The sequence below is a fragment of the Coregonus lavaretus genome (assembly GCF_964263955.1).
Source record: "Coregonus lavaretus genome assembly, chromosome: 25".
Classification (NCBI taxonomy): domain Eukaryota; kingdom Metazoa; phylum Chordata; class Actinopteri; order Salmoniformes; family Salmonidae; genus Coregonus; species Coregonus lavaretus.
Genome location: NC_140012.1, coordinates 11,078,422 through 11,222,600, shown reverse-complemented (window position 1 = coordinate 11,222,600; position 144,179 = coordinate 11,078,422). Strand labels below are relative to the sequence as shown.

The 144,179-nt window shown below is 43.2% G+C and overlaps 2 protein-coding genes and 1 long non-coding RNA gene across 3 annotated transcripts; 1 reads left to right on the top strand and 2 right to left on the bottom strand.

Annotated features, from left to right (window-relative positions):
• Positions 1–23,581: 23,581 nt before the first annotated feature.
• LOC311100526 (SRC kinase signaling inhibitor 1-like) lies at positions 23,582–73,818 on the top strand (the record flags this gene model as incomplete). The annotated part of the gene is made up of 19 exons (XM_084141441.1): positions 23,582–23,896; positions 33,554–33,580; positions 49,373–49,574; positions 52,820–52,949; positions 53,254–53,425; positions 58,089–59,017; positions 59,151–59,240; positions 59,772–59,812; positions 61,285–61,445; positions 61,816–61,991; positions 62,176–62,306; positions 62,810–62,957; positions 63,230–63,554; positions 63,781–64,096; positions 66,109–66,245; positions 66,395–66,550; positions 66,773–66,889; positions 67,739–67,882; positions 73,768–73,818. Exons 1-19 carry the CDS (start codon positions 23,804–23,806, stop codon positions 73,816–73,818), a joined length of 3,546 nt encoding a protein of 1,181 aa, XP_083997567.1. The 5' UTR covers positions 23,582–23,803.
• Positions 73,819–76,486: 2,668 nt separating this feature from the next.
• LOC311100450 (formin-like protein 1) lies at positions 76,487–141,817 on the bottom strand (the record flags this gene model as incomplete). Its single annotated transcript, XM_084141372.1, has 25 exons — positions 76,487–76,587; positions 77,315–77,432; positions 77,577–77,681; positions 77,906–78,007; positions 78,219–78,512; positions 79,711–79,791; positions 79,912–79,980; positions 80,117–80,351; positions 80,747–80,949; positions 81,272–81,396; positions 81,553–81,780; positions 86,731–86,983; positions 87,099–87,200; positions 87,408–87,557; positions 89,486–89,596; positions 89,805–89,879; positions 93,308–93,401; positions 95,305–95,381; positions 95,703–95,811; positions 98,197–98,322; positions 105,534–105,617; positions 110,124–110,197; positions 110,428–110,511; positions 115,454–115,537; positions 141,659–141,817. The coding sequence occupies 25 exons, from the start codon at positions 141,815–141,817 to the stop codon at positions 76,487–76,489; spliced, it is 3,243 nt and encodes a 1,080-aa protein (XP_083997498.1).
• On the bottom strand, positions 129,771–131,055 carry LOC311100452. The gene is made up of 3 exons (XR_014609830.1): positions 130,952–131,055; positions 130,449–130,589; positions 129,771–130,047 (listed from the first exon to the last, which is right to left on the bottom strand). It is a non-coding gene; the product is annotated as an uncharacterized lncRNA (long non-coding RNA).
• Positions 141,818–144,179: the final 2,362 nt, after the last annotated feature.

Here is a 144,179-nt window from a genome sequence, read left to right as displayed (position 1 = left end):
GGCAGTAGTGTATTAGGTTTGACGTTTTCTGTGCATAAAGATTTCATCATTACGCACTGTGAGAAAAAAATGATTCCCACTCTGGGAATAAGTTTTGCCTTACACATGAGTTGATATTTTCTACTGAATGAAGAAATTGCCCTGTGTTGTTCCATAAATGTCTGTCATACGTTATGTGATTGTATTTAGAGCAGTTCTTTGACCTGTACAGAGTGAAAGAGGTTTTCTATGTACTGTGCGTTTTCTCAGACTTGCCTTGAATGCCTGAAATTGGCCTCTTCATCTGTAGTGATAACGAGTCAAGCTCAATCTTCTCTGAATGAGTCAGGCTCTCTCTTCAAAAAGCCTTGCGGAAAAGACAAAAATGATATCAGATACATGGAGAGTACAAGTGACCGACTGAGGAAGAAAAGGGATACAGGAAAGAGTCGGTCACACGGAAATAGCAGTTTTTGGAGATGGGGAAACGGAGCTGAACTTAATGGAGGTTTTCCTGTGCAATGGTGGAAAAAGTACCCAATTGTCATACTTGAGTAAAAGTAAAGATACCTTAATAGAAAATGACTCAAATAAAAGTCAAAGTCTTGTTTTTAAATTTGCTTAAGTATCAAAAGTAAATGTAATTGCTAAAATATGCTTAAGTATCAAAAGGTGCAATTTATGGAGTAAGAAGTACATTATTTTCTTTAGAAATGTAGTGAAGTAAAAGTAAAAGTTGTCAAAAATATGAATAGTAAAGTAAAGTACAGATACCCCCAAAAACGTTAAAGTATCTTTACTTAAGTACTTAACACCACTGTTCCTGTGTTGACAGTGGGAGAGATGGCAGGAGCAAGGAGACACACAGAGATGCAGAGAACACTAGGAAGGACACAGAGGCATAGACCTGAAAGAGCTCATTCAAACCGAGCACACACAGCAGGTGTGATGACTTTGAGTCCTCATGATTACTCAGGCCAGTCAACTGTAAGAGAAATGGGATTGAATTTTATAAGAGAGAAAGCCAGTTACTCCTTGTGACCAGGGTTCAAGTAAGATAATGTAGCCGTTCGAGTTGGATTTTATCGTTGCCAAATTAGCATTTTTTAAGGATAAGGCTATGGTTAAAAGGGAAGAGACTTGCTGGCACGAAAATAGGCATGAATGATCAGTTCCCGAGGGAGATTGCAGAAAGGCGCAAAGTTCTGTAAAAACAGATCAGGAAAACAGATTAAAAGGATTTTAAAAAAAAGCACTCGTGGTGGATAAACTGTATATCGACAATCAAATGTTCAGAGACACAAAGACTACTCAATGGCTATTCTAAAAGTTGTAATAGAGTCGAATAATGGAACACCCAATACTAGCAATGATAGAGATTGTAATATTAAAGAACATTTATAGAAAGTATAGAATTTTATAAAACGATAAAACGATATAACAAGAAAAGAGAACAAGCTGAATAATACATCTTCAAATACAACTAATTAGAACATGGCTTTTTTGGTGGGCGGTTGTTGTTTTGGCGGATGGTTGTTGTGGTTGGTCCTGTGTTCTCTCTGGCGTCCTTTCCCCCTTGCGGCAGGTGTGGATGCAGGTGCGTTTGCACGCTCGGCCCATTTCTTCCGCAGTCAACCATGTGGTGTGCATTTTTGTGTTTGAAAAGGTGCGGCGTTAAGTGAGTGAGAGGGGAAATGGTTCCATATCCCAGAGCCGACGGGGGTCTATGAGCAGGGGTAGTGAGAGAGAGCTTTCAATTTTGTGTAGATGAGGGTTATACATTTTTAAATATAGTATACATCTAATCTAATTTTTAATGTCCTATCATGATGGAAAGATCCCTAACCCTATATCCTGGACACCCACCTGAGTGACCCATAGACCAAAGAGAAGTTCCCATCTCTTTTATGGACCTGCTGTGAGTATGCAGCCTAAACAGAGAAATAAATGCGGTCAGAGACCTACTTGAGCAGCACCGCCCCCTCAAGATTCTGAGCCTGCCTGGCAGGGTTGGTCCTACAAAGCCAGAGCCCACTGATGGGAGAGTATTATATACAAGGGAATTCTCAAAGCTGCTAATGAGAACCTTGACGACCTTTTACCTAGCCGGTGGGGATTCCGGTGGGGTACCCCCACCCAGGTAGTGGCAGTGCTGGCAACACTGGCTGCAGTGACCCATGGGGAGGGGGTCACACTCTGACAATCAGAGAGGGGGTTTATCATTGTGGCCCAGGTGGCACAAAATAATCAAAGGTCTGACTGCACGGAGATGCTTGGGGAAAATGGTTACAACAGGGGATCAGAGTGTTTGTGTCTCAGGTGAAGAGGGTGGATCTGATCTCCATCACCTAGGACTTGACATAGATTAAGTAGATTAATCAAATATCACATTGTTGTCAATTTCTGCTCAATCTGCATGCTTTCTCAATCAGCTGTAACTGTATGTGCACTCGTAAATCAGGTCCTTTCTTGAGTTGGGCTCTGGGATATAACAGCCGTTGAGTATCTGATTTTATGGTGGATTGTGGAGGAGGGGGGTTGAGTGTGTTGGAGTATGTGAGTATGTGCGTGTGTGTTTGTCCGGCATCTGTTGTGGGGGGGTGGGGATGTTGGGGGGGGGGGGGGGGGGGGGGGGTATGGGATGGACCACGGTAATTATTTGCTAGGATAATAATTGCTTGTCAATAAATTACATTTAATACAATGGCAATCCGGGTTATATGTTGAAATCCTACGCATGAATTGCCGACATTGTTGCACATATTAATTGATAATGATGGAAAATAGGATATGCATTATTTTTTTAAATAGTTATATATATATATATATACAGTGGGGGAAAAAAGTATTTAGTCAGCCACCAATTGTGCAAGTTCTCCCACTTAAAAAGATGAGAGAGGCCTGTAATTTTCATCATAGGTACACGTCAACTATGACAGACAAAATGAGAAAAATAATTCCAGAAAATCACATTGTAGGATTTTTAATGAATTTATTTGCAAATTATGGTGGAAAATAAGTATTTGGTCAATAACAAAAGTTTCTCAATACTTTGTTATATACCCTTTGTTGGCAATGACACAGGTCAAACGTTTTCTGTAAGTCTTCACAAGGTTTTCACACACTGTTGCTGGTATTTTGGCCCATTCCTCCATGCAGATCTCCTCTAGAGCAGTGATGTTTTGGGGCTGTCGCTGGGCAACACGGACTTTCAACTCCCTCCAAAGATTTTCTATGGGGTTGAGATCTGGAGACTGGCTAGGCCACTCCAGGACCTTGAAATGCTTCTTACGAAGCCACTCCTTCGTTGCCCGGGCGGTGTGTCTGGGATCATTGTCATGCTGAAAGACCCAGCCACGTTTAATCTTCAATGCCCTTGCTGATGGAAGGAGGTTTTCAGTCAAAATCTCACGATACATGGCCCCATTCATTCTTTCCTTTACACGGATCAGTCGTCCTGGTCCCTTTGCAGAAAAACAGCCCCAAAGCATGATGTTTCCACCCCCATGCTTCACAGTAGGTATGGTGTTCTTTGGATGCAACTCAGCATTCTTTGTCCTCCAAACATGACGAGTTGAGGAAAAAAAGTATTTAGTCAGCCACCAATTGTGCAAGTTCTCCCACTTAAAAAGATGAGAGAGGCCTGTAATTTTTCATCATAGGTACAGGTCAACTAGGACAGACAAATTGAGAGAAAAAAATCCAGAAAATCACATTGTAGGATTTTTTATGAATTTATTTGCAAATTATGGTGGAAAATAAGTATTTGGTCAATAACAAAAGTTTCTCAATACTTTGTTATATACCCTTTGTTGGCAATGACACAAGTCAAACGTTTTCTGTAAGTCTTCACAAGGTTTTCACACACTGTTGCTGGTATTTTGGCCCATTCCTCCATGCAGATCTCCACTGTATATATAATAAATTATCAACCCTGCAAGCAATTCAGAATGGAATATGGGGAAAAATGCACAAAATTCTTTTTTAATCTTCAACATAGGAATGCTACCAAAAATAATTTAATGAAATTGGTTACAATTGACGGAGTCACCCATGATTCACCAAATTATATTTTGAAGGAGGAAACAAGGTACTTTAAGCATATGTTTTCTTTTCAGTCGCCTCCATCTCCTCTAACTGAAGCTAATTGTAGAGATTTTTTTCTATTGATAATGTAAAATTAACAGCCATACAGAAAGACTCATGTGAAGGTGAAATTACAGAGGAGGCATTTCTGGATGCAATTACAGACTTTAAGTCCAGGAAAACTCCAGGGTTGGATGGCATACCAGTCGAGGTATACCAAACCTTTTTTGATATACTAAGAGGACCGTTATTAGCATGTTTTAATCACTCCTATGTAAATGGTAGATTATCTGACACTCAAGAAGAAGGTCTGATTATTACTGAAACAGGATACAAGTGGAAAATATAAAGATCCAGTCAATTAAAAAAAGGAGGCCCCTTACACTTCAGTGTTGTGATGCAAAAATTCTAGCAAAATGTGTAGCGCATAGAATTAAAAAGGTATTGTCGGATATTATTCATTCTAATCAGACAGGTTTTTTACATGGAAGATACATTGGAGATAATATAAGGCAAGTATTGGAAACAATAGAACACTATGGAAAATATGGGAAACCAGGCCTGCTATTCATAGCAGACTTCGAAAAGGCATTTGATAAAGTACGACTGGGGTTTATATATAAATGCCTGGAGCATTTCAATTTTGGAGAGTCTCTTATAAAATGGGTCAAAATCATGTATAGTAACCCTAGGTGTAAAATGGTAAATAATGGCTATTTCTCAGAAAGTTTTAAACTGTCAAGAGGCGTGAAACAAGGTTGTCCACTATCGGCATATCTATTTATTGTGGTCATCGAGATGTTAGCTATTCAAATCAGATCCAATAATAATATCAGAGGATTAGAAATCCAGGGCTTAAAAACAAAGGTGTCATTGTACGCTGATGATTCATGTTTTCTTTTAAATCCACAAATAGAATCCCTCCACAGCCTCATAGAGGATCTAGATACATTTTCTAATCTCTCTGGATTACAACCAAATTATGACAAATGTACTATATTACGTATTGGATCACTAAAAAATACAATTTTTACATTACCATGTAGTTTACCAATAAAATGGTCTGATGGTGATGTGGATATACTCGGAATACATATCCCAAAGGAAATAAAAGATCTCACTTCAATACATTTTAATAGAAAGTTAGCAAAAATAGATAAGATCTTGCTACCATGGAAAGGTAAATACCTGTCAATTTGTGGAAAAATCACCCTGATTAACTCTTTAGTATTATCCCAGTTTACCTATTTGCTTATGGTCTTGCCTACGCCTAGCGAACAGTTTTTAAAATGATATGAGAAAAAAATATTCAATTTTATTTGGAACGGCAAGCCAGACAAAATGAAAAGGGCCTATTTATATAATGAATATGAATTCGGAGGACAGAAATTATTAAATATTAAAGCATTAGACCTATCACTAAAAGCTTCAGTCATACAAAAGTTATACTTAAATCCGAACTGGTTCTCAAGCAAATTAGTAAGATTGTCTCACCCAATGTTCAAGAATGGCCTTTTCCCTTTATTCAGATTACAACTGCTCATTTTCAGTTATTTGAAAAGGAAATCATCTCCCAAATATCACTATTTCTAAAACAAGCAATTTCAATTTAATCCTCCAGAAACGACAGAACAAATAATGCAACAAATATTGTGGTTAAATTCAAATATACTAATTGACAAAAAACCTTTATTTTTTGACAAAATATTTACAAAAGGTATAATCTTCATAAATTATATCATCGGTAGGACTGGTGGAGTTATGTCGCACATGCAGCTAACAAAAACATATGGAAATGTCTGCTCTACCCAAAATTACAACCAAATAATTGCAGCCTTACCGCAAAATTGGAAGAGGAAAGTGGAAGGGGGAAAAAGTAAGGAACTTGTCTGTCGGCCTTGCATTAAAGAACATAATTGGTTAAGGAAAACTGTGATAAATAAAAAAGTATATCAGTTTCATTTAAGGACCAAAGGATTGACAGCCGTCCCATATAGATTGCAAAATAGTTGGGAAGAGATTTTTGACGTACCGATCCCATGGCATAGTGTTTATGAACTGACACGCAAAACCACACCGGATTCAAAAATTTTAATCTTTCAATTTAAATTATTATATAAAATTCTTGCTACCAATAGAATGTTATTTATATGGGGGATACAATCTTCCCAGCTCTGCAGATTTTGCTGTGAAGAGACAGAATCATTAGATAATTTGTTTTGGTTCTGTCCATTTGTAGCTTGTTTTTGGACACAGGTCCAGGAATGGCTAAAGGATTGCAATATTTACTTGGAGCTAACCTTGCAGATAGCATTACTGGGTGATCTGAAAAGTCATAGTCAATCGATCAATAATATAATAATACTTTTAGCAAAAATGTTTATTTTTAATTCACAATTCTGTAGAAGCAATGAGAATAGAAAGGTTCAGAACTTTTGTAAAACATCACAGTACAGTTGAAATATATATGGCAAATAGAAATCCTATATGGATGGTGTTAAGTGATAGATGGGAGGTGTTGAATGGAGTTGAAGGATGGGACTAATAACAAATAACAACAAATAATAACAAGATAACTAATAATGTAAGCATACTGTGTCCATAATAAGTATATAGGTTGTATGTTGGGAGCTTTTGGGAAAGAGCACAGTTAGAAAGATATGGCATATAGAAGCAAACCGGATCATGAAAATGATCGGAGAGGTTGAGAGTAGAAGTAGTTCAGGAGCAAAAACAAATAAAATAGAATTATTGTAAAATTGACTGTGTCCATAAAATGTAGATAGTATGTATCAGCTGGAAGTAGAGGCCTAAGCATTGTTGTTCACTAATTTACCCCAAGTAGGGAAAGGATGGCGGGGTTGAAAAGTTATAAAGGGGAGTATATATATAAAAAACATGGGGTATTGGAAGTGATAAAGACAATTACATTGATGGAAGTTACAATCTATCTGCAATATTAAGCTGAAAAAGATAATGTAGCCTTCAAGTGAGGTATAGGGTTCTATACATTTATATATACTTATATACAGTATGTACATACAGTACCAGTCAAAAGTTTGAACACACCTACTCATTCATGGGTTTTTCTTTATTTTTACTATTTTCTACATTGTAGAATAGTAGTGAAGACATCAAAACTATGAAATAACACTTATGAATCATATAGTAACCAAAAAAGTGTTAAACACATCAAAATATATTTTAGATTTTAGATTCTTCAAAGTATCCACCCTTTGCCTTGATGACAGCTTTGCACACTCTTGCCATTCTCTCAACCAGCTTCATGAAATAAAGAAAAACCCTGGAATGAGTAGGTGTGTGTCACGCCCTGACTCATGGGACTCTTGTATGTTGAGTCAGGGTGTGGATATTCTATGTTGTATTTTCTATGTTGGCATTCTATGTTGTGTGTTTCTATGTTTGGCCGGGTGTGATTCCCAATCAGAGGCAGCTGTCGCTCGTTGTCTCTGATTGGGGATCATACTTAGGCAGCCTATTGGCAATCACTAGTTGTGGGATCTTGTTCCGTGTTTAGGCTAGTTTTGTGTTCAGCCTTTGGACTTCACATTTCGTTTGGTTTGTTGTTTTGTCGTGTGTTTATTCGTTGTAAATAAACATGTATGCATATCACGCTGCGCCTTGGTCTGACCCGTCCTTAAACGAACGTGACAGTGTGTCCAAACTTTTGACTGGTACTGTATATCACATACTTTTAAACATATAACCCACAATAACCAATTCCGCTGGAGAGAGTGAGAGTTCCCAAAGTGAAAATCTCAGGGGGAATTTATACATTTTGACTTGTGAAAAGGGTTCTTAGCTGAATGGCTTTGGATACAACAGTTTTGAATTCCCATGCTGATTTGCCCCAAATCCAGTCCCATGGTGTAAACTATAAGGTTGAACGTTTTATGGCCGAAGCTCCCATAATATCAGCCCAGTGGAAGGCTACGTTGAACCATGACAGCCAAGATATAGTGGGCAAGGGTTTATTTTTACTCTGGTCATACTGACAGAGTATTGTTATGGTGGAACTTGAGCCATGAATTGTGTCTGCGTTCAGAAATAGACATCTGTCTTCGGGGTTCCCTCTCCTGCATTTTGTCTGTGACAGCTGTGGCATTTTCCCACCTTTCTTAGCTCATAAGCAGGTATATGATTTATAGCAGTCCTGGACTCCTGACCCTGAAAACACACTGCTACCTTCTCATTAATTCATGGCCTTTAATACTGGATTGAATTACAGCCTGAGGTAACCCAGGATTTCCTTTGACTGTGTCTGTCCTGCGTCCATTATCACACACACACACACGAACGAATGCACACACAGATACACACACAACACACACTGCTTATAGATCATTTGTGTCCACTTTGTATCATGTACACGCATACAAAATACTAGACACTAACCCACTAGTGGGACTCTTTTTAGTGCTCTTGTCGAGACACATCATCTTTGTAAATTATTTATTGCTACCATCAGTAAATTTGGTAAAAAAAATTTAAAAAGTAAGAGACGACTCCGCACACTGTCCCAAATGTCACACCTTCAACCAATGATAAACATAGTGGGAGGTGATAAATACAGTTTACGTACACCTTAGCCAAATACATTCAAACTCAGTTTTTCACAATTCCTGACATTTAATCCTAGTAAAAATTCCCTGTCTTAGGTCAGTTAGGATCACCACTTTATTTTAAGAATGTGAAATGTCAGAATAATAGTAGAGAGAATGATTTATTTCAGCTTTTATTCATTTCATCACATACCCAGTGGGTCAGACGTTTACATACACTCAATTAGTATCTGGTAGCATTGCCTTTAAATTGTTTAACTTGGGTCAAACGTTTCGGGTAGCCTTCCACTAGCTTCCCACAATAAATTGGGTGAATTTTGGCTCATTCCTCCTGACAGAGCTGGTGTAACTGAGTCAGGTTTATAGGCCTCCTTGCTCGCACACACCTTTTCAGTTCTGCCCACACATTTTCTATAGGATTGAGGTCAGGGATTTGTGATGGCCACTCCAATACCTTGACTTTGTAGTCCTTAAGCCATTTTGCCACAACTTTGGAAGTATGCTTGGGGTCATTGTCCATTTGGAAGACCCATTTGCGACCAAGCTTTAACTTCCTGACTGATGTCTTGAGATGTTGCGTCAATATATCCACATAATATTCCTTCCTCATGATGCTATCTATTTTGTGAAGTGCACGTCACTCCTGCAGCAAAGCACCCCCACAACATGATGCTGCCACCCCCGTGCTTCACGGTTGGGATGGTGTTCTTCGGCTTGCAAGTACCCCCTTTTTCCTCCAAACATAACGATGGTCATTATGGCCAAACAGTTCTATTTTTGTTTTATCAGACCAGAGGACATTTCTCTAAAAAGTACGATCTTTGTCCCCATGTGCAGTTGCAAACCGTAGTCTGGCTTTTTTATGCTGGTTTTGGAGCAGTGGCTTCTTCCTTGCTGAGCGGCCTTTCAGGTTATGTCGATAGAGGACTCGTTTTACTATGGATACTGTTGTACCTGTTTCCTCCAGGTCCTTTGTTGTTGTTCTGGGATTGATTTGCACTTTTCCCACCAAAGTACGTTCATCTCTAGGAGACAGAACGCGTCTCCTTCCTGAGCGGTATGACGGCTGCGTGGTCCCATGGTGTTTAGACTTGCGTACTATTGTTTGTACAGATGAACGTGGTACCTTCAGGCGTTTGGAAATTGCTCCCAAGGATGAACCAGAGTTGTGGAGGTCTACAATTTTATTTTCTGAGGTCTTGGATGATTTCTTTTGATTTTCCCATGATGTCAAGCAAAGAGGCACTGAGCTTGAAGGTAGGCCTTGAAATACATCCACAGGTACACCTCCAATTGACTCAAATGGTGTCAATTAGCCTATCAGAAGCTTCTAAAGCCATGACATCATTTTCTGGAATTTTCCAAGCTGTTTAAAGGCACAGTCAACTTAGTGTATGTAAACTTCTGACCCACTGGAATTGTGATACAGTGAATTATAAGTTAAATAATCTGTCTGTAAACAATTGTTGGAAAAATTACTTGTGTCATGCACAAAGTAGATGTCCTAACTGACTTGCCAAAACTATAGTTTGTTAACAAGAAATTTGTGGAGTGGTTGAAAAACATGTTTTAACATGTTTTAATGACTCCAACCTAAGGGTATGTAAACTTCCGACTTCAACTGTACATAGTTGGGATTTTATCATTGGTTGAAAAACATTTGTCATACATAAGGACATAATTCCCCTAGAAGTCATACTTCCTGAATAGTATCTAATGAAATAACATGCCTAGATTATATCTAGCATCCATGGTCATTTGGACCAGATATCAGTCCCTGATTTTAAGGCCATTGTGCCTTTAAGAGGAATGTGTAGGGGGAGGGGCCTACATTCATAAAACATGAGTTTATTCAGTGGACATGCAAAGACATGGGTAGAGGCTCTCCTGCACTGTAGCATGCTGTCTTTCACATACACACCCACCCAACCACCCCTGACAACCCACCAAACACAGACACACTCACACCATACCTAACACACTCTCCCGTGTAGTGTGGTTGTACCAGAAGAACTGAACAGAGACAAAATGTGGATGCAGAGAAAACAGAAGAATGAAGAAAAGAGCAGAAGAAGATAGAAAGCAAGAAGACCTAATAGAAGAAGAATAAATACTTGGAGGGGAGCAGAAAACAGAGTGAAAGGATAAAAAGAAGGAGAGCTGTGGAGAGAGAGACCCAGTACTAACACGGTACAGGACAGTATAGAAGTGTGACTGTCGTGGTGCAGAATGGGCAATTCTTCATCCCCAGGCATGTCAACTCTATCTCTGTGCATACTGTAGTTACTGCAGGTATTTGTTTTAACTTGAGTGCCTTTCTCTCAAACATTGGAGCTGGAAGTTCTCTTTGATCGGTTTAGCTAGGGGATGGAAGCTGATTTGAGAATTTATTTTGGATATTTTCATGTTCACATTGATATGCTAATGTTTAATTTCCTGGTTTGAAGTCTTATTTGTGCATATGTTTCATCTCCTCCATATGATGATCATTGATAAATGTTTTAAATGTACAGTATTGTATTGAAATGCTGTATTTCAAATACTGTTGCACTTAGGATGTCAGTGGCTTGGACTAACAGTTGGTTGAAATGTGTTCTTTAAGGATGAGACAGTTTAGGTATAAAGTATTACAGTGGTTTGAAGGGGCCTTTCACAGGAAAAATTTGTATAAAATGAGGTATTGATATTGATGATATTGATTTAATATTGATGGTCATACAGTACTTGCTATTGGAGAGAGAGAGAGAGAGAGAGAGAGAGAGAGAGAGAGAGAGAGAGAGAGAGAGAGAGAGAGAGAGAGAGAGAGAGAGAGGGAGGGAGAGAGAGGGAGAGAGAGAGAGAGAGAGAGAGAGAGAGAGAGAGAGAGAGAGAGAGAGAGAGAGAGAGAGAGAGAGAGAGAGAGAGAGAGAGAGAGAGAGAGAGAGAGAGAGAGAGAGAGAGAGAGAGAGAGAGAGAGAGAGAGAGAGAGAGAGAGAGCGAGAGAGAGAGAGAGAGAGAGGGAGAGAGAGGGAGGATGAAATAAGACAGAAGAGGATAGGGATATGGGATGCACATGCTGTGCTCAGTGCTCTATGGTCATGATGTTGACATTATCCCCACTATGACATTAGATTGGTATTACTGAACTCCATGTAAAGATGTTGCCTTGGGCTGTACATCAAGGTAGCCCTCACTTTATATTTAATTGATATTGATTCATAAACAATAAGTTTATATACAATTTATATTGATATATAAACAGGAAGTTGTCCTATGCTGGCCTGAGTGGAAAGGACGTTAGAGTAAATTTAAGAGTAAATATACTGGCAGTAGTAGCATAAAAATTTCATCATGACGCACTGTGAGAAAAAAATGATTCCCACTCTGGGAATACGTTTTGCCTTATACTGTCACGACTTCCGCCGAGGCTGCCTCCCCTCCTTGTTCGGGCAGGCTTCGGCGTTCGGCGTCACCGGCTTACTAGCCACTGCCGCTCCATATATCATCATTCCATTTGTCTTGTCTTCAATCACACACACCTGGTCCTTATTCCCTCATTAGTCATGGTATAAGTGTTCCCTCTGTTTCCTTGTCTGTGTGGGTGATTGTTCATTGTGGAGGTTAGATAAGCTCGGTGGAGCTTGTGTATTGTGTATCGACGGGAGTATTTTCCCGTGTGCCTTGTATTTTCCAGTGCGCCTGTTTTGTGCTCTGGAGTGTGTTTGACGCATTTCTGCGTAAACCTGTATTTTGCGGATTAAAGCCTGTTATTCTGTGATTTACCCTCCTGCGCCTGACTCCTTCAACACCACCTCATCACATATACATGAGTTGAGATTTTTTACTGAATGAAGAAATTACCCTGTGTTGTTCCATAAATGTCTGTCATACGTTATGGGTTTGTATTTAGAGCAGTTCTTTGACCTGTACAGAGTGAAAGAGGTTTTCAAAATACTGTGCATTTTCTCAGACTTGCCTTGAATGCCTGAAATTGGCCTCTTCATGTGTAGTGACAATGAGTCAAGCTCACTCTTCTCTGAATGAGTCAAGCTCTCTCTTCAAAAAGCCTTGCGGAAGAAACAAACATGATATTAGATACATGGAGAGTACAAGTGACCGACTGAGGAAGAAAAGGGATACAGGAAAGAGTCTGTCACATGGAAATAGCAGTTTTTGGAGATGGGGAAACGGAGCTGAACTAAGGTTCTGTGCAGTGGTGGAAAAGTACCCAATTGTCATACTTAAGTAAAAGTAAAGATACCTTAATTGAAAATGACTCAAGTAAAAGTAAAAGTCTTGGTTTTATTTATGCTTAAGTATCAAAAGTAAATGTAATTGCTAAAATATGCTTAAGTATCAAAATGAGTAATGTATGGAGTAAGAAGTACATTATTTTCTTTAGAATAGTAGTGAAGTAAAAGTAAAGGTTGTCAAATATATAAATAGTAGTACAGATACCCCCAAAAACGTTAAAGTATTTTTACTTAAGTACTTAACACCACTGTTCCTGTGTTGACAGTGGGAGAGATGGCAGGAGCAAGGAGACACACAGAGATACAGAGAACAGGGCACATAGGCATAGACCTGAAAGAGCTCATTCACACCAAGCACACACAGCAGGTAAGATGACTTTGAGTCCTCATGATTACTCAGGTCAGTCAACTGTAGGAGAGATGAGATTGAATTCTATAGGAGAGAAAGCCAGTTACTCCTTGTGACCAGGGTTCAAGTAAGAAACTGTAGCCTTCAAGTGAGATATACAGTAGCTTGCAAAAGTATTCACCCCCATTGGCATTTTTCCTATATTGTTGCCTTACAACCTGGAATTAAAATTGATTTTTGGGGGGTTTGTATCATTTGATTTACACAACATGCCTACCTTTGAAGATGCAAAATATTTTTTCTTGTGAAACAAACAACAAATAAGACGAAACAGAAAACTTGAGCGTGCATAACTATTCACTCCCCCAAAGTCAATACTTTGTAGAGCTACCTTTTGCAGCAATTACAGCTGCAAGTCTCTTAGGGTATGTCTCTATAGCTTGGCACATCTAGCCACTGGGATTTTTGCCCATTCTTCAAGGCAAAACTGCTCCAGCTCCTTCAAGTTGGATGGGTTCCGCTGGTGTACAGCAATTTTTAAGTCATACTACAGATTCTCAATTGGATTGAGGTCTGGGCTTTGACTAGGCCATTCCAAGACATTTAAATGTTTCCCCTTAAACCACTTGAGTGTTGCTTCAGCAGTATGCTTAGGGTCATTGTCCTGCTGGAAGGTGAACCTCCTTCCCAGGCTCAAATCTCTGGAAGACTGAAACAGATTTCCCTCAAGAATTTCCCTGTATTTAGCGCTATCCATCATTCCTTCAATTCTGACCAGTTTCCCAGTCCCTGCCGATGAAAAACATCCCCACAGCATGATGCTGCCACCACCATGCTTCACTGTCACTGTGGGGATGGTGTTCTTGGGGTGATGAGAGGTGATGGGTTTGCGCCAGACATAGCGTTTTCCTTGATGGCCAAAAAGCTCAATTTTAGTCTCATCTGACCAGAGTACCTTTTTCCATATGTTTGGGGAGTCTCCCACATGCCTTTTGGCGAACACCAAACGCGTTTGCTTGTTTTTTTCTTTAAGCAATGGCTTTTTTCTGGACACTCTTCCATAAAGCCCAGCTCTGTGGAGTGTACGGCTTAAAGTGGTCCTATGGACAGATACTCCAATCTCCGCTCTGGAGCTTTGCAGCTCCTTCAGGGTTATCTTTGGTCTCTTTGTTGCCTCTCGGATTAATGCCCTCCTTGCCTGGCCTGTGAGTTTTGTTGGGCGGCCCTCTCTTGGCAGGTTTGTTGTGGTGCCATATTCTTTAAATGTTTTAAATAATGGATTTAACGGTGCTCCGTGGGATGTTAAAAGTTTCTGATATTTTTTTATAACCCAACCCTGATCTGTACTTCTCCACAACTTTGTCCCTGACCTTTTTGGAGAGCTCCTTGGTCTTCATGGTGCCGCTTGCTTGGTGGTGCCCCTTGCTTAGTGGTGTTGCAGAATCTGGGGCCTTTCAGAACAGGTGTATATATACTGAGATTATGTGACACTTAGATTGCACACAGGTGGACTTTATTTAACTAATTATGTGACTTCTGAAGGTAATTGGTTGCACCAGATCTTGTTTAGGGGCTTCATAGCAAATGGGGTGAATACATATGCACGCACCACTTTTCAGTTATTTATTTTCCAGAATATTTTGAAACAAGTTTTTTTTTTCATTTCACTTCACCCATTTGGACTATTTTGTGTATGTCCATTACATGAAATCCAAATAAATATCCATTTAAATTACCAGTTGTAATGCAACAAAATAGGAAAAACGCCAAGGGGGATGAATGCTTTTGCAAGGTATGGTTCTTTACATTCATATATACTTGCGTACAGTATGTACATACAGTACCAGTCAAAAGTTTGGACACACCTACTCATTCAACAGTTTTTCTTAATTTGTACGATTTTCTACGTTGTAGAACAATAGTGAAGACATCAAAACTATGAAATAATACATATGGAATCATGTAGTAACCAAAAAAGTGTTAAACAAATCTAAATATATTTTAGATTTGAGATTCTTCAAAGTAGCCACCCTTTGCCTTGATGACAGCTTTGCAATCTCTTGGCATTCTCTCAACCAGCTTCATGAGGAATGCTTTTCCAACAGTCTTGAAGGAGTTCCCACATATGCTGAGCACTTGTTGGCTGCTTTTCCTTCACTCTGCAGTCCAACTCATCCAAAACTATCTCAATTGGGTTGAAGTTTGGTGATTGTGGAGGCCATCTGATGCAGCACTCCATCACTCTCCTTCTTGGTCAAATAGCCCTTACACAGCCTGGAGGTGTGTTGGGTCATTATCCTGTTGAGAAAAACAAATGATCGTCTCATAAGCGCAAACCAGATGGGATGGCGTATCTCTGCAGAATGCTGTGGTAACCATGCTCGTTAAGTGTGCCTTGAATTCTAAATAAATCACCGACAGTAAACCAACATCCCCCAAAATATGTTCTCATCAACAGTGACTGGATGTGTATAGGAAGTAAACATCCCTTTCGTAAATGTAGACTTACAAACACCACAGGAATCTCTGAATACATAAACATCCCAATTGAATGGGCATGTTTGTTTCAACTTGGAGTGGATCAGTGGATGTGTAAACAACATGCATGTAGAAATCCAACAAAAGAGTGGATGTCTAATCGCGTAGACGAGATACACGAGACGTTGCGGCACCAACAGCGAGGAGGGCACCGAGACGCTTTGAAAACCAAAAAGATAGAGTTGTAGTCATTAATAGAGAGAGAGAGAGACAGCTCTCTGCATCCTGTGTTATCTGGCGAAAGGTGGAGGCATGGGAGGATCATTGTACTGGAGGCTCATGTGCGAGTCTGAGATACAGTGAGAGAAGAGAGAGAGAAGAGAGGGAGCGGGGTGAAAAAAAAAGAGGCTGGCTCATTTGCTACTTGTCCCTGAAGACGGGTAAAAGGATTATACTCACAGAGAGAGTGAGAGACACACACACACACACACACACACACACACACACACACACACACACACACACACACACAGTCTCAGTAGTACAGTCACAAACCCTGCCTACCTCCAATCTCCAGCACTGCACTGTGCACTCCTCCTTAGCTCTTCATTGGCGCTCGATACACACACACACACACACACACACACACACACACACACACCACACACTCCACTGCCATGTAGAGCCTCTGCAACGAATGCACCGGCACAGGACCAGCCAGGTACGATCCAGCCATTCCTCCTGCTCTATAATTGACTAATTCTGCATCAGTGGACTGGATGAGTGGTGCTGAAATGAGCCATGCAGGCAGTCAGCTCAGCTGCAGAGCAGACCTTCTTCTTGCAAGCTGCATGCACCACGATTATCTGGCTTTTGCATAACCCAGGAAGAGAATCAGAGGGAGAGGGGCTGGATGCTCGAAGTGTGGTGGAGCCCAAATCCTCCAGTGCTCCACTCTGCTGCCCAGGGAGAGAAGTATGCGGCAGCCAGGCAAGGCACATCAGCCTTAACCTGGATTGACCATGATAAGTTAATGGACTACTAGAAACCATGTGGAGCACTAGGCAAAGCCTCGCCTTCTTAAATGGCACAGTTAGCCTTTTCCAGTCCATTTCTCAAGTGGCTGGGGCATTCATGAATATGGATGAGGTTGTAAACTAATAGATATGTCAGGGCAAGATGCAAATGGTCATGTCGTTTGCATGATATATTCATCTTGTGCAATTAGCTCGTATTTTGTTGTGAAATATCTGTGTAGATGATTTTTGAAGGGGGACATTTTGATGAGCATGTTGGATGATGCTGTGCACCCCTCTGACTTTTTACACTGATGGCTTATGATAATATCTTACTTTATTTTTAGCATACGTTTTGCTTCGTATATCGGAAGGAGCTGCAGCTTTAGTGATATATAAGGCGTTGTCTATACAGCCCAGAGAGAGTATTGCTGACTCCAAATCAATTTGATGCTTTTGAAGTTTATGTATTTTCTCAATTCCACGACTTACTGTTTCTAAGACTTCAGAATCCCTTTGATGTCAGTTTGATATCAGTTTGTAAATCCCCAGATATCTAGAGCTTTCTTTTCTTGAAAACAACTTTCAATGAAGTGGCTGTGTACTATTGCAGCAGAAAATGTCAGCTCCAAATTGAGGGTGAATTTGCGTTTTGTTGTAATTTCTTTGATCCGGCTTTAATTTTTTTTAAAGAATTGTGTCTCTTTGATGTAATGTCACCCATCTTGCAGAGCACTTAATTATGTTTTCGCTATGATGGCTTAATTTCTCAGTAAATGTGTTCATCATCTAGTACGTTTATGGCCAGGTTCCCATCAGAATACTCAATCATATACCCTGCAGTTAAGGTCATCTTGACAAACATAGACCACCCTTTTCATACACTCTCAAAGCTGTCATTTCCCTATTCCAAGATTATGGCTTTTCTCAAAGCTGTGGAGAGGAGGTAGGGCTGGTCTGGCTGTGGTCTGGTTATGGTCTGTCTAGTCTGGCTGTGGTCTGGTTATGGTCTGTCTAGTCTGGCTGTGGTCTGGTTATGGTCTGTCCAGTCTGGCTGTGGTCTGGTTATGGTCTGTCTAGTCTGGCTGGCTGTGGTCTGGTTATGGTCTGTCTAGTCAGGCTGTGGTCTGAATGCGGTCTGTCTGTGGTCTGGTTGTCGTCTGGCTGTCGTCTGTCAGCGGTCTGTCTGTGGTCTGGTTGTGGTCTCTGGACTGGTTATGATCTGGTTGTGGTCAGTGCTGTGGTCTGGCAGTGTGGTCTAACTGTATGGTCTGGTTGTGGTCTGGTTGTGGTCTGATGTGGTCTGGCTCAGTGGTCTTGCTATGATCAGACTGTGGTCAGTGTTTATGGTCTGGTTGTGGTCTGACTGTGAGGCTACAGCAGGTTGGTTGTGATCGAAACTCTGACACCCAGAAGAGCTGACCCAGCAGCCCACACACACACACACACACACACACACACACACACACACACACACACACACACACACACACACACACACACACACACACACACACACACACACACACACACACACACACACACACACACAGTCACAGACACACACACACACACACACACACACACACACACACAGACACACACACACACACACACACACTTCTTTCTGTTTAACTGTCTGCTCAACTGAATACATTTCCCATTTGTCTTCCTTTTCCTCCTATTTAATTGCTTAGCCTACTTCACTTTCCATGTAGCGGTTGACTTATGACCATTGTTGAATATTTATGTAAAAAGTTGCCAGTTATGAATTGCTGGTGTGCGAATTGCCTCAGAGCGCATCACATTTGCAGTCAAAGCAGATATGAAATTATGCTTAAGAAAAATGAGTGAATTCAGCAAATTACTAAAGATTAACCAAAGAAGTCCCGTCATGCAGTGATCTTTACAGTACATATACTATCCACAGAAATGTTTACCTTTAGTTGGCATTGTGTAGTATACTGATGTAGTATGAAAACAGGGCTATTCGATTAGGGTCTTGCAGGACTGAAACACCTCTGGTCGCGATCCAATCAGGGACCATGAGCGAACTTTGTAGCTAATGAATGACATCCATTTACCAATTAACTGCCAAGCAGAGAAGAAGACAGTAATACCTCAGTCCTAAAGGGCTGGTAATTAAATAGCCCATCTGCTCCAAAATAATGCACCTTTCTCACTCCAAGGATGCAATATAGATACATTATGTTATGTGTGTACCATAAGGTAGTGTATGCCCTACGTAGGCCCAGCCTCTCTCATCAGCCTCTCTCATCACGCCTACTCCCCGTATGTGTGTTATTGTGCACTCGCTATGCTCTTGAAACTATAGTAAACCCTTAATCATGACATTGTGTACACGCTCCACCCTAATGCAGCTTGGTTGCCTCTCATTCATAGAGCTAGCTGCCTGGCTGAATCCCAGTCTTAATTAGTCTGCATTAATAGATCATAGACTCTGACTCATCCAGCCCAGGCTTTCAGTCAATGACATCACTCAGCAAGATCATGTGTCAGAGGGAGAGAAAGTCTCCTCAGCTCCAAGCACAGATCCTGGCCAGGGACAATGTTAGCAATAGCAAATGACTATGGCCATGCTTAACATAATCTGCATTGTCAAAACTTTATCAGCACCAGCTGTCATAGTAGTTATGCACAGGTACTGTATAAAACATATTCAAAAACATACTCCAAGGTATAGTCATAAATTGAATTGAGGTCCATACAATATCCAATGGAAGGAATCCCTCGATACAAAATAGTAATTATTACTATGTCATCATTATGTAATTACCATTTCAACATGTCATTTATATCTCAAGTGGCCAGAGGGTGGTATTATTTGGCCCCCCATGTTTTCTAAACAAAGAAACCCACCAGAAAATCAGCTCAAACTGATTTTAAGTATCCCCACGCAAAACAAAGAGACATGATTGTATACAAATATAAGCAAGGTTTGAAATGATTATGTTTTAGTCAAATATTATATCTGTTTGGGATTCCTGCGGTCAATTTGCAGTCTACAATGTATCTGTAATTATGTTCCGGCCCCCTGACCATCCGCTCAATAAAAAATTGTCCCGCGGCTGAATTTAGTTGGCGATCACTGATGATATAATATAATATGCCATTTAGCAGACGCTTTTATCCAAAGCGACTTACAGTCATGTGTGCATACATTTTTACGTATGGGTGGTCCCGGGGATCGAACCCACTACCCTGGCGTTACAAGCGCCATGCTCTACCAATTGAGCTACAGAGGACCAAAGACATACTGTCACAAATAATATCTCAGGTCCTCCCAGTGACACTTCACTGATGGAGAGAATGATCTGTTCTTTATTGTAATTCCAGGGTGTCATGTGCTTAGTTCTGTGACAGGCTGTCTGTCAGCTGATGGGCTGTGTTAAACTGTGGTACTGTACTGTAAGATATGGGTGGGATCTTTAGTAAAGAAAGTGGTATACACTATGAATGTACGGTTTGGGCCAGAGGCCATTGGAATATGAATGTGTGTGTGTGTGTGTGTGTGCGCTCGACGTGCACACGCATATGTGTGTGTGGAGGACATTGAGTTTTCATGGTGAGATGTTTATCTCTGGCAGAACCAATCCTCCTGCTGGGAGCACAGGGACATACTCAAATCATATATTTTTCATAGAGCACCAATATATTTCAATATTTGGTCCCTGAATGGATGCACACAATTTCGTGCTCTTCATAATTCTGAATAATACATGCAGACAACCACGACTGTCTGCAATTGATGACAGATTTGTTTTAATATCCTGTGCTCTGGAACCAGCACCCAAAACATTGATCATCGATTGTTTTCCTATTTGCATTACCAATGGTTAACATGTCAAACCCTCCATTCACATTAACTAGAATTAAACAGTGGAGGCAGTAGAGCTCAATTCCCTATGTGTTCCGGTGCTAATCTGAGGGGTCTGTCATGCTCTTCCATCGGCCAGTAGCCAAGCTCTTCAGAAACAGGAAGAGCTAACTGAACGCTAACTGTTTGCAGTACAGCTATTGGGTGGAAGGAAGCAGTGTGTCGAAGCCTGGTCCCAGATCTGTTTGTGCTGTCTTGCAAATGTTTGACAAGACAGCACAGACAGATCTGGGACCAGGCTAGTGTGTCCATGGTTCAGTAAGAAAATGTTTGAGTGGAGGCTGTCAGAAAGCGGAGATAGCAATCAAGTTGTGAAAGTAATATGGCTGACTTCAGTGACCGTCGACCAACTGAGGGAGGGAGTAAAGGAAGGAAGGAAGGTTAGAGGCATAGGGAGGAAGGTGGAAAGGAGGGAAGGAAGGAAAGAAGTGATTAAGTTAAGGAGGGAAGGAGATAGGAAATCATTTTAATAGAACTTGCCAGAACACAATCTTGCCACTCCCAGAGCTGAGCAGAAATAATCAGAAGTCAGTGTGATGAAATCATAAAAAAAAAAAAAGGCCTCGGTCACATAATGAGAAATGTTTGGCCACAGCCTTGAGCCAATCCATTTGGAATTTGTCCAGACTCCAGGTCGGCTGAAATACGACGGCACCCGGACAATGACTATCCCTCACCATGTCTTAAGTTCCGCTTGAACTCTAATGAGCACTAGCTCCGATGATGAATCTTCGGCTGCCTCACAAACTGTGCTGGGATGACGACACTTTATGGACGGGATAGGTAGAGGAGTGAGGGAGAGTAGGAGACATGAGGGAGAGAAATGGCCTCCTCCTACAGTGACAAAGTTTACATAAAAGATTCAGCAGTGTGAGTAGGAGAAATTAAAAGGATGTTCGTCACCAGTATTAATGGTGTAATTAACGTTCCCGGAACATTTCTAATAACAGGTGATGATGGGACCTGTGTTGGAGGTGACGGGTCATTAAGAATCCCACTGCTGTGAGTTATACTGCCATGTCAGGGGATAGAAAATAACTGGAAGGTACAGGGTTCCTTGTGTATAGATGGATTGAACTGGTTTCATTGCAAATGTCATTTGTTATAGTCATATAATTTGTAAGTGAATATGTAATCTATTAACATGATCACTTTAGAATAGAATACAATAAAACTGTAAATTCTATATTGTCCAATCGATGTGAAAATATGCCTTTGGCTTCACACATGTTCCATTATAAAACATTCAGCCCCCGATAGATTTTCCCTGTATCCTCTAACAGATCTTTGCTGTCATGGCTGCATCATGGAATCCCTGCATCCCTGCCTTACTCCACCTACAAGATTTACATCTGAAACCAAGTCAAACATACCAAACCCTGTAAAACGCATCATCCTCACCATTTTTTCTATTTACTGAAGGTCTTCTGCTGACATTCACGATTTTGGGGAATTGTGGACTAATGAACGAAATATTAAAATAGTGTTTTTGAGTGAACTGTCCCTTTAAACTGAGTGCAGGGCCCTTGACCAGAAAATGCAGTGCTAGTGACTGTATTACCTTGAGAACAGCTGTGGCGGTCGGAGAGCTTTAACAGCTGTGTGGCTGTGGCTCTCTAACCTTGAGATTATCACATCCACAGACTAAATCAATATGGATCTCTATCAGTGCAGCCATAAGACATTTGATTAACTCTATGGATTCAGTACTGTCAGCTGTTTAGCTACTGTAGGCCGACTTACCAAAACAGAGGGGAGTGCAACACGCATAGTGTTGCATGAGGCATAGTGTAAGGGACCTTATGGAGCATTTTTAAATAATGAATTGATGCATGCACGGTTATGGTTGATCATCTTATCTGATGTTGACCGTTTTCTCCTTTATTTATGAGTTAATTGGTGGACTGTATTGTGTCCAATTCTGGATGCACAGCTACGGTTGCAGACAGAGATCATGTGAAGAGCCTGTGCGTGCATGTGTGTGTGACTTCACATGCCTTCTCTCGTTCTCTCTCTCTCTCTAAGTCTCTCTCTCTCATGATCTGCCCATTCCATTCACGGAAGGCAGTGGAAAAGCTGTTTTCTACGTTCTGATACTGCCTAGCCAGCAGATCTAGCTACTATGGATGTTCTGAAGAGGGGCATTCACAGTGTTTTCCCTAGGCAGTTCATTTAGCTCCTTTAGTGAACATCCTTGGTGAATTTATTCAAGCAATATATCTCCATGGCCACAAGGTGGCGCTATGACAAGCTCCCTAAAGGAAGGAACAGCTCACAACCAATCATGGCTTCTAACACAGAATGGTCCTGACATGCATGGGTGACAAACTTGCTGTCATCTCCAAGATTTGGGACCTCACCCTGTGACAGTGGTGTCCCCTTCAGGTCCCTACGAGATAGGCTTGACTGTTGTGGGCTTTGGCAGATGCTACTGCTGTTGGGGCCATAGAAATACATTGTTTGTGTGTGTGTATGTGTGTGTGTTTAGCTGAATGAGACTTTCTTTGGCTCGGGATTATCGGTAGCCAATGACAGGATCATACGTACATGTCATATGGCTCATAGAGTCCTATATCTCCCTACATCTCCTCCACAGGAGGTTGGTGGCACCTTAATTGGGGAGAACAGGCTCATTGTAATGACTGGAGCGGAATCAGTGGAATGGTATCAAATGCATTTCCAGGTGTTTGATGCCATTCCATTTGCTTCGTTCCAGCCATTATTATGAGCCGTTCTCCCCTCAGTAGCCTCCATTGAGCTCCACCTATAACACTCAACACATGCCAGCAGTATCTATACTGTATTTACCTTTATGGAAAACTAATGATGATATCAAATATTTAGCATTTTTTAAAGATCTATGTATAACCTTCACAGCACATTTTCTCACCTTTCACTTCCTCTCTCTGCCAATCCAACCACTGACCCATAATCCCTCACCTTTGACCCCTCCAGGCCGGGAGAGAAGAAAGGGTCACAAGATCTCCGCTGGGGATGCCGAGTTCCCGCGGGAGTACCACACTCTGGGCCACGGCGGCACGCGTCATTTCCCTGACAACAACAACGGGGGGCAGGCGCCCACCTCGGGGGACCGCCAACGCCACAACGACATCGCTGCCAAGAGCCTGGAGGCCCTTACGAACCTTCACAAGGCTGACATAGAGCACCAGCACGAAGCCTTCATGGACCTCCAGAAGAACCAGAAGTACCCGGCCAACCCCTGTATGTCCCAGGGCCAGGGCCAGGGCTCACCTAACTGTGGCCGCCAACAGCAGGTAACATCTCAATACTCTCAACACCATGGCCTTGTCCAGAATCAACCCCCAGCATCTACCCTGATCTCTTTTCACTTGGTATAGATCTGAAAGAATGTGTGTAAAGAATATGGTGACAAACTATATAGCTTATCCATTTTTTAAAGATCTACCTTGGCCATAGCCATTGTGCATCCCAGGTACAAAAACAGTTGAGAACCACAAGAGTATCCAGGTTACATGTCAATTCATCAGTTCATCATGACATCGTTGGCTCGTAGAGTTATCAGAAGGTGTCAGAGGGAGAGGAAGATGGAAACAGAGATTTGAGATAGGAAGGAAATAGAGAGACACTGTAGATACCCTCATCCCACTCCATCCCTCTATCCTTCCATCCTTCATCCCTCTACCCTGATCCCTCCATCCCTCTACCCCAATCACCTCCCTGAGAACACCGCCATTCACGATAGACTCCCGTCTCTCCACACTCTCTCCTCCATAAGCCAAGTATCCCTCCATCCACTTCTCTCTTTCCTCCCCTGCTTTTCATTTGCTCTGTGTATTTACCCTGGCGCAGCGAGAGAGAGAAAAAGATGGAGAAAAAGAGTGAGAGACGGAAGGACAAATAAAGAGAGAAACAGGTGGAGTCCACGGTTGTCATGGCAACCACCCCCACACACCCCTCCCCCCCCTCCCCTCCCCTCCCCTCCCCATTCCCATATAAGGAAGTCAATGATATCATATGGCTGGCAATGCCTTGGCAAGAAGAGAGAGTGGAAGAGAGTACGGATGGCAGCAGCAGAGAGAGAGAGAAACAGAGAGAGATGAGTTGTGAGCGAAAGACTGAAGCTGTGATTGAGCTGTAGCGGTATAGAGACACAGAGAGAGAGGAGACTCTACTCTGCCTGGCTCTACTTTGTATATATCCAGACCAACACTGCCTGGGATTTACTGATTCCTCGGGGCTCGTGGGAGAACAGAGCCGCTGCAGTCAGAAAATGGAGAGGGGGGAGGAGGAAGGAGAGGGAGGCATGTGGAGCAGCATGCGAACCAACGCACCACCACCAGTCGCCAGCAGCAGCAGGCTCGTTAAGTAGCAACAACGGTACCAGTTCTCCCTTTCATTATTGAATGGAGACGCGCAGAATCCTGTGTGTTCTGGTGTTACTGTGGGATAGATGAGTTTCTGCTGCTGCATGTGATGCAGAGAGAGGGAGAAAATGATAGAAAGAAAGGGGTGAGGGAGAAAGAGAGTGTGTGCAAGAGAGCTGTATCTATACCTGACTATTTGTGTGTGTGCGTGTGCGTGTGTGCATGTGACTATGACCAGCAAGTGTCTGTGTGTGTGTGAGTCTGTGAGTGTGTAGGGGAGACCAGTGCAGGTAAGACATGATGTAATGGGTATGCCTCTCCTCTACTCCCTGCTTTCTGCAGGCATAAGAGGACGGGTGTGTGAGTGTGCGTATGATATGTGTGTGGTGTGTTTGGGCTGGCTCATGCCGGGGTTGTACCGGCGTGCAGGTGTTGGCCAGGTGTGGATGTGGTGCCGCAGTGTCCGAAAGACTAGGAGGGGGCTAGTGAGTGTGTGTGTGTGTGTGTGTGGATAAGAGGGAGGGAGAGAGAGAGACAGAGATATATATAGAGAGAGAGAGAGAGAGAGAGAGAGAGAGAGAGAGAGAGAGAGAGAGAGAGAGAGAGACAGAGATATATATATATATATAGAGAGAGAGAGAGAGAGAGAGAGAGAGAGAGAGAGAGAGAGAGAGAGAGAGAGAGAGAGAGAGAGAGAGAGAGAGAGAGAGAGAGAGGAGGGTGTGTGGGTGGGTAGGTACAGATATTAGCTACTTGGCATGCAGGTCAGGCATGCGTTGCTCCACTCGTCTCTCTCTCTCTCTCGCTCTCTCTCTCGCTCTCTCTCTCACTTACACACCCTTTCCCTTTCTCAGTACATGTCCATCGTGGGATTCAGCTTGTGTGATTGAGAAATATGGCAGAGCATATAAGTCACGGTGCATAGCGGCTCGGTTTATTTTGTGTGGGGCAGATTTTATGTTCTGAAACGCCGTCTTGTTAGTGCAGATTGGAGGAGAGGTGGGCAGGGGAGGCTGAGGTAAGAGGAGTGAAGACAGAAAGGTGGATGAATACATGAATAGAGAGAGTGGGAAGTGGGAAAATGTTTTCAATAGGATGCATATGCATAAGTCTACTGGTATGTTAGCAGGTGGAGTTGAGTACAGTATGGATGTCTAGAGGTAGGTGGTAGTGAGTACATGTTGAGTTGACGTAGACATGTATGCTGAATTCCAAATCCGACCCTGGCACCTAAACAAGCCTCAACCTTACCTAGGGGGTAGGGATTGATTTTGAATTCAGCATATTATGGTTAGCGGTAGTGTACAAGAGAGATCTGCTTCAAGATGCTAGCAGGGATCCAGTCTTCCAAGTAGATCTACACAGTAGATCACATACATGGCATTCAAAACAAACAATATGAGCAACTATTCTCAACATCATACTTCAATTTCAAGTTCAAGTTAAAAATATAAAAAATACCCACATGGCAGTTGTAGACATACTGGGCTCCCGAGTGGCGCAGCGGTCTAAGGCACTGCATCTCAGTGCTTGAGGTGTCACTACAGACCCCCTTGTTCGATTCCAGGCTGTATCACAACCGGCCGTGATTGGGAGTCCCATTGGGAGGTGCACAATTGGCCCAGCGTCGTCCGGATTTGGCCGGTGTAGGCCGTCATTGTAAATAAGAATTTGTTCTTAACTGACTTGCCTAGTTAAGTAAAGGTTAAATAAAAATAAAAATACACTGATATACAGTATAGGTATAGGTGAACACAAATAAATAATAAATAACACACTATTTAAACAGAAAAACACAAGAATGATGAGTACATAGAATCCTAAAATAGGGGTCCTAGTGACATTTATCAATAAGAGCCTTGTGACTGTGTCTTGAGGCATGGCCAGTAAAATGGCGTCTGATTGGTGGTAGTATGGCCATGCAGGCTGACACATGTTCAGGTAGACACATGATCGCTAGCTCTGACTCGGACAGAAGCCTGCAGGACACACAATGCTCTGTGTATCTGGGTCACAGGAGCCCACAGGCCTCTGTTCTGTTGGTTTTTATCCCCAATTCTTCTCTTCCTCTCCTCCTGCCTCTGCTCTGCTCTGTCTATCCTCATCCAGGTTTTCTCCTCCACATCCTCTCTCAACAGAGGGTAGGAACTCATTGAAGATTTCCTCTCAAACCAGGGTAGGACAATTTTGACTTGGCAGCTGGCCCATCTAGCGGAATCAGTTCTGCCTCAAGGACATGACTCAACCTGCTCAAGAGCTATTAGAAGAAGACAAAAAGGAATATTATCAATTGAACGACATCTATTGCAGGATAAATCAATGTTAAGAGTTTACAAAGCTGGCCATAAATAGATGTTACATTTCACTTTATAGGTTGGTTATGTAGGCTTCTACTACATATAATAATATGATTAGGCTATATCTTTATATAAAACAAAAAAACAGAGTCTGTCAGATTTCCAGTCATTCCAATTAATTTTATACGCCTTGATCTTCAAGAATAGGACTTGGAAATATGGAAACATAGATTAGCCAAACTGTTTTACCTGAGCATAAGCCAAAAACTAAGGACTTATTAGCCTACTCTGTTGTTTATGATTTTGTTGTCATGGAAGACTGATTGGGCTCATTGCTTCGAGTTGAAAAATAAATGCTGCTTTTGGGAATGACATGCTTTGAGCACCTCCAAAAAGTGCTATTTGCATGTGAAAAATGAATGGCGTATGCTGCATTTGCTATACTGTAGGCCTGTTGTTTAAGTTTTTGTTGGTGACACTTTGATATCTTGATAATTTGCAGCTGATTAAGTCTCTGAAAAGTGTGTGAGTTTGAGCATGTGTCCGTTAGGCCTGTGGAATTTCTTGGGGGGAATCAGCACAAATTAGATTGAGCAATAAAAGCCCAACTCATGGTCTTCTTAAAATAAACTACTTTTGACAGTATGGAGCACAACACCACAGGGGAGTTTAGAAGGTAGGAACTCCCTTAAACATTTATTCCATAGGCTGGGATCCGCACTGCAGCTATTACAAGAGCACATTTTTCACTAGCTAGGGGTCCACTAGTCACAAAAACAATGATTTATAGGCAGCTTAAACTTCTTCAATTCAACCATTATTGGGTTAAAATACACATGTACATTTGTGAACAGCCATCCACAACAACCACAATCCGAAAGGCGCAGATAGCTAAATGACAAAGCAGCAGTGTGATTCACATCAATGTGCTATGTATATCCAACCCAGTATCACAGATTACAGTGAAATAGACACAAATTGCTCATTGGAAATTTGTGACAGGAACACAAAAAGTATATATTTTTGTGTGCAGTACACGATTTTGTATACAGTGAATTTGAATCACAGATAAAGACAGTAGCTTACTTAAATTGAATTGAAGAAGTTTCAGCTGCCTATTAATCATTGTTTTTGCGACTAGAGGACAGCTAGCTAGTGAAAAATGCATTCTTGCAACAGCTGCAGTGCGGATCCCAGCCTTTGGAATAAATGTTAAAGGGAATCCCTCTTTTCTAAACTCCCCCATGGTGTTGCGCTCCATACTGTCAAAAATAGTTTAGGAGGGAGGTTGGTCAGGGAGTATGGGTGGACATATAACATGACTGTCTAGCAACCCGAAGGTTGTGTGTTCGAATCTCATCATGGACAACTTTAGCATTTTCACTAATTAGTTACTTTGCAACTACTTAGCATGTTAGCTAATCCTAACCCTAACCTTAACCATTTAACCTAATTCCTAAACCTTTTAGGTACTTAGCTAGCGTGTTAACTAGCCCTAAACTTAACCCCTAACCCCTAAACCTAACACTAACCTTAACCCCTAACACTAACGTTAAACCCTAGCCTAGCTAACGTTAGACACCTAGCTAGCCTAGCTATCATTAATTGGAATTTGTGTAATGTACACAAATGCGTTATGAAGAAATACACAAACAGGTGCGCCTGGCACCTACTACCATACCCCGTTCAAAGGCACTTAAATATTTTGTCTGGCCCACTCACCCTCTGAATGGCACACATACACAATCCATGTCTTAATTGTCTCAAGGCTTAAAGATCCTTCTTTAACCTGTTTCCTCCTAAATCTACACTGATTGAAGTGGATTTAACAAGTGACATCAATAAGGGATCATAGCTTTCACCTGGATTCACCAGGTCAGTCTATGTCATAGAAATATTTTTTGTTCACTCAGTGTAGCTTGGAATGTAGCTTACAAAAGCCTATTCCTGCTCTTTTTCCGCGATCCATCAAACGCATTGGTTATCATAGTGGTCTCTGACTTATGGTCAGACTCGCTCAGGCGGAGCAAACTTAAACTTGCAATGATGATTTCAATGTCGTTGAGAAAACAGAAAGGTGTCCAAAAAATTTTCCAAACATCCTTTCTGAATTTAAAACTAATCCTACAAGTAATCATCTAGTTTTTCAAAAGTATCTGTAAACTGATTACAATGTTTTTGTTGCTAACGTAATGGATTACAGTTATCCATGTAATCCGTTACTCCCCAACCCTGAGTATAATATATCTGAATGTAGCAGGGTCATTCTTGAATTGCGGTGGCATTTGCATCCCTTGCCATGAAAAACACTTGACAAATAGTTACACATACATGGCATTGTTGAATACTCATTTCTTATTGGCTTCAAGAGCATTCTAGAGCATGCATTATTTCCCTTTATAAATTGGGTGGTTCGAGCCCTCAATGCTGATTGGCTGAAAGCCGTGGTATATCAGACCGTATGGCTTTCTCCCAAGTGGCGCAGTGGTCTAAGGCACTGCATCGTAGTGCTAGCTGTGCCACTAGAGATCCTGGTTCGAATCCAGGCTCTGTCGTAGCCGGCCGTGACCGGGAGACCCATGGGGCGGCGCACAATTGGCCCAGCGTCGTCTAGGGTAGGGGAGGAAATGGCTGGCTGGGATGTAGCTCAGTTGGTAGAGCATGGCGTTTGCAACGCCAGGGTTGTGGGTTCGATTCCCACGGGGGTATGAAAAATAGAAAAATTATGTATGCACTCACTAACTGTAAGTCGCTCTGGATAAGAGCGTCTGCTGTATGACTAAAAATGTATACCAAAAGTACTTTGTACTTTTGTAATTACGTTGGTAACAAGTTTTTAATAGCAACAAGGCACCTCGAGGGTTTGTGGTATATGACCAATATACCATGGCTAAGGGCTGTATCCAGGCACTCAGCATTGCGTCATGTGTCAGAATAGCCCTTAGCCGTGGCCATATACCACAACTCCTCAGGCCTTATTGTTTAAATAAAGCGCTGTATATCAATATCAGCACGGTATAATTCAATGGCTATAGATCATTCTTACATGTTCTATGTTTGAGCTGCTTTTGAAATCAAAAGTCGAATTGTAAACATTATTGGCATTGTCGAATTTGATTTTCATAAACGGCGCCACTCCCAAGTGGCGCAGTGATCTAAGGCACTGCATCGCAGTGCTAGCTGTGCCACTAGAGATCCTGGTTCGAATCCAGGCTCTGTCATAGCCGGCCGTGACCGGGAGACCCATGGGGCGGCGCGCAATTGGTCCAGGGTAGGGGAGGGAATGGCCGGCAGGGATGTAGCTCAGTTGATAGAGCATGGCGTTTGCAACGCCAGGGTTGTGGGTTCGATTCCCACAGGGGGTATGAAAAAAAGAATAATGTATGCACTCACTAACTGTAAGTCACTCTGGATAAGAGCGTCTGCTAAATGACAAAAAGAATTAAAATAAAAAAAATAAGACTGGTTAGCTAAACTAGTAGCTAAGTCTGTTTGTTTGGTTACCAAGGCAACTACTGTAGCTATCTAGTAAACTTGCTAGCTACTTCACTGGATGTTGAGCACATTTCTACCTCCAAATAAACACATTTCTAGCGGCAAATGCGTTAAATTATAGCCATGGTATAAAAGGGATATTCAACTCGGGGCTCTATGCATTCTCTGGAAAATAATGCAACTCTGTGGAAGGTTAGCTAGTTCCACTCCTCTAGCGTGTCGTGGATCACACCTTCCACGTCATTCATTATTTCCCTTGGAACGCATAGCCCCTCATTGATTATCCTTTTCATATTGAACTGTTTATTAATCACAAATCATAATGGAAGTCCTTTACACTGTAAAACGTTATGTTTATGCACTGTTTAGGGCAAGGAAATTGGCTTATCCCAGTAGTGATGAGTACAGTTGTAGTGACATGATTTTGGCATTTAGGGATATTAATCTATTATTTTGAAAGCTATCAAGAAAACAAAGTATCTCATACTGTATATTGTATAGATCAACAACAACAAAAAATATGAAAATACATTTATATTCGAAAAAATTTAATATTTGTCCCTATGTTTAATGTCATTTGTGCTATTACCTTGAAAATCACTTATTACAAAGACATGCAAGGACCTCGACTGTTCCTTCCAGTGGCAAACTGCTATCGGGGGAGAGGTCTATACAGGCCGTAGCTACATATGAGGACACCGAGGTCTGGCGTTTCTTTTAGGAACTCAGTCGGGGTCTCAACTTACTGTACAATATTCAAGATGCTATTTTCGAAACTTGGTTTTGCATTACCAGTTTTCCTCTTATTATACTGTATGTCACTTTCTGACAGTCACGCAATTAGGCCATGTCAGTTAAATTGGTAAATTAGTCTAGTTAGTCTAGTTAGTTAGTCTAGTTAGTCTAGCCAGCTATCTAAACTTGTAGTAACCATGGCCGAATTACGACCGGGCACGCAGGGCACTTGCCCAGGGGCCCTGACCTCTAGGGGGCCCCTACTGATTTTGTTAGTCACTCTCACTCAGATATTATATTAACATGGCATAAGTAATGTGTAGAATTGCAAGAAATTAGCTTTTAAAACTGCAAAAATGTATCCCCACTTCCATGGCAAAATGTGTAGAGTTGCAGGAAATTAGCTGTAAAACGGCACAAAAAAATGTGTAATGTAACGCAAACGTATTTGTTTATTTTTAGGCTATGTGTTTGTAGATTGACTGAGGTGAATGAAGCTACAGCAACCAATGTGATAATGGCTGGGATCATTTTTGCTTGCTTTTGCTGTTCTCCAAATTGCATTTTAGCGTTTGTATAGAAATGCAGTAAATGAGCTTCAACTTTCTTAAGATTTCCCTTCGGACCTCACTAAAATTCAGACCCTGGCTAAGAAAAGTATTAGCGAATTAAGGGTCGGCTCTAGCCTTTTGGGGGCCATGATTACTACAAGTTTAGATAGCTGGCTAGACTAACTTACCAATCTAAAAATAGTTAGCTGACATGGTTAATTGAGTGACTGTCAGTGACTGACATAACAAGAGAACAATTGCTGATGCAAAACAACATTTTGAACTTGCACTTTGTGTATTTTACTATTCTAACTCTCAACAGTAAGTTGAGACCACGACTAAGTGTTGGAGGGCTTTTGTTCGGGGGCCCCTTGTGGCCTCCACTTAAGAAAATCCTCAATAACCAAAAATGTGTCATTGGTGTTAGCGTAATTGGTATTACTAATCCTGCTGGTGGCACAATGTTATCATAATGGTAAAAAATATTTAAAGTAATTATGCTGACATATTAGTTAATTTAGAAAAATTAAGTAAACTTTTTCCTAAAATGCCATGCCCAAATGCCATGCCCAAATGCCATGCCCAAATGCCATGCCCAAATGCCATTGCAATTCAAGAACGACCCAGCTGTTTAGATTAGTGATAAGCTAGTCATCTATCATCCCCAATTTAGATGGAACCAAAAGAGTACAGTATACTTGACACCCCTGGCACAAGGCCTACATAATGTGACAGTGTCATGGTTACAGCCGACCATTGACACTGTGACTCAAGGACACAGTTACAATAGCCAAATACATTCTAATAGATTCAGTGAACTTTGCCCTCTGTGTTGGAGGCCGCCCAAATTCCCTTAAAAAGCCAAGCTTCTTAAATCCAGTGTCTGTGTATTACTTTAATCCGCTCCTGAATTTGAGCCAGCTAATTGTGTGAATGGTAGGCATTCAGTTGAATTGCTAGCTAGCTGGTGTGGGTGTATTATTAGTATGGGTTTAGTGTCTGTAAACATTTGATTAATTAGTGGGATGCAATTACAAGCAATTAAAAGGCTATTATGATGGCACTGAAGGACATCGGAAGTTAATCTGGGCTATCATCACAATAATTAGCCCCCCACTTTCGGATTGGATCTGATGGAGAGAGAAATATGATTATATTTTATACCTCTCCTTTTTTAGTCTTCAGAAATTCTTCAACTTCTCTCTCTCTCGCTCCCTCTCTCTACTCCGATAAAGTAAACCTTCAAACCTTCCCAACTTTATTCGTCACAGCTGCGTTATCTCTGAAACGTCTAACTGGCAGCAGATAGATGGATCTTTCTCACTCACTCTCATTCACTTTTCTCTCTCTCACACATTTTTCTCCATCCATCTCTCTCCCTGACAAGCGGTTGTCCGGCTTAATGGATGGGAATATATCTAACTCTCTTTCTTTCTTTCTCTCTCTCTCTCTCTCTCTCTCTCTCTCTCTCTCTCTCTCTCTCTCTCTCTCTCTCTCTCTTCCCCTAGCAACAGCCAAACTACTGGAGCTTCAAGGTCAGTTTGTGTTTTAGTGTGAATCTATGTCCATGTCTCTGTGGATTTGTCTAGAATGGGATAATCTGTGTGTGCATCTTTTTGCTTCTCTTCCCGTCATTGTGAGTGTTATAGTGTTGGCACACACTACTGAGACTTATAACTGATGTTGGGGTGTATTTGCTGCTGTATTTTGAGTCCCTCATAAAGGGCCAAATTCTAACTTGAGATTAATGTGCTGAAATTGCTCATCACGTAAATCATGCATTGATGTCAATGGGAGATTTGTGTGAAAAGTGACTTGTGCCTGGATGTCAAGTTAGGATTTGGGCCAAAGAGAATTACAAAAGCAGACATCCTTGAATAACCCTTATGAATATGTAATATTTTATATAAAAATATATGTAATATGTAAATAATTTGCCTGATTTGCAAAAGTTGAGGGTTACATTACATTGCTTGTGAAACACCACGGCTGTAGACCAGTTCTGTCTGCAAGGTTTAGGTACTCTTAGTGGACACAAATCGCATTCTGGCTCAATATGGCTGCCGTTCATTACCCAGGTGGGCACTTCATATTGGCTCCCTCATATTCTGGAATGTCACTATGTAAAGCTGATACCGATCATGTAGAATGGAAGGGCTACTGATTATTTTGCCTCATCAGATAAGGCCCTGTCATATGGAGGGGGCAAGTGATGCTACAGTACATATGGGACTGACCGCCTCGATTCAGACTTATGCAGCAAAATTTGAAATTGTGTTTTTTACATTGGATAAAAGTATAGACTAAGAGCTACAAAATTGTATATCATACACTGCAGTTGATGAACAATGGGAAAGTAATTCTGCTTTGAAAGTTGATAAACTGGTAACCCCACTTTTGAGAAAATGTCCCTTGAATGTTTTGGTAAACCTACTGGAGATCTCTTCTTTGTCTACACCTATTCAGCATCGTTCACACCCTCTTAAGCCATAGCCCCACCCATCTCTTTACGGATTCACATGTGAGGCCATGTGCTAAACTAAGTGAGCAAAGGTAGTTTAGTAAACAACCAACAACTTCAAGACTAAAAGTGGTGGAAGTAGTAGCCATACAATAAGGAAAAACTCCAGGTAAAAATACACTTTATCTAGTTCATGGCCTATATCCTATTCAAACTTTGTTGTAGGTCATGTTGTTCTTCACATTACCGTCTCTGGTAAACACACACTATTTCAAATGAAATCTAAGTTGCACAGGATCACATGCACAGGATGCAGAATGTGTAAACGGTAGAGTGAAATGGTTACTTGCATATTTGCATGGTAGCAATATCAAAAATAAAAAGTGTCCAGATAAAATACTGTAATAATTATTAGATGCCCCAGACACACTTGTCTAAATTGATGGATCATGTGAAAGAAATTGTATAACCACCCCCCAGCCATATCTAGCTAGCTAGCTAAACAATTAACCATAATTCCAACTCATAGCTACAGTACAAACGGATTGTCATAGCTAGCCACCATGCATGAAATGCTGTAGTAAGAATCTGCAGGTAGCTAAAGCTAACCAACTAGGTTCAATGTTAACTAGCTAGCTAACATTAGGTTTTAACTAGCAATGCAAATGGATTTCTGAGATACTAATAATATTACTACACAGATCATACACATAACATTAGCTAGCGAGCCAGCAAGCTAACGTTCGCTAGCTGGCTAACAGTACGCTTTAACTTGTAATGAAAACAACTTTCGGACAAAATTAGAAACGTATAATATCTGAAAATGTAGCTAGACTCTTAAGGCGTCAGCATGCTTCAGTTTGGCTGGCGCCTAGCCGAACTCGGCTAGCCGAACCGAACGTGTGTGCTTGCATACTCCCTTAAAAAACATTCGCTTGAAAAATGAGAAAAAAACGGTAATAGTACTGTTTGTCCATTTTGAGACGCTGTAGCCAGTATTCCTCAAAATAGTTAGAATTAATCTAAGATAACTCAAGAAATCTGTCATTAATCTGGACGTTTTTGCCGAAGAGATCTTCATTGCGCAATTTTACATCTACCTAAGATGTTGGTGCAGTATTTTTCAATGAAAGAATGTGCATGAAAACAAGTTGTCTCTCATTGAATGACAACAAAGACTTTATTGAACAATCCCTACTGTTGACCAATCACCTACGAAAGGGCGTAGACTTCGGCTCCAAACTTCGGCTTGCCTCCAGAAAAAATGTTGTGTGCCCGAACAGCCCCCCCAAAAAACACGAAGTCCAAAACAAACAAAAACGTCACAAAATGTTTTCATAATATATGCACAAACTTTACAGAAACTTTTTATTCTGGGAAGCATGCGGACACCTTTACCCGTGTACATGGATGAACGATTCACGGCAGCATGTCTATTCCGTTTGGTTTGTAGCTAGCTACAGCTTGTTTGGTCCGTTCTGTCAAGTCACTCCGGTTCACACTGACCGTGTGCAGAAGGTTGTCCATAACAATGTTTTCCCACTGATCTTTGTCGATAGCGGCAGTTAAATTCAGGGCAGCAATGTTGAGAGCAGTAGGAACACTTTTGCAGTTCTCCATGGCTAACGTTATATCTTTCAAAAAAGCCGCGGTAGAAAGGATTATCTACACATACCGAGCAGCTCATGTTATAGACAGAAGCGTGCTACATGGCAGACCAATCCGAACTTGGCATGTCCAGCCCACCCATTATCTCAGCCAATCATGGCTAGCGCGAAGGTTCTTGTCTTTTTCTGTGGCTAAACCAACTAGGCTCGTAATTTAACCATTTTATTCGTATTTACAGATGCCATACAAGTTTGTTATTAAGGCACATAAAAGTTCACATGTTCCAGAAGGCATTTCTTCCCCAAAACGCATTTTGATTAAAAAAAACTAAAACACATTACGTTCAAATGCCTATCCTGTGAAGTAGTGACATGTGACATACGCCTAGCTTCTTGAAACAGGTCACATATGAATAATTCCCTATGACAGAGATCTGACTGCTGTGTGTTGCTGACAAAAGAACAAAGCAGGAGAGGAGAAGAGAGGAAAGAACAAGGGATGGCAGGGTGTTTGAAGCCCATGTTTTTCCTACTATAAGTTTCTAAGTTTGCATCAAGGGCAGAGTTGATGCTTTCAGAATGAATAGATGACCAACAAAAGTCTACAGTATAGGATGGTACTGTCAGGTATCTGTGTAGCATCTAATTCCCCCCCTCTCCCGAGTTGCGCAGTGGTCTAAGGCACTGCATCGCAGTGTTAGCTGTGCCACTAGAGATCCTGGTTCGAATCCAGGCTCTGTCGTAGCCGGCCGCGACCGGGAGACCCATGGGGTGGCGCACAATTCGTCCAGGGTAGGGGAGGGAATGGCCAGCAGGGATGTAGCTCAGTTGATAGAGCATGGCGTTTGCAACGCCAGGGTTGTGGGTTTGATTCCCATGGGGGGCCAGTATGAAAAAAAATATGTATGCACTCACTAACTGTAAGTCGCTCTGGATAAGAGCGTCTGCTAAATGCCTAAAAATAAAAAAATAAAAAAATAAATCTACACAGAAGCATTCTACACACAGAGGCATTCCATTAGCGTAGCAGTCTCTCCACTGCATTTCCATTGTAAATATACAGAATATTTCATAATTTTGTCACTAATGCACATTTCCTATTTGGATTTACAATCCCTGCTTTATCAACTTGCATGTCATACAATACATCACTCACAATTACATAACTGGTGGTTTCCTCATATGCCAGCAGTCCATTTCCCTCTTATCTCTTTCAATGTCACACGCACTGGCTTTATTGAATCCCCTGTTTGCTGTTGGCTCCCAGCTCTAATGGGATTGGTTATCGCTCGTCTTCCCTTCCTCTCAGGGAGTCGGGGAGTCTGCTGCTCTGCTCTCACTATTCTGCAGCAGTGATCTTCGCTCACTGTGTGTGTGTGTATGTGTGGGTGTTTGTGTCTCAATGTGTGTTGATGTGTGTGTTTGTAATGTCCCCATGCTGGTCTCTTTTGATGTTTCATTGGTTTGCTTACACTCCATACGAGCATGCACACACGCAAACACACACACCCTGTAGATTATCATACAAACATGCCTACATTCACATGGAAGGGCGTGGATGGACCCATACTGTAAATACACACACACACACACACACACACACACACACACACACACACACACACACACACACACACACACACACACACACACACACACACACACACACACACGCACACACACACACACACTCACACAACCGCACCTGCAAAAGAAAAAATGTCCAAGACTCCCCTCCTCAAATTCTCTCACATGCTCCAACAAAAAAGAGGGATTGTCTGTCTGTCTGTTTAAACTACTCTCCATAGGGAGGCCATGCAATGCATTTATATGCTTGCAGTGCCCTCTCTCCTCTCTTGACTGCAAAGACTGCTAGGCAGCAACAGAGGAAAGGAGGACTGTATAATTCCCTCCCTCTTGCAGATCTAAGCCCCACTAATAGAAACATTAGTACTGTTGTCTGCACTTCATAGGCCTCTGTCTGGCTGTCTGGAGTGGGGAAGTAATCGGAGTCCATTATCTCCTCTCCCCTACCTTACTGTTGAATCAGGCTAGAAAGTATATATACTATAGTTAATGTGCATTCCAAATGGCACCCTATTCCCTACGTAGTGCACTGCTTTTGACCAGCGTCCTATGGGCCCTGGTCAAAAGTAGTGAACTACAAAGGGAATAACACAGGCTTAGAGCCATGTAAAGGCTCCTATTCAGTGACACTAGCTGTATTCACATGTGCAATGAGTAATTCATTAGATCCAGGCGAAGTAATCATGTGTCCTAAAGTACATGGATTCCTTGAGCTCGACTCCTTTTATCCAGAGCTGTTCACAAAAGAAAATGGATTCAATGCAGGAGCTATTGTTAGGTGTTCTGTAAGTGGCTTCCAAGCTAGCACATTTGGTTCCTTGGACGTTGTGGGAACATACGTTTTTGGTTTCACATTGGTTGTGGGAACGAAGTTATGCATTCCCTGACTGGTAAAACTGAACATTTTTAAATGTTCTGAGAAAACAAATGAAAATGTTGCCTGTTCTGGGAAAGTGTATTTTTAGGTTGCAGGGAGATTCTGAGAACGTCTTACTCTGGTCAATTTTCTCGACTTTACCTAAATTACCTCGACTAACCTGTGCCCCCGCACATTGACTCTGTACCGTTACCCCCTGTATATAGCCTCCCTACTGTTATTTTATTTTACTGCTGCTCTTTAATTATTTGTTATTTGTTCTTTTTTACTTATCTATTTTTTACTTAACACTTTTTTTATTTTCTTAAAACTGCATTGTTGGTTAATCGCTTGTAAGTAAGCATTTCACTGTAAGGTCTACAACTGTTGTATTCAGCGCATGTGGCAAATAACATTTTATTTGAAATTTGATTTGATTAAAAGTCTTCCTGGGAGGTTTTATTAACGCTTGAGAATGGAAAGTATAGGTTATTTGGAGATTTTTAATAACTTCCTTAAAACTTTCACTGAATGTTTCAATAAGACTGGACTGTTAATAACACTGCTAGCTTATTTTGGGAATCTTTCTTTTTTTACTCCAAGCGCAAATATGACACATACAATTAATTTCCTTAGGCATAAATTTTTTATTGTGACACGGCATCAGTGAGATTCAAACCTATAATCTTCTGTTCTCTATCCATGAAATTCGTCCACTGCACCACCAGGATGGAGCTAGCATGCCATGGTTTTTTACGCATACAAAGCTGTTCATTTTAGTCTAACAGACCCCATTTCAAAGGAAACAAGCACTCATTAAGATCAGGTGTGGCCAACACACTTAACAAGATAGAGGATAGAGAGTTTTGTTGATGCTGAGAACAGAATGTATATGTTTTTAAATAACATTCTTAGAATGTTCTCTGAACTTTACTAAAGTTTTCTTGGGGTTTTTATGGAAAGTTTTCTTAACGTTCTCAGAACAATTTGAGAACATGACTTTAAATAGAACCATGAGGAAACCTGTAGGAAACATTATACCAAAGTACTGAAATTCTCACAGAAGAACATTGTTTCTTAACGTTCTTGGAACATTCCAAATGTCATAATAGTTGAAGAACGTTGCTAGAACATTACCAACTATTATATAAAATGTAACCATGTTTGAACTTTTAGGAAATGTTCTGTCGAAGTAATGACATACCAAAACAATTAAGATTTATTAATTAAGAACATTCCCAGAAAGTTGTGAGAGGTTGTATGCAAAATAACCATAGGACAACCATGCTCTCACCAAGCACTAAGAAACAAAGAAACGTTCTCAGATAGCTGTGATAGCTGGGTTAGCGAAGAAGCACAGTTTGAATGTTATTTGATCGATTGGTTGGATGAATGTTTGATAAATTGAGTGCTTGATTGATTAGAGCACATGATAGGAGGTGAACAGAGGCAACATATGTGAAAGAAACTGTCAATAATATACTGTGGAGGACAAAGGCACCGTAAACAGTATACTCTATAACAAACAAAGCTAAAATTGCTATGCTGTTGTTCAGTGTCCTGGTTGAATGCACTGGTAAGAGTTGCTACCAAAGGACTGAAATGTAGAAGAAACATAGTACTACCACATTTTGACAAGACATTGATGTCTTGCCTTGATGTATAAGTGTGGAATAAGTCACTCACACACACAACATTTTACATTACATTTTAGTCATTTAGCAGACGCTCTTATCCAGAGCGACTTACATTTTAGTGAGTGCATACATAAAAAAATGTTTCTTACTGGCCTCCCGTGGGAATCGAACCCACAACCCTGGCGAACCCACAGCCCTGGCTGGCCATTCCCTCCACGACGCTGGGCCAATTGTGCGCCGCCCCATGGGTCTCCCGGTCGCGGCCGGCTACGACAGAGCCTGGATTCGAACCAGGATCTCTAGTGGCACAGCTAGCACTGCGATGCAGTGCCTTAGACCACAACGCTGTTTCCCGTGGAGGAAATCTCTGGACTATCCATGACACTCAGGGTCCCATGACTAGCTCAGTAGCTAAACCATTTGGACAGCTGCTATTGTTGTCTTTGACTGTTTGCGTGTTGATATGACATTGAGTGGAAAATCACTATTCCCTGATATCTCAGAGAATGGCCTGAATGGTGTTTTTTACAGCCCTAAAAGGCTTAGGATGCCAGCGGCTGCCATGTCTCCCCTCATGACTGCCTTATGCTGTGGCAAGTGGCCAGAATCACTTATCGAAGTGCTTGACTATGATCCGCCAAGACAAAGACGATGTTTGGTACTTAAATTAATAATTTAATGAGAACTTATTAAGGACTTTCTTTTACACTGGCGATGCAAATTTAAAATCCTCCGAAAAGTTCTCCAACTGCTTTGTTATGTAATTGTACTTAGACAAATTTTATATGAGGCGAGATCGGCTTTATGTATAAACATTTTGTACAAGGAGTGGATACAAGGACACAACTAGCTTGAGGGGGATTGTCCACGAGTGGAGCGCTTGTGTAGTCCCACAAGGGTTCGCTGACTGTCATTGTACCAGTGGTGGAAATAGTACCCAATTGTCATACTTGAGTAAAAGTATAGATATCTTAATAGAAAATGACTCAAGTAAAAGTGAAAGTCAGCCAGTAAAATACAACTTCAGTTAAAGTCTAAAAGTATTTGGTTTTAAATATACTTAAGGATCAAAAGTAAATGTAATTACTAAAATATACTTAAGTATCAAAAGTAAAAGTAAAAGTATAAATCATTTAAAATTCCTTATATTAAGCAAAGCAGACGGCACCATTTTCTTGTTTTTACAATTTACGGATAGCCAGGGGCACACTCCAACACTCAGACATTATTTACAAAAGATGCATTTGTGTTTAGTGAGTCTGCCAGACCAGAGGCAGTAGGGATGACCATGTGAATTTGACAATTTTCCTGTCCTGCTAAGCATTGAAAATGTAACGAGTACTTTCGGTTGTCAGGGAAAATGTATGGAGTAGAAAGTACAATGTTTTCTTTAGGAATGTAGTGAATTAAAAGTAAAAGTTGTCAAAATATAAATAGTAAAGTAAAGTACAGATACCCCAAAAAACTACTTAAGTAGTATTTTAAAGTATTTTTACTTAAGTACTTTACACCACTGCATTGTACATCATATGATTAGATTGTGCAGGTCAAACCTGTACTCATTCACATAGCCCAAAGACACTGATGTCAAAGACTAGCCTAGCTCCAAAGTGTACACTACTTTGCTCTATTGTCCATTACAACACTATTACTATGGCTTTTCAATTAACATCTTCATCAAGGCTTTTGTATTCAGTCCAGTTAAGCAACTTAGGGGTGAATCCCCACTTCCACTTCATTCAAATGTTGTATTAGTCTCCCACTGACATCAATGCATGGCTAAGTGAAAATGTGACTTCAGTTGTCGTTAGGATTCACCCCATCAGGATGTCCATTAAGTGACTCCTTGGTATTCGTGTTTAGGGAGTTATTTAGATGGGGCTCATCCCCCAATTACAGAGCTCACTGGAACGGTATGCCAGGACTGCATGGTGCTAATGCCCATGAAATAGGAGGGGGTCGCCCGAGTTCCACAGGGGGTGGAGACGGGGGTGGTGAAGAGGTTCAGGGGGCGTGGGTGGCACAGCTGTGCACAGCTGCCTTGTCAATCATCACATACACTGCTTATAGGTCGGAGAAAATCCACTTTGACAAAGCCAGCCAATCGGTGGTGAGAAATCTGTGATGAGGTAGTGGCAGTTGGACAGACAGGACTTAGGGGAGCAATAATATAGTGAGGTTAAGGTCGAACAGACCAAGGGCAATAGAACTATACAGCAGTACATGAAAGACTAGAGAGAGAGAGAGCGAGAGTGAGAGAGAGAGAGAGAGAGAGAGAGAGAGAGAGAGAGAGAGAGAGAGAGAGAGAGAGAGAGAGAGAGGTGGGTGGGTGGGTACAGAGATGACTAAGGCAGCATCTGCACAGATAATACCAACGTAATGACATTCTGGTAGAGACTTGAGGCAGTAGAGATACAGTAAAGTGAATGATAGAGACTTAGAATTGTGAAGAAATTGTTTTAGACAGTTGGCAGTTTGAGACATACAGTATAGTCATACAGAGATCCACAATAAGGGACCAAGATGCTGAACATAGAGGTAAGAAATGGTTGTGCACACGAGTGACACTTTCTCGCTGCTACTAAACTTATCAGTAAACATGTTGCCTGTTATTTGACAAATTATTGATTTCCAGTTATATTGCTTATATGGTTGTCCAGTGTCATAAATTGTATTGTTTTGGTATTTTCTCTTCATAATGGAAGAGTTATCCATCTGCATAGTTCTTCTTATTGACACATATAACACTGACTGCACCATGACTGATATTGTATGCAATATAGTCTTTGTATTTTCAATAATAAAAGAAATGGCTTTATAAAAGCCCATGAGATCTCCAGTAAAGATTACAGAGCCTTAGCAGGAATCAGGAGAGAGAAGCACTGTCATAAACCAAGGGCAAATCCATCAGACAGAATTGCCTTATAAGACATAGAGGAGGTCATAGGGTAACAGGACACATTAGTTCTCCAGCGGTAATAATGGCTTCATAAGGCTGTTGACATAATGATGTAACACTGTACTAACAGGTCATAATAGTTTATGACAACCAAACTATTATGACTTATTTGTATTTGTATTTGTATTTAGCTGCATAGGCAGCAGCTACTCTTCCTGGGGTCCAAACATATTAAAGCACTTACATTACATATAAAACAAAAGATAAAACAATACATCATATAACATTATTACACCACTACATATCTACAATACAAAATGTTTAATACCACCATACAACAATATCACAATGTATGCGTATGCATGTGTCTGTACCTTTGTGTGTGTCTCTTCACAGTCCCCGTTGTTCCATAAGGTGTATTTTTACCTGTTTTTTCTAATCTGATTCTACTGCTTGCATCAGTTACCTGATGTGGAATAGAGTTCCATGTAGTCATGGCTCTATGTAGTACTGTGAACCTCCCATAGTCTGTTCTGGACTTGGGGACTGTGAAGAGACCTCTGGTGGCATGTCTTGTGGGGTATGCATGGGTGTCCGAGCTGTGTGCTAGTATTTTAAACAGACAGCTCGGTACATTCAGCTTGTCAACATCTCTTACAAAAACAAGTAGTGATGAAGTCAATCTCTCTTCCACTTTGAGCCATGAGAGATTGCCATGCATGTCATTAATGTTAGCTCTCCATGTACATTTAAGGGCCAGCCGTGCTGCACTGTTCTGAGCCAACTGCAATTTTCCTAAGTCCCTCTTTGTGGCACCTGACCACACTACTGAACAGCAGTCTAGGGGGTGACAAAACTAGGGCCTTTAGGACCTGCCTTGTTGATAGTGTTGTTAAGAAGGCAGACCAGTGCTTTATTATGGACAGACTTCTCCCCATCTTAGCTACTGTTGTATCAATATGTTTTGACCATGACAGTTTACAATCCAGGGTTACTCCAAGCAGTTTAGTCACCTCAACTTGCTCAATTTCCACATTATTCATTATGAGATGTGTTGAGGTTTAGGGTTTAGTGAATGATTTGTCCCAAATACAATGCTTTTAGTTTTGAAAATATTTTGGACTAATTTATTCCTTGCTACTCACTCCGAAACTAACTGCAGCTCTTTGTGAAGTGTTGCAGTCATTTCAGTTGCTGTAGTAGCTGACATTTATAGTGTTGAGTCATCCGCATACATAGACACACTGGCTTTACTCAAAGCCAGTGGCATGTCGTTAGTAAAGATTGAACAAGGTAAGGGGCCTAAACAACTACCTTGGGGAATTCCTGATTCTACCTGGATTATGTTTCAGAGGCTTCCATTAACCTCTTAAGGATCAGACCCTTTTATTTTTTCAATTTTACTTACAACAGTCATGCTAATCACATTACCGCACGTTAGCTCAACCGTCCCGTATACGGGACACCAATCCCGTAGAGGTTAAATAACACCCTCTCTGTTCTGTTAGACAAGTAACTCATTATCCACATTATAGGGGGTGTAAAGCCAGCAGCAGACTATGATCGATAATGTCAAAAGACACTCCAACACTCTACTCAGCAAATTGGATGTAGTCTATCACAGTGCCATCCGTTTTGTCTCCAAAGCCCCATACACTACCCACCACTGTGACCTGTACGCTCTTGTTGGCTGGTCCTCACTACATGTTCGTCGTCAAACCCACTGGCTCCAGGCCATCTATAAATCACTGCTAGGCAAATCCCCGCCTTATCTTAGCTCATTGGTCACCATAGCAGCACCCACCCGTAGTCTGCGCTCCAGCAGGTATATCTCACTGGTCATTCCCAAAGCCAACACCTCCTTTGGCCGCCATTCCTTCCAGTTCTCTGCTGCCAATGACTGGAACGAATTGCAAAAATCTCTGAAGCTGGAGACTCTTATCTCCCTCAATAACTTTAAGCATCAGTTGTCAGAGCACCTTACCGATCACTGCACCTGTACACAGCCCATCTGAAATTAGCCCACCCAACTACCTCATCCCTATATTGTTATTTATTTTGCTCTTTTGCACCCCAGTATCTCTATTTGCACATAATCTCTTGCACATCTAGTATTCCAGTGTTAATACTATTGTAATTATTCTGCACTATAGCCTATTTATTGCCTTACCTCCATAACTTGCTACATTTGCACACACTGTATATATATTTTCTGTTGTATTTCTGACTTTATGTTTTTTTACCCCATATGTAACTCTGTGTTGTTTTTATTGCACTACTTTGCTTTATCTTGGCCAGGTCGCAGTTGTAAATGAGAACCTGTTCTCAACTGGCTTACCTGGTTAAATAAAGGTGAAATAAAAAAAATTAAAAAAAGCTGCACTGAAGTCTAACAAGACAGCCCCCACAATCATTTTATCATCAATTTCTCTCAGCCAATCATCAGTCATTTGTGTAAGTGCTGTGCATGTTGAGTGTCCTTCCCTATAAGCGTGCTGAAAGTCTGTTGTCAATTAGTTTACTGTGAAATAGCATTGCATCTGGTCAAACACCATTTTTTCCAGAGGTATACTAAGGCTTGGTAACAGGCTGATTGGTCGGCTATTTGTGCCACTAAATCGTCAGACCCCGGTGGCTTGTCATTGTTGATGGACAACAATAATGTTTTCACCTCTTCCACACTGACTTTACGGAATTCAAAAGTACAATTCTTGTCTTTCATAATTTGGTCAGATATACTTGGATGTGCAGTGTCAGCGTTTGTTGCTGGCTTGTCATACTTAAGTTTGCTTATCTTGCCAATAAAAAAACTCATTAAAGTAGTTGCCAATGTCAGTGGGTTTTGTGATGAATGAGCAGAGTTTACCTTTTTTACCATTATTTCATTTAAGGTGCGCCAAAGCTTTTTACTATCATTCTTTATATCATTTATTTTAGTTTCATAGTATAGTTTATTTTTATTTTTATTTAGTTTAGTCACATGATTTCTTAATTTTTACAGTCATTTTCTTAATGGGAGCGTGCTAGGTTTGCCAATGAACAGTTTTTACAGTCATTCTCTTAATGGGTGCATGCTTATTAGTAACTGGAATAAGCAATTTCATAAATGTGTCAAGTGCAGCGTCTGGTTGCTCCTCATTACACACCACAGACCAGCAAATATTATTTACATCATGAACATATGATTCACTACAATACGTATTGTGTTACACAATATTAGGCCCAGCCTTTGGAACTTTGGTTTTCCTAGATATGGCTACGATATTGTGATCACTACATCCTATGGATTTGGATACTGCTTTAAAGCTAATTTCTGCAGCATTAGTAAAGATGTGATCAATACATGTTGATGATTTTATTCCTGTGCTGTTTGTAAATACCCTGGTAGGTTGACTGACAACCTGAACCAGGTTGCAGGCACTGGTTACAGTTTGAAGTTTTTTCTTGAGTGGGCAGCTTGATGAGAGCCAGTCAATATTTAAATCACCCAGAAAATATACTTCTCTGTTGAGATCACATACACTATCAAGTATTTCACACATATTATCCAGATACTGACTGTTAGCACTTGGTGGTCTATAGCAGCTTCCCACCAGAATGGGCTTTAGGTGCGGCAGATTAACCTGTAGCAATATTACTTCAACAGTATTTAACATCAAATCGTCTCAAAGCTTTACATGAATGTGGTTCTGAATATTGACCGCAACACCGCCTGACAGTCTGACAGGCTCAGATGTTATTTATTAATTGGAGGATACCTTTATTACAGTATCTATCAAAGTTTGATTGCATAGGTAGAAATTTGTTTATGATTGTCGAGAGCAAGGTTGGAATAGGAAAAAGATCTCTCTGGGAATTCACTACTCTGAAATCTCCAGGCATTCTTCTCCAAAACATTTTTGTATTTCCCCTGAGATTTTAACTTTGGAAACCACATTCCCAGGTGTTCCTCCCAAATTCCACCCCTCTCCTCCCTATGATTGTACTGTTGAAGAGGATGGTTGTGGGGAGGTTTATTGGTTGTTATCCCAGTGAAAATGTCAGCTCGTAATGTAGACAGACACAGCAGGAATAAAACGTGGGCATACAGAGTGCAGCCGAGCTTGTCCTCTGCTTCCCAGGAGCACCTGAAGAGAAGGCCTGCCCTCTGAGCCTCTCCACAGCTGCTGCCTTCAAAACTAAGAGTGGAGCAGAATTCAACCACCATGTTGCACTTTACGCCTTTTCCTCTTGTTTTTTGTTTATGTGTCTCCCTCGCTTGGGCTCAACATCAAGTTGCTATTGCTCTCTTACGGGATCGCCCGCAAACACCTGCATGCACACTTGCACACGCTTATTTGCTACACATACACACTCTCTCTCTCTGTCTCTCGCACTCCCTCATTCCCTCCTCTCACCTCTCCCTTGCTGTACGTTTCAGTCTCAGTCTTCCTCCCTCTGCCTTTCTCTCTCTCTCTCTCTCTCTCTCTCTCTCTCTCTCTCTCTCTCTCTCTCTCTCTCGCTCTCTCTCTCTCTCACTTTCTCTCCTGCTCCCTACTTCCTCTCTCTACAGCTGACTAACCACAAACTTTGCAATTCCCTCGTGCCACCAACTTCTCTCCTCAACAGCTTGATGCTTGTGGGATGTTAGAAGCAGAAGGTGTACTGCTTCTGGCTCACACACATGCCTTAAATCTCAACACAAATGAGGGGCACCACTTGCAACCTGTCATCCTGCTCAATTCATGACAGATGTGTGTATTTGTGTGTGCAAGTGTGCGTGTCCATCTTTACCTACTGTGTGTGTTTGTGAATGGGCATTTATTTGTGTGTGTGTAGGTATGTGTGCATTTGCATGTGTGTGTTTGAATGTATTAGAGGTGTGTGTGAGCATACCCCCATCTACAGCTTGGGTGTGCCTTTTGCTGGCACACCAAATCAAAGCGAGCCCAACTGTGGCTGTTGGGAAGAGAACAGATGCATAAGTGAATGTGAGCAGTGTTCACAGAGAACTGTCAGAGCTCATTACTGTAGTATTTGGGCTGGAAAATGGCTGTCCGTGGGGATTCATTATAAACAACCTGCTCTAGCGACTCCTGCAATGCGCTGCTGTAACGAGAGGTCCATTTCCTCATATTTCCTCACATCTTCATCATCTTATCTTCCCTCGGTGGTTAGAATTGGGCAGGTGAAGTCTGAAGCCTCAGTGGTAACCTGCATTATAATGGAAGTTTGTCTAGCTAGTGTTCTGCTAGCTTTGTTCATCAGTGTTCTTTTGGTTCTAATTCTCTGTGGAGTGGGTACTGGTGAATCTGGCATTAAACACTCAAGACCACATGATTTACATAGCATTAATAATAGATATTTATATCTTTCCATTTCTTCGTGTAAATTGTCTCTTGGCTAGTATGAACTCAAAATGAATTCAACACATTTAACTCCTCAGCTCACACTTCAATACATTTGTTTGAAGCTTTGTAAAATATGTTTATTGCAACAGTTTTGGTGGCTGCTGCGTCGTTATGTTTTATGCAGTTGTCTCATCCTGAGGAAACTGCTATGCTGTTTTGGCTCTCTGTCTGGGATTTTTTTGTTGTGTCTGGTGGTTTTATCTTGTTTTAGGCAATTCCCTCGTTTTGTCTGTGTTATTGGTTGTCTTTTTGCAGTGGTTGTGTTGTTTTGTCTGTGTTATTGGCTGTCTTTTTGCAGTGGTTGTGTTGTTTTGTCTGTGTTATTGGCTGTCTTTTTGCAGTGTTTGTGTTGTTTTGTCTGTGTTATTGGCTGTCTTTTTGCAGTGGTTGTGTTGTTTTGTCTGTGTTATTGGCTGTCTTTTTGCAGTGTTTGTGTTGTTTTGTCTGTGTTATTGGCTGTCTTTTTGCAGTGTTTGTGTTGTTTTGTCTGTGTTATTGGCTGTCTTTTTGCAGTGGTTGTGTTGTTTTGTCTGTGTTATTGGCTGTCTTTTTGCAGTGGTTGACTTGTTTTGTCTGTGTTATTGGCAGTCTTTTTTGCAGTGGTTGTGTTGTTTTGTTTGTGTTATTGGCTGTCTTTTTGCAGTGGTTGACTTGTTTTGTCTGTGTTATTGGCTGTCTTTTTTGCAGTGGTTGTGTTGTTTTGTCTGTGTTATTGGCTGTCTTTTTTGCAGTAGTTCTGTTGTTTTGTCTGCGATTTTGTGGTTGTCTTTTTGCAGTGGTTGACTTGTTTTGTCTGCGGTTATTTCACAGCAGCTGTGTGGCTTTGCTGTTGTGTTTTTGTTGTTTTGCCGTGTTGATTGTATCAATCTGTCTCTCCCTCTATCCCATAGGCCCGTACCCCCCGTGTGATCCGTCCCAACCCCAACCAGCCGGCTCTAGCTGACCAGGCCAGCAGAGTATCCTTTGCCTCGGCTGAGATCCTGGAAACCATGTCTGAGGCCGACGTTCCCCTCGGGTTCAACCGCATGAACCGCCTCCGCCAGAGCCTGCCCCTGGCACGCTCATCCAGCCAGGCCAAGCTCCGCGCGCCAGGTCAGAACAACATGGTCAAATCAGGGTCATATCACCGTCGTATTGACCACAGTCATAGCAACCAACATAATAATAATAATAATAATAATAATATGCCATTTAGCAGACACTTTTATCCAAAGCGACTTACATCTGTGCCATCTTTGTGGTTGTAGATACGCTCGCTCTCAAGGGAGTTCTATTCATATTCATGAGGAGCATTAGGATCACATTCTCAATATTTGGCTAATTACAGATCTAAGTGTGTAAGTGATTCTATTTCGAATGAGTCACTGATTGCCACGAATTCATTTTGAAAAAGCCCCAGCATACAGGTGAGATTATTGCAATGGTACCCTCTCTGTCCTCTGTCCTGTGTGTAGAAGATCATTGTGTGAGTGTTTGTGTGAACAATCAGGTCCCAAATTATTGTCACCCTTGAAAAAGATGAGCAAAATATACTGCATAAAATAAATTATGTTGTATATTTTGTATAAATATATTGTATATATTGTATGCTCAGAAAAATTGGGAAATTATATTATTTTATACTAATAGTAATATTGTAATAATGTTTTTCTCTCAAAAAGATAAGGGTAAAATGTATTGTCACCCCTGTTTTCACTACCTTTCAATACCTCACTTTGTGACGATAATGGCACTGAGCAGTTTCCCCAAAAAAATTATGTGATTGGAGAACACATTGGGAGGGATCTTAGACCATTCATCCATACAGAATCTTTCCAGAGCCTTGATATCCTTCTTCTGTGCTTATGGATTGCCCTCTTCAATTCAAACCACAGGTTTTCAATGGGATTCAATTCCGGAGACTGAGCTGGCCATTGCAAAATGTTGATTTTGTGTTCAATTAACCATTTATTTGTGGATTTGATGTGTGCTTGGGGTTATTGTCTTGCTGGAAGATCCACTTGCGGCGAAGTTTCAGCCTCCTAGCAGAGGCAACCAGGTTTTGGTCTAAAATGTCCTGGTACTGAGTAAAGTTCATCATGCCATTGATCTTAACAAGGGCACCAGGACCAGTGGAAGCAAAATAGCCCCATAACATCAAAGATCCACCACAATATTTTACAGTACATGTAGGTACAGTGCATTCGGAAAGTATTCAGACCCCTTCACTTTTTCCACATTTTGTGACATTACAGCCATATTCTAAATTGATTAAATTGTTTTTTTCCCTCATCAATCAACAAATAATACCCCATATAGACAAAGCAAAAACTGTTTTTTAGAAATGTTAGCACATTTATTAAAAACAAAAAACTGAAATATCAGATTTACATAAGTATTCAGACCCTTTACTCAGTATTTTGGCAGTGATTACAGCCTCCAGTCTTCTTGGGTATGACGCTACAAGCTTGGCACAGCTATATTTGGGGAGTTTCTTCCATTCTTCTCTGCAGATTCTCTTAAGCTCTGTCAGGTTGGATGGGGAGCATCGCTGCACAGCTATTTTCAGGTCTCTCCAGAGATGTTCGATCGGGTTCAAGTCCGGGCTCTGGCTGGGCCACTCAAGGACATTCAGAGATTTGTCCCGAAGCCACTCCTGCATTGTCTTGGCTGTGTGCTTGGGTTTGTTGTCTTGTTGGAAGGTGAACCTTTGCCCCAGTCTGAGGTCCTGAGCGCTCTGGAGCAGGTTTTCATCAAGGATCTCTCTGTACTTTGCTCCATTCATCTTTCCCTCGATCCTGACATGTCTCCCAGTCCCTGCTGCTGAAAAACATTGCCACAGCATGATGCTGCCACCAACATGCTTCACCGTAGGGATGGTATTAGCCAGGTGATGAGCGGTGCCTGGTTTCCTCCAGACGTGTCGCCTGGCATTCAGGCCAAAGAGTTCAATCTTGGTTTCATCAGACCAGAGAATCCTTTTGGCAAACTCCAAGCGGGCTGTCATTTGCCTTTTTCTGATGACTTCCTTCTGTCTGCCATTCTACCATAAAGGCCTGATTGGTGGAATGCTGCAGAGATGGTTGTCCTTCTGGAATGTTCTCCCATCTCCACAGAGGAAGTCTGGAGCTCTGTCAGAGTGACCATCGGGTTATTGGTCACCTCCCTGACCAAGGCCCTTCTCCCCCGATTGCTCAGTTTGGCCGGGTGGCCAGCTCTAGGAAGAGTCTTGGTGGTTCCAAACTTCTTCCATTTAAGAATGATGGAGGCCACTGTGTTCTTGGGGACCTTCAATGCTGCAGAAATGTTTTGGTACCCTTCCCCAGATCTTTGCCTTGACACAATCCTGTCTCTGAGCTCTACGGACAATTCCTTTGACCTCATGGCTTGGTTTTTGCTCTGACATGCACTTTCAACTGTGGGACCTTATATGGACAGGTGTGTGCCTTTCCAAATCATGTCCAATCAATTGAATGTACCACAGGTGGACTACAATCAAGTTGTAGAAACATCTCAAGGATGATCAATGGAAACAGGATGCACCTGAGCTCAATTTCTAGTCTCATAGCAAAGGGTCTGAATACAAATGTAAATAAGGTATTTCAGTTTTTTATTTTTAATACATTTGCCAACATTTCTAAAAACCTGTTTTTGCTTTGTCATTATTGGGTATGGTGTGTAGATCGATGAGGGAAAAAAGTATTAATACATTTTTGAATAAGCTGTAACTTAACAGAATGTGGAAAAGGTGAAGGGGTCTGAATACTTCCCGAATGCACTGTATGTGATTAATTTCTACATATGCATATATGTTTTCGACAGGTGTGTGTGGCCAAAGAGCTCTGTTTTCATGTCATCCAACAAATGTAAACGCCTAGAGTTTGGTAAACGGCATTGGCACTTGGATTGAAATAGGTGCTATGGTCAGATGGCCATGCACATGCCATGGGTTTTGCTTCGAAAGAAAGATGCACATGTAGAAAAGAACCCCATACAAACTGTAAAATATGGTGGTGGATCTTTGATGTTATGGGGTTATTTTGCTGCCACTGGTCCTGTGGCCCTTGTTAAAGTCAACGGCATCATGAACTATACCCAGTACAAGGACATGTTGGACCTGACTGTACAGTATGTGCATGTGTTTGTTGATTCATTACAGTCAAATGACACTCTCCTCTCCTCTCCTCTCCTCTCCTCTCCTCTCCTCTCCTCTCCTCTCCTCTCCTCTCCTCTCCTCTCCTCTCCTCTCCTCTCCTCTCCTCTCCTCTCCTCTCCTCTCCTCTCCTCTCCTCTCCTCTCCTCTCCTCTCCTCTCCTCTCCTCTCCTCTCCCCCTGCCTCCCTTCATCCTCCCCCTCAGGCATTCTCTTCCTCCAGCTGGGGGAGGAGACGAGGCGGGTGCACCTGACCCATGAGCTGACCAGCCTGGAGACCCTGAGGGCCCTCATCGTCCACATGTTCCCCCAGAGGCTCACCATGGCAATGCTCAGGTGGCTTTATCACACTTTACTAGAATGCTCTGTTATAAAGGCTACATAACACTGTCATAACAATGGCATAGCAGGTGTCATAAACAGTCATCAATATAACAACTTACTTTACAACAACAAAAATATTACTTTAGCTAAGATAATATCAGATTCATTAGCTAATAAGATGCATCCTATGAATTGAAACAAAAACAAAAAATGTTATTATGTAATTACCAAAGTAATAAGAATAAGTGGCCTGTTAAATTGTAAACCAAAGGTAATGTAGAGGACAAAATGCTCAGGTATCAATGCCCATGTTCAGGTGCCCCAGCACGGCCCTGCTGATCAAGGATGAGGCCCGTAACGTCTTCTATGAGCTGGAGGACCCACGAGACGTCCAGGACCGCTGTGTCATCAAGATCTACTGCAAGGAGCCGGTCTACGGCACCTACCCTGGACACCACAACCCACACCTGGCTAACGGAGACCTCCGGGTGAGTGTAGAAGGGGGATATTTGTGTCTGTCTGTCCATCTGTATGTGTAGGCGTTGCTCGCCATCAGGAGTGGTGGTCACTAAAGGGTTACAAGGACCTCAACAAGCTCTCTACAGAATTGAGTGCAAATACTGAGCCAATTACTTCTTCGCCCTAAATACCATTATATTTGTAGCTAGTCATGCTGTTCTGACATTGATAGTATTTTGTTTACAAATGGAAAAAAAGAGTAGTCATTATGTAACCTACTGGAGCACAAATTAAACTCAGCCAGTCTCTATTAAATGAGTCTGCATGACTGAGTAATATGCTAGTACAACAGTAGCACCACTGTTGCTGTTTTTGAATCCATGCCAACCTGTTTCCCTCCAAGGCAAAAAAAGTATGTTTGCTGACTGATAATGTTGTGTAATGTTGTACATACACAGTTGTTCTCAAATGGTGGGTCGGCTAGAGACATGGCTTTGTGTATTTAATGAGACACTACAAAGTGCGGTTTGAGAGCTTCAAGTTCCTCGGTGTCCACATCACTAAGGACCTATCATGGTCCAAACACACCAACGCAGTCGTGAAGAGGGTACGACAATGCCTCTTCCACCTCAGGAGGTTGAAAAGATTTGGCATGGGCCCTCAGATCCTCACAAAGCTATACAGCTGCACCGTTGAGAGCATCTTGATTGGCTGCATCACCGCTCGGTATGGCAACTGCTTGGCCTCTGACCGCAAGGCGCTACAGAGGGTAGTGCGTAGGGTCCAGTACATCACTGGGCTGAATTCCCTGCCATCCTGGACCTCTATAACAGACGGTGTCAGAGTAGATGGCCCTAAAAATGTTCAAAGACTCCAACCACCCAAGTCATGGACTGTTCTCTCTGCTACCGCATGGCAAGCGGTACCGGAGCGCCAAGTCTGTGACCAAAAGGCACCTGAACAGCTTCTTCTAAGACTGCTGAACAGTTAATCAAATGGCTAACCAGACAATTTACATTGACCCCCTTTTATTATTTATTTATTGATCTTAATTGTTTTGCACCGACTCCCTTGACTGGCTCTATGCACACTCACTAGACTCCACCCACACACTCACAACCAGCTGGTACCACTACACAGTGACGCAGTACTGGTAATCCTTGTATATTGCCTCGTTATTGTTTTTATTGTGTTACTATTTCCTTTTTTATTTAGCAAATTTGATATGATTTGTCTTACTTTTTAACTGGGAATGGGCCCGTAAGTAAGCGTTTCACTGTAAAGTCTACACCTGTTGCATTCGGCGCATGTGACCAATAACGTTTGATTTGATTTGATTTGCTTTAGGCTTAGTCGGCCGACAACTCAAATACAGTAGATTGGGAAATGTTGGCATACGCAGTATAGAACTGGCGTTGTGTCACTCTAGACAGTGATAAGCAGAAAAGAAGGAGAAAAGAAGGCGATAGAAAGTGAGAATGTGAGAGGGGGGAAGAGAGGGGAGAGAAAGAGAGAGATTTTGACACTTCTGCCACTTCCACTCATGTCAATCACCACCCTAGGGGGCCCTAGTGCATGTGCATCTGTCTGTGCAAGTGTGTGTGTGTGTTTGTGTTTGTGTATGTGTGTCTGTGTGTCTGTGTGTGTGTGTGTGTGTTTGTGTGTCTGTCTGTGTGTCTGTATGTGTATTTGTGTGTGTCTGTCCATGTGTGTATGTGTGTGAATTGCAGCTGCCCAGTGCGTTTTGGAGGTCAACTCTCCGATCTCCCCCAAGCTTTACTTTGCAACAACGTTGCGCACAATACAGCTCACCACAACTCAGCTCCGAATTTCCCCTCCACTCAGCTCTGAATTCTCCCTTGCGTTTGATGGCTTTATCAAGCAACTTGGTTTAACTTGGGTTTTATGTGCTGGAGGATAGGAGGAATCTGAGAGATAGGAGCTACGGTACAGAGGTGAGTAAAGGGGGCTGGACATGAGCCAGCCGAGCAGAGATGACTATCTGATTACAGACTGTAAACGATGACTGGGACCACTGAGTAGCACTGCACTGAGACAGGGAGGATGGAAGGACAAATGGATGGACGACAGGGCTTAGTGGAGATTGATTGGCTATGAGGTGACAGGTTAGAGTAGTGGGGGGGAGATACAGCGACAATGTGATCTGCTGTGATCTATAAGGGACATTCTGTGTGACAGTGGGGCTTGGGAATCTAGTGTGAGATGTGGTGGTGGTGGGCCCCTGTCTAGTCACTCACATCTAGTGGGATTATTTCCCTGTAGATATAGAGGCAGTTGCTAAGATACAGGATGGAGATGGTGGAGATGAAGGCGCTCCAGTCATTACTCCAGTGTGTGTGTAGAGTCCATTGGGGGCTGTATTGTCGGTGAGGTTATTGTACAGTAGGTATATACACTCAGTTGCCAGTTTATTAGGTACACCCATCTAGTACCAGGTCAGACCCCCCTTTGCCTCCAGAACAGCCTGAATTCTTCGGGGCATGGAAACGTTTCTCAATTGGTATCAAGTAACCTAATGTGTGCCATGAAAACATTCCCCACACCATTACACCACAGCCACCAGCCTGTACCGTTGACACCAGGCAGGACGGGGCCATGGACTCATGCTGCTTACGCCATATCCTGACTCTGCCATCAGCATGACGCAACAAGAACCGAGATTCGTCGGACCAGGCAATGTTTTTCCACTCCTCAATTGTCCAGTGTTGGTGATCGCATGCCCACTAGAGCCGATTCTTCTTGTTTTTAGCTGATAATAGTTTAACCATGTAGGGTCGTCTGCTGCAAAGCCCATCCATGACAAGGACCGACGAGTTGTGCGTTCTGAGATGCCGTTCTGCACACCACTGTTGTACTGCGCCGTTATTTGCCTGTTTGTGGCCCTCCTGTTAACTTGCACGATTCTTGACATTCTCCTTCGAGCGCTCCTCAACTAGCTGTTTTTGCCCACAGGACTGCCGCTGACTGGGTTATTTTGTTTGTCGCATCATTCTCGATAAACCCTATACACTGTCGTGCGTGAAAGCCCAGGAGGCCAGTTGTTTCTGAGATACTGGAACCGGCACGCCTGGCACCGACGATCATACCACGCTCAAAGTCACTTATGTCACTCAGGTTTTGCCCATTCTAACGTTCAATCGAACAATAACTGAATGCCTCGATGCCTGTCTGCCTGCTTTATATAGCAAGCCACGGCCACGTGACTCACTGTCTGTAGGAGTGAACCATTTTCCTGAATGCGGTGGTGTACCTAATAAACTGGCCACTGAGTGTATTTTGGGCAGGTATATTATACAAATATTATATGGCAGGTATCCTGATGCAGCACTCCACCACTCTCCTTCTTGGAAAAATAGCCCTTACAAAGCCTGGAGGTGTGTTGGGTCATTGTTCTGTTGAATAACAAATGATAGTCCCACTAAGCCCAAATCAGAAGGGATGGCGTATCTCTGCAGAATGCTGTGGTAGCCATGCTGGTTAAGTGTGCCTTGAATTCTAAATAAATCACAGACAGTGTCACCAGCAAAGCACCCCCACACCATCACGGTGGGAACTACACATGCAGAGATCATCCGTTCACCTACACTGCGTCTCAAAAAAATCTACAATTTGGACTCCAGACCAAAGGACACATTTCCACCGGTCTAATGTCCATTGCTCGTGTTTCTTGGCCCAAGCAAGTCTCTTCTTCTTATTGGTGTCCTTTAGTAGTGGTTTCTTTGCAGCAATTCGACCACGAAGGCCTGATTCAAGCAGTCTCCTCTGAACAGTTGATGTTGAGATGTGTCTGTTACTTGCTCTGTGAAGAATTTATTTGGGCTACAATTTCTGAGGCTGGTAACTCTAATGAACGTATCCTCTGCAGCAGAGGTAACTCTGGGTCTTCCATACCTGTGGCGGTCCTCATAAGAGCCAGTTTCATCATAGCGCTTTATGGTTTTTGTGACTGCACTTGAAGAAACTTTCAAAGTTCTTGAAATGTTCCGTATTGACTGACCTTCATGTCTTAAAGTACTGATGGACTGTCGTTTCTCTTTGCTAATTTGAGCTGTTCTTGCTATAATATGGAGTTGGACTTTTACCAAATAGGGCTATCTTCTGTATACCCCCCTACTTTGTCACAACACAACTGATTGGCTCAAACACATTAAGAAGGAAAGAAATTCCACAAATTAACTTTTAAGAAGGCACCCCTGTTAATTGAAATGCAATCCAGGTGACTACCTCATGAAGCTGGTTAAGAGAATGCCAAGAGTGTGCAAAGCTGTCATCAAGGCAAAGGCTGGCAATTTGAAGAATCTCAAATCTAAAATATATTTTGATTTGTTTAACACTTTTTTGGTTACTACATTATTCCATATATATATGACTGGATGTCTTTTGTTTGTCGCACCATTCTCGATAAACCCTAGACACTGTCGTGTGTGAAAAGCCCATGAGGCCGGTCTTTGATGTGCTGTCTTTTGAATCACCTGTGATGTTGTATGGTATGGTATCTGCTCTATTGTACTCTATTCTGTTGTACCTTAACCTGTTATATTCTATTGTATTCTACGTTGTTTTGTTCTACTTCTGCTCTATTCTGCTCTATTCTCTTCTCTTCTATTCCACTCTATTCTATCTTGAATGTTGCCGTTTATTTCTATCCTTCCTCTCTTCCTCTGATGACAGAGGGATATGGTGTACATGCCCCAGCAGGATTCCCCAACCAACCGTCGCCTCAGCAACGCCCCCGCACCCGCCTCCTCTGCCTCTGCCCCCTCCGGCTCGCCATCCCGCGTCCGTCTCCTCTACAGTGGGGGCCGCCCATCCTCTTACGCTGGGCAACCTCACCCTCAGCATCATCCCCAAACCCACTCCCTCCCCCACCCCCACCACACCTCGCCAGGGGGTCAGAGTGCAGCCCACCACCAGCATCACCCCCAGCAGCTCCACCACCAGCCCCAGCAACACCAGCCCCAGCTACAGCACCATGCCCAGGCAGGCTTCTCCCCCAGTGCAATCCTGGAGCGTAGGGATGTGAAGCCCGATGAGGAGGTCCACGGCATCGGCTCCAGGAGCATGGTGCTCCGGCGGGGTGATGCAGGGGGGATCTATGCCGACCCCTATTCCCTGGGCCAGGAAGGAGGCCGCCTCAGCCTGGCCGGCCCCCACTCCCCTCTACCCCCAAGAGGGGACGCCTACGGCTCTCTCTACCGGCGTGGAGGAGGTGGAGGTGGAGGGGGCGGAGGAGGGTTGGGACCCGGCTCCGTGCGCTCCCTCACTTCCTACTCGGCGGCGGCTCTGCAGGGAGAGCTGATGGACAGTGGCATCCTCTACAGGCCTGGAGGCCCACTGTATAATGATGCAGCCTACGCCGCGTCCATGAGGGACTTGTATTCGGGCACCATGCCCGGCCGGGACTCCCCTGGGAGGCAGACTCTGCGGAGGGACTCGGTGTCCTCCTGCGTGTTTGGGGAGAGTCCCAAAGCTAGGGGTCAAGGGTCAGGGTTGGGGTCTGATCAGCTGTGTTTAATGGCTGGACCTGGAGGGGAGGGCAGTGGTTTCAGTTCAGCACCAGGTTTCAGTTCCCCTCTACCAGGCAACGAGACAGAGACCAGGTAAGAGTGTGTGTGTCTGTGTGTGTGGTGTGTGTTTGTGTGTGTGTGTGTATGTATGTATGTTTTGTGTGTCTGTGATGGGTATTTTGTGTGTATTTAAACTGACTCATACCCTATGTGTGTCATTGCTAAGGGGGCGTATGGAGGCCATGGAGAAACAGATAGCCAGTCTGACTGGTCTACTGCAGACTGTTCTGACCAGGGGACCAGAGGCCGACAGCCCGTAAGACACACACGCAAGCATGCACGCACAAACACACACAGGCACACATGTAACGGTGGGGACAGTGGAGGAAGCTAAACTGTTAGCAGCACACTGATGTCCGTTTCACTGGTGCCGTGACCTGGATTGGCAGTTGGGCTCAGCTCAACGGCCGGGTCACACTTGCTGTGTAGTGAGTTTAGAAGGGGTGAGTGTAACGGAGTTAAGAATGTACCGTAAGCTCACTCCACAGCTAGCTTGAAATGTCGCCGATGGAGCTATCGAATTAGATATTTTTCAACAGCTCAAACGGTTGGTATGTTGGCAAGGAGGGCTGTCGTGTTGTTGCGAAGCAGAGGATCAATGGTTAAAGCCCGGTATGGGGACAGGGACAGTGGAGGAAGATATACAGTTAGCAGCACACTGATGTCCGTTTCACACACACAGGCGTGTGCACACACATACACATACATACATACACACACGCACACACACATTCAGTACATACAGTACACACAGAGTGGGGACCTAAAGCTATTTTGTATTTTACAGGGACAAGATTGAGACGGCCAGTGACTGCTCTGGGACAGACAGTAAGTATCAATCAGGGATACCTGACAACAAATATACATTCACTTTCACTGTGTCCCATTGACTTGGCAATATAAAGAGTAAGGGTTAGGATTGCACAGCATTGCAAAATAAAGAACATGATCCATTGCATAGCATTGTAAATGTTCTGTAGCTGAACTGCTTACCGTATGTGTACTGCTCATGTGTGACCGATGTGCTTGAAGAACCATCAAGTGTGTATTTGCTTATGTTAGTAATGGGTGCCATGCTTCTTGTGCCTTATTTTAGCTGGACGGTTAAAAAACAAGAAAGGTATCTTCTTGTCCAAAGTCCTCATCCTCTTTTCCCTGTGTGTCTCAATGACAGACGGCTTCCCTTACAGTTGGTGTCTCCCGTTTGATGTACTTTGAGTTTTGTGAGGATTCTGTTTTGATTCTCTTGTTTGTTATGTCTGCATTCAGTGTCTGGATTCAGGACTCGGCTCAGAATATGTTTCCCAATCCATACTGTTCATGCTGGAATATTATTGTGCTTGTCTTGTTATTTGGTTCTTTGGGTGGATCAAGATTTATTTATACTCCTGATACCATTCACACAGACCTGCAAAAAATATGGTTAATTGCAGGAAGTCGTCTGTGTGAAAGGTGATTTTGTGTTGTCAGATAAAAATAGGCCATTTACCTCTTTATCTACGCCCACTCCAGACAGGTATTAGAAGGCCAGCTTTTAGTTAGACAATGAACTTAGAAATACACTGTAACTGTCACATGCCCTCCCCGAAAACAAGGTGTTCTTCTACAATTAGTTGTGCCAAGCTCCAATTTCTCTGTCTCCCAGTACAGGTAAGAAGTCTTCTAGGAAGTCAGTTGAGCGGTATACTGCAGTACATCTGCTCTTCTGTTCAAATTGTAACATTCTGTATGACCTTGTGTTTTAACCATCTCCTCTGAAAGAATAGTTCACCTAAATTACAAAACCAATTTTAAGTTTCTTTGCCTGGAAAGTGATCAGTGCTAATGGACTATTTGGACTATTTTCAAAGCACTTTAATTGTTTTCAATGTAGAGCAATAAGTGATTTTGTAGTTCGGGTGAACTCCAAGTTTGTGAGTTTGGTAGTCTTACCAAACCAGTCCCTTTATTTTGTTATGCATGAGAAAATGTGCCTGAGAAAATGCCGTATAACAAAGCTATCTGTTCATTGTCATTTCAATGAACCCTTGTGTCATTTTAACCCCAAGCATCAAAGACTTGCTCGCTCGGGCTTGTTGTGGATGCTATGTTGTTGCCCCTGGAATTTAAATGAATGTAAAGAAATACAGCTTTGGATATGGCTCTGTGTGTCCTAAAAACCTTCCCCATTCTGTCAATCATCTTTACACCTGTGTACAATCCTGTAGTCCCTCCCCACTTTACGATGGATGGTATAATTGGCTACAGTGACAGTAGAATGCACAGTCATGAGACCCTAATCCTACTTTCTGATTGGCCAGCTCTGACGCCGTCGGCTCCATTGGCCCTGATGCCGCCCCCACCCACAGGGTCCTCCCAGCCACTGACGGTGTCGCGGCTACAGATGCAGATCCACCTTCATGGCCTGCAGCAGAACACCAACGAGCTGCGCAAACAACTGTCCCAGCTGCGCAACATCCAGGTCAGCACCAGAGAACACACACACACACACCACACACACACACACACACACACACACGCACACACACACACACACACACACACACACACACACACACACACACACACACACACACACACACACACACACACACACACACATTCCTCAAGGCACTGTTTGTTTTTACATGTGTTTATGTATCAATCACTGCTCTTGCTAGTATCACTGCTCTTTATTAAGCTTTACATATCAGCCTTGAGGCCTTAGTCAGAGCTTTGTGTGTGTAGACTTGACGTTGTGCTTGTTTGACTTATGCTTGTTTGACGTATTGTCTAAGTGTGTGTGTGTCCCAATAACATGTATTTGGGTCTGTCCATGTCTCCCCTCCCAGTTGGAGAACCAGGACTCAGTGCAGTCCCTGCTGAGGCAGACTGAGTCAGAGCTGAGCCTTATGATGCTGGATGCCATGCGGACCCAGGAGGACCCTTTGCAGAGGCAGCGCCTCCTAGTGGAGGAGGAGAGACTCAAGTACCTCAACCAGGAAGAGCTGCTCATCCAGCAGCTGCAGTGAGTTTAGCCTTTAAGTCAGGGTCTCTAACTCAAGATAGGGTCAGTGTGAATGAAGAAATAGTGCAAACTGCTCAGATAGAAAAAAGCTGAATGTGTGTTGAGCTGGAACCATGCAGTGCCTGCATACTTGGTGGACACTTTGTTGTTATGCTAGACTGATGTCATTTTTTGGTGTCCACAGCGATCTGGAGAAGTCAGTAGAAGAACTCCAGAGGAACTCATCAGTCAACCACGGCCTGGTGACAGAGAAGGAAGTGGAGCAGAAGAGCATGGAGCTAAGGTCTTTGGGAGAGACCCTCACAGAGCTCAAGAGTAAGCATATAGCGGATAACGATACAGGAAGATACAACAATGAGGCCATTAGCTGTGTGAAAGTCTGCTATGTTTGGATGGAATAAAATTAACCCCTCATATAATTACCTTCATAGATAATTGCAACAAGGACAAAATAGTGACAGTGATTAGGCAGGTGAATGTCCCTAATAGGAGAGTCTTATTAAGAAAGATGTGCTAGAACATGCAGATGTTGTCACGTGTAGCATCATAGCTAAAAACCACACAGTAGAACGAGATGCTTGTTTAACAACTAATGTGATACGAGCCTTTTGTGCACCTAAATTACCCTGAAATCATTTCTCCACGCAGTAGCTGAACCACAGGGGGCAGAGAGTACAGCAAGCCCTGGCAGAGAGCATGACAGGAGACACAGACACTGCATGACTGTTTTACAAACAAGCATGGATATATCCTCTTTCCCTCTCCCATTAATTTAATTATGCTCCTCCCTCCCTCCCTCCCTCCCTCCCTCCCTCCAGACCAGTTCCCCAGTCTGCAGAGTAAGATGCGCGTGGTGTTGAGGGTGGAAGTGGAGGCTGTGAAGTTCCTGAAGGAGGAGCCACACAGACTGGACGCACTGTTGAAACGCTGTAACAACATGACCGATACACTGACCACACTACGCAGGTATGGTTGAACACAACACAATATACGCTATATAAACCGTGTTGTTACGTTGTTGTTCAATTGTTATAACCTGTTGTTACGAGGGCCCCATTCAACTGGTGACTTGGTTTTCAAGATAAGCAAAAATTATACTCTTTCAATACAACATGAAAGCATGTTCATATCTAAAACTTTTTGCAGCAGATGAAAAATATGTTTCTTTGACTGATCCCAGAAACCTGGTCACCAGGATAGATGCAATAGGGCCCTGATAGTGCTGTGTGTGTTGTTAGTGTATTGTATGCCACCTGTACGTACAGAAAAGTGACCGAGGGCCTGTGGAAGGGCCAGAATGACATCTCCAGCCAGTCAGCCAAGCGAACTGAGCACACAGGAAAGAGCTCGGACCTCGACATACTGACCAGTCCACCGCTCAACCTCAATGACCTGGATGGCAGTGCCAGCCTTGCCAACTGGATGCCCGTATCAGGCAGTGACCCAGACGCTTCGGGTCCTGAGCAGGACCCCCACCCTATGGCCAGCTACAGAAGCCGGGTCCTGGACGAGCTGCCAAGCCGCCGCGGTGCTGGCAAATCAGTGTCTGCGGAGGTCAGACTGGTACGGAAAACCCCTCCTGTATTTTTTTACATTCTATATAATCCCCCTCACAATGCTAAATGTACACTTTTACTGGGGAATCTGTACATTTACCAGTGTGAACATCTCCCTGGAAATATATACATTTTACAAATTTCCCCTATCATCCATAGTATATCCGTGTACATTTCCGCAATATAATTCCAATATACAGTATTTGGGTTGACAAATATGTGTGGTTGTATAGGCTGCAGAGCGGGATTGGGAGGAGAAGCGGGCTAGTCTGACCCAGTTCAGTGCCCAGGACATCAACCGTCTGCTGGAGGAGACCCAGGCTGAGCTGATGAAGGCCATCCCAGACCTGGACTTCGCTGCCAGGCAGATCAATAAGCCTGCTGTGCCCCCCAAACCCCACCCCAAACCTCAGTTCACCACCCCCATCACTACCTCCACCACCACCTCCACCACCACTAGCACCACCACTAGTTCCAGTACTGAGCACCAGCCCAACAAGGTCCAGGTCACTGGCCAGAAGCTGGAGGGGGGCTCACGTCGCGGATCTGGTGAGACTGAATACCACATCCACGTTCTAATATATACAGTGCCTTGCAAAAGTATTCATCCCCCTTGGCGTGTTTCCTGTTTTGTTGCATTACAACCTGTAATTTAAATGGATTTTTATTTGGATTTCATGCAATGGACATACACAAAATAGTCCAAATTGGTGAAGTGAAATTAAAAAAATAACTTGTTTCAAAAGATTATACAAAATAAATAACAGAAAAGGGATGTTTGCATATGTATTCACCCCCTTTGCTATGAAGCCCCTAAATAAGATCTGGTGCAACCAATTACCTTCAGAAGTCACATAATTAGTTAAATAAAGTCCACCTGTGTGCAATCTAAGTGTCACATGATCTCAGTATATATACACCTGTTCTGAAAGGCCCCAGAGTCTGCAACACCACTAAGCAAGGGGCACCACCAAACAAGCGGCACTATGAAGACCAAAGAGCTCTCCAAACAGGTCAGGGACAAAGTTGTGGAGAAGTACAGATCAGGGTTGGGTTATAAAAAAATATCAGAAACTTTGAACATCCCACAGAGCACCATTAAATCCATTATTTAAAAATTGAACGAATATGGCACCACAACAAACCTGCCAAGAGTGGGCTGCACACCAAAACTCATGGACCCTGCAAGGAGGGCACTAATCAGAGGCAACAAAGAGACCAAAGATAACCCTGAAGGAGCTGCAAAGCTCCACAGCGGAGATTGGAGTATCTGTCCATAGGACCACTTTAAGCCGTACACTCCACAGAGCTGGGCTTTATGGAAGAGTGGCCAGAAAAAAGCCATTGCTTAAAGAAAAAAATAAGCAAACACGTTTGGTGTTCACCAAAAGGCATATGGGAGACTCCCCAAACATTTGGAAGAAGGTACTCTGGTCAGATGAGACTAAAATTGAGCTTTTTGGCCATCAAGGGAAACGCTATGTCTGGCGCAAACCCAACACCTCTCATCACCCCAAGAACACCATCCCCACAGTGACAGTGAAGCATGGTGGTGGCAGCATCATGCTGTGGGGATGTTTTTCATTGGCAGGGACTGGGAAACTGGTCAGAATTGAAGGAATGATGGATGGCACTAAATACAGGGAAATTCTTGAGGGAAACCTGTTTCAGTCTTCCAGAGATTTGAGACTGGGACGGAGGTTCACCTTCCAGCAGGACAATGACCCTAAGCGTACTGCTAATGCAACACTCGAGTGGTTTAAGGGGAAACATTTAAAAGTCTTGGAATGGCCTATTCAAAGCCCAGACTTCAATCCAATTGAGAATCTGTAGTATGACTTAAAAATTGCTGTACACCAGCGGAACCCATCCAACTTGAAGGAGCTGGAGCAGTTTTGCCTTGAAGAATGGGCAAAAATCCCAGTGGCTAGATGTGCCAAGCTTATAGAGACATACCCCAGGAGACTTGCAGCTGTAATTGCTGCAAAAGGTGGCTCTACAAAGTATTGACTTTGGGGGGTTGAATAGTTATGCACGCTCAAGTTTTCTGTTTTTTTGTCTTACAGTTTAAAACTTTATGAGAAATAGCCATTATTTACTATTTTACACTTAGGGTTACTATACATGATTTTAATCCATTTTATAAGAGATTCTCCAAAATTGAAATGCTCTAGGCTTTTATATATAAACTCCAGTCGTACTTTATCAAAATCCTTTTCAAAGTCAGCTATGAATAGCAGGCCTGGTTTCCCAGATTTTTCATAGTGTTCTATTGTTTCCAATACTTGCCTTATATTATCTCCAATGTATCGTCCATGTAAAAAACCTGTCTGATTAGAATGAATAATGTCCGACAATACCTTTTTTATTCTATGTGCTATACATTTTGCTAGCATTTTTGCATCACAACACTGAAGTGTAACCCAATTTTTTAATGGACAGGGTCTTTATATTTCCCACTTGTATCCTGTTTCAGTAATAATGAAATCAGACCTTCAATATTTGTGTTTTAGTTATGACTGAGCTGTCCTATAAAGATATTATATCATTGTATGTTTTAGCGGAGCTGACCGTTACCAGGTATCGTGCTGAGAAACCCTCTAAGTCTCCGCCTCCACCCCCTCCTCGCCGCAGCTTCCCATCAGCCCATGGGCTCACCACCAATCGCAATGGAGAAGTGATCGTCACCACCAAGAAGGTACAGTAAGAGAGAGATGGCTGAGAAAGAAATACCTGCAAAGTACGAAAGTACACATTAATATTTTTTGAAGATAGGCTATTTGGATGTATGGATGTTATAAAGATCTGTCACATAGACATGTTGCCAACCCTGTTTGTTTTTATAAGAAGCTGGAGCCAGAAGACGGAGAGGCGCTGAAGACTCTGGTCAAGCTGAGAAGGACACCGTCTGACACCCTCCGCCCCGCCTCAACTCCCCCCGTCATCGCCGCCTCAGCGATTAAAGATGAGGATGACGAAGAGAGGATCATTGCTGAACTAGAGGTAGGAGTCTTTTTTTTCTTTAATGCAATTTACAATGTGTTACACTGGTGCAAAATTGTATACCTTGAGTAGCTGCATACAAAATGTATGAGAATATGACATACGGTATGTATTTTGTTCGTTGCAGTCGATGTTCGGTGTGCCTTAGCAATGTGATAACATTGTCTCTGCGACACTCTCCCACACGACACCCTTCACCACCCACCACACACCACCTGACAGATATTTCAGCGAACCACTGTCAAAGTGTCCCCTCCCCACTCACTGCCCAGCACGCTACCGAGGCCCACCCCTGCAGCCCGTACCCTTCCTTGCACCTCAGGCTCCCTGGGAATAAAGGTAAACCTTAAGCCCCCCAAAATGCTCTCTCGTTTTGCAGTGTCTGCGGCCCTACTTCTAACTCTGTCTCCTGTCCTCTCCTCCTCTTTCAGTCACTGCTGTTCCACTGCACTTGTTTCTTAGAGGGCCACTAACATGCCTGTTGATCATGGAGATTCTCCTCTAATTCTGCTTGATGCAGAAGTTCTCTGGGCTGAAAACACGTCATAGTGCTTCTCTTCTCTTATTCGACCACCAAACATCTACTGTCTAATTCCATTCAATCTAACTCCCCTGTCTAACTTCGCTAATGACTCCCCCCCTCGCTAATTCCACTGACTGCATTCTACATTCTGATCTGCATTCAGTATTCTAAATAAGCTGTGCTCTAATTCTCTAACAAACTAACTGACAGTCCTGGTTTCTGGAGTGCATATTGGAATTACATGCGTACTGCATGGATTGTGTTAATGTGGAATCATGTATTTAAATTCAAGGTTTAGCTGACAGACTAAGGCAAGTGTCAGAACTCTCTTGCTGCTCAAATGACACATTTATCTCTGTCGAAGGTCTTGTTTTATCGCTCCCAGATCAAAACAAGACTCAGCTCACTAGGGAAGCTGTCAAAACAGCGGTGGTACAGCCGGTTTCAGGTGAACAGCTCCGCACTACTGACAGAAATTGATCTGCTGGATTTGGACCAACTTTCAAAACCCAAACCCTTATATGGCAAAACTGATCAGCTCCAGTGAGACTCTCTGCACCCAAAATGGCATCCTATTTCCTATATTGGTCACTGCTTAGGGCTCTAGCCAAAATGTCATCTCAGATTTGACCATAACCTTCTTCATGCTCTTTGTCCTTCTGTAGAATGCGAGCAACTCACCAGGGGCATCCAAGGGACCCCAGTCAACTGTAGCGGCTAGACTGAAGCACCTCCAGCAAGGCAGCCTGGAGAGGCCCAAGACCAGGAAGCAGAGAGAGGACTTCCCCAAGATCCAGGGCCAGCAGCAGGTATTCCACTTCTAGAATGCCCCTCCTCAGAGGAGTAGCCCTCTTCAGAACAGCTCTGGTGGCCTGTGACATTGACAACTGCCCCCTCTCACAGCTGTCTGGGCAACTACTATACTGGGATACAATATGTTATCAGTGGACAATAAGGTGACGAGAAAAGGGTTGGGCTCATCGGAAATCACCAATGTTGGTTGTTACATTATTTGACTTTGAGCTGTGGTTGGATCCAAAATGGATTGTGTACAGAGCGTACTCTTTCCCATTGGCTGGCATTGATGTTTCTGAGGAGGGTAAGGTAGTGGAGGTATTGTGCACTTAATAAGCTAAGTGACACCTAAACTGCACTCCTTGATTATGCCACAAAATAGTTTTACATCTCAATGTCGAACCACTGACTTTTAACCAAGTAGATTATGATCCTACAGTACCACTGTTCTTTGACTCTGCTTCCTTTCCTCAAATCACTAAATCATTCTGTCTCCAGCTGAGTCATTTAAAACCACTGTCCAAAAGCGAGAGGGTCAGGAGATGGAAAAGTAATAATTCTCAGAATATTTGCCCTTGTGCAGCACACCTCCAACGTTTCTCTGGAGCAAATAAGACTGAAGTCCTCCTCCCTCCTCTCTGAAGCAGCAGTCTTACCTGGTTCAGCAGGCACTCCAACTTAGTAGGCTGATCTGAGTGGCCCTGTCCCACCTTAGCCCAAACTGTCCCTCTCAAAGGACCTTCTGGCAGCTCTCAAAGTCAGGTAGAGATAACACAGAAAGCCACTCCGTCCCAGCTAGGACCTGTCCTGAGCCAGTCAACCCAATCCTTGCATTACCCTAACGGGGATAATCCACACTCCATTAGCTAACTAAAATAGAGGCCACTTCATTTGAACTCTAAGAAACAGGACCCATGTGGTGCTCTTTAGGCTTAGGGGGTCTATTCACGGGTTATTGGAGTTAAAAAGACTACCCTTTGGACTGAAAAACGCCCCCAAAATATTGCCATGGTTCAACTCGCTTAGGATGGCTGGATTGATGCACTTCTACATGCATATTTGATCAGATCTTAAAGGTTTTTACCTTGTGTGGGGCAAATTCATCTCATCCACCACCAAAGCTGTAACCACATCCATTTTGGTAAAGCACAAGGTTTGCGCCAGAACACAAACCATACCTCACTCTTTGGGGTGAAGGGGATAGGAGTCAGAAACCACTTGCAATATGTGTAAAAACACAAAAGTATCATACAAGTGCAGAAGATGACTTCCCAGATAGGTCAGTGCACTTCACAACAATTCCCATTAGCGAATACAGTAGTTAGCACATGGCTAAACCTCTATTTGACACTGGAGAAATACACCCCAAGCATTAGTATTCATGTCTATTTCCAACCTGGTCTCAGAGCATTTTGTATTATTCTGTACATAAACCCAAGACACTCCATTTAGTATGATATGTTACGTTTCGTATGGTAAATCAAATCAAATCAAATTTGATTGGTCGCATAAACATATTTAGCAGACGTTATTGTGGATGTAGCAAAATGCTTATTTTCCTAGCTCCAACAGTGCAGTAATATCTAGCAATACAAAAAGTGCAAATCTAAAAAGTTGGTATGTATTCATTTGTGGATGTCCATCATCCATTTCGTATGATATGTTACGAATTGTGGTTACGGTTAGGGTTAGGGGAAGCGTTAGCTAACATGCTAAGTTGTTGCAAAGTTGCTAATTAGCTAAAATGCTAAAGTTGTCCGTGATGAAATTCGAACACGCAGCCTTTGGATTGCTAGACATTCGCGTTATACGCCCACCCATCCACCCCGACCAACCACCCTCCTTTCGTTTTTGCCTTAAGTAACCTTCTGTCTTATGTAACCATACCAAACGTAACATATCATACTAATTTGAGGGTCCCTGATTTATATTTACTCATTTCAATCTAGTCTATGAGACCAGGCTGCTATTTATGCTGTTTGCTGGAAATCACTCAATCGTGTGAGATTGTGTATGCCTCCTAGTGTACCTTCCTTCCCCATCTCCCTTTTGTCATGATGTCAGATACGCCCTCTGAGTCTGCGGATGACATTTATTAGGGTCATTACACTGTGCAAATGTTTTTGTGCAGATTACGCTCATTGCAAGACTGAGTCCTCTCATGGTGCTGATGTATTTTATTAAATGTCTGACCTGACATTTAGTTCAATGTATGATGTTTGTAGCATACAGTAATATATATCTAGGCAACTGGGTCAGTAAAATGTAGTAAACTGTCTGTGATCAAACAAACAAAAGACCTGTTGAATTTAAACTATATGTTTAACATATGCAAATATTATGAATGAATGTGTTGGAGTCAGTTGAATATATTGGACATACATGCATCTATGTGACCTGTATGTACAGTGTGGGTAAAATAAAACCCCATGGGTAGGCTATTTTGTGTACTGTAATGCATCATGTTAGGTTAATTATTTCAACAATACAAGACTGCTTCAGACATGAACCAATGAGGTCATTTTGAACCAATAGGATTTAACCAAGACTGTACCACAGAGTAACCTTGTTTTTTCCCCTTTATTTTATCCTGAGGGGAAAATGTGCACAAGCTGAAAAATTGTTAACATCAACAAAAGTGAAGTTTGTGTGTGCACAACATATGAATGCCTAGGGGTTATCTGATTTAAAAAAAAGGCTTAGTTGGCATTCTACTATTTGATATCTTAGTCCAGTGCCTGAGGACATTGTGTGGACATGCACTCCACACAGTGCTATAGCTACATTCACTGTTTCAATACCTGTCCAGAAGGAATGCCAACAGGCAATGACCAGGTGCTATCCTTTATATCTCTCCTGAGTAGGTGGACTTTTTGTTTGCCCCTGAATGGATGATTTTGGCATTAATGCCTTTTTCATGATCCAATATGAATTAGAATTATCTGGGGAATGGAGGCTCTCGTGTCTTCTGTGGGTGATGGTGCACCTGTCTGTTCATGTCCTTGTAAAGGATATTTGTGAAACAGGCTCCAAGAGCTACAGATGTACCGGTGTCCCTCGAGGCAAAGATGAGGATCATGTCACAAGATACTTTTCCCTTTTAATTTTACTCTAGCTGATGTAAACTATCCTTTCCCATCCTTTTTAACCCTTGAATGCTTCAGTTGAAAAGACCCAAAATATCATTTGCTGTACCACTTTTTAACCTGTTCTCAGGACATTTTGTAGGATTTGGTACGTACATCTGTTAAGTCCAGATAGTATAATATATTATGTTACTTTTGGTTACATTATGAATGGAATGGCGGTCCTACAATATCATACAAATTAGAGGATGTACAGTACGTCTTACCTGGTCGTACAATAGCATACGAGTTGGATAAAGTATTTATCATACATCTTGCAGGACGTATAGTATTATATGTCTTTCTCTGAGACCAGGTTGCTTGTCGTGTTGGAACAACAAAGGAGAATTACGGGGAGAATTTATGTTGGTGGTTAGGAGAACTAACGTCAAAGGTTAGCATAATTTCCGCAAATGTTTAGGAGAACTAAAATGACAAAGGTTAGGAGAATTTACGTAGCAGGTTACATTAATAGGGTTAAGGTTAGTGTGGTATCGCGTCGAATGCTGGTGGGTATTGCTGTCAATCAAAGAATCCACTTAGGCTGCACCGTGTTTTAGAGGCTTTTATTAATATCACGATGTTACAGCATAAGTTACAGACCCGCGCAGTCTGGAGAAGCCGTCCCAAATGAATCTCAATGCTTTCTGACCCTCCTTCGTTTTTCCCCCAGTATATATAAACTCCCAAGATGTGGGTGGCTCCCCCTACTGTCCAATCCCCTGTCTACAACACACTTCCTGTCTGTTGTATGTGGCGTTACACTAAAACATTCCCTCTTGATACTAAAATCAACATTCTTTCAGTTAAACATTTAACAACGTCATAATCTCAATACACGACATTAGAATTAGGGTTAGGGGAAGAGTTAGCTCAAATGCTACAGTTGTCCCCGATGCGACTCGAAAATGCAACCTTTGGATTGCTAGACGGTCACGGAATACGCCCAACCATCCTACCCAACCAACCTCCCTACTTTCGTTTCTGTCTAAAGTAACTAGACCATTAGTACATATCGTATGTCTTGAGTGGTGCTCAGAAATTCGTATAGTATATTCAAATTAAATCAAATCAAATGTTATTGGTCACATACACATATTTAGCAGATGTTATTGCGGGTGGCTCTGCGGCTCAGAGTCCAGGCTGCACTTCTTGCCCCTAGCTCTCCTTCCACAATTACAAATTGCCCCTCCCTCTCCCCACATTGAATGTCCTGAATGGACATATCTATAACCTCCATGCCCCATGTAGACCAAAGCTAGTGTAGTCATCTAATGCTCTTCATCCCACCCAGTCTATCACACTGTGAGCAGTGGGCCTTCCAAGGACACACCCCAGCCCCATCTATCATGAGGAGAATACAGCCAGAATATAGATGACATTGATCTAAAGCTGCATCAGTGCAACCAGCTCTCTTGGCATCCTTAAAAGCATGCCTCTCCTCTCTTCTCCTACCTCCCCTTTGTCTATGCTCTTGGCTTAATAGGAAGTCTGCGTCGTTAATCTTGGGCTTTTGTCTTGTTTCTCCCCGTAACCCTTTTGCCCCGTTGAACGGTTGGACGTGTAAACCAATGTGGCAGCGTTGTGGGGGCCCTTAGACATCTAATCGGAGGGGGAAATCTCTTGTTCGCTAAAGGCCAAGGCAATTAATTAGCATTGGCATCAAATTGCACTTGATGATGTGTCCAAATGTGTCAGCGAGAGAGGCTCAGCGCCGGCTTTTCTCTCTTTGGGTTTGTTTGTTTGGGTCTCCAAGGCTCTATGGAGAAGCCCCTGTAGGTGCAAAGTGACGGGAGGATAATTCAGATCCGTTCATTTAGTCTGGGAGGCAGCCCACTGTCTGGACAAAGAAAGCATCTTAACTGTTTCAGACATGACCAATTCATTGAAAATGTGTGTTGTTTCGGGGTGGGAATGGTCTGGTTGATCCTAACAGCCAATAGTAGATTTGGGTTTTAGCCCTATATGTGTCCAAACTAGCCAGGAGCCGAGGGCAAAAGTACAAACCAAAACGTCATTGACCAATCACAGAGCAAGAATGTATGCCTAGGGTTAACCAGGGTGAAAGCAGAGTTCAGCCTTCACTTATACATATCATATAACTTGAGGAAACCTATTATCCTGTACTCAGAATATAGCTCCTCCATTACCTACTCCTATTCCTATCCTTCTCTACCTCTTCCTCTCTTCTTCTGAAATCTCAATCCTTATTTCCTCTCCTCTTCTCGATTCACCCCTCCCTCTCCTCTCTTCTCCCAACTCCCCTTCCTCTCCTCTCCACTGTGGAGAGGCTGAATCAGGACAGATTGCCCGTCCTCAAGTCCTGACAGCAGTGCAGTACTGATCACAGCATCACTTCCCCAGTTTTGCCTATGCTCTGCTTAGCGACAGCCACATGGCCCAGATCTTGACACGAGCGCGACGACACCAAACACAGCATCCCCTGTGGCCAGTCAGGGGAAATACACTGAAGCATAGCACCCCATGTGACCACATAGATGTAAGATGTAAGACAGCCAATGACCAAGACAGTAGCTCTTGACCTTTGTATGTCTCTATCTGGAAGGGGTCACCAAATAAGTGCAAAGAACAGGGAAAACAAATGTGATTTTAAAACACAATTGAAACCCTTAAGAAGTATGAGAATGCAAAGGAAAAAGCTGCAGACTGCCTTTTCACAGCCACCCTATTGCATTTGGTTAGGTTAGGAGCTGAGATAGAGATCATGTGAGCAATGTTCTCTCTTTTTCCAGGTCTGAGGGCAACTGCTTTATATCCTCTGCTATCATGGTCAGTATGAGTACTGGGATAAACACTGGAGGTAATATGGTGGACAGCAAGATTCAGCACAGGATCCCACTTCTGACACCAAATGTTGCAAATTGAACACATATTGATCCTGAAATCCTAGAGTAAACACTGGTATTCTATCCATAATGTGAAAGGTTCTGGACTTATTAGCACAGTTTTATACACTAGCCAGCATTGTCATCATTGCCACAGCAATATGAAGATTTCCATCCAGAGATTTGATGCGCGACTGAAAAAAATAAAATGAATGTACCACTCCACAAAATGCAAGTCAGATAATCCCACAGAAACGTTATGTGCTGTCTGAAGCTTCTGGAGGAAAGTGTCAAAATATTGCCACGGAAGCTCTCTGTGCACGAATATATACCACTGGCACAAAAAAATATACATAACTGGAGATGAAACAGCACCTTGTAAATCATAGACATTAATTAAATATAGAAATAAGAGCTAATATGAAAATAAAGACCACATAATTAACCTCAGAATAATCTAAATCATATCAGATATACTGTATTGTGAGAAAATAGTATACTACCCGATAGTTATTGTTTGCAGAGATTATATAATGTACAAAATGAAATCTTCATCTATGTTTTATATAATCAAGACTGTATTTTTATACTTGAAAAGAGGATTCATAACCACATTTTGAACATGTATTCTGTAAATGAGTTTATGTTGTGTGTTTTGTTTTGTGTTCAATTGCCATCGTTTTGGTTCCTTACTACATACTTAGACCATTGAACAAATTGTTAGTATCATTTCTTGTCATAGATTAATATGGTTCATTTGCAGGATACAAAGAACACATGCAGTGACATTTGTGAAAGATCGGAAACTTTTGGGAGGCTTGTTTGGGAAACAATAGAAATCAATGATGAAGGGTTGTGAACTACTTAAAGTAGCACTACACTCAGCTGGCACGGATAGAGGGAGAGGGAACGAAAGAAATAGAGACCCAGAGCACATTTACTCATCCCTCTTTACAAGTACTCACTGATGACTACCCACAACTGTCTTCCTCTATCGTAATCAAAAGTAAACAATATAGTATGTACAATATGGTTTCTTGATGAATGTGTGGTTGTTTAAAGTAGTCTGTGGGTGTTATAAATCATGTACATAGACCGAAAATATGTTACTTATATGGATTTTTATGTGAGAGAAACGTAATCCAAACAGCATGCACATACTGTACATTCCTGGAATTTGCACGCTGGGTCAACAAAAGGTTATGTTACTTCTGTCAATAACTCTACTCTATGTATAACTGTTAGTGTATATTAGATTAAACATTGTACAGGACAATAGATTTTGTATCATGTGCAACAGGGTCAGTCAAAACGAATTTTACTGTCAACGTAAATGTAAAGAAAAAGAGATTAAAATATTGTAGAGTAACTACTCTTCCTTTATTCTGAGAGTGATTCTTGCTGTGTGTGTGAGATAAGTGTTGTTTATGAGTACTGAAGAAGAATGACAGTAAAACAGAATGCTAAAGACCAACTAACAGTGCAAATGCTATGCCAATTCTACATATTGAAAGAACTGTTGCTGCTTTTTGTGAGAAGATCAACTATGGCACTTAACAAAGACTGCTGCTTTTGTACCTGTCTGTTTTGTTTTTTGTGACAATAAAAGTGAACCTCTTATACAAGAAAGTATTTGATTCAAATTCATTCAGTGTCTGAAAAGAACTCCAAACCAATTTCATGTTTCATGACTCTGATATTATAAAGTATCAGACAATCACAATATAAAATATTTATTAGTTCAAACCCAAAATAGTGAAACAAAGAAAGGGTTATCCATACAAATATTTTTAATATAATACAAATCTTGTTCTAAGCTCCATCCTGAGCTGTTGTAATCCTACTAGTCCTAGGACAGACAGACAGGTCAATATGCCTTTACACCAGATACAGCAGTTATTGGGTTTGACAGTTTGCAGCCATCTGAGTACCACAAATAGAATAAACTATTAATTATGAAACACAAATGTAGAGTCTTGCCTAGCTTTCACTAATTGTTACTGTATGTACACTGTCCCAGTGCTCAACCTCCCATACACATGTCCAAAAGCTCTAATGAAGATTGCAGAGAATGATGGTGATTCTCATTTAAATCACGCCGTTTAACTATAAAGTCCATCCATGGCCAAGCCCTTACTCTATTAACATTATGTAGAAATAGGAAGTGTTTACTTAAGCGTTGCGTCGTGCATAAGAACAGCCCTTAGCTGTGGTATATTGGCCATATATCACAAACCCCAGAGGTGCCTTATTGCTATTATAAACTTTGTCATACCCATGTTATACGGTCTGATATACCACGTCTTTTAGCCAATCAGCATTCAGGGCTCGAACCACCAAGTTTATAATGAGAAATGGAGTGTATTTACTGTAGGTGTTTGTTGTGGATCAGAGAGGTATTAGGAAACAGCACCTCACAGTCTAATATACCTAAAGCTCTGCTTAGAGGGCAGGCAGTCAAAAGTGAGGTTTGCTGTGGGTAGAACCACAGGTAGAACCAATCACCTGCCATACTGGGCTAAGCCTAGGGGAGCTATTTCAAGTTTGTGTGCACTCTATATCAATTCGATTTGGGTGATGCTTTGAATGGAGAATGTGTGTGTGTATGTGTTTGTGTGTAAGCGTGCATGCATGTGTTTGTAGTGTTTCACAGGGAGATATCGGAGGAGATTTGGAGCTTCTGTCTGGGCTTCCATTTGGCGCTGACTCGGGACCCGTCTGTCCGTCTGTACGGCTGGTTCCTCAGGTCTAGCATGGGAGATGATGGATAACAACAACACTGTGAGACCACAACATGCAAACTGGTCTAAACATGCTTTTGTACTGACACTGCCACTAAACCTTAGACAGACAGACAGACAGACAACTGCACCAAGAGACAGAGAGATCCACAGACAGAGAAACACAGTGCTACACTCTAGTGGTGTGCATAGGAGACATAGACATCTCCAGAGACAGAGAGCAAGCGAAAGAGAGACCTACACAATTCTGAGGGGACTATGTAGGGCTCTCATCACTGAAGCCAGAGTCGCAGAAGAGGCGAGAGGAGCGCTTGCCAGAGCGAGCCGTGAAGGGCACAGCCTTTAAAGCTGAAAACCCCAGAGAGAGAGAGAAAGAAAGGGAGAAGAGGGTGACGGAAAGACATAACCAAGGGTGAGGAGAGATATGCACAGGGGAATGAGTGGGAATTACATGAAAAAAGGAGTGAAAAAGGGAGTGAAGGGAGAAGATGAATGTGGATGTGACAGAGACAACAGGATAATGTAGGTGGTGGTGGATATTGCATGACGACAGTTAGTGATCATGTATTTGTGGAAATGGAAAAAGGGTACAGAAAAACAAGCGTTATAATACTGTACATGTCAACAAGAGTATATCACAACTACAGCTTTATATCCAGTATATTAGACCTATATAGCAGACATACACTGTACTGGAGACCTCAACCCATTATCCCTGACCCCACCAGGCCCACCTGTGATGATGTCCTCGATGGTGCCATCCTTGCCCTCCCGAACCAGGGGGGTCACCTGCCGCCTTTTCAGCTCCGCTATCAGATCCATTTGGGGCATCTTGGGCATCATGAGTACCTGCTGGGGGTGGGGGGGGGGGGGGGGTCAAAGGGCAGCCAAAAAGAGTTGGGGTCTAAATTATACATGTGATGAGGGTAAGTGGAGTGGGTCAACTCTCCCTGTGTCTTATTGCTCCTACGTGGTTGGTAATGTGTCACGGACTACCTTCTGTGCTATTTCAGGCTTAGGCGAGGTCGACGGTGGTCCAGTTTTCCATTCGCTGGACAACACATCCTGCTTTCTCCTCTGCTCATTCTCCTGCTCTGCTTGCTGCCGGTGGGGAGGGAGAGAAAGACATTTGTGATCATTTATGTATGGCGCACTGTCACATTAATGCAACAGTTACTGTTTGATGTGTGGCAAAGAGCTCAGCTCGTCTATGTTGATATATTAGCGTACTTACGTTTTAATAGTTGGCTATATGACAAGTACTGTATGAATGATTAAATATATTGAATCAATTACAAATGTAATTAGTCAATGTGGTGACTAACCTTATATGCCTTGATGAACCTAACAAAGACGGGGAAGAACATGGAGGGAGGTGTGGTTTTAGGGTTCTCTCCAAAGTACTCCACCGCTGATTCATACACATCCTAACATGAGAAACATTAATCATACCTCCATTACACTGTGCCTCACTGCTTTCTGTAGCAGTACTTGTGTTTTACAAATATTATTAGCCTCTCCTAAATTAATTTAGTCTAGTGTCATAAAACCGTTACTAGGTTAGCCCCATATAGTAGGCTGTACATTTTGCCACACTGATTGTAGATTTTTTATATATATTTAGTAGTGAGATTTGACCTGGGCTGTCTTGCCATCTCCTACTACAGAGTCCAGCAGGTCATTGTTGCTGGTGAGGAACTCCTGCAACACAGGGTTGTCTTCCTGTATGGCAAACTCCTTCCGGGTCACCTCCATGCCCCTCTCCAGGGCACGCACGTCCTGCAGAATGCTGTCCAGGGACACCAGAGCAGCCTTGTCCAAAAAGTGCAGCTCACTGTGGAACGCTTGGAGCTCAGGGTATTTCTCCTGGATGATGTTCACTATGAAGTGAAGCAGAGTCTGTCTCCGGTCTGTGGACTTGGTGTCTAACAGCTAGATTGAATAAAAATAAATAAATAAAGTTGCACACGCTATACAGTATATGCTCCAAACAATTTAATGGGTAAACCTAATAACCAAAGTTTTGGCAATGTGGGGCCTTCTTAAAGGTCAAATGCAGCTGTTTTTATCTAAATATCAAATCATTTCTGGGAACAGTTAAGTACCTTACTGGATTGTCTTCAATTAAAATTGTGAAAAAGAAACAAAGATAGCTTCTTAACAAAGAGCAATTTCTCAAGCAAGAATTTAGTTAGGACTGCTTGGGAGTGGTCTGAGTGGGGAGGGGAAAACGGAAAACTAGCTGTTATTGGCAGAGAAGTTTGGAACTCTCTTTCTTATTGGTCTATTAACTAATTTACCACCGTCACCAGGCAGGCCAAAACTCCATCCTACCAAAACAGGAACATTTCAGGCGGTCTTTTCAAACAGCTCTTACACTAAAAGGGTATTATAATCATTTTCACAACGTCACAGTATTATTCCAACCTCATAGTGTGGAAAAATATATAAAACACAGGAAAATCACGTTTTTGACTGCACTGGGCCTTTAAGGGTTGACAGCTAGATTAAACCAGAGCCATACTTAGAGGGAACCAATGGAGAAAAGGATACAATGTGAAAAGGTTAGCATGATCCCAGATCTGTATTTGCTTTATGACAGTGGTAGTCAGAGGGGTTGGCGATAGCACATACAGATCTGGGATCAGATAATCAAGGGATACAGCACCCCATCAAAATGAGAAATACAGTGTGATCAAGAGCAAAGGTGTCAAATCCTGATGATGCAGTTGTTACTCGTCTCCAATTAAATCAATTTTGACATTAATTGATGATTTGGGTAACTCTGCCTGTCATTGATTATCTTCAGCAATCATTGTGAGTTGAGACACATCCTCCACAGCTCCACCTTACTGTTCTAGTCATTCAGTCACTGTGGCTAATTCAGAGTAGGCCTGTCAGAATCGGTTATCTATGGATCTCTCACTGAGGTGGAATCCCATTTGAATAATTACTGTAGATAATCAATTAGATGCTGTGCTAAAATGACATTCTGCTAACCCAAGTGAATCTTCTGGACTAGGGTTGGAGTACAAAACCGATGTGCCTCGTTGTAGGAAAAGGAACAGAAAATGTGCCTCTAACATTTGGTTCATAAATATGTATGCTTTATGTTTGAAGTCTTTCTCACCAAGTCGAGACTCTGCAGGCGGAACCCATAGGCCGCTCCTCTATTGCTGCTGTTCATGTAGTTTCCAAAGGCTAGGATGATCTTAGGGACAGAAGAGGCATACCAAAGTTACACACCAATGTTATGTAATCATACAAAACCAAACACTATGACCGCACACCATCCATGCAGTATATCAAAAGAGCAGTCTCCTAACAATACCTCAAGGATCTTCTTCAGCTTGCTAGAGGACTTGATTGACATTGAGGCAGCGATGATTGCATTGAGTTGCTGTTGGAGAGATGGGAACATATTATGGTGAATTTTGGTATTATGGTGAAGCTTTGCGCATCCAACTAGATGATAAAACATTGAAACAATCTTGAAATAACATTGAAATAACATTGTTTTCAGTATTTCTACTGACCGGCTGGATGAGCTGGATGCTCTCTGGGAAGTTGCCCATGAAGGTGAGCATACTGATGCGCTGGGGCAGGCGTGGGATCTTGCCAAAGCGTACCATGAAGCGGTCCTCCTCAGGGAGCTCATCCAGGGGCCTCCCTTCTCGCTCGTAGTTCTGGATGAGCTTGACTTCATACTCTGAGGGGATGAAACGCTCCAGCAGCTCCAGGAAGTCCAGGCTCAGAGCTTCCTGGTTATACCTGTAGGGAGGGGCAAGAGGAAGTGGATAGGGCAAGGATTATGTACAACTACTACTTCATACAGACACTCTGTTCATACTCTTAGATTATTGTAAGATGACAATAGAAGTGATTTATGAGTGTAGCGAGCCTTCACACATTTCACATTGGTTCTACGTTTATCAGTTACTATCACATGCTTAGTAAAACCAAACTAACTATATATTCCTCTCTCTGGCTGTGCATAGTCACAATACAAAAAGTTATACATTTTACATTTTGGTCATCCAGCCGCTCTCATCAAGAGCAACTTACAGTCAGTGCATTCAACTATATATAGTAGTACTACTTCTAGTCTTACGCACAAATTACATGTAGTATTATTTTCTTATAACAACTTGATAACAGACACATACGTCTCTATAGAAGTACAAATGTCTGAGGTGGCCATGCCTCCCTTGCGCAGGGTGATGGCGAGGTTCTTGGCTCTGTTCGGCTCCAGTAGGGACACTTTGCTGGGGGTCTTCTGGGCCACCTTTGCTCTCAGGGTCCTCATGTCAGCCGGGGCCATCTGGGCCTTGGTCTTAAACTGCTCCTCAAAGGCATCCATGTTTAGCTCCTAGGACATGGAGGGGAGAGGTAGATGACTCATGCAGGAGCTGTTGGTAATGTCCAAACTGTACGATTTACAGTTAAACAGGTCGTTGATTCGGCAGGAAATGTTGTCATATGACGGGAAACAGATCAGATAGAGGGAGAAATACAAAGGATTTCAGGATGAGAGAAGAAAGAGAAAAGAGAGAGCGGCTGAGACAGAGAAAGAGGGATGGAAAGATTGGAAGGAGAAGAAAGAGAAACAGCAGTCATACAGATGAGGACAGATTGAGATGGACAAGAATACAGATTGTAAGCAGATAGCTAGTAGACTACTGTGGTCTCACCCCCAACACGTGCTCATCATCCAGCTCATTGAAGACAGTTCCAGACACCTGGTTGGGTTTAAGGACCTGCCAGTTGAGTGAAGGCATACGGAACTTAGTCTGAATGGGCTTCTTGTTTCTGTTACCTGTCCAGAAGAGGAACACATTCTTTAACAGCACTTTTCATTGTGTAAAACCATTTCTAATGGCCAGTCCTTGTTAGTGGGGACCAATTAACTGAGAGTTTTGTCATTAGAACCACGACTGACAGAACTATCTTGACCTATCGTGTGTTAGTTTACCAGTGTGTCCATCAGGCATACCCCCAAATGGTGGGGGCATACCACCCCCTGGAGGAGGTGGGGGCGGAGGAGGTGGTGCAGTCGAGCCTGTAGGGGGAGGAGTAGGAGGTGGAGGAGGAGGGGCTTGTGCTGTGGCCTCTGTTGCACCAGGTAATGGAGGAGCAGGGGGAAAGGGCGGGACTACAGATGTGGGAGGGGCCACAGGGCCATCAACAGTCGTGATTTGTTCTGTGGATGCAGGGAAAATGAAACAATGTTAATTATTTATGATGAATTTGATTCCCTAAACCAAACCAAATTAATATTTAAAGAATTTATTTCCAAAACACAATATCTACAAATGTTTCACATTTGTGTTTTTCATCAGAAATTATTGCTTATGGGTACCTTCATGTCTGTTTAAAATAACGATTTTTTATTCATAGATTTGAGATGTGTATGAAAATGTGTTTTTTTGCTAAACGCTATATATCCATTGTTTATCTGGAATGTTCGTATCCTGTATATTTGACTGTGATATGTGGTTGTCTAACCTAGCCATCTTAAAGGCCGAGTGCAGTCAAAAACATAATTTCCTGTGTTTTATATACAAAATAATGGAAACACTTGAGTAAATGAGAGATACAAAGTATATTGAAAGTAGGTGCTTCTACACAGGTGTAGTTCCTGATTTAATTAAGCAATTAACATCCCATCATACTTAGGGTCATGTCTAAACATACTGGGCAGGCCATTAATTTGGCTACCATGGCTCTGCCCCCATAGGACGACAATGCCCCCATACACAGGGCACGAGTGGTCACTGAATGGTTTGATAAGCATGAAAACGATGTACACCATATGCCATGGCCGTCTCAGTCACCAGATCTCAGCCCAATAGAACACTTATAGAACACTTCTGGGAGATTCTGGAGCAGCGCCTGAGACAGCATTTTCCACCACCATCAACAAAACACCAAATGACGGAATTTCTCGTGGAAGAATGGTGTCACATCCCTCCAATAGAGTTCCAGACGCTTGTAGAATCTATGCAAAGGTGCATTGAAGCTGTTCTGGCCCAACACCCTATTAAGAAACTTTATGTTGGTGTTTCCTTTATTTTATTTAGTCAGTTACCTGTATATTCCATACTATGAGGTCGGAATAATACTGTGAAATTGTGAAAATTATAATAATGCCCTTTTAGAGTAAGAGCTGTTTGAAAGGACGACTGTTTTGGAGGGATGGAGTTTTGGCCTGCCTGGTGACATAAATTACAGTGCCTTCAGAAAGCATTCACACCCCTTGACTTTTTCCACATTTTGTTGTGTTACAGCCTGAATTTAAAATGTATTAAATTCCGATTTTTTTGTCACTGGCCTACACACAATACCCTTTAATGTCAAAGTGGAATTATGTTTTTAGACATTTCTACAAATTAATTTAAAAAATGAAACCCCTTTGTTACAATACAAAAAGCAGTCATTGAGTATCCCTTTGAGCATGGTGAAGTTATTTATTACACTTTGGATGATGTATACATACATCCAGTCACTACAAAGATACAGGCATCCTTCCTAACTCAGTTGCCGGAGAGGAAGGAAACATCTCAGGGATTTTCACCATGAGGCCAATAGTGACTTTAAAACAGCTACAGAGTTTAAAGGCTGTGATAGGAGAAAACTGAGGATGGATCAACAACATTGTAGTTACTCCACAATACTAACCTAATTGACAGAGTGAAAAGAAGGAAGCCTGCACAGAATAAAAAATATTCCAAAATATGCATCCTGTTTGCAACAAGGCACTAAAGTAGGCATAAAATATGGCAAAGCAACTAACTTTTTGTCCTGAATACAAAGTGTTACAGTACATTTGGTGCAAATCCAATACAACAGTACCACTCCATATTTTCAAGCATAGTGGTGGCTGCATTGTGTTATGGGTATGCTTTTAATTGTTAAGGACTGGGGAGTTTTTCAGGATAAAAAATCAATAAATGGAATGGAGCTAAGCACAGAAAAAATCCTAGAGGAAAACCTGGTTCAGTCTGCTTTCCACCCGACACTGGGAAATGAATTCACCTTTCAGAAGGACAATAACCTTGTCAGGCGTGCGGTAGGTGAAATGGTGGAATCAAACGCAGGACTCAGAACGATATTCCCAAAGGCTTGTATTATTGGCCAAACCAAGGCAAATGGAACCTTTGCCCGGAGGCAACAATTACGCACGAAGGCGAAAAGAAACTGCGCACAAACAGGTGCGACAAAATAGCAACCGCGCACAAACAGGTGCGACAAAAATAGTAACCACGCACAAACAGGTGCGGAAATACTCCAGTAATAATGGAGAGAAGCTCAACCGAGCAATACACACAACTGACGGAAAATCAATTACACACAACACTAGACAAACACAACGAGAAACTTATAGGACACTAATTACGCCAAAACAGAAACAGGTGTGAAAACAAACAGACCAAAGCAAACGAACAAGAAACAAACAGCGGTGGCAGCTAGAATTCCGGAGACGACGAACGCCGAAACCTGCCCGAACAAGGGAGAGAGGCAGCCTCGGCCGAAACCGTGACAAACCTAAAACACAAGACCATAGCTACACTGGAGTTGCTTACCAAGAAGACAGTGAATGTTCCTGAATGGTTGAGTTGCAGTTTTGACTTAAATCTACTTGGAAATCTAAGAATAAATGGGCAAATGTTGCACAATCCAGGTGTGGAAAACTATTAGAAACGTATCCAGAAAGACTCACAGCTGTGCTTATACAAAGTATTGACTCAGGGGTGTGAATACTTATATTAATGAGATATTTCTGTATTTAATTTGCAATAAATTTGCAAACATTTCTAAAAACATGTTTTCACTTTGTCATTATGGGGTTTTGTGTGTAGATGGGTGAGAAAAAAATAAATAATTTAATCAATTTTGAAATCAGGCTGTAACACAATTTTTTTTGGAATAAGTCAAGAGGTATGAATACTTTTTGAAGGAACTGTAGTTAATAGACCAATAAGAAAGAGAGTTCCAAACCTCTCGGTCAATAATAGCTCGTTTTCAGTTTTCCCCTCCCCACTTTACTCCCAGACAGTCCTAGCTAAATTCTTGCTTGAGAAATTGCTATTTTTGTTTAAGTTTGACCATTTGAATTGCAAACAATCAAAATAAGGTACTAAATTGTCACCAAGAAAATATTTGACATTGAGATAAAAACGGCTGCAGTGGACCTTTAAGTTGCTCTGGATCAGATATTCTGCTAAATGACTAAAATGTAAAATGTAAATGTTTTACATACAGATCTCATATTACTGTATTTAAATATTTTTAAACAAGTAATTAACAAAATGTATGTCACAAATGTATCATTTGTACAGTTATTTACTATAAATCTACTTATTTGTTACATTTGACTGTGAAGAACCTAGCAGTACTACTTATTTCTCTGAGAGTGGGGTAGATACATAGCATTTTGCAAAAAAAAACATGATAATTTGTCTCTCTGAAAAGAAACCAGTGATAGATTTTAAACAAATACATGTCTGTCATTGAACAACCCCATGCCATGACTACAGTCGTGGTCAAAAGTTTTGAGAATGGTATTGGTCTTCACAAAGTTTGCTGATTCAGTGTTTTTAGATATTTTTGTCAGATGTTACTATGGTATACTGAAGTATAATTACAAGCATTCCATAAGTGTCAAAGGCTTTTATTGACAATTACATTAAGTTTATGCAAAGAGTCAATATTTGCAGTGTTGACCCTTCTTTTTCAAGACCTCTGCAATCCGCCCTGGCATGCTGTCAATTAACTTCTGGGCCACATCCTGACTGATGGCAGCCCATTCTTGCATAATCAATGCTTGGAGTTTGTCAGAATTTTTGGGTTTTTGTTTGTCCACCCGCCTCTTGAGGATTGACCACAAGTTCTCAATGGGATTAAGGTCTGGGGAGTTTCCTGGCCATGGACCCAAAATTTCGATGTTTTGTTCCCCGAGCCACTTAGTTATCACTTTTTCCTTATGGCAAGGTGCTCCATTATGCTGGAAAAGGCATTGTTCGTCACCAAACTGTTCTTGGATGGTTGGGAGAAGTTGCTCTTGGAGGATGTGTTGGTACCATTCTTTATTCATGGCTGTGTTCTTAGGCAAAATTGTGAGTGAGCCCACTCCCTTGGCTGAGAAGCAACCCCACACATGAATGGTCTCAGGATGCTTTACTGTTGGCATGACACAGGACTGATGGTAGCGCTCACCTTGTCTTCTCCGGACAAGCTTTTTTCCGGATGCCCCAAACAATCGGAAAGGGCCACCTTTTGCAGAATATCAGTCTGTCCCTGATGTTTTTCCTGGAGAGAAGTGGCTTCCTTGCTGCCCTTATTGACACCAGGCTATCCTCCAAAAGTCTTCGCCTCACTGTGCGTGCAGATGCACTCACACCTGCCTGCTGCCATTTCTGAGCAAGCTCTGCACTGGTGGTGCCCCGATCCCACAGCTGAATCAACTTTAGGAGACGGTCCTGGCACTTGCTGGACTTTATTGGGCGCCCTGAAGCCTTCTTGACAACAATTGAACCTCTCTCCTTGAAGTTCTTGATGATCCGATAAATGGTTGATTTAGGTGCAATCTTACTAGCAGCAATATCCTTGCCTGTGAAGCCCTTTTTGTGCAAAGCAATGATGACGGCACGTGTTTCCTTGCAGGTAACCATGGTTAACAGAGGAAGTTATGTTTCAAGCACCACCCTCCTTTTAAAGCTTCCAGTCTGTTATTGTAACTCAATCAGCATGACAGAGTGATCACTGACATGATGTCAGCTGGTCCTTTTGTGGCAGGGCTGAAATGCAGTGGAAATGTTTTGGGGGGATTAAGTTCATTTTCATAGCAAAGAGGGACTTTGCAATTAATTGCAATTCATCTGATCACTCTTCATAACATTCTGGAGTATATACAAATTGCCATCATAAAAACTGAGGCAGCAGACTTTGTGAAAATTTATATTTGTGTCATTCTCAAAACCTTTGACCATGACTGTAGATAGTGAAAAAACACACCAATCTCTTTCATAATTTCTTTAAACAATAAAAGCTAATTTACCAACATTTCAGAAAATGGATATATAGCGTTTTGCAGTGAAACTCTTGATTTCTGACATGGTTTCTGAGCCCATGTGTGTGGCTCGTAGCTCACCTGTTTCTGCAGGGACGGAAACAGGAGGGATGACAGGGACCACATGGAGGTCCAGGTGTCCCGAGGACGTGCGCTCCATTCGAATCAGCCCCTGGCACACAAGCCCCTGAACTTTCTCCTCCAGCTCCGCTAAGGCCTGGGCCGAACGATCTCTTTCCCTCGCCCGCTCTCTTTCCCTCTCTCGTTCTATCTCTCTCTCTATCTCCCGCTGTTGTAGAATGGTCACCTGGGCACAGGACTCACGCAGACTCACCTGTTACACAGACAAACATGTCCATGTGTTAGCCCTCTGAGCTATAGCCTAGACATTAGCTCGGGATCTAACGCAAGTCTTCTTTGTCAATGTAATGGACTATAGTTAGGCATACCTTTAGGAGCTCCACCTCTTTGGTGGTCTGGATGAGTTGTTTCTCCAGCTCTGACACTTTCTCCAACGCCTCCCTCTCACTCTCTTCCAGTCTGCTGCTTATCTATAACACACACACATGTACACACATATATATAGTCGTACAGACACATGTAGAAACACACAGCACACCACATACATCTACTTATTCTAAATCTTCAAAAAAAATTTGCACAAGCAAAGCGTCAAGTTCACCCAGGTGCAACACATCAGAATAAAGTTTACATAGAGGGTGTGTGTTCTTTTATGTACACAAAGGACATATGGTCACCTGTGCATTGTGCTCCTGCAGCTCCTCCATGTGTTCCAACAGGGCATTCTTGGTCTCTGCATCCTCCAGCAGAGCACCCACATCAAACACGTTGTCCAGGTAGGCCTGGATCTGCACCAGCAGCCGGTCACTCTCCGTGAACTTTAACCTCTGTACATGACAGAGGGACACATACACACATACAGTGCATTTGGAAAGTATTCAGACCCCTTCACTTTTTCCGAATTTTGTTACGTTACAGTCTTATTCTAAAATTGATTAAATTGTTTTTTTCCCCTCATCAATCTACACACAATACCCCATAATGACAAAGCAAAAACTGGTTTTTAGAAATGTTAGCAAGTTTATTAAAAATATATATCACATTTACATAAGTATTCAGACCCTTTACTCAGTAGTTTGTTGACACACCTTTGGCAGTGATTACAGCCTCGACTCTTCTTGGATATGATGCTACAAGCTTGGCACACCTGTATTTGGGGAGTTTCTCCCATTCTTCTCTGCAGATCCTCTCAAGCTCTGTCAGGTTGGATGGGGAGCGTCGCTGCACAGCTATTTAGGTGTCTCCAAAAATGTATGATCGGGTTCAAGTCCGGACTCTGGCTGGGCAGCTCAAGAACATTCAGAGACTTGTCCCGAAGACACTCCTGCGTTGTCTTGGCTGTGTGCTTAGGGTCGTTGTCCTGTTGGAAGGTGAACCTTTGCCCCAGTCTGAGGTCCTGAGCACTCAGGAGCAGTTTTTCATCAAGGATCTCTCTGTACTTTGCTCCGTTCATCTTTCCCTTGATCCTGAGTAGTTTCCAAGTCCCTGCCGGCGAAAAACATCCCCACAGCATGATGCTGCCACCACCATGCTTCACCTTAGGGATGGTGCCAGGTTTCCTCCAGACATGACTCTTGGCATTCAGGCCACATTTTTCAATCTTGGTTTCATCAGACCAGAAAATCTTGTTTCTCATGGTCTGAGAGTCCTTTAGGTGCCTTTTGGTAAACTCCAAGCGGGCTGTCATGTGCCTTACTGAGGAGTGTCTTCCGTCTGGCCACTCTACCATAAAGGCCTGATTGGTGGAGTGCTGCAGAGATGGTTGTCCTTCTGGAAGGTTCTTCCATCTCCACAGAGGAACTCTGGAGCTCTGTCAGAGTGAATATTGGGTTCTTGGTCACCTCCCTGACCAAGGCCCTTCTCCCCCGATTGCTCAGTTTGGCCGGGCGGCCAGCTCTAGGAAGAGCCTTGGTGGTTCCAAAATTCTTCCATTTAAGAATGATGGAGGCCACTGTGTTCTTGGGGACCTTCAATGCTGCAGAAATCTTTTGGTACCCTTCCCCAGATCTGTGCCTCAACACCATCCTGTCTCGGAGCTCTATGGACAATTCCTTTGACCTCATGGATTGGTTTTTGCTCTGACATGCACTGTTAACTGTGGGACCTTATATAGACAGGTGTGTGCTTTTCCAAATAATGTCCAATCAATTGAATTTACCACAGGTGGACTCTAATCAAGTTGTAGAAACATCTCAAGGATGATAAATGGAAACAGGATGCACCTGAGCTCAATTTCGAGTCTCATTGCAAAGGGTCTGAATACTTATGTAAGTAACGTATTTACGTTTTTTTATTTGTAATACATTTGCAAACATTTCTAAAAAGCTGTTTATGCTTTGTCATTATGGGGTATTGTGTGTAGATTGATGAGGATTTTTATTTATTTAATCAATTTTAGAATAAGGCTGTAACGTAACAAAATGTGGAAAAATTGAAGGGGTCAGAATAATTTCTGAATGCACTGTATACATAGACAAACTACTGTTCTATTTAATTATGTGCCCAAACATGCATAATTGATTTACCTTCAAATTAAGTCTCCTATGACAACAAAAACATACACAATGGAATTATGAGTCCTTAGGTTTTTGGTAATGATAAGGAAAGACAGTTGTAGTAATGTAATATCATAAGGTATTATAAGTAGTATTCTTTAAAAAACTGGGGGTATACAGTATTTTGATATTTTCTGAAAATATCTGACCACGTGTCAGTGGTTAGGGGCAACTTCTCTCTGTGATTCTGGCTCACTCACCTCTAGATAGTCATCCAGGCCATGGTGGGTAAACTCATACTGCAGATGGACCCTAAAGTTCATGTTCTCCACTGAGTGGACCATGATGTTGATGAACTGCATGCACGCCACCTGGTGGACATAAACAGTAGGAGACGGCATGGTACACCGTGGGAAAACTATGGTCACGTAACTTCAATGGTTTACATCAATGGAATCAAGTTGACATCTACTATAACTTGCTTATCAAGTCTGAGCATTATCTCTTCTGTGCATAGAAGGAGATGGACCTAATGAACACCTAATGAACACGAATTGTGCAATTTGGAGCCAGACTCACCATAAAGTCAATGTTGCTTTCTTCATTGCAGAAATACTCCATGAGTTTCTCAAAGCGGCTCTTCTCTCCACATACCTTATGAACGACATAGATGGAAGGGGAAAAGGTTTTCGACTGGGCACATCATTCTGCACTGCCACACCACAAATATGCACAGGGGGGCAGGGTATCCTTAAATACAGCCACCTGTTCCCCATGCAGTTTATCTTGCTATGCCTTTCTCTCTCTCTTCCACTCTCTCTCTACCCCTAGGCTATCCGAAATGACTTCTATAATGGAAGTTAGCTGACTTTAATAATGGAACCTATAATATGAACATTACTCATACATACAAAAGTGGGTTCAGAACACTCTGCACGCTAGGAGTAAGTAGTGTGTTTGAAACTGAAATATATCAGTTAGACTACTCTATTGTGTGATATCCATTAGCTGCACCCTTTGAACATGTGTGATTTGTCTTTAAGGATTAACGTCACCCCGCCCACTCACGTCCACTAAATAATACAGGCCTGCACTTCAACCTGCCAGCCTGTACCCCAACAACGCTCACGCTCTGCCACTGTGGGTAACAGGAGCAAGCCTGGCACTATGCCTTCCCGCCTTCAGTACTACACTCCTTCACTCCTCTACAATGTGCTATCTATCATCTCTCGCTCTCTCTCCCTCCATTAGTCTCTCACCCACACAGTCTCTCTGCGCTGTACCAAAACAAGTACCACTCACTGTGCCGCTTTTGATGCCAGCTCTGTAACTGATAATAGGATACTACTCTAAGGTATTGCTTAAACAATGTGCGTGATTGGATATGAGAAGGCGAGAGCTCTGGATACTGCAATTATTGATGACTTTTATCGAGCTGATTTGAGAGTGTTGAAAAACTCAATCCCTCTTTAAATATTTCACAACTTTGTGTGCATTGTTTAACCGATGCCTATCTCTGAGTGTCATATTATTGGGCTTTAAAAAGACGGACTGTAAGTAACCAACACTGATATATCGTGTTCTGATACTTCCTCAAGCCACCAGACATACGTCATAGGAAACGAGTGAACGTGAGACATTTTGATAGAGAGTTATCTGCTCTGGTCAATGTCCATGTAATTATCCGCTCTAGGGAGAGGTTTCCCATAACTACTGGTCTAGGATCAGCTTCACTCATCATTCCTAGTTATACCAATCAGGACTTCAAAGACAAAACTGACCACAGAGCAGTGCTTAGGGGCCACTATCCATAAATACCACAGGTTGCAGACCTACAGTGGGGAAAAAAAGTATTTAGTCAGCCACCAATTGTGCATGTTCTCCCACTTAAAAAGATGAGAGAAGCCTGTAATATTCATCATAGGTACACGTCAACTATGACAGACAAATTGAGGAAAAAAAATCCAGAAAATCACATTGTAGGATTTTTTATGAATTTATTTGCAAATGATGGTGGAAAATAAGTATTTGGTCACCTACAAACAGGCAAGATTTCTGGCTCTCACAGACCTATAACTTCTTCTTTAAGAGGCTCCTCTGTCCTCCACTCGTTACATGTATTAATGGCACCTGTTTGAACTTGTTATCAGTATAAAATACACATGTCCACAACCTCAAACAGTCACACTCCAAACTCCACTATGGCCAAGACCAAAGAGCTGTCAAAGGACACCAGAAACAAAATTGTAGACCTGCACCAGGCTGGGAAGACTGAATCTGCAATAGGTAAGCAGCTTGGTTTGAAGAAATCAACTGTGGGAGCAATTATTAGGAAATGGAAGACATACAAGACCACTGATAATCTCCCTCGATCTGGGGCTCCACGCAAGATCTCACCCCGTGGGGTCAAAATGATCACAAGAACGGTGAGCAAAAATCCCAGAACCACACGGGGGGACATAGTGAATGACCTGCAGAGAGCTGGGACCAAAGTAACAAAGCCTACCATCAGTAACACACTACGCCGCCAGGGACTCAAATCCTGCAGTGCGAGACGTGTCCCTCTGCTTAAGCCAGTACATGTCCAGGCCCGTCTGAAGTTTGCTAGAGTGCATTTGGATGATCCAGAAGAGGATTGGGAGAATGTCATATGGTCAGATGAAACCAAAATAGAACTTTTTGGTAAAAACCCAACTCATCGTGTTTGGAGGACAAAGAATGCTGAGTTGCATCCAAAGAACACCATACCTCCTGTGAAGCATGGGGGTGGAAAAATCATGCTTTGGGGCTGTTTTTCTGCAAAGGGACCAGGACGACTGATCCGTGTAAAGGAAAGAATGAATGGGGCCATGTATCGTGAGATTTTGAGTGAAAACCTCCTTCCATCAGCAAGGGCATTGAAGATGAAACGTGGCTGGGTCTTTCAGCATGACAATGATCCCAAACACACCGCCCGGGCAATGAAGGAGTGGCTTCGTAAGAAGCATTTCAAGGTCCTGGAGTGGCCTAGCCAGTCTCCAGATCTCAATCCCATAGAAAATCTTTGGAGGGGGTTGAAAGTCCGTGTTGCCCAGCGACAGCCCCAAAACATCACTGCTCTAGAGGAGATCTGCATGGAGGAATGGGCCAAAATACCAGCAACAGTGTGTGAAAACCTTGTGAAGACTTACAGAAAATGTTTGACCTGTGTCATTGCCAACAAAGGGTATATAACAAAAGTATTGAGAAACTTTTGTTATTGACCAAATACTTATTTTCCACCATAATTTGCAAATAAATTCATTAAAAATCCTACAATGTGATTTTCTGGATTTGTTTTTCTCATTTTGTCTGTCATAGTTGACGTGTACCTATTATGAAAATTACAGGCCTCTCTCATCTTTTTAAGTGGGAGAACTTGCACAATTGGTGGCTGACTAAATACTTTTTTCCCCCACTGTAGCTTCCCTGACCTTGCCCATTTCTAATAATTCCCAGGTCTACATCCAGGTCTACATCGCAATCTCTGGGTAGCCCTATCCATGGGGGTATTTTTCTGTTGGAAACAGTTGCTCCCTTGACAGACAGTGGTGAGAGGTCCACGGAAAGGTTCAACTGTCACGACGCCAACAAATGTTACAAATGTTTTTGCCCCCACCCCCTCCCGCCCCTTCCATACTTTGTGTCTGCTTATAGGAGACAACTGCCCCGACAGCTGCCATGGGGTTCGGTGTGTGAAGGGGGTGGTGGGGTTCCCCATCTCTTCCCAAGTAACAAAAGGAACGAGAGGTATGCCAACCTGAGCCTACTGTGGCACCCCCATGCCATGTATCTCAAACTGAGACAGGATGTCTTTGGATGGGGGTTGATTGTGCCGTGTTCACACTGCTAGTGTGAGTCATCAAGGAAAGCATGCAGACGACTGATGGCCACATTCTAACTTTTTTTTAGATCTCTGCATGTAACTCATGTAAGCTTTGCGTAAATTGAGCACTGATGGGAGCATCTATGACATGTAATATGATATTGAGAGACTTCAGAAGGATGTAGGGCTTGACAGGACTTGTTGGCGAAGAGACTGTCGTCATGGATACCCCTCTAACCTCTTTAAAGTTGTCGAAGGCAGAGAGGATGATGTCATGACCCCCCTTCACTAGACACACGGCAGCCAGCAGCTCCAGCACCAGGGCCTTGGTCCTGAGGGGTAAAAGTGTACATTATAATACCCTCATACACAGACAAACACGCGCGCACACACACACACACATTTGTTTTACTATCCTTGTGGGGGCCAAACAATTGGTTCCCATTCAAAATCCTATTTTACCTAACCCTTAACCTAACCTTAACCCCTAACCCTAACCCTAACTCCTAACTCTAAACCTAAACCGTAATTCTAACCCTAACCCTTATTGTAAACCTAACCCTAAACCTAACCCCTAAGCCTGTCACGATCGCTGACAGATGAAGCGGACCAAGGCGCAGCGTGATAAGCGTACATTCTTTACTTGTGTACACACACGAACCAAAACAATAAACCAAACGATACGTGAAGTCCTACGAGCTACAGCTGTCTCTGATTGGGAACCACCCTGGCCAACATAGATACAAACGATCTAGAACGAAAAACATAGAAAACTAAACAATGAAAATCCACACCCTGGCTCAACATTTAAGAGTCCCCAGAGCCAGGGCGTGACAGTACCCCCCCCCCCCCCCCCACAAGAGGGAAGGGGCCGGGTGGGCATTCCGCCTCGGAGGCGGATCCGGCTCCGGGCGTGACCACCACTCTCTCTCTACCCCCCCGTTGCGCCCCTGGTCTGGTCTGGCCCCGCTGGCCGGAGCTGGACTGGACACCGGTGGAGCAGGCACGGGCCGTGCCGGACTGACGACGCGCACCACTGGCTTGGTACGGGGAGCAGGAACGGGCCGGACCGGGCTGACGACGCGCACCACTGGCTTGGTGCGGGGAGCAGGAACGGGCCGGACCGGGCTGGCGACGCGCACCACTGGCTTGGTGCGGGGAGCAGGACAGGCCGGACCGGGCTGGCGACGCGCACCACTGGCTTGGTGCGGGGAGCAGGAACAGGCCGGACCGGGCTGCATGCCCACCTTAGCACGACACGTGCGTGGTGCTAGCACAGGACGTACAGGACTGTGCCGGAACACTCGCGGCACAGTACGTGGCTCCGCATAACACGGAACCTGCCCAGTCTCACGCTGCCTAGCCTGAGTACGGGGAGTTGGCTCTGCTCTACCTCTAGGCTCCGCCAACCAGCCTTCCAGCCCCCCAAACCTGGTGGCCTCCTCTCCTAGTCCGCCGATTCGCCCTGTAGCTGCCTCCAGCAGCCCCGTCGTCCACGCCGTGTGCTCCCCCCCAAAAAATGTATTGGGGTTGCCTCTCGCGTGTCCGTCGTCGGCACGGTTGGCGCCGTTTCTCCTCTCCTGCCTGGGCATTTACTTTTGCCCATGGCCCTCTGCCCGCGAATATGTCCTCCCAAGACCACCATTTGCCCACCTGGGACATCGCCAACTTCTCCTCCTGGGCACGCTGCTTGGTCCTCTGGTGGTGGGATCTTCTGTCACGATCGCTGACAGATGAAGCGGACCAAGGCGCAGCGTGATAAGCGTACATTCTTTATTTGTGTACACACACGAACCAAAACAATAAACCAAACGATACGTGAAGTCCTAGGTTATACACAAAACCCTACGGAACAAGATCCCACAAAACTAACATGCCAAAAGGCTGCCTAAGTATGGTCCCCAATCAGAGACAACGAGCTACAGCTGTCTCTGATTGGGAACCACCCTGGCCAACATAGATATAAACGATCTAGAACGAAAAACATAGAAAACTAAACAATGGAAATCCACACCCTGGCTCAACATTTAAGAGTCCCCAGAGCCAGGGCGTGACAAAGCTTACCATAGCCTTTTTCCTTGTGGGAACTGGCGAAACGTCCCCACTTCTGGTCCCCACAAGGATACTAAAACTAAAAACACACACATGCACACACACTCAACAACAATATTATTTTACACAACAGACAGACATACAGACTCAGCACACACACACACTAATAATACTGGTCCTCACCTGGGGTTCCTGTTGTTGAGACTGAGCGTGATCTCGTTCACACAGCATGGGTGAGTCATCACCAGGTTAAACCCAGACTAAACCCACACATACACACAGTTGTCAGTCATCGCCATCGTCAGTCATATGACATATACTGCAGTGTAGACTTGATTCCTACTGACACAAAGCCTGTCAACTGTCGCTTTTTCAATGGACAATGTCTTCCAGCATAGGAGGGAGGCATAAAGTAATGGCGTGTAAAACACCAAGCCATGAGGCTAAAATAAATGTTATTCCTAGCTAACTCTATTTAGTCACTCTGTTTTAACAGTAGAAATAAAGGTGAATAGGCCTACCTGGCCAAATGTTATAGGTTGAATAAAGGTTAAATAAGGTTTACATGGAGCAGTGTGTACCTGGTAGTTCATGATGGCACGTAGACACATGATGCAGAGGTGAACGTCGTCTTTCTGACTGACGAGGCGTGAGTTCCTCAGCGCTTTCCTGTTGTGGAGAGAGTTGAATCTGCCAGGTGAGAAATGTAGCTGTTATTACCATGTTATTACTAATGCATAGCGCTATGCATTATGTAAATATGAGGTTATTACAAAGCCACAGTAACACATTTTCATTCAAAGCCCTTGCGGTATGTTTAAATAACTATAAAATGTAAACTCTAGGTGTTTATAATGTCTACATATTTCAAAATTGTTCATAAATAAGAATTACTATCTCGCCTACATTTTCATTGCTAGGGTCATTCTTGTTAATGATGAACTTAGAAATTAGTCTTTATTCCCCTTCTCAACACCACAACGAGAGGCATAATGGTGGTGTGCATGTTAATAGTCCCTTCAAAATGACATCTGAGTTAGTAAGAGTGAGAGAGGGACAAAGAATGTTTAGAGAAACAGAGACAATCCAATGATGATGAGATATGGTTCTTACACACCCTTCAATGACAGGCAGTGCCCCAAAATGGACCCTCCAAGATGTCTGTTGATGGGTGGAATGTCTGATGGTTTGGCCCTAGTCAGACATTGCTCACATTCACGTTTACACAATGTTTACATTTAGACATAGACTACATTGTTGAGAGGGAGGCATGCTGCATCCAACGTTTACCCTACGGATGAAAAGGATTATAGAGGTGTGTGTGTGTGTGGCTTCAGAAAGAACAGGAGTACGGTCAACATGATATTCACGGCACGGCAACTCCAGAAGAAGTTCTGTGAACAACATCAGGACCTTTTCATGGCCTTGTCGACCTCTCCAAGGCCTTCGACACTGTGAGCAGAGAACTACTATGGGGCATTCTTTAGCTGTCCAGACAAATTTGGCAACATTCTTTGCCAGTTCCATGATGGGATGATGGCTCGGGTGGCCATAGGAGGGCAGTAGTCAGTGTCCTTTGGAGTAAGCATCGGTGTGAGGCAGGGGTGTGTGCTGGCACCTGTACTCTTCAACATCTTCCTCCTATGTGTCACCCAGCTTCTCCACAAGGGGCTTGAGGACAGCAGCGGGGTTGCGGTGGACTTCAGGCTGGATGGAAACCTATTCAACATCAGGAGGCTCCAAGCAACCACCAAGGTTTCGACGGAGTGGGTTCTTGAGCTGCAGTATGCTGATGACTGTGCTCTTGTGGCCCACACTCCGGAAGACCTTCAGTCCATCCATGTAACGGCTGTGAGGGTCTATAGCAGGATGGGACTGTCTATCAACACCACCAAGACAGAGGTGGTCTGCCAATGGAGATCCAGCCCTCCACCCACCATGCCTGTCTTCACCATTAAACAAAATCACTGACAATAGTCCCCTCCTTCAAATACCTGGGCAGCATCCTCTCGGAGGACTGCAGCATCGACTTCAAAATTCAAAATAGGATCAAGCAAGCATCAGCTGCCTTCAGGAAACTCAGACACATGCATTCACATTTGATCAAAAGTATCAGTAATAATATTTCTCCACTCCTGTTCCTGAAACTAAATTAACATTTGTTTTATAATTGCACTGCAAGAAATGCATAATTCTGCAGGAGTTAATATTACATTACACTAAATGTGAGAGGTTATAGGCCTACAGTCCATATTTCAGTTACTATTCCATGTATCCCATATGAACTTAAATGAGGAATATTCGGTTTATTCATGGATACAGGGATACATACTCATGAGTGGAATATCAAAGGTGCATGTAAACAGCTTATCCCGAATAAGACCTTAAGCGGGATATGTAAACGTGCTCAATGTCATCTACATCAAAGTGAATCAGGTTGTCAATGCCCATGGAATGAATGTCACCTGTGTTTTGATAAAAAATTTCAACACCACCACATAATTTGAATTAGATGTAATATATCTATAAGATGACTACAACACAGTCCACAGTAGTGTGAAAAAGTTGGGGGAAAGAGAAACATATAGCTACAGACAGGGGACTAAATCCCCTGTATCTAATTCAAATAATCTGTCAGACATATCTCATATCACAGTACTGACCTGCCTCTGCATCTCATAATACTGTAACATAGTTATAAAGCCAGGCCTTTGTCTCCCAGGAAAACTCTTCTCGAATCTCTCTGTGTGTTTGTGTGTGTGTCAGCCTACCACCCGCTGCAATGATCCAGTCGTGCAGTGACGTCAATCACAGACATCCACAGAGATCAATCTACGGACACATCAACTCCCAGGGGGGGGGGGACTGGGCAGGGGGAATGGTGTGTGTGTATGTGTCACAATGTGTGTGTCACAGAGTGTGGGTGTGGGGAGGAGTGGGAGTCCTTGTTCATTCCTCGCAATTAACGCCCCATGAATCTAGGATGCAAGAACTACAAGTGTAGCCCAACCTCAGTCCCATCTAACAGACAGAAGTTCATCTCCATACTTCTCACCAATTCCTGGTGACACTCACCTCACAGTAAGGGCACGAGCCGCTTTAGAAGCACCATGGGTTGGAGAGTTACTGGCACTCCTCGTCAAGTCCTCCACCGATTTCTCTGGTGTGGAAGTCCCATTGTCCAAACTGTCCATGTCATAGCTGAGAGTCCAAAGAACCAGGAATTTGGACATGAATGGGAGAGTTGACCCAATATTATCAATGTGGAATATTAAAGTGACGTTAAATGTTAAATCTAAAGCCCTCGGATATGTTTCATTACTAAAGTGTCCCAAAAAGAAGAAGCAAAGACCCAGAACTACCAAAAAGACCCACATCAGGTTGAAGCCTCTATATCAAAACATTTTCCTCTCAGATTGTCCCATCCACATACAAGTGCCTTCAGAAAGTATTCATACCCCTTGACTTATTCGTCATTTTGTTGTGTTACAGCCTGAATTCAAAATTAATTAAATCTATTTGTTTGTCTCGCCCATCTACACACAATACCACAAAATGACAAAGTGACATTTTTGCACATTTATTGGAAATAAAATAAAGCAATATCTAAATTACATAAGTATTCACACCCCTGTGCTATGGCACTCCAAATTGAGCTCAGGTGCATCCAATGTCCTTTGATCCTCCTTGACATGTCACTACAGTTTAAATGGGGTCCACCTGTGGCTAATTAAATTGTTTGGACATGATTTAGAAAGAAACACACTTGTCTATATAAGGTCCCATAGTTGACAGTTCATGTCAGAGCAGAAACTATACCATGATGTCCAAGGAACTGTCCGTAGATCTCAGAGATTGTGATGAGGCATACAGTGAGGGAAAAAAGTATTTGATCCCCTGCTGATTTTGTACGTTTGCCCACTGACAAAGACAAGATCAGTCTATAATTTTAATGGTAGGTTTATTTGAACAGTGAGAGACAGAATAACAACAACAAAATCCAGAAAAACGCATGTCAAAAGTGTTGGTATTGTAAGTCGCTCTGGATAAGAGCGTCTGCTAAATGACTTAAATGTAAATGTAAATGTTATAAATTGATTTCCATTTTAATGAGGGAAATAAGTATTTTACCCTCTGCAAATCATGACTTAGTACTTGGTGGCAAAACCCTTGATGGAAATCACAGAGGTCAGACATTTCTTGTAGTTGGCCACCAGGTTTGCACACATCTCAGGAGGTATTTTGTCCCACTCCTCTTTGCAGATCTTCTCCAAGTCATTAAGGTTTCGAGCCTGACATTTGGCAACTCGAACCTTCAGCTCCCTCCACAGATGTTCTATGGGATTAAGGTCTGGAGACTGGCTAGGCCACTCCAGGACCTTAACGTGCTTCTTCTTGAGCCACTCCTTTGTTGCCTTGGCTGTGTGTTTTGGGTCATTGTCATGCTGGAATACCCATTCACAACCAATTTTCAATGCCCTGGCTGAGGGAAGGAGGTTCTCACCCAAGATTTGACGGTACATGGTCCCGTCCATCGTCCCTTTGATGCGGTGAAGTTGTCCTGTCCCCTTAGCAGAAAAACACCACCAAAGCATAATGTTTCCACCTCCATGTTTGACGGTGGGGATGGTGTTCTTGGGGTCATCATAGGCAGCATTCCTCCTCCTCCAAACACGGCGAGTTGAGTTGATGCCAAAGAGCTCCATTTTGGTCTCATCTGACCACAACACTTTCACCCAGTTCTCCTCTGAATCAGTCATTGGCAAACTTCAGGCGGGCCTGTATATGTGCTTTCTTGAGCAGGGGGACCTTGCGGGCGCTGCAGGATTTCAGTCCTTCACGACGTAGTGTGTTACCAATTGTTTTCTTGGTGACTATGGTCCCAGCTGCCTTGAGATCATTGACAAGATCCTCCTGAGTAGTTCTGGGCTGATTCCTCACCGTTCTCATGATCATTGCAACTCCACGAGGTGAGATCTTGCATGGAGCCCCAGGCCGAGGGAGATTGACAGATATTTTGAGTTTCTTCCATTTGCGAATAATCGCACCAACTGTTGTCACCTTCTCACCAAGCTGTCTTGTAGCCCATTCCAGCATTGTGTAGGTCTACAATCTTGTTCCTGACATCCTTGGAGTGCTCTTTGGTCTTGGCCATGGTGGAGAATTTGGAATCTGATTGATTGATTGCTTCTGTAGACAGGTGTCTTTTATACAGGTAACAAGCTGAGATTAGGAGCATTCCCTTTAAAAGTGTGCTCCTAATCTCAGCTCGTTACCTGTATAAAAGACACCTGGGAGCCAGAAATCTTTCTGATTGAGAGGGGGTCAAATACGTATTTCCCTAATTAAAATGCAAATCAATTTATAACATTTTTGACATGAGTTTTTCTGAATTTTGTTGTTGTTATTCTGTCTCTCACTGTTCAAATAAACCTACCATAAAAATTATAGACTGATCATTTCTTTGTCAGTGGGCAAACGTACAAAATCAGCAGGGGATCAAACACTTTTTTCCCTCACTGTATATCTGGGGAAGGGTATAAAACAATTTCTAGAGTGTTGAAAGTTTCCAAGAGCACAGTGGTCTCCATCATTGGGAAATGTAAAAAATATGGAACTACACAGACTCTGCTTAGAGCTGGCCGTCCGACCAAACTGAGCAACCGGGCAAGAAGGACCTTGCTCAGGGAGGTGACCAAGAACCAAATGACCACTCTGACAGAACTACAGAGTTCCTTGGCTGAGATGGGAGAACCTGCCAGAAGGAAAACAGTCTCTACAGCACTTCCCCAATCTAGGCAGTTCACCACCTTTCAAACACCATCCATGCCATGAAGCATGGTGGTGGCAGCATCATGCTATGGGGATGCTTTTCAGCGGCAGGGACTGGGAGACTGATAAGGATAGAGGGAACAATGAATGGAGCCAAATACAGGCAAATCCTTGATGAGAACCTGCTTCAGAGTGCAAAGGACCTTAGACTGGGGTAAAGATTTCCGTTCCAATAGGACAATGACCCCAAGCATACAGCCAAAGCAATGCAGGAATGGCTTCAGAACATGAATGTGAAAGTCCTTGAGTGGCCCAGCCAAAGCCCAGACTTTAATCCCATTGACAATCTGTGGAAAGACTTGAAAATTGCTGTTCACAGCTACTCCCCATCTAACTTAACAGAGCTATAGGAAATCTGCCAGGAAGTATGGGAGAAATTCCCCAAATCCATATGTGCAAAGCTGATACAGACATACCCAAGACGAGTCAAAGCTGTAGTCGCCGCCAGGGGATGGCTGCTGTTTTACGGGCTCCTAACCAATTGTGCTATTGTGTGTGTTTTTTCGAGCTGTTTGTAACTTTTTTGTACATAATGTTTCTGCCACTGTCTCTTATGACAGAAAAGAGCTTCTGGATTATCAGAACAGCGATTACTCACCTCGGACTGGACGAAGATTTTTTCTTTAACGAATAGGAGGCAAACGATTTATGGCTCTTCCTGGACCAGGCCCAACTCCCCGTCATTCGCATGAAGAAGAGACGCAGATAAATGCACCGCAAATCCGGGTGCTTGGTGAGAATTCGTTGGTGAGTGGATAATCCGCCTTTACCATCCGTTCTACTGGCGAACGTGCAATCACTGGAGAATAAACTGGATGAGCTCCATTCGAGACTATCCTACCAACAGGACATTAAAAACTGTAATATCTTATGTTTCACCGAGTCGTGGCTGAACGAAGACATAGATAATATACAGTTGGCTTGGATTTCCGTGCACAAACCGTAGCTGTCTATTTACCACCACAAACCGATGCAGGCACTAAGACCGCACTCAACGAGCTGTATAAGGCCATAAGCAAACAAGAGTATGATCACCCAGAAGCGGCGCTGGGGACTTTAATGCAGGAAAACTTAAATCCGTTTTACCTCATTTCTACCAGCATGTCACATTTACTCCACACACAGAGACACGTACAAAGCTCTCCCTCGTCCTCCATTTGGCAAATATGACCATAATTCTATCCTCATGATTCCGGGTTACAAGCAAAAACTCAAGCAGGAAGTACCAGTGACTTGCTTAATACAGAAGTAGTCAGATGACGCAGATGCTAAGCTACAGGACTGTTTTGCTAGCACAGACTGGAATATGTTCCGGGATTCATCCGATGGCATTGAGGAGTATACCACATCAGTCACCGGCTTCACCAATAAGTGCATCGACGACGTCGACCCACAGCGACCGTACGTTCATATCCCAACCACAAGCCATGGATTACAGGCAACATCTGCACTGAGCTAAACGCTAGAGCTGCCGGTTTCAAGGAGCGGGACACTATATCCTCCGACGAACCATCAAACATGCAAAGCATCAATACAGGACTAAAGGACTAAGACCGAATCCTACTACACCAGTAACCTGCCTAAATGACTACCGCCCCGTAGCACTCACGTCTGTAGCCATGAAGTTCGTTGAAAGGCTAGTCATGGCTCATGTCAACACCATCATCCCAGAAACCCTAGACCCACTACAATTCGCATACCGCCCCAACAGATCCACAGAAGACGCAATCTCTATTGCACTCCACACTGCCCTTTCCTACCTGGACAAAAGGAACACCTACGTGAGAATGCTGTCCGTTGACTACAGCTCAGCGTTCGACACCATAGTGCCCGCAAAGCTCATCACTAAGCTAAGGACACTGGGACTAAACACAGTCCTCTGCAACTGGATCCTGGACTTCCTGATGGGCCACCCCCAGGTGGTAATGGTAGGCAACAACACATCTGACAAGCTGATCCTCACCACGGGGGCCTCTCAGGGGTGCGTACTTAATCCTCTCCTGTACTCCCTGTTCACCCGGTGTGGCCCGGACGACTCCAACACCATCATTACGTTTGCTGACGACCCAATGGTGGTAGGCCTGATCAGCGACAACGATGAGACAGCCTATAGGGAAGAGGTCAGAGACCTGGCAGTGTGGTGCCAGGACAACAACCTCTCCATCAACGTGAGCAAGACAAAGGAGCTGATTGTGGACTAAAGGAAAAGGAGGGCCGAGCACACCCCCATTCACATCGACGGAGCTGTAGTGGAGCGGGTGGAGAGCTTCAAGTTCCTTGGTGTCCACATCACTAACAAACTATCATGCTCCAAACACACCAAGACAGTCGTGTAGAGGGCACAACAATGTCTATTCCCCCTCAGGAGACTGAAAAGATTTAGCATGGGTCCTCAGATCCTCAAAAGGTTCTACAGCTGCACCATCGAGAGCATCCTGACTGGTTGCATCCCTGCTTGGTATGGCAATTGCTCGGCATCCACAAGGCGCTACAGAGGGTAGTGCGTACGGCCCAGTACATCACTGGGTCCAAGCTTCCTGCCATCCAGGACCTCCATACCAGGCGGTTTCAGAGGAAGGCCCAAAAAATTGTCAAAGACTCCAGCCACCCAAGTCATAGACTGTTCTCTCTGCTACCGCACAGCAAGCGGTACCGGAGAGCCAAGTCTAGGTCTCAAAGGCTCCTTAACAGGTTCTTTCCCCAAGCCATAAGACTATCGAACCCACAACCTTGGCGTTGCAAGCGCCATGCTCTACCAACTGAGCTACACGGGACTAGTTGTCAATTTGTTGAGGTAATCTGAAGAGATTTCACCCCATGCTTCCTGAAGCACCTCCCACAAGTTGGATTGGCTTGATGGGCACTTCTTATGTACCATACGGTCAAGCTGCTCCCACAACAGCTCAATAGGGTTGAGATCCGGTGACTGTGGTGGCCACTCCATTATAGACAGAATACCAGCTGACTGCTTCTTCCCTAAATAGTTATTGCATAGTTTGGAGCTGTGCTTTGGGTCATTGTCCTGTTGTAGGAGGAAAATGGCTCCAATCAAGCGCCGTCCACAGATCCCTTTTACCCTGTACAAATCTCCCACTTTACCACCACCAAAGCACCCCCAGACCATCACATTGCCTCCACCATGCTTGACAGATGGCATCAAGCACTCCTCCAGCATCTTTTCATTTGGTCTGCGTCTCACAAATGTTCTTGTTTGTGATCCACTTTTTTCCAATCTTCCTTTGTCCAGTGTCTGTATTATTTTGCCCATCTTAATCTTTTATTTTTATTGGCCAGTCTGAGATATGGCTTTTCTTTGCAACTCTGCCTAGAAGGTCAGCATCCCGGAGTCGCCTCTTCACTGTTCACGTTGAGACTGGTGTATTGGGGGTACTATTTAATGAAGCTGCCAGTTGAGGACCTGTGAGGCGCCTGTTTCTCAAGCTAGACACTCTAATGTATTTGTCCTCTTGCTCAGTTGTGCACCGGGGCCTCCCACTCCTCTTTCTATTCTGGTTAGAGCCAGTTTGCGCTGTTCTGTGAAGGGAGTAGTACACAGCGTTGTAAGAGATCTTCAGTTTCTTGGCAATTTTTCGCATGGAATAGCCATCATCTCTCAGAACAAGAATAGACTGACGAGTTTCAGAAGAAAGTTATTTGTTTCTGGCCATTTTGAGCCTGTAATCGAACCCACAATTGCTGATGCTCCAGATACTCAACTAGTCTCAAGAAGGCCAGTTTTATTGCTTCTTTAATCAGCACAACAGTTTTCAGCTGTGCTAACATAATTGCAAAAGGGTTTTCTAATGATCAATTTGCCTTTTAAAATGATAAACTTGGATTAGCAAACACAACGTGCCATTGGAACACAGGACTGATGGTTGCTGATAATGGGCCTCTGTAAGGCTATGTAGATATTCCATTAAAAATCAGCCGTTTCCAGCTACAATAGCCATTTACAACATTAGCAATGTTTACACTGTATTTCTGATCAATTGGATGTTATTTTAATGGACAAATAAATTGCTTTTCTTTCGAAAACAAGGACATTTCTAAGTGACCCCAAACTTTTGAATGGTAGTGTACATATCTCAATTACCTCGACTAACCTGTACCACCGCACATTGACTCGGTAACGGTACCCCCTTTATATGGCCTCGTTACTGTTCTTTTATTGTGTATCTTTTTTTTATTGGACATTTGTATCGTATTTTTATAGCAAATATTTTGTTACTTACTTTTTTTTAAACTCTGCATTGTTGGTTAAGGGCTTGTAAGTAAGCATTTCAATGTAAGGTCTACATCTGTTGTATTCAGCACGTGACAAATAAAATAAAATGTGATTGATTTGATTCTACAATGTATTGACTCAGGGATGTGAATACTTATTTAAAGAGAGATTTCTGTATTTCATTGTCAATTAATTTGAGAAAAAAATCTAAAAACATGATTTTAGATGGGTGAGAAAAATATATATCTTTAATCAATTTTGAATTTTGGCTGTAACACAACAGAATGTGGAATAATTCAAGGGGTAGGAATACTTTCTGAAGGCATTGTAGACGTGAAGGACTCGTACTTACGTGACGGCACATTGGGCGAAGGACAGGTAGTCAACCAGGACGTCCAGACCTCGGTTCTCCTCACTGAGGAACTCCTGAGCCCAGCTGGATGGGAAACAGGAGGGGGAAATTATAGTTATAATAATAATACCCAATAGCATCTAACCCTGATGCTAGACCCTGCAAGCCTAAAGCCAGGTCGTCACTAGATAACACATCCAAAAAGTCATAATTATGGCTAAACTCCACCTATTTCTACAATTTACCTTCTTAAGATCAGATTTTAAACCTAACCCTAACCTTAACCCTTCCTTAACCACACTGATAACCACACCAATTTTGACTTTGTGGCTCTGTTAACTAGTGGGAAACCTAAATCCAGCATATTATGGTTTGCATATGAATATCAATAATTCTTCAGTATTTCAGTGCTCTCACCCTGCTAATTTAATTTCCATTGAAAGCTCTGTTAGCTACCGTAAGTAACCCAACTGTTGTTAGCTCCACCTATGCTATTAATAGTTTTATTAACTTCCTGTTTCGCAACAAAGCCTCCTTCACTCATGCTGCCTATCCTACCGATCCTTGACTTCGGCGATGTCATTTACAAAATAGCTTCCAACACTCAACTCAGCAAATTGGATGTAGTCTATAACAGTGCCATCCATTTTGTCACCAAAGCACCATATACTACCCACCATTGTGACCTGTATGCTCTCGTTGGCTGGCCCTCACTACATATTTGTCGCCAAACCCACTGGCTCCAGGTCATCTATAAATCACTGCTAGGCAAATCCCCGCCTTATCTTAGCTCATTGGTCACCATAGCAACACCCACCCGTAGTATGCGCTCCAGCAGGTATATTTCACTGGTTATCCCCAAAGCCAACACCTCCTTTGGCCGCCATTCCTTCCAGTTCTCTGCTGCAAATGACTGGAACGAACTACAAAAATCTCTGAAGCTGGAGACACTTATCTCCCTCATTAACTTTAAGAATCAGTTGTCAGAGCAGCTTACCGATCACTGTACCTGTACATAGCCCATCTGTAATTAGCCCTCCCAACTACCTCATCCCCATATTGTTATTTACATTGTTATTTATTTTGCTCATTTGCACCCCAGTATCTCTATTTGCACATCATCTTCTGCACATCTATCACTCCAGTGTTAATACAAAATTGTAATTATTTTGCACTATGGCCTATTTATTGCCTTACCTCCATAACTTACAACATTTGCACACACTGTATATAGATGTTCTATTTTCTATTGTGTTATTGACTGTACGTTTTTGTTTATTCCAGATGTAACTCTGTGTTGTTGTTGTTTTTATCGCACTGCTTTGCTTTATCTTGGCCAGGTCGCAGTTGTAAATGAGAACTTGTTCTCAACTGGCTTACCTGGTTAAATAAAGTAAATAAAAAAACCCTAGCCACTCAGCCCCTACCCAGATGGTCATGCGCCGTTGCAATCTTCGCTCTCTCTCTCCCACTACTCTCTCCTCTTCTAACCTACCATATCTCCCTTCTGCTAAATCCATCTCCCTCCAGTCTCCTGATTCTGCCTCTTCGAACCTACTCTCCTCCCTTTCCGTATCCTATGACTAGCACTGTCCCCTTTCCTCCTGGCCGGCTCGGCCCTCATTTTTTACATTTACATTTTAGTCATTTAGCAGACGCTCTTATCCAGAGCGACTTACAGTTAGTGAGTGCATACATTATATATATACATATATTTTTTTCATACTGGCCCCCCGTTGGAAATCGAACCCACAACCCTGGCGTTGCAAACGCCATGCTCTACCAACTGAGCTACATCCCTGCCAGCCATTCCCTCCCCTACCCTGGACGACGCTGGGCCAATTGTGCGCTGTCCCATGGGTCTCCCGGTCGCGGCCGACTACGACAGAGCCTGGATTCGAACCAGGATCTCTAGTGGCACAGACCACTGCGCCACTCCTGATCTGTGGCTGAGTAACTCATTGCGAGCTTACAGAACAGGGCTGCCAACAACTGAGTGAAAATGGAGGAAAACTAAACTTCTGGAGGACCTATCATCCTTCTTCTCTCTCCTCTCTACCTTCTCTTCCTCTGTATCCACTGTTAAAGCAACTTTCTATCTAAATTTCAAGCTTCTGCCTCTAACCCTATGAAACTCTTTTCCACCTTCTCCTCCCTCCTTAAACCGTCACCCCCTGCCCCTCCCTCCTCCCTCTCTATGGGAGGTTGACAACATCCGCTCTTCATTCACACAGCCTATTGAGTGCAATGGTCCCACTCACAAAGAACTACCCTATGCCTGGACCTCTTTCTCTCCTCTCTCTCCAGATGGAATCCTGCGACTAGTAAGATCTGGCCGCCTGACAACCTGCCGCTTGACCCCATCCCCTCCTCCCTTCTCCAGACCATCTCTGGAGACCTTCTCTCAATCCTCACTTCCCTCAAACTCATCCCTGACCACTGGCTGCGTCCCCTCTGACTTCAAAATGGTCCGAGTCGTTTTCCTCCTCAAGAAACCAACACTCAACTCATCTGACATCAAACTATAGACCTGTATCCCTTCTTTATTTTCTTTCCAAAACACTTGAGCATGCTGTCTCTGATCAACTCTCTTGTTATCTCTCTCAGAATGATCTTCCTGACCCTAACCAGTCAGGCTTCAAGACCGGTCACTCAGTCGAGACTGCTCTTTTCTGTGTCATGGAGGCTCTCCGCACTGCCAAAGCTGACTCTCTCTCTCCTCTGTTCTCATCCTCCTAGATCTATCCGCTGCCTTCAACACCGAGAAACAGATCATCCTCTCCACCCTCTTAGTGCTGGGCGTCTCAGGCTTTGCACACTCTTGGATTGCATCCTACCCGGAAGGCCGCTCCTACCAGGTGACGTGGAGAGGATCTGTGTCTGCACCACATACTCTCACTACTGGTGTCCTCCAGGGCTCGATTCTAGGCCCTCTCGTATTCTCTATATACACCAAGTCACTCGGCTCTGTCATATCCTCACATGGTCTCTCCTATCATTGCTATGCGGATGACACTCTTTTCTCCTTACCCCCTTCTGACACCCAGGTGGTGACACGCATCTCTGTGTGCCTGGCAGATATCTCAGCTTGGATGTCGGCCCACCACCTCAAGCTCAACAAGACGGAGGCGCTCTTCCTCCCGGGGAAGGCCTGACCGCTCAAAGACCTTTCCATCATGGTTGACAACTCCAGTGGAAACTTGGCGTGACCCTGGACAACACCCTTTAATTCTCTGAAAACATCAAATCAGTGACTCACTCCTGCAGGTTCATGCTCTACGACATCCGTAGAGTACAACCCTACCTCACACAGGAAGTGCCCCAGGTCCTAATCCAGGCACTTGACTACTGCAACTCACTGTTGGCTGGGCTCCCCGCTTTTGCCATCAAACCCCTGCAATTTATCCAGAACGCTGCAGCTCGCCTGGATTTCAACCTTCCCAAGTTCTCTCATGTCACCCCGTTCCTCTGTACACTCCACTGGCTTCCAGTCGAAGCTTGCATCCACTACATGACCATGGTGCTTACCTACGGAACAGCAAGAGGAAATGTCCCTCCCTACCTTCAGGCTATGCTTAAACCCTACACCACAACCCGAGCACTCCGTTCTGCCACCTCTGGTCTCCAGAACCAACACTTGCACAGATTCTGTTTTGGCACTTGAATTTTCTCATCCATTTTTACCTCTCTGGCTGATAAACATGCCCCTTTCAAGCGACTCAGAGTCAAAAACCAAACTGATCCATGATACTCTCCTGTACTCTCAGACCTCCTCTTGATAAGAAATCAAGCCTGGGCCCAGGCTAGACAAATTGGCTCGTTACCTGATTGGCAGCTATAGGCAATTGAGAAATGGGTGCACTGCCTCGGTTAAACAGGCCAAATCAAACTACTTCCTTAGCGCTATGACAGACTCTGTTAGTGATCCCTCTAAATTCTGAAAAACCAATAATTCACTGAAGCGGGTTTTCAAAGTTTGAAAGGTACAAAAATTAGGCGAGTTCCTTCCTACAAATATGTTGGTATCTGGCTTGATGACAAACTGTCACTTAAAAAACATGTCACTGAGCTGGTGAAGAAGTTGAAGTTCAAGGTTGGTTTCTTTTACAGACACAAAGCATGTCTGACTTTTGATAATAGGAAGGAAATTGTCCAGGCCACTTATGTCTATTTTAAATTATGGGGATATTATCTGTATGCATGAAGCAGCATCTACTTAAACCAGTAGATGCTGTTTTCCATTGTGCCCTTAGGTTTATTACTGGTGATGGTTATAGAACTCCCCATTGTGAATGAAAAAGTGGGTTGGGCCTCTTATTTTTTTGCTTTTAATCCTTCCCTGTGAAGCATTTTTTTAGGACATTTCTTCTTATTTTTTAAACACAGATCATAGAAACACGCCGTTTTCGCGTATGTAGACACTGATTTGGTGCTGGAGATAATGAATATGAGGTTGAAAAGTGGCGGGATTGCCATTTAATTTACTTACCTGTATAAATAAAGGTAAAATAAAATAAATGTAGGTTGTGTAATGATCAATAGATTGAGTGCTGATGGAAGCAGAAAAGTTGGGTATGGGGCGGGTCTCACCCGATATGATTGGTCCTCAGGGAAATCTCCAGCTCTCTTAAGACCTGTGTGGACTCCTGGACACGCCTCTTGAACTGTCATAACACGCACAACAAGGTCATTATCGTTGTGGAGAAATGTTTGATGGTGTATAGTGAACAAAATAAGTGGTAATTTAGCTATGGACGAAACCAGTGTTAAATATAGCTTTTGCAAATTCTGTTATGTTATCTCTGTGATTACTTCAAGAAATGATATTTTTGAAAGTTTCTGAGCAGGGCCATAGCCCAGAATGGCCTCTTACAGGACTGTAATGGTACAATACCTTGCGACTGACACCTCCCATGTCAAGATACATTTTGAGCTTCAGCAAGTAAGCAGAGGGAGGATTCTTCACTTGGAATCGTTCCTGTAGGAAGGAGAGAAGACAGACAGAGAGCGAGAGAGATGTATCTAATTATTTTTGATTACATGGGTGCACTGTGGGAGAAGGGGACCAGAGGGCAAAACTCAGCATGGACTTCACAGCCTTGATTATTTTTATTTTAACCCTTATTTTACCAGGTAAGTTGACTGAGAACACATTCTCATTTACAGCAACGACCTGGGGAATAGTTACAGGAGAATTGGAAGCTGGGGATGATTACACTGCTTAGTTTATGCAAATATATACAGTACCAGTCAAAAGTTTGGACACATCTACTCATTCAAGGGTTTTTCTTAATTTTTACTATTTTTTACACTGTAGAATAATAGTGAAGACATCAAAACTATGAATGGAATCATGTAGTAACAAAAAAAGTGTTAAACAAATCAAAATATATTTATATTTGAGTTTCTTCAAATAGGCACCCTTTGCCTTGATGACAGCTTTGCACACTCTTGGCATTCTCTCAACCAGCTTCATGAGGTAGTCACCTGGAACGTATTTCAATTAACAGGTGTGCCTTCTTAAAAGTTAATTTGTGGAATTTCTTTCCTTCTTAATGCGTTTCAGCCAATCAGTTATGTTGTGACAAGGTAGGAGGGGTATACAGAATCAAATCAAATCAAATCACATTTTATTGGCCACATGCGCCGAATACAACAGGTGCAGACATTACAGTGAAATGCTTACTTACAGCCCTTAACCAACAGTGCATTTATTTTTAATAAAAAAGTAAAATAAAACAACAACAAAAAAGTGTTGAGAAAAAAAGAGCAGAAGTAAAATAAAATAACAGTAGGGAGGCTATATATACAGTGGGGGGAAAAAGTATTTAGTCAGCCAACAATTGTGCAAGTTCTCCCACTTAAAAAGATGAGAGAGGCCTGTAATTTTCATCATAGGTACACGTCAACTATGACAGACAAATTGAGAAGAAAAAGATCCAGAAAATCACATTGTGGGATTTTTTATGACTTTATTTGCAAATTATGGTGGAAAATAAGTATTTGGTCACCTACAAACAAGCAAGATTTCTGGCTCTCACAGACCTGTAACTTCTTCTTTAAGAGGCTCCTCTGTCCTCCACTCGTTACCTGTATTAATGGCACCTGTTTGAACTTGTTATCAGTATAAAAGACACCTGTCCACAACCTCAAACAGTCACACTCCAAACTCCACTATGGCCAAGACCAAAGAGCTGTCAAAGGACACCAGAAACAAAATTGTAGACCTGCACCAGGCTGGGAAGACTGAATCTGCAATAGGTAAGCAGCTTGGTTTGAAGAAATCAACTGTGGGAGCAATTATTAGGAAATGGAAGACATACAAGACCACTGATAATCTCCCTCGATCTGGGGCTCCACGTAACATCTCACCCCGTGGGGTCAAAATGATCACAAGAACGGTGAGCAAAAATCCCAGAACCACACGGGGGGACCTAGTGAATGACCTGCAGAGAGCTGGGACCAAAGTAACAAAGCCTACCATCAGTAACACACTACGCCACCAGGGTCTCAAATCCTGCAGTGCCAGACGTGTCCCCCTGCTTAAGCCAGTACATGTCCAGGCCCGTCTGAAGTTTGCTAGAGTGCATTTGGATGATCCAGAAGAGGATTGGGAGAATGTCATACGGTCAGATGAAACCAAAATAGAACTTTTTGGTAAAAACTCAACTCGTCGTGTTTGGAGGACAAAGAATGCTGAGTTGCTTCCAAAGAACACCATACCTACTGTGAAGCATGGGGGTGGAAAAATCATGCTTTGGGGCTGTTTTTCTGCAAAGGGACCAGGACGACTGATCTGTGTAAAGGAAAGAATGAATGGGGCCATGTATCGTGGGATTTTGAGTGAAAACCTCCTTCCATCAGCAAGGGCATTGAAGATGAAACGTGGCTGGGTCTTTCAGCATGACAATGATCCCAAACACACCGCCCGGGCAACGAAGGAGTGGCTTCGTAAGAAGCATTTCAAGGTCCTGGAGTGGCCTAGCCAGTCTCCAGATCTCAACCCCATAGAAAATCTTTGGAGGGAGTTGAAAGTCTGTGTTGCCCAGCGACAGCCCCAAAACATCACTGCTCTAGAGGAGATCTGCATGGAGGAATGGGCCAAAATACCAGCAACAGTGTGTGAAAACCTTGTGAAGACTTACAGAAAACGTTTGACCTGTGTCATTGCCAACAAAGGGTATATAACAAAGTATTGAGAAACTTTTGTTATTGACCAAATACTTATTTTCCACCATAATTTGCAAATAAATTCATAAAAAATCCTACAATGTGATTTTCTGGATTTTTTTTCTCATTTTGTCTGTCATAGTTGACGTGTACCTATGATGAAAATTACAGGCCTCTCTCATCTTTTTAAGTGGGAGAACTTGCACAATTGGTGGCTGACTAAATACTTTTTTCCCCCACTGTACAGGGGGGTACCGGTGCAGAGCCCTATTTGGTAAAAGACCAAGTCCATATTATGGCAAGAACAGCTCAAATAAGCAAAGAGAAACGACAGTCCATCTTTACTTTAAGACATGAAGGTCAGTCACTCCGGAAAATGTCAAGAACTTTGAAGTTCCTTCAAGTGCAGTCGCAAAAACCATCAAGCGCTATATTGAAACTGGCTCTCATGAGGACTGCCACAGGTATGGAAGACCCAGAGTTACCCCTGCTGCAGAGGATAAGTTCATTAGAGTTACCAGCCTCAGAAATTGCCACCCAAATAAATGCTTCACAGAGTTCAAGTAACAGACACATCTCAACATCAACATCTCAACATCAACTGTTCAGAGGAGACTGTGTGAATCAGGCCTTCCTGGTCGAATTGCTGCAAAGAAACCACTACTAAAGGACACCACTAATAAGAAGAGACCTGCTTGGGCCAAGAAACACGAGCAATGGACATTAGACCGGTGGAAATGTGTCCTTTGGTCTGGAGTCCAAATGTGAGATTTTTGGTTCCAACAGCCGTGTCTTTGTGAGACACGGTGTGGGTGAACGGATGATCTCCGCATGTGTCGTTCGCACCGTAAAGCATGGCGGAGGAGGTGTTATGGTGTGGGGGTGCTTTGCTGTGATTTATTTAGAATTCAAGGCACACTTAACCAGCATGGCTACCACAGCATTCTGCAGCGATACACCATCCCATCTGGTTTGGGCTTAGTGGGACTATCATTTGTTTTTCAACAGGACAATGACCCAACACACCTCCATGCTGTGTAAGGGCTATTTGACCAAGAAGGAGAGTGATGGAGTGCTGCATCAGATGACCTGGCCTCCACAATCACCCGACTTCAACTCAATTGAGATGGTCTGGAAAAGCATTCCAGGTGAAGCTGGTTGAGTGAATGCCAAGAGTGTGCAAAGCTGTCATCAAGGCAATGGGTAGCTATTTGAAGAATCTCAAATATAAAATATATTTTGATTTGTTTAACACTTTTTTGGTTACTACATGATTCCATATGTGTTATTTCATAGTTTTGATGTCTTCACTATTATTCTACAATGTAAAAAATTGTAAATACTTAAGAAAAACCCTTGAATGAGTAGGTGTGTCTAAACTTTTAACTGGTACTGTCTAGTACCAGTCAAAAGTTTGGACACACCTACTCATTCAAAGAAAGAAATTCCACAAATTAAGTTTTAAGAAGGCACACCTGTTAATTGAAATGCATTCCAGGTGACTACCTCATGAAGCTGGTTGAGAGAATGCCAAGAGTGTGCAAAGCTGTCATTAAGGCAAAGGGTGGCTATTTGAAGAATCTCAACTATAAAATATATTTTGATTTGTTTAACACTTTTTTGGATACTATATGATTCCATATGTGTTATTTCATAGTTTTGATAGGTGTGTCCAAACTTTTGACTGGTACTGTATTTATATATTTTTTGTATTTTACCCCCTTTTTCTCCCAATTTCAATTACGATCTTGTCTCATCGCTGCAACTCCCCAACGGGTTCGGGACAGGCGAAGGTCGAGTCATGCGTCCTCCGAAACATGACCTGCCAAACCGCCCTCCTTAACACCCGCCCGCTTAACCCGGAAGCCAGCTGCACCAATGTGTCGGAGGAAACACCATTCAACTGATGATCGAAGTCAGCCTGCAGGCGCACGGCCCGCCACAAGGAGTCGCTAGAGCGCGATGCGCCAAGTAAAGCCCCCCGGTCAAGTGTAGTGATGCCTTAAGCACTGCTATGCAGTGCCTTAGACCGCTGCGCCACTCGGGAGGCCTCATTTATGCAAATATAACCAATGATATATCTGTTGGTGAGGCTGAGCCAATGTTGGGACATTGCATGTCGGGATGCCAATCTATCATTCAATGCCAGGTCAGAGTAGAGGTAGACGGCCTTTGTTAACAATGGCTTTAGCTGTGCTAGATAAGGGAAGGGACAACATTGAACCATTGCAGGTCTGTGCTACAGTGACAGTGACAGGTGTCCTGTGTGTCACTCCCCTCTGAGCCACAGGAAGTTATCTGCCTTGTCAATGTTGCCACAGCAACGTACAATTTTGATGAGGTTCCCAGCAGGACACAAAGTGTGTGTGTGTGTGCACATGTGTGGTGGTGGGTGGTTGTTTCTTGTGTGCGCAAGTGTGTGTGTGAACAACCATTCTCACTGCATTAGTGTGTCAATGGGGTCCTTTCCTAGAAACTAGGACACACTGACAAAAAAAATACTTGACACCTCAATGCTGCTATACAAAGGTCTGCCAAGTTTAAAGGATGTAGTGCATATCATCAGGGATTTATTCATTACAACGTAGAATTCTCTAAAGAAGTTTCACTTGGTTATCATACAAACTCACACTGAAGTTCCCCTAAGAACTATGATTACATCCTGTTACTGTAATGTTATCCACTAGGTGTTATTGAAACTTTAACAGTACAGTAGACTGTTGTATGGTGCAGTGGAGTTGGAGTCCCACCTCATCACAGACCAGTTCCCACTTCTTTTCGTTGTCATATTGACACAGGATCTTCACCTTGTCTGGAGGCAGATTCATGGAGCTCTATGGAGAAAGAAAGAGAAAGAGCCAGAGCCAGACAGACAGAGTGAGAGTGAGAGTGAGAGTGAGAGTGAGAGTGAGAGTGAGAGTGAGAGAGAGAGAGAGAGAGAGAGAGAGAGAGAGAGAGAGAGAGAGAGAGAGAGAGAGAGAGAGAGAGAGAGAGAGAGAGAGAGAGAGAGAGAGAGGTGGAGGGAGGAAGAGCATATAGGGACAAAGAGAGAGAAAGTATTAATATGTCAGAAAACAGTTTGATACCATGTGGTGTTGGTGAAAACATTTGGCCTTTATGAAATGTCATGTTTTGACTGGAGTTTGATAAGCAATGATGGCAAATTATGTTTGGTTGCAACAGGTTCCATTGGACTAATTTTAAACATAATTAGTTTATCTTAAAACCTTTTCTTACTACAACTGAAAACTATAAACACAAATTGCTGTGTGACATTTAGCCTGCAGATATAATGTACACTGAGTGTACAAAACATTAACTTCCTAATATTGAGTTGCACCCCCTTTTGCCCTCAGAACAGACTCAATTCGTCCGGGCATGGACTCAATAAGGTGTCGAAAGTGTTCCACAGGGATGCTGGCCCATGTTGACTCCAATGCTTCCACAGTTTTGTCAAGTTTGCTTGATGTCCTTTGGGTGTTGGACCATTCTTGATATACAAGGGAAAATGTTGAGCGTGAAAAACCCAGCAGTGTTGCAGTTCTTGACACACTCAAACCGGTGCGCCTGGCACCTACTACCATACCCTGTTCAAAGGCACTTAAATATTTTGTCTTGCCCATCCACCATCTGAATGGCACACATACACAATACATGTCTCAATTGTCTCAAGGCTTAAAAATCCTTCTTTAACCTGTCTTCTCCCCTTCATCTACACTGATTGAAGTGGATTTCACAAGTGACATCAATAAGGGATCATAGCTTTCACCTGGATTCACCTGGTCAGTCTATGCCATGGAAAGAGTTCCTAGTGTTTTGTACACTCTGTGAAAATCCTGACTATATGAATAGGCCACGTGAATAGACAGGCACACAATGTCCCTTGAATGCACAATGCAGCCAGTTGCTATGACAAACTCATCAATAATGCAACAGTACCTCAATGACTTCATTAAGCGTCACTCAGCGACAGCAATCCTGTCCCTATACAGTCGCCTTCTTCAGGGCCCCCATGACTCAGAGGTCAATTTCACTACCGACAGGTGACCCTAACTGCTGACAGATAGTATTCCTGTTACACCTAGTGGCCTGGGGCTGTTGCCTCAACACCAGAGAGTGTATTGCTAAAGAGACTTTGTTATTGGTCTGACTGAATGTTTCAAGAGGGAGGTATGGAGAGACAGGGGAAGGGAAAGGGGGAAAGAAATGATATGAAATATGTTTTAATTTACTCAGCAACTCAATGCTCGTTCTTGGACACCTCTTTGTTTCAGCAACATCAAGCGCCTAGCGCTCTCAGAACAATGTCTGTTGACAACAAACACATGGTTATTTCAATACAGAGTTACAGCATTCATCTTCATATAACATTCCACTCCTAATCCCCACCTATATGTACATATCTACCTCAAATACTCCAGTATCCCTGCATATTGTACATTTGGTATTGACACTGACCCTGTATATAGCTTCCTCTCTTATTTCTTATTTCTCGTGTTTAAAGAAATATATATTATTAGTTATACTATTTTAATATTGATTACTGCACTGTTGGGCAGAGCTTGTAAGTTAAGCATTTCACTGTACTTGTGCATGTGACAATAAAACTTGAAACGAGATGTTCTCTGAATTTGGGCTAAGCCATGGTCGCCACTCCCATCCACCCAAGGCAAGCCAGCCTGCACCCAGTAAGAGGATCCCCTGAATGAATGAAAACGAAAGACATTTATACCTTGGGCCACGCCCTTAATTACAATGAGGCACACCTGGGAACTAACAGGCCAAGAGGGTGCGTTCAAGACAGTTCCACAGTTCTAGCCTGATACAATAGTTTACATCATTCTGACATAATCTCGTAAATTCTTTCACTCACACAGTCTCAAAAAAGTTGCTGGAGAGATTGATAGAGAGCTACAGAGAAGGTCTGCCTGTAAACATTATTACATCATTCACCATAGTGAAGTATTCTGTATAAGTCCTGTTGTTCATGGTTTACTGTATGTAATGTTAGTAAAAGGATGAACATAGCATATTATAATGTTCCCATTTTTACATTATAGGTGTTTATAAGCAGATTGTAAGCCGACTTTTAGAATGAAGTCAGATGTGAAACAGTCCCCATTCTCACTAATATTGAACCTCAAAAGTCATTCATATGAGTCACTGTTTTGATGTTTTACTGCCTACAGTACAAAACAGAAGCTTTACTACTTTAAGCGGTTAGACAAAGTGAAAGACTTAACATAGCACCCATTCATAAAGGAATCATTGTTCATTGCTGTAACATAGGTGCTCAACTATTTCATTTATTAGTATTTTTAAACAGTACTTGTTACTGTAAACACGTTTTCCAATACATAAACTCTACTCTTGCATAAACATCCTATGTCATGCTACCTAGACTAAGCCTTTACTTTGCAGTCAAAGTAGTAGGTGACCAGGAATACCACTCCTACCTGAGGACTTCTAGCCTGATCCCAGATCTGTTTGTGCTGTTAATCACAATGACCATAGAGTGGCCAAACAGATCTTGGACCAGGCTGGAATACTTTCTCCTTCTCTGAGCAGAGCCAACAGATTGTTGTTGGTGAGGTTGCCATCTGCTATGAGAAGTCAAGTTATGTGCATGATAATGAATTGTAGACTGCTAGCTGAATATACAGTTGTGTCCTTGTCAGACCATAGTCTCTCACGGACTCTTTCCAACTCCCAACTTGACCTCTGGTGACAGTGAGAGTTATGAATGAGAGGCGCAGCAGAGGGGATCCTTCACCCCAAGACACACAGACATGCATGCACACAATGCACACACCTCCCCATAGACTCCATGTTCATTAACACACCCACACTGTCCTATATTATTGTTGGACCTCCGGCTTCAGCTGCCTGCCCCGCCCCAACCAAAACACCTCCCTCCTCACACACACACACACACACGCAGCACATCCTTCTGTACTAATTATAGCCCAACACAGCCCTGCCACCCGGTGAAACTGGGCTAGACGACAGGAGACTCCCACTCAAGGAAAAATATATATATATATATTTTTACCTCGCCAACCCACTCCTCCTCCTAACGCTGAAGGCTAATGGCCTTTTGGTTTTGATGAATCCCAACAAATATTTTAATTGTTTCTAGTTTCTTTCTACACATCTGGTCAGTCAGTTAAAAGTGATTTGTGTCACACACGGGGGTGGGAAAACTGGTGCACTACTGATAACGAAGAGCATGCTAAATCAATGGTACAGCCAGTGCTCTGATATATCAGGCTTGATAAATTATGTTGGATCAATAAACTGGGATCAGAGTTGGCTGGTGGCTAGTCCTGTACAGGGGCACGCAGAGGAGAAACCTACTGGAGTTTTACGATAGTGTATATGCACAGTAGGGGCAATATGGCGTGAAAGTCACCTGTTTTTATCTCATTTATATCATGAAGCTAGTGTTACATATGAGAGACGTGCATTTCTGTATGTGGTCCAAATCTGGAAAATACCCTGGTAATTCTCTGTAAAAAAAAATGGTACATACCGGTACTTAGTACTGTAGGTCCATTTGTTACCATTAAATTGACTGGGCCACCAGTCTCTTTAGGAGCTCTATCTTAAAAGACAGTAGTGATGGGTCAAACTGCACTCATCCCATTTCAGATCTTATTGATTAGACCTCCACCCTGCTCTCCTCCCTCACATATGCAGTACATAAACAGCCATGCCCCATAAGGTACCACTGCCAGTGACACACCCTCTCTTGCTGTGTGATAAAGCAGAATGAGTGTTACAGTTGGTTCGGTTTTTTACGTGCATATGCGTGGCGTGCAGGTGAACATGCACAGCATGAGAGAGCATACAGTATAGTATCAAATTGCTCATTGTCATAACAAAGTAAATGTGGCACTCAGACATTAGGCTTCACTTCCAATTTCATCATTCACTTTAAATAGGCTGATCAACTCTAGATCCGTAACTCTCCAAGGACACTGTCTATCTCGGCTATCAGGAGGCCTCAAGAAGTGTGGTTGAGGCTGCCATGTCAAGTAGCCTGGGAGCATGTCGCTTCCTTCTGTTTTAATTAAGCTGCTATGTTTAACAGAGGCCCACTCAGGAGGTAGGGCAGTTAGCTCCTATCCGTTTCTGATCTAAATAGGTCATTTTGGCAGTTGGGGATAGGCGAACAGTCAATATGTGAGAGGCTAAATTCCGCCAAATGGGTAAACAATACTACAGAGAGGGTGGAAAGGGTGACAGTGAGAATACCTGCATTGCGTGCTATTTGTTAAACTAATAGCAAATTACTTTGACATACAGCATGTACAGTGTTTAGGGCATGGAAATTAATAAGCTGTCAAAATCTTGCCTAGGGTGAATTCAGGTGGAGTTGAGACATTGTCATCATTACGGTCTCTACTCAGTCTTGTGCTGTACCTGTCAACCAAACAACCTTTAGGGGGCTTTAGTGGTCCATTGTATAAGGTTCTGTAATTGATACCTGGGTTGGCTCCCACCAATGTGGAGTCTGGGGAGCCATCTTGGCTCTCCGGCTGTCAGCGTCTGGGTGCAGTGGGGAAACGGAATCAGGCGCAGGACACAGAACTGAGAATAAATGGCTTTACTTGACTCCAAGTAAACACAGCAAACCCTCCACGCAGGGAAGAGCAAAAACAACAGCTCAACAGACGACGTAACAAAGAACAATCACGCACACACCCAGGAGGGAAAACAGAGGTAATATAGGGAAACTAATAAGCCTAATGAGTAACAGGTGTGAATATTAAAGACAGAACTAGTGAAGACACAGAAACATAGATCGGTGGCAGCTAGTACTCCGGTGACGACGACCGCCGAAGCCTGCCCGAACGAGGAGGAGGGGCAGCCTCGGCCGTATCCGTGACACCGGCAACCTATTCCTGTCTCCTCAGTGGAGCAGAACACAACATGGCCGTCAGTTTCTCAGTGGTACTCTATAATTTCATACAAGCATGTGTACACAAACATGTTCAAAGTAAATTCACACACTTTTGATAAAATCTAAACGCACAAGTAAGCTGCATCTGAATAATTAATGCATGTTTTCATGCTCTCATATACAGACTGGAATGCATACGCAGGCGCACACGTACACACGCTTATCTACAGTACACAAATCCACAGATGCACATTTACACATCCAACCATCACCACATTGCACAGTGGGAAATATGCAAAGTGGTATGCAAAGTACAGAAGAAAGACGCTCAATACACATTTGAATAGGGAGAGGGAGGAGGGTTGAGCCAAGGCATCCCTTTAAGCACCTTGTTATTATCACCACTTATATCATGCTGATCTCTGCGGTTTAGATGCTAAACTGCTTCAGCACTTAACACTATCAGCACATAATTATGTGACAAACAGGTTGTTCATAGAATATGAACCCAGAGGGAGCATAGTGGGTCAGACATGGCGCCCGGGGCGGCAGGTAGCTTAGTGGTTAAGAGCGTTGTGCCAGTAACCAAAAGGTCGCTGGTTCTAATCCCAGAGCAGACTAAATGAAAATCTGTCAATGTACCCTTGAGCAAGGCACTTAACCCTAATTGCTCCTGTAAGTCGCTCTGGATAAGAACGTCTGCTAAATGACGTAAATGTAAAAATATAACACACATTAATGCAGGCAGGTGCACACAGTAACACACACACACACACACATGCAAAGACACACACACTCAGATGCAAACATACACACACACACAGACGGGAACAAACACACAACCCAAACACACAACCCTCCCACACACAGTGAGGGAAAAAAGTATTTGATCCCCTGCTGATTTTGTACGTTTGCCCACTGACAAAGAAATGATCAGTCTATAATTGTAATGGTAGGTTTATTTGAACAGTGGGAGACAGAATAACAACAAAAAAATCCAGAAAAACGCATGTCAAAAATGTTATAAATTGATTTGCATTTTAATGAGGGAAATAAGTATTTGACCCCCTCTCAATCAGAAAGATTTCTGGCTCCCAGGTGTCTTTTATACAGGTAACGATCTGAGATTAGGAGCACACTCTTAAAGGGAGTGCTCCTAATCTCAGTTTGTTACCTGTATAAAAGACACCTGTCCACAGAAGCAATCAATCAATCAGATTCCAAATTCTCCACCATGGCCAAGACCAAAGAGCACTCCAAGGATGTCAGGAACAAGATTGTAGACCTACACAATGCTGGAATGGGCTACAAGACAGCTTGGTGAGAAGGTGACAACAGTTGGTGCGATTATTCGCAAATGGAAGAAACTCAAAATATCTGTCAATCTCCCTTGGCCTGGGGCTCCATGCAAGATCTCACCTCGTGGAGTTGCAATGATCATGAGAACGGTGAGGAATCAGCCCAGAACTACTCAGGAGGATCTTGTCAATGATCTCAAGGCAGCTGGGACCATAGTCACCAAGAAAACAATTGGTAACACACTACGTCGTGAAGGACTGAAATCCTGCAGCGCCCGCAAGGTCCCCCTGCTCAAGAAAGCACATATACATGCCCGTCTGAAGTTTGCCAATGACTGATTCAGAGGAGAACTGGGTGAAAGTGTTGTGGTCAGATGAGACCAAAATGGAGCTCTTTGGCATCAACTCAACTCGCCGTGTTTGGAGGAGGAGGAATGCTGCCTATGATGACCCCAAGAACACCATCCCCACCGTCAAACATGGAGGTGGAAACATTATGCTTTGGGGGTGTTTTTCTGCTAAGGGGACAGGACAACTTCACCGCATCAAAGGGACGATGGACGGGGCCATGTACCGTCAAATCTTGGGTGAGAACCTCCTTCCCTCAGCCAGGGCATTGAAAATGGGTCGTGGATGGGTATTCCAGCATGACAATGACCCAAAACACATGGCCAAGGCAACAAAGGAGTGGCTCAAGAAGAAGCACATTAAGGTCCTGGAGTGGCCTAGCCAGTCTCCAGACCTTAATCCCATAGAAAATCTGTGGAGGGAGCTGAAGGTTCGAGTTGCCAAACGTCAGCCTACTTGGCTCATCGCGCTCTAGCGACTCCTTGTGGCGGGCCGGGCGCCTGCAAGCTGACCTCGGTTGTCAGTTGAACAGTGTTTCCTCTAACACATTGGTGAGGCTGGCTTCTGGGTTACGCGGGTGGGTGGATGTTAAGTTGCGAGGTTTGGCAGGTCATGTTTCGGAGGATGCATGACTCGACCTTCGCCTCCCGAGCCCGTTGAAGCGATGAGACAAGATCGAAAAAGGGGGTAAAATACAAACAAAAATAATAATAACTGCAATTGAACTGCAGTTATGCTGCACTGTAACTGCAGTTACACAGCAAAATTACTGGAGTAAAAGAACTGTGTTATTTTGGACACAGTATTTTCAGCACACCGCAGTTATACTGCACTCTAAATGCAGTTTACTACAGTGTGCTGCAATTATTGTCACGGATTCTGCTGAGGCTGCTCCTCCTCCTTGCTCGGGCAGGCTTCGGCGTTCGTCGTCCCCGGAGTACTAGCTACTGCCGATCGATGTTTTCGGTGTTTGTCTTGTGTTGTCTAGTTAGTACACCTGTTGCATATTAGTGTTGATTGTGTAGCATATAAGTTCCCTTGTTTTACGTTTGGGCTTTGTGTGTTATTGTTCATTGTCTTGTTGATGTTCGGCCTAGCTACTACTTCGGATTACGCATATGATGTTTTTCCCTCCAGTGTTGGAGACGTTTGTTTTGTACGTAACGCTCAGTAAAGTAGTCAACCTGATTATCTGTGTCCTGCGTCTGACTTCACTCGCCGCGTACACATCACCTCCTGACAGAATAACACACCACCATGGAGTCAGCAGGACCAGCGGTACCAACGGAGTCTTTAGAGGAGCGCGTCAGCAGCCAAGACGCCATGATCCGAAGACTCAGCACCGCCATGCAGGATGTGATGGACACTTTGAGCCGATGGGAAAGAGGAGGTTTGCCCACACCTCCTCCTACAATACCACCACCATCGGCCAGACCCATCGTTCCATCTCTGGAGTCCAGTGGGATTCGGCTCTCGCTCCCGAGGGCTTATGATGGCACCGCAGCTGTCAGGGTTTCCTGCTTCAAGTAGAACTCTACCTGGCAACCATTCACCCGGCGCCCTCGGGATACGAGAGCGTTTCCGCCCTCATCTCCTGTCTATCCGGCAAGGCATTGGAGTGGGCCAATGCCGAATGGAGGGGAATAGACGCCGCCACCATCAGTTATGCGGAGTTCTCCCGCCGCTTCAGGGCGGTTTTTGATCATCCCCCAGAGGGGAAAGCGGTGGGGGAGCGTCTGTTCCACCTCCGACAGGGGAAGAGGAGCGCGCAAGATTTCGCCCTGGATTTCCAGACTCTGGCGGCCAATGCGGGATGGAATGAGAGGGCCCTCATCGACCACTATAGGTGCAGCCTACGGGAGGACGTTCGCCGAGAGTTGGCCTGCAGGGACACCAACTTGAGCTTCGATCAGTTGGTGGACATGTCGATCCGTCTGGATACCCTGCTGGCTACCCGCGGACGTCCGGAGTTGGGGCCGTCCATTCCATCCCCCAGCACCTCCGAGCCGAGCCCTATGGAGCTCGGGGGTGCTGGTGCTAGAGAGAGGAGGAGAGAGACCCGGAGAGAGGCCATCCCCTGCACCAGCTGTGGCCGTAGAGGACACACTGCGGTTCGGTGCTGGGGAGGGTCTCCTGGGAATCGAGGCAGCAGGTCACGCACTGATGAGTCATTCCAGGTGAGTAAGCGCCCAACTCACCCAGAGCTCTCTGTTGTCCACTTGTGTATCCAAGTTGAATTTCCCCAGGTTTCATCTCATTCCCAGCATAAGGCGCTAGTCGATTCAGGCGCAGCTGGGAATTTTATTGATCGCAATTTCTGTTACAAGTTAGGTATTCCCCTCCTACCAGTAGATGTGCCTTTCCCTATCCATGCCCTAGACAGCCGTCCTTTGGGGTCAGGATTGATTAGGGAGGTCACGGCGCCACTTAAGATGAAGACGCAGAGGGGTCATGAGGAAATTATACAGTTGTATCTGATCGACTCTCCTGCGTTTCCTGTGGTGCTGGGGCTTCCTTGGTTAGTATCTCATGACCCCAACATTTCGTGGCAACAGAGGGCTCTCAGGGAGTGGTCTGATCAGTGTGTCGGGCGGTGTGTAGGTGTTTCCGTAGGGGCGACAACGGTGGAGAGTCCGAACCAAGTGCCCGCACTGCACATTCCTCCTGAGTATAATGATTTGGCACTCGTCTTCAGTAAGAAGAGGGCGACTCAATTACCACCGCATAGACAGGGGGATTGTGCGATAGACCTCCAGGCAGGCGCTGCACTTCCACGTAGTCATGTGTATCCTCTGTCTCAAGAGGAGACGGCGGCTATGGAAACATACATCGCCGAATCTCTGGGACAGGGATACATACGGCCCTCCACTTCTCCTGCGTCCTCTAGTTTCTTTTTTGTGTAGAAGAAGGATGGAGGGTTGCGCCCATGTATAGATTACCGTAGTCTCAATCAGATTACTATTAAATACAGTTATCCTCTCCCTCTGATTGCGAGTATGACGGAGTCATTACACGGAGCGCGATTCTTCACAAAATTGGATCTCAGGAGCGCTTACAACCTGGTGCGCATTAGGGAGGGATATGAATGGAAAACAGCATTTAGTACCACCTCGGGTCACTATGAGTATCTCGTCATGCCATACGGGTTAATGAATGCTCCTTCAGTCTTCCAATCATTTGTGGACGAGATTTTCAGGGATTTGCATGGGCAGGGTGTAGTGGTGTATATTGACGACATTCTAAAATACTCTGCTACACGAGCCGAGCATGTGGCCCTGGTGTGTCGGGTGTTGGGTAGGCTGTTGGAGCATGACTTGTATGTGAAGGCTGAGAAATACCTGTTTTTCCAGGAGTCCATCTCCTTCCTGGGACATCGGTTGTCCGCGTCAGGGGTGGAGATGGAGATTGACCGCGTTTCAGCCGTGTGTAATTGGCAGACTCCCACCACGGTTAAGGAGGTGCAGCTGTTTTTGGGTTTTGCCAATTACTACCGGAGGTTTATCCGGGGTTTTGGACAGGTAGCAGCTCCCATCACCTCCCTGCTAAAGGGGGGCCCGGTGCGTTTGCAGTGGTCGGCCCGAGGCGGACAGGGAGTTTAGACATCTGAAGGACCTGTTCACCTCGGTTCCGGTGCTGGCGCATCTGGACCCCTCTTTGGCGTTCCAAGTGGAGGTGGACGCGTCAGAGGCGGGTATTGGGGCTGTACTGTCTCAACGCTCGGGCACGCCTCCTAAACTCCGTCCCTGTGCCTTTTACTCTAAGAAGCTCAGCCCGGCGGAACATAATTACGACGTGGGGGACAGGGAGCTGCTAGCTGTGGTCCAAGCCCTAAAGGTGTGGAGGCATTGGCTTGAGGGGGCTCAACACCATTTTCTCATTCTGACTGACCATCGTAACCTGGAGTACATCCGGGCAGCTAGGAGACTGAACCCTCGTCAGGCTAGGTGGGCCATGTTTCTGGCTCGGTTTGTCTTTAAGCTCACCTATATACCAGGGTCACAGAACGTTAAGGCAGACGCCCTGTCCCGGCGATATGACACAGAGGAGAGGTCCATTGAGCCCACTCCCATACTTCCGGAGTCTTGTCTGGTGGCACCGGTGGTGTGGGAGGTCGATGCGGAGATCGAGCGGGCGTTACGTACCGACCCTACTCCTCCAGAGTGTCCAGAGGGGCGGAAGTACGTGCCGCTCGAGATCCGTGATCGACTGATTTATTGGGCTCACACGTCACCCTCCTCTGGTCATCCTGGTATTGGCCGGACAGTGCACTGCCTTAGTGAAAAGTACTGGTGGCCAACATTGGCAAAGGATGTGAGGGTTTATGTCTCCTCCTGCTCGGTGTGCGCTCAGTGTAAGGCACCTAGACACCTGCCCAGGGGGAAGTTACAACCCCTACCCGTTCCACAACGGCCGTGGTCTCACCTATCGGTGGACTTTGTCACGGACCTTCCCCCCTCCCAGGGGAATACCACTATTTTGGACGTTGTGGATCGGTTTTCTAAGGCCTGCCGTCTCATTCCAATGCCGGGTCTCCCTACTGCCCTACAAACTGCTGAGGCCCTGTTTACTCACGTCTTCCGGCACTACGGGGTACCTGAGGATATAGTGTCTGATCGGGGTCCCCAGTTCACCTCTAGAGTCTGGAGGGCGTTTATGGAACGCTTGGGGGTCTCGGTTAGCCTTACCTCGGGTTTCCACCCTGAGAGTAATGGGCAGGTGTAGAGAGTAAACCAGGATGTGGGTAGGTTTCTGAGGTCCTATTGCCAGGACCGGCAGGAGGAGTGGTCGGGGTATATCCCCTGGGCAGAGATTGCCCAGAACTCACTTCGCCACTCCTCTACTAATCTGAATTATTTTCAGTGTGTGTTGGGGTACCAGCCGGTTCTGGCACCCTGGCATCAGAGCCAGATCGAGGCTCATGCGGTGGATGAACGGTTTCGGTGCTCGGAGGAAACATGGAACGCTGCGCATGTCCATCTGCAGCGGGCTATCCGTAGGCATAAGGCGAGCGCCGATCGCCACCGCAGTGAGGGTCCAGTGTATGCACCTGGAGATCGAGTCTGGCTCTCGACTCGAAACCTGCCCCTTCGCCTGCCCTGCCGGAAGCTGGGTCGGCGGTTTGTGGGGCCATTTAAAGTCCTGAGGAGATTGAACGAGGTATGTTACAGGTTACAACTGCCCAATGATTATCGCATTAACCCCTCGTTCCATGTGTCTCTCCTCAGGCCGGTGGTAGCTGGTCCACTCCAGGAGAATGAGATATGAGAGGCTCCTCTGGCCCCACTGGACATCGAGGGGGCTCCGGCGTACTCAGTCCGGTCCATCGTGGATTCGAGACGTCGGATGGGGGGTCTGCAGTATCTCGTGGAGTGGGAGGGGTACGGTCCGGAGGAACGGTGCTGGGTGCCTAGGAGGGACATCTTAGATCCCTCCCTCTTGACGGAGTTCCACCGGAGTCATCCCACTCGCCCTGCTCCGCGTCCTCCTGGCCGTCCCCGAGGCCGGGGTTGGCGCACGGCTGGAGCCGCACGTCAAGGGGGGGGTACTGTCACGGATTCTGCCGAGGCTGCTCCTCCTCCTTGCTCGGGCAGGCTTCGGCGTTCGTCGTCCCCGGAGTACTAGCTACTGCCGATCGATGTTTTCGGTGTTTGTCTTGTGTTGTCTAGTTAGTACACCTGTTGCATATTAGTGTTGATTGTGTAGCATATAAGTTCCCTTGTTTTACGTTTGGGCTTTGTGTGTTATTGTTCATTGTCTTGTTGATGTTCGGCCTAGCTACTACTTCGGATTAGGCATATGGTGTTTTTCCCTCCAGTGTTGGAGACGTTTGTTTTGTGCGTAACGCTCAGTAAAGTAGTCAACCTGATTCTCTGTGTCCTGCGTCTGACTTCACTCGCCGCGTACACATCACCTCTTGACAATTATACTGCACTCTGACTGCAGTCTTTTCTCGTAAGGGTAATTCTGAGTGATGAGAGGACATAATTATGTACTATAGCTGTATTTTTTTTATTTTAGCACCGGGAGAGTTCAACCAATGACAAAAAATCTAAAAATGAATGGAGTCATGTTTTGTAGCAATTATTGTGGCCTTTGTGTTTAGCCGATAGCACAATCACGCTAGCAGCAAGTAGATATGGTTGTCCTTGTTTAATTAGAGCCATTGGACTTGTCTCAATGATGTTCCTATCTGTCAGGACATTGCAGGATATCTAGTTTGACTCATTTTCCCTAGCTTTGTAATAACTACAACCTGACGGGAGCCCTACTTCCTTGTTCCCACCATCGAAGGCAGGCTTTTCGAAATGGAGCGGTACTAGTTTACAGGTTCACTGGAGCTACCGTGCACTGTCTGTCTGAGATTGCTAAATAATTAGCTACAATGGCTGCTTCTGAAGATTCCTCTTTCCAAGAATAGCTGGACACCAATTTATTTTTTATGTTCTTTTACATAGGAACATACAGCCCTATTTATTTGAGAAGGAATACATTGAAGAGGAGTTGAGACAGCGAGAAAAATATTGCGAGACCAGCAAACAGAGGTGGCAGCCTAGACCAGGAGGACCAGGACTCAGGAGGGTAAATGACAAACGAGTAAGTTGTTCTGCTGTGGGTAGCTAGCTAGCAATATAAGCTCACTTTTTACACGAGGCAGTGTTGTTCAGCACAGTACAATTTTGTTAAGCTAGCTATGTTTGCTATACCTAAAATGTTTTGTAGTCTAACATTATAGCTAGCTAGCTAACTAGCCTAGCTAACCTCAGTCCATCTCATTAGGAGCAAAACTGGATACATTTTTTGATGATGATGACAAAGACTAAAGGAATGACTTTGGCTTTATGACTCATATTTGTCTTGGAGTAACTATACCTGTGTGTGGTAGCTAGCTAGCTAACATGTGACTGTCAGATGTCTCATATTATACATCATGCTGCTACAGTAGGAATACAGACACTACACAACAATTGTCCATGAATGTCTAATAGCATTTTTGTCTTTCTCTCACAGACAATACTACTTGGTTACAAAAAAGTTGATGACTCTCAATAGAAGATGTGAAAGGTCCCATAACAACAATCTCCACTTGTATCAAAGTGACTGCGAACACCTCACAGCACCACCCAAACACACCATATGCAAGTATTTCCTTTTCTTTAGAACTATAGTATTTATCATAGTAGTATATTTTTCTTCTACTGTATATATGTCATACATTGCCATAACTGTTCCTGCATACTGCTGTGTAAACTCACCTTGGTCTCCAGAGCAAATAAACTTTGTCTTGAATATAAGCCATGTCTACTTATTTGCTATATTGAAAGACTAATCTACAGTTTTATTGAAACATGTTTACTTGCCAACAAATTACATTTTAAATGGTACACCAACTCCCTGCATCATTTGTTTTCGCTATGATTGAGCTAGTTTATCCAAATACCAAGCCATTAATATCACAATGAATTGATCCAGAGGTTGAAGTCAACACTTTATTGGTTTCTGATGCAGCTGGAATCATTTAGTCACAAAATATTATATAAAACACCATTAGAACTAACCATATCCATACCACAATGCAGTTGTGAGCATACTATGTATTCTATAATATACTACAACATCAGTCTAACTGAATATGGATGTTGTGTTGGTTGGATGTTCCAGGCAGGTTCCAGAATACTTTTCAGCTGGTGCACCTCTCCTTGTGTTGGATCATGGCAGCTGGTTTAGGAGGCTTTGGCGCTGTGGTGATGTTGTTTCGACCTCTTGCAGAAGATTTGTTTGTACTGCAAGTCTCCTGGAAAGACATGAAGACTGATCATGAGGAAGTGTAAAACATGAAGACTGATCATCTGTAAACAAAAAAGGGTCCCGTAGACTGGTATGTGTTTTGTTACACTCAGAGTCAATAATGGAGCATTGAGATGGACTGTTAACAAGATGAGAAAAGTTTGACTTGTAGACAGTCTAGTCGTGTATTGTTGTGTATGAGTGCCTACAGTTGTGCTGTTGAGTAGACAAGCAGTGCCAACAATAGAGTGAATAGGCTAGATAAATATACTAACAGCCCCTATCCCCCATGCCAAAGAACTGACTGCAAGGATGTGAAAAGTAGGTTTGAGGAGCACTTGGCTTGTAGATAGTTTAGTTTATTTGTGATTTTGTTTTCTCAAGAGGGTATTGTTCTTTCATAAATACCTTTGGCTGTCCTGGCTTGTTTCAGAGTCAGATGATGTTGAGCTTGAGCTTGTTCCCGGCTGAAAGCTTTCATCCAAATAGGACAGGCTCTGTACTACTAAAGCTGGTGTCAAGGTCATCGCTATCAGTAGCAGGATTAGGCTGTAGGACACACAGTAGTCCGTGATTAGCCTAATTTTACTACTTTGTCCCCATTAATACACATCCAACAAGGTACTATATCCACCCACCCCACTCATGTCAATAGATCATGCATACTAACCTTCACACACAATACCCACCCCTAACAGACACCAGTCAGTCACCCACACCTAATAGCTCCTTTTCTCCAATTTAGACTTCAACTAAGCCTCCATAATACAGCGAAAACTACAGTAGAATTTATAGCATACTTGTAAACACACCAACTATGACAACAAGACACGGACCATATTTATGCATAGCGCCAGTATATTTATTTGCTCATCATGGAGTTGTGGAAATATTTAGCAAAGGTGACTTACGCTAGTTCCTGGTACTGAGTTTGATGTTGATGCCACTGCAGATGTTGATGGGATCAGACTCTAAATATAACATAAAGTCACGTTAGCCTCTGCGGTAGTTAGTTAGCTAGTTAGCTAGCTGTTAGATACGGTCCGGTAGGCTGTAGATAACAAAACATAATGATGCTAACGTTAGCTTGCAAAGTTGCAAAACACATCACCAGATAGCAGCTGGCTAATTACATTGATTTGCTTTCAAATGTTTACACAGCGTATTATGAAAGCCAGCTAACTAGATTTTGGTTTAGATAAACAAATGTAGTTCTCTAGCTAGGTAAGGTTAGCTATGTTACCTCAACTTGGTTTATTTTCTGCTGTGCTGACTGATTGGATGCCTTCCTATTTGAAGTGAAGCGGGAAATTTATGGAATAGCATCACTTTTCAACGTTCGATGACCTCAGTTTCAAAGTCCTCTGGCTGAAAGTGCTGGCTACAAACATAGACATTTCTCGACATTTTAGTCATTTAGCAGACGCTCTTATCCAGAGCGACTTACAATTAGTGAGTGCATACATTTTTTATACTGGTCCCCCGTGGGAATCGAACCCACAACCCTGGCGTTGCAAGCACCATGCTCTACCAACTGAAGTACACGGGACTACACATCAACTTGATCCACTTTCAACGGGGCGTCCTGAAATTGCTATGAATTCTGGATAGTGTGGTAAATGTAGTTGGCCCGTGGAAATGTAAATGGCCCGTTTCTAAAGGTGAGATGCAGAAACGATTTTTATGACACATATGATATGTTATTAACATATTAATGGACATATATAGTGAAATAGAGCAGTGGTGACATTTCCCTTTAATGTCTTTCTCTGTAGCACAGATCGCCCACTGTAGAGGGATCCCTGCATACCAACCAGCCTGCTCGGTATAAAGTCGGAGTAGGACGTTTGGCACATCTGAGGTTTGCTATGCACACTCAGCATTCGATGAAGGGGGGTGGGTCCGGGGGCGTCGGGTAAGGGGGTGTGTGGTGGAGAGGGGAGTACAATGTAGGGGGACGATCTATCTTTAGTGCTCCCCACGAGTGATGTAGCAAAAAAAAGGAACAGTCTCATACACAGGAGAATGTGCTTATGTGCACCTTATATACAAACATGAATTTACGAACACAAGCAGACATATTGATATATATGCAAAACATACTGTATACTCAGTACTCAAATTTACTGTACACACACACAGACACATACAAAGACAGACACAACAGACACAAACACAGGGATGTCCAGCCTGATTTGACAGCACAGCAGATGGCACCGGATGTATGCCCAAGCCCTTGAGCCAAGATGATTCATTACAACAACAACAACAACAACAACTCTGATCTCTAGACCTCACTCCAGACCAGTGTTCGATTTCTCAAGAACACACACGCGCCCCACTACTGCCCTACAGTAGCTGGCCCCCCTATCTCTCCCTGCCTCTGAATCATGGAAACCAATTAATTAGACATGAACTGTAGGGTTAGAGTACACTGTCTGTAAATAATATACAGTAGCAATTTAATCATGTATGGAGCGATAACATTGAATATACTCACCACATATTAGATTATCCTCATGATTTAAACCTTAGTAGGAATCTGTTTATATCTCAGGTATGAGTTATGGTGTGATAGGTGATTTGAAGGAGTCAGGCGCAGGAGGGTACGTTTATTCCGTAGTACAGAGTTACGCTGGATAGCGTCAAACAGTCCAGTGCACAAAACAGGCACACTGGAACAAAATAGGCACACAAGGAAAATATACCCCGGCAATACAAAATACACGTAGCTCAACCGAGCAACTCTCTCCTTACATTAAACAATCACCCACAAGGACAAGGGGGGCAGAGGGAACACTTATACATGTACTAATGAGGCGATATGAACCAGGTGTGTGTAATAGACAAGACAAAACAAATGGAATGATGAGATATGGAGCGGCAGTGGCTAGAAGGCCGGTGACGACGAACGCCGATGCCTGGCTGAACAAGGAGAGGCGGCAGCTTCGGAGGAAGTTGTGACATATGGAGCAATACAATGCATTTATTCAACTGCCTATTTAGCTGCTTATGTAAATTATGGACTTTTATTAATGACCAGGCAAAGGTGTTCTATAATGTAGACTCTTTCATTTGATTGGAGTCATATTAAATTACAGAGCAAAGTGGGGTTGGGAGTTGCCTGTGCACGAGCAAGGTTTTTGGATGAATTCTCAGTTTAGCCTACAAATAGTCTTCATTTGAACTGAGTGTAGATAGATGAGGTAGGCAGTTCATGCATGTAAATGAACGCAAATGAGCAATCAAATAGCTTTAACCAAGCAAATCAAACAAGGTTGACAGAGACCAATGGGTAAGAACCACATACGATTTTAATCTGATCACCCTGTTGAAGGAGAACTTTCCCCTGCAATGGAAACTTGTAGTGTATTTGAGGTTACATTTACATTTTAGTCATTTAGCAGATGCTCTTATCCAGAGCGACTTACAGTTAGTGAGTGCATACATGTTTCATACTGGTTAGAAAGGCTTCTGAAGTTTGTAATTACCTCCCGAGTGGCGCAGTGGCCTAAGGCACTGCATCACAGTGCTAGCTGTGCCACTAGAGATCCTGGTTCGAATCCAGGCCGGCCGTGACCGGGAGACCCATGGGGTGGCGCACAATTGGTCCAGGGTAGGGGAGGGAATGGCCGGCAGGGATGTAGCTCAGTTGGTAGAGCATGGCCCCCCATGGGGGGCCAGTATGAAAAAAATATAATGTATGCACTCACTAACTGTAAGTCGCTCTGGATAAGTGTGTCTGCTAAATTACTAAAATGTAATTTCCACTATAACATTTCAGACTTAATTTTCCCTTCAGAAAAATTTATCAATCCCTACAAAAATGTCCATTAATTATAATCCACATACTAATCAACATTTCCTGTTACTGCAGGATTATTTTTCCTGCTGTAGCAAACTGGCTCAAATTAAGATCCTACATCTGTAGTTAAGAGTATAGCCTAGTTCCACATACCTAGTTCTGAACTTCTGTCAAGGTATCTACCTCAGTCCAAAGCCTAATACACTTGTGGAGTTCTGAGATTATTGGATACAAGTAGGCTAAGCAATATTGTGAATATTGTTACAACATGCCCACATTTCTTTTAAGTGGTCAAAACTAAATATATAAAAAAGTTATATTTTCTTAAAGATAATAAGCAGTGTAGGCATGTCTCCCACATGGTGAGTCACTTGGCTAACATACTTACGACTACATCTCATCCTCATGTGGTGGCTTGACTCAGGTAATTATTGTGGAGGTGATAGCCCCCATAATAATATACAGTGCATTCGGAAAGTATTCAGACCCCTTGACTTTTTCCACATTTTATTATGTCACAGCCTTATTCTAAAATTGATGAAATTGTTTTTTTTCCTCATCAATCTATACACAATACACCATAATGACAAAGCAAAAACAGGTTTTTAGATTTTTTTGCAAATGTATTACAAATAAAAAATGGAAATATGACATTTACATAAGCATTCAGACCCTTTACTCAATACTTTGTTGAAGCACCTTTGGCAGCGATTACAGCCTCGAGTCTTCTTGGGTATGACGCTACAAGCTTGGCACACCTGTATTTGGGGAGTTTCTCCCATTCTTCTCTGCAGATCCTCTCAAGCTCTGTCAGGTTGGATAGGGAGCGTTGCTGCACAGCTATTTTCAGGTCTCTCCAGAGATGTTAGATCGGGTTCAAGTCCGGCCTCTGGCTGGGCCACTCAAGGACATTCAGAGACTTGTCCCGAAGCCACTCCTGCGTTGTCTTGGCTGTGTGCTTAGGGTCGTTGTTAGAAGGTGAACCTTCGCCCAAGTCTGAGGTCCTGAGCTCTCTGGAGCAGGTTTCCATCAAGGAACTCTCTGTACTTTGCTCCGTTCATATTTCCATCGATCCTGACTAGTCTCCCAGTCCCTGCCACTGAAAAACATCCCCACAGCATGATGCTGCCACCACCATGCTTCACAGTAGGGATGGTGCCAGGTTTTCTCCAGACGTGACGCTTGGCCTTCAGGCCAAAGAGTTCAATCTTGGTTTCATCAGACCAGAGAATCTTGTTTCTCATGGTCTGAGAGTCCTTTAGGTGCCTTGGCAAACTCCAAGTGGGCTGTCATGTGCCTTTTACTGAGGAGTGACTTCCGTCTCGTCACTCTACCATAAAGGCCCGATTGGTGTAGTGCTGCAGAGATGGTTGTCCTTCTGGAAGGTTCTCCCATCTCCACAGAGGAACACTGGTGCTCTGTCAGAGGCCCTTCTCCTTCTCAGTTTGGCCGGGCAGCCAGCTCTAGGAAGAGTCTTAGTGGTTCCAAACTTCTTCCATTTAAGAATGATGGAGGCCACTGTATTCTTTTTGACCTTCAATGCTGCATAAATTGTTTGGTACCCTTCCACAGATCTGTTCCTCGACACAATCCTGTCTCGGAGCTCTCCGGACAATTCCTTCGACCTCATGGCTTGGTTTTTGCTCTGACATGCACTGTCAACTGTGGGACCTTATATAGACAGGTGTGTGCCTTTCCAAATCATGTCCAATCAATTGAATGTACAACAGGTGGACTCCAATCAAGTTGTAGAAACATCTCAAGGATGATCAATGGAAACAGAATGCACCTCAGCTCAATTTCGAGTCTCATAGCAAAGGGTCTGAATACTTTATTCTATATTTTTCATGAATTTATATTTCTAAAAACCTGTTTGAGCTTTGTCATTATGGGATATTGTGTGTAGATTGATGAGGAAAAACAAGAATTTTATCCATTTTAGAATAAGGCTGTAACATAACAAAATGTGGAAAAGGGGAATGGGTCTGAATACTTTCCGAATGCACCGTATGGATTTGTTGAAGCTCAATGTTAAATTCAATTTTCCCTACCATCATATCTAAGCCAATATGACACCAATGTCTATGAAAATTCTGAAAAATAAAGTTTAATGGAGCCTCTCGTCATGATCCGTCTAGCCGTTACTGAAAACCCTTGTACCTGATTTTTTACAAGGTCGTTAGCATTAGGGTCGGCAGACAATTAAAACGAGGCTACAGCGTCCATAAGGTGAAAATTGGACTTAGATCCATTTGGACTGAATACGTTTGCAGGTGCAACAGTTTTTATAAAATGTATAATTTATCGCTCTCACGTGCATATTTCCATCCATTAAGAACCAACTATGTGCTACCTTTTTGTAGCATTTCTGACAATGCTAACATATTTTCAGCCGAATCTCAGAGTTCTAAAACCAGACCAAAGCACTTGGGTTGCGCAGCAACAGTGCTAGTAGCTAACTACCAGTCAGATAAGAGGCAAGCTACATGCAAAGGAAGCTAGCTATATTTTGCTATGGAAGGTTTTTCACATGCTGAAGTATGTGGAAACTGTTGGCCTTGACAGTTGACACTTGTGTATAATAAGCACAAATAAGATCGCGAACATACTTGGCTGCTATTGCCAAATAACCAGACCTGGCACCAGGATAAAGTGACTAAGGGGGCAGTTGAAATCGGAGAGGGGGCACAATTTTGGGGGGTTCTTGCAAAGGAAATATATTGAATTCTGCTTATATCACACTATACCACAATAAACATAACGTTCAAATGCTGAGACAAAATATACACACAATCTACACACAATACCCCGTAATGACAAAGCTCAAACAGGTTTTTAGAAATGTTTGCAAATTATAAATATATATACCTTATTTACATAAGTATTCAGACCCTTTGCTATGAGACTCGAAATTGGGCTCAGGTGCATCCTGTTTCATTTTTACATTTAACTCATTTAGCAGACGCTCTTATCCAGAGCGACTTACATGAGCAATTAGTCTTAAGTACCTTGCTCAAGGGTACATCGACTGATTTTTCACCTAGTCGGCCAGGGGATTAGAACCAGCGACCTTTCGGTTACTGGCACAACGCTCTTAACCACTAAGCTACATTTTACTCATTTAGCAGACGCTCTTATCCAGAGTGACTTACATGAGCAATTAGGGTTAAGTACCTTGCTCAAGGGTACATCGACAGATTTTTCACCTAGTCGGCCAGGGGATTAGAACCAGCGACCTTTCGGTTACTGGCACAAAGCTCTTAACCACTAAGCTACCTGCCGACCTGTTTCCATTGATCATCCTTGAGATGTTGCTACAACTTGATCAAATCAAATCAAATTGTATTTGTCACATACACGTGTTTAGCAGATGTTATTGCGGGTGTAGCAAAATGCTTATGTTCACTTGTTGTATATTCAATTGATTGCAACAGGACAACCACCCTAAGCACACAGCCAAGACAACACAGGAGTGGCTTCGGGACAAGTCTTTGAATGTCCTTGAGTGGCCCAGCCAGAGGCCGGACTTGAACCCGATCGAACATCTCTGGAGAAACCTGAAAATAGCTGTGCGGCGACGCTCCCCATCTAACCTGACAGAGCTTGAGAGGACCTGCAGAGAAGAATGGGAGAAGCTCCCTAAATACAGGTGAGCCAAGCTTATAGCGACATATCCAAGAAGACTCTAGGCTGTAATCGCTGCCAAAGGTGCTTCAACAAAGTACTGAGTAAAGGGTCTGAATACTTATGTAAATGTGATATTTCAGGGTCTTTTTATAAATTTGCCAAAATGACTAAAAACCAGTTTATGCTTTGTCATTATGGGGTTTAATCAATTTTAATCCATTTTAGAATAAGGCTGTAACATAACAAAATGTGGAAAAAGTAAAGGGGTCTGAATACTTTCCGATTGCATTCCATCACAGACAGAAAAAGTCCACTGCCCCCCTCCCCTCGACTCTATTGCGTCCACTGTCCCCCTTAGTGGTTGCTGGTTTAAAAAACTCAATCATGTCCACAATCGCCGACACACATTGCTTGCCAGCTGCCGATCATTAACAAGTGCAGTGCAGTTCAAATGCTATTTGCTTGATGAATGCCTAGCAAATCCTTTGGTACTATCAATAGTATGCTTCCAGTTAGAATACCCAGCCTGAGTTTTTCAGGGACGAAGGACACTGTCTACTGGTGTCCTAGCTAGCTACCAGGGTCGACCCACCTCCTGGCTGCTGTGTACCGGAGTCCTCCTAGCTAGCACCCAGTGTCCTTCACTAACACCTGGCGAACAGCTGCCCTCACCGGCGTTAACAGAACTGCGGGAAAACAGTGCCCAACACTGTCTACGGGTCGGGGGCGAAGGACACTGTCTACCGGTGTCCTAGCTATTGTTAGCTAGCTAGCTACCTATCCCGCATGCTTTGTACTGGAGTCCTAGCTAGCTAACTAGCTCACTAGCACCCAGTGTCCTTCGCTAATGCCTGCCGAACACCTGCCCTTGCCGTTGTTAACAGAACTGCGGGAAAACAGTGCCTGACAGGCGGGGGCGAAGGACACTGTCTACCTGTGTCCTAGCTAGCTAACTAACCCCCCCCCCCCCCCCATTCTTCCGTGGGGTTTATCGGCGGTTGGCATCCAACGTTATGGTGCATTACTACTGTACTGGTGCTCTCCCACCTGTGTACCAGAGTCCTAGCCTAAAAATTATGCAGCATTGCCCACATGCAAGAACGCCACGAATTGTGGGCTACAATTGCACCCATCTCCGTCTTGCTACTACGGAGGAGAGAACGGTGGAGACTGCCACTTCATGCCTTGCTCTCCGAGTCACCTAATGTGAAAGTCAATAATGTATGTAAATAGTTTATGGGTTGTCTACTAAGTTAACATATGGAATTGTTTTAAGATGGTCATACCATGGATCATTTAGCTATTTGATTTTGAATTTTAGGACCCCTTTAGGTATCAACAAAAATATATAAACAAATAATTTGATAAAATATTGAATACGGCAAAAAATACAGTAAAAAAAAAAATCATAACCCTTTGGCAGCGATTTCAGCTGTGAGTCTTTCGGCGAACATTTCGAAGAGCTTTCCACAACTGGATTGTTCAACATTTGCCCATTATTATTTTCTAAATTCTTCAAGTTCTGTCAAATTGGTTGTTGATCATTGCTAGACAACCATTTTCAGGTCTTGCCATATACTTTTTAAAGTAGATTTAAGTCAAAACTGTAACTCAGCAAGATTCACTGTCTTATTGGTAAGCAACTCCAGTGTAGATTTGGCCTTGTGTTTTAGGCTATTGTCCTGCTGAAAGGTGAATTTATCTCCCAGTGTCTGGTGGAAAGCAGATTGAACCAGGTTTTCCTCTAGGATGTTGCCTGTGCTTAGCTCCATTCCTTTTCTTTTTTATCCTGAAAAACTCCCCAGTCCTTAACGATTACAAGTATACCCATAACATGATGCAGCCACCACTATGCTTGAAAATATGGAGAGTGGTACACAGTAATGTGTTGTATTGGATTTGCCCCAAACATAACACTTTGCACATAAAGTTGATTGCTTTGCCACATTTTTTGCAGTATTACTATAGTGCCTTGTTTCAAATAGGATGCATGTTTTGGAATATTATTCTGTACATTTACGTCATTTAGCAGATGCTCTTATCCAGAGCGACTTACAGTTAGTGAGTGCATACATTTTCATACTGGCCCCCCGTGGGAAACGAACCCACAACCCTGGCGTTGCAAGCGCCATGCTCTACCAACTGAGCTACAGGGGGCCTGTACATGCTTCCTTCTTTTCACTCTGTCAATTAGGTTAGTATTGTGGAATACTACAATGTTGTTGATCCATCCTCCGTTTTCTCCTATCACAGCCATTCAACTCTGTAACTGTTTTAAAGTCACCATTGGCCTCATGGTGAAATCCCTGAGCAGTTTCCTTCCTCTCCGGCAACTGAGTTAGGAAGGACACCTGTATCTTTGTTGTGACTGGGTGTATTGATACACCATCCAAAGTGTAATTAATAACTTCACTATGCTCAAAGGGATATTCAATGTCTGCTTTTTGTATTTTTACCCATCTAGCAATAGGTGCCCTTCTTTGCGAGGCATTGGAAAACCTCCCTAGTCTTTGTGGTTGAATCTGTGTTTGAAATGCACTGCTCGACTGAGGGACTTTACAGATAATTGTATGTGTGAGGTACAGAGATGAGGTAGTTATTCAAAAATCATGCAACTTATTATGTGAGTTGTTAAGCACATTTTACTCCTGAACTTATTTCAACAAAGGGATTGAATACTTATTGACTTAAGTCATTTCAGATTTTCATTTCTAATTCATTTGTAAAAATTCAGAAAACATAATTCCACTTTGACATTATGAGGTATTGTGTGTAGGCCAGTGACAAAATAATATCTATTTAATCCATTTTAAATTCAGGCTGTAACACCACAAAATGTGGAAAAAGTCTGGGGTGTAAATACTTTCTGACCAGAATGATGCACACCTTCCTCACAATAACACCATGTTCAGATATCGTTTCTGTACAGTTGATTATCTGCAATCTAGTCGACATTCTAGATTGCTTTGAATTACAGGAGTAGACATTGATTTTGACAGAGTAAAACTAACTATGAGACTGACATGAATGAATATCATAGTATGAATATCAGTGTCATCTGGCAGCTGCAATTGCACATTGATTGACACGTGCACAAACAAACTACTGTGCTATCTCACTAATGTAATTTCTATGAAAATGTGAAGTTAACCAAGTTAGCCAATATAAGTGTTAAATTGACATTGTAGAGAAGTTTTAAGGACACACAGTCAGGCAGCTCTCTTCTCTTTCACCATCTATTTGTTTCTATATCTATGATGCAAATCTATAGGGCAAACAAATAGGTATGGACTGAGGATTAGGCAGTCACTTGAGATAAAGGAGATGGATGTGCGAGAGAGATTAAAAACAAGAATGCATTTAATGATATACCATGGCATTGACTCCACTGAGCAACATATCAAACATAGCTGAGCTATTATGTTGCCCAATTGGTTTTTGGCTGTCAACATGACCACGAGTTGCTTAGCCACAGCCTATAATATGTTTTTGCAGACCGAGGACAAATAGGCCCAGTGAAGGGAGTAACAAGAACATCAAGTTACGGAGTCGAGGAATGCCCAACTTGCAATTGATTCTGTTGAGGAATTGTCATCGAGTACTAGGAAATTAGCATTAGTTGGTTAGGAAGTGAATGGCTGGATTTACTGTTAACATTACTGCAGTAATATTGATGAAAGCCATCTTTTAAAAAGTGGCTTGCCTAACGTTTTAATACTACAGTAGGTAGAACAAACCAAAACTGAAGTTATAAAAGGGAAATTGTACAACTAATTGGGATTCATGAATATCTTTGAACTACAAACTTGAACAAAGAAATGTACTGTCACAGGCTCACAGTTCATGTGGTATAATTGTGTTTAATGGCTAACTTTTATTATACCTTATCCACTGCAAATATGGAATAGAACTTCCTCTTTATCCATCCCCAACTGACCATACAATGAACTCAATACTACTGTAAACCAGATAATAAAGGACTTCTTATTTGTCCTCCCACAGTCACATTATGTACCCTGCTCGTTGATAAGCCTGTCCGAGGAATGTGCACATGTTCAGCATTCTTTGTTTCTTTGTATTGTTTTGCTTGTTGTTTCTGTATGGGAGTGCGTAAAATTGAATGTGTGCCCTCACAGGCGCTATATTCTGGGCCCTGTGTGTGTGTGTCTTCAGCCATCAGACTCACCAGCACTGCATTGAAGCGCTCCTCTAACTCCTCCTCGGCAGGCATGGGGAGTTTGGGGCCCGCCGCCTGTTTCTGGGGGGCCCCTGAGCCTGGGGGGGTGGACACCGTCTTCACCTCCTTCCCCAGTGGCACATCCATACTCCCAGCGGCATTGCCCATGATTACTTATCCCAGATGCACAGACCCAGGTACTCCACAGCTACTTCCACACAGTCACGGACACTAGTAGATCCACAGGAGTCCAGTCTGACTGCACAGTTAAGACAGCACTGGAACTCAAATGTTGTGGTGAACCAAACTTATTCTTCCAGTACTTTTCCTGTTGAGATGAGGCTCTATGTGGCATTGAGTGGCTACCATTGACAATTTCCTTAACCCCAGGGGAGCAGGCCAGCCCAAAGTATCATCTTCTCCAATGTTCCTGCTCCTTCATCCTCTCAGACAGGGGAAGGGTTGATGCAAAATTACTCAAAAGTGTCAGACCTGTCAGCAAGGTCCCTGTGCGGCATGAACAACCCTCAAGAGACTGAGAGGTGGAGAGAAAGAGAAATAGAGAGGCGGCTGGAGAGTATGAGCGTGACACTCAGAGAAGACTCAAAGAGGAAAAGAAAGGATGAGGAGTGGGAAAAAAAAAAACACATTCAAAAGGTAGAAACATATGTGTTGTCCTGTGTTGTCCTGTGAAGGAGAGGTGCAAAAACTCCTATGCAGAGAGTAACATAGGTCCCGAGTGGCAGCAGTAGCTGGCAAAGAGAGCTGGGGGTCTTAAAGATTGGAGGTGGGGGCCACTCTCTTCTGACTGGAGTCCACACACGATGCTGGGGCTAACCGGTCTCCTGGCAGCCATATCAGAGGAGGAGAGAAGAGGACAAGGAGGCAGCCAACTACTATATAATCTGAAACAGGGACAGACAGCAAGGGGAGGCAACAGCAGCATATGCAGCTCTTCCAGAGAGAGGGAGGGAGGGAGTGGAGAATGATGGTGTTTCCTGGGTCCTAGTGCCTTTTCAGTTCAGGTTCAGTCAACTTCTCAAAACCAGACTACCCACTGGGCACACACCGGTTGATTTAACGTTGTTTCCACGTCATTTCAATGAAATGAAGTTGAACCAACGTGGAATAGACATTGAATTGATGTCTGTGACCAGTGGCTAGTGTGTTTTATGACAGAGACAGAGGGAAGGAGGGCAGAATGTGGGAGAGATAGAGATGGAGAGTAAATGCAAATGTCTAACAGTGGGTGCTACAAGTCCATCGTTGATTGTTTAACATTACCAAAAGGTTACAAACTTCTATTAAATCGCATATGAGATTTTAGCTTACGTGCGAGCTGAATAACATAACAACAAGGGAATGTTCTGTCGCAGTAATAAATCGAAGCCTGCCTTGCCAGAGGTAGAGTGGAGGTACGGCATAACCTCTACAGCTTGTTGAACCAGATCTAACATGGATCAAAGCCTTATTCAAACTAGCTCATAATGCCCAAAGTCTACAAAAACAACCCCACGTTGTGAGGTGAACTAATGCATGCTCCAAAACAGGATCAAGGATTTAATCAGACTCATAAGTTCTATAGCAGTGACATAACTGTACTAGGCACTGCTCAGAGTAGGGCATAGGGCAGCTCATGATCCAGGCATTGGGCCCTGGCTTACCACTATAGCGAGTGGTGTTTTACTGAAAGGTGTATTACCTGGAAGCAAGGCTTTAATAAGTAATGAGGGTTATGTTGATACCTGTCTGACTTACCACACCTGGTCAGCACACGAGAATTACATAAAACAGAGGCTATATAGTGTAGTACTACACCCTTGTACCTAAGGAAACAATTATATTGTGTATAGTACATTATAGAAGAATTTTGGGCAACAGGATAAATTATTAAAAATAATTCCTTGTCAATAGTTTTCAGACAGCATTAAAGTGCAAAACAGCTGGTTGCCCATGTATTGTTACTTACTTATGAACAATACAACAATATCTGGCTAATACCATAAGCATTGGTGGTGTTATTAGACCTTAATGGGTCGTGCTTGTATATGAAAAGGGCCAGAAAAAAACTTTACAGAGTGCACACTATAAGGGTGCCACCTACTGGTGTTAGCAACACACTACATTGTCATGGGATACATTTAAACATGATCAAACCAACTGTAGAATGGTCATATCAAAGACGATAATGTTCGAATTGCACTCATACTTTCTAAACATGTTGAACTAGATCATTTAAAGCATTTACATTATGCTGCTACTTAACTGTTCTATATATTTTTTGCAATAAACCCTTTAACTGAGTGCCAATGTAAAAAATATATTTTTTAGAAACGCTCAATTACACTGACACCAGTGTCTGAATATGTATCTGAGTTTGCGTTTGTACTGTAAATGTGTAGATATCTGTATGATTTGAACCTCAATACGGGGATACAAAGAAAACAAATTCATTGAGGAACATTGGTAAGAGTAGGGTGGGCACGTGAGTGGGAGGGTAGGACACATGCTGGAGAAGAAAAAAAACGGA